At 41.3% G+C, this 144179-nt stretch overlaps 4 protein-coding genes across 6 annotated transcripts; 2 read left to right on the forward strand and 2 right to left on the reverse strand.

Annotated features, from left to right (window-relative positions):
* Positions 1-3837: 3837 nt before the first annotated feature.
* PNN (pinin, desmosome associated protein) lies at positions 3838-15466 on the reverse strand. Its single transcript, XM_065403140.1, has 9 exons — positions 15302-15466; positions 14360-14431; positions 13841-13906; positions 11120-11192; positions 10947-11041; positions 9540-9615; positions 8286-8441; positions 8062-8200; positions 3838-6249 (listed from the first exon to the last, which is right to left on the reverse strand). The coding sequence occupies exons 1-9, from the start codon at positions 15412-15414 to the stop codon at positions 4958-4960; spliced, it is 2082 nt and encodes a 693-aa protein (XP_065259212.1). The 5' UTR covers positions 15415-15466; the 3' UTR covers positions 3838-4957.
* Positions 15467-17608: 2142 nt separating this feature from the next.
* Positions 17609-25225, forward strand: TRAPPC6B (trafficking protein particle complex subunit 6B). 2 transcript variants are annotated; one of them, XM_065403868.1, is made up of 6 exons: positions 17609-17704; positions 18171-18238; positions 20520-20637; positions 22618-22701; positions 23867-23960; positions 25026-25225. In XM_065403868.1, exons 1-6 carry the CDS (start codon positions 17609-17611, stop codon positions 25055-25057), a joined length of 492 nt encoding a protein of 163 aa, XP_065259940.1. In that variant the 3' UTR covers positions 25058-25225. The 2 variants fall into 2 exon arrangements, with proteins under 2 accessions (XP_065259940.1, XP_065259939.1); XM_065403867.1 differs by having other exon boundaries at positions 17624-17704; positions 25037-25225.
* A 2443-nt stretch (positions 25226-27668) lies between these two features.
* On the reverse strand, positions 27669-44265 carry GEMIN2 (gem nuclear organelle associated protein 2). Of its 2 annotated transcripts, XM_065403066.1 has the most exons (10): positions 44065-44265; positions 41445-41529; positions 34914-35003; positions 32952-33011; positions 32632-32745; positions 30621-30665; positions 29443-29511; positions 28964-29074; positions 28636-28694; positions 27669-28185 (listed from the first exon to the last, which is right to left on the reverse strand). In XM_065403066.1, exons 1-10 carry the CDS (start codon positions 44184-44186, stop codon positions 28146-28148), a joined length of 795 nt encoding a protein of 264 aa, XP_065259138.1. In that variant the 5' UTR covers positions 44187-44265; the 3' UTR covers positions 27669-28145. The 2 variants fall into 2 exon arrangements, with proteins under 2 accessions (XP_065259138.1, XP_065259139.1); XM_065403067.1 differs by lacking the exon at positions 34914-35003.
* A 7492-nt stretch (positions 44266-51757) lies between these two features.
* On the forward strand, positions 51758-97278 carry SEC23A (SEC23 homolog A, COPII coat complex component). Its single transcript, XM_065402399.1, has 20 exons — positions 51758-51834; positions 59904-60145; positions 62571-62628; positions 62909-62995; positions 64463-64699; positions 64825-64904; positions 66906-67050; positions 69222-69380; positions 69940-70055; positions 72807-72930; positions 77619-77699; positions 78795-78884; positions 83152-83258; positions 84350-84503; positions 85608-85685; positions 86754-86915; positions 88971-89057; positions 90564-90719; positions 91292-91357; positions 95785-97278. Exons 2-20 carry the CDS (start codon positions 59925-59927, stop codon positions 95872-95874), a joined length of 2298 nt encoding a protein of 765 aa, XP_065258471.1. The 5' UTR covers positions 51758-51834; positions 59904-59924; the 3' UTR covers positions 95875-97278.
* The last annotated feature ends 46901 nt before the right edge of the window (positions 97279-144179 follow it).

Genomic DNA, 144179 nt, shown 5'->3' on the forward strand with positions numbered 1-144179 from the left:
TTTCAGAAATACAGTCACTGCGCTGGCTTTACTTGGCACCTTCTGCTGGCTCCGATCAGTTCCCATACCAGACTCTGGGGAGAGCTGGTCACCATCCTGATTGACCAGGGATCATCATGCACCAGTTAGCTCTGTGTTTGGTGCAGTATTCAGCACCCAGTCAAACTCTTCATAAAACAGGCATGATGTCAACAAGTTGTCCAAAGTGTGGTTCTGGTCCCTGGTTTTCTGGTACTCATTCTTGAGAAATGTAATCTGGTCCCTGCACTGGTCACTAGTCTGGTAAATTTGCAACACTGCCAGTTTCTTCGTTATTTGTTGGTATGCATGATCATTCCTGGTACTCTTACTGAAGTCCACTGTTTTGCTGGCTTGCACCAGAGATTTACCCAAATCTGGCTGTGCTCCCATGACCATGAAGCACCATGCTCTGCAAAAGACTTCTTCTGCTCAGTCTCCATTGGAAACACAGAAAGCTTTGTGACAGCGTGCCTGCAGCTTGGTGGTCAGAAGACAATGGAAAGGTTAAACACTGACTCACCGAGCTGCTGCACTACACTAAGGTGGGTTGATTCTGTGTCCCTTGAGTCAACTGGTGTTTCTTGGGATAGAGAGGACAAAGGAAGTTGGCCCATGGGATTGTGGAATACTTTTGGTGGACTCCCAGGATCCAAGTCTGGGGGACTGCGTCTACACTGAAAAACAATAGGGCTCTAACCCTGGGTCCTGGCTAGATTCAAACTCGAACCCTCCATCCCTGCAGGATACTAGGAGCCTAGGTCTGAGCCTGAGAAATATGTGTGTAGACAGAAGGGAGGTTTGGACTCAAGCCTGAGTATGAGCCCAGGCTTACACTGCAGTGTAAACATGCCCTAAGTAATTTGCCCACAGTCACACATGACAGTTGTGGTAGAACCAAGCATTGAGCCCAGATCTCTGAATTCTAACCCAATGCCTTAACCCTAACACAATCCTTTTTCCTCTTTACATGTGTAGAAATCACTTGATGGCCTGTTGAAAATCTGTTAGTCTGAGAATGGAATTTTGCTCTGCATGGTTTTCTACAGTTCAATGGTTTTTATTTTGTAAACATTTACTTCCAATCTCCTTTAAAGATCAGCAGTTTTAAGAGTTAATGGCAAAGACATGAGCCTATGTAAATAACAGGGATTTTTCTGAGTGATGTGGCATTAGTGCACATTTGCTGCATTTCATCTATGCAGCTCGATACATCATTCATGAACAATCTTCCTGCAGACTTTTGGTTTTAGCACCAGGACTCAGCTACTGTGAAACATCAGATTAGAAGACGAAGGGCGTTAGACACCAGATTTAAAAAAAAAGTTTAGTTCAGTTTATATTTCCTGTTATTATTTGATTAATCTGATCAATAAGCAAGGCCAATGGAAAATTGTATACTGAGGTCATTGTGGGGCTTCACTTTATGATAAAATACCGAAAAAACAACCCTTCTTGTCATCTACTCTATTAATCTTAGGCCATGTCTACACTAGCAATGATGTCAGCAAAACTGTTGTCGCTCAGGGACGTGAAAAAACACCGCTCAGGGTGGTGTAAGTTTTGCCGGCATAAGTGGGAGTCTGCACAGCACTATGGCCAGTAGCTCTCCCACCAACATAGCTACCACGGGTCATTGGGAGTAGTTGAATTATGTTGACAGGAGAGCTGTCTCCTGTCGGCATAGAGGGGCTACATGAGAGAGCTTACAGTGGCAGAGCTGCATGGGCACAGCTGTGCCGCTGTAAGCTCCCTAGTGTAGACATGGCCTTAGTCACAGCATTATTACCCGGGTGAAATATCCAACGTGATGACACTATGTATGGAGTAAACTGCATGGTAAGCATGGTTTACTTTTTAGAGAACAGGAATGTAAGCAAGGAGCAGCTAGATCTACTTTGATGGAAATAGAAAATGTACTGGTATGTACATTCTCTGGGTAATAAATGACATCCTGAGCCTGTACATCTGACATGGCAATGAAGAAAGACTCTCAACTTCATTCCTCTAATTGCTGAATAAAAACTTGGCAAAGTTTAGAGAAGTCAGGTCCAAGAGACTTGTTTTCAACTTTCCTGTCTGCCAAGCCTTGCTTTGATTTGCCAGACCCAGTAAGGCACAACTTTTGAACAGTGAGAGTAATTCTCTATTGGTACAGTTTACACAGGGTCATGGTAGATTCTTCACATAAAACTTTTAAAATCAAAACTGGATTTTTTTCCCCTTAGAAGATATGCTCTCTTTCAAACAGGAATTACTTCAGGGAAGTCTTATGGCCTACATTATGCAGATCAGACTAGCTGATCACAATGGTCTCTTCTAACTTTATAATCCGTGAATGCCCACACCATGTAAATACCATTTTTTGTTTAAATAAAACCTTTATTTCTGTCAGATTGTTTGTATATCTTAGCAACAGTCTTTCACAGACTGATCATGAATGTCATGTACCTCAGATTTCCCTAAAGGAGGATTTTCTAGTCATAATTTTAAGGCGAGAATGGACCATCATAATAATCTAGTCTGATCACCTGTAAAACACAAACAATATATTTAGTACGGTGATCAGTACTAAAAAGATAAAGTGTTTTAGTTTCATTGCCAAATTATCCAAACAGCTGTTGAGACTGGAAAGAGAATTGGACCTTTCCCTGTCTCTAATCCTCATCTCCAGACAGGAAATTGGACTCTTCCTATGCCTGCTGAGAGCAGCTGCGTAATGACCCCATGCACTCTACTTCTGGAGACCCAGCAACCACTATAGAAATATTCAGTTTAATTTGCTATTTTCAATACTGGTTGAAGCAAGTGATTGCTTTTCCCTATCTTAAAAATAAATAAATAAATCATGACTAGACATCTCACAGCTACATGGTCCAGAATATGTTTTGCAGGGAGGAAGGGACTTTAGCTTTTAGAGAAGTTACTGAAAAAACTACACAACTTACTGCTACTGACATACGTGGCTGTTTTAGTTTGGTTTGCAAGCATCTTGCTTTTGGGAAATTTAGTTTTTCCTGGCCATATCATACATAAATGTCTGGGTCTGAATAGACTGGACAATTTTAGTAAAGCTGGCTATAAACAGTGCAGCAATGTGAGCTTACTGTATTTATATAGTAGGCAGCCGGATATTTTATAAATTGTTGTAACAGCCATAAAACCATAGTATCTGTTAAGTCAATGTTTTTTAGTGTTCTGCAGAGTTATGAATTTAAGTTCCCAGGCTTGTCTTTTGAAGATGGTGTACCGGTTTCTTTTGAGGGTGAGGACTGAGAGGTCAGATATGAAGTGAACGCTTTGTGAAAAGTGTTCACCCACAGGTGTTAGTCTTATTTTTCAGTGCGAGTTTGATGCATAGTGATTACATGGGTGAAATGAGATAGTTAAGGCATACGATGCAGTGGATGAGGTATACCACATTGTGATATGCCGTTACAGGACTCATGGAAACCCACACAACACTAAAAACCATTAATTTAAGAGACACTGATTTTATGGTCCATTACAACAAACTGGATTACACTTGGCTGCCTCCATTGTCCTATAACTGCAGAGGTGTTAATTGCCCACTTCATTTTAAGAGGTCTCCTACAACGTGTGAAGACCTTATGCTTCATCTTTCCCACCTTGTATTTAGTTTGGACACTCTGGTTACCTTTCTCCAGACCTGAAGTGAAGCTCAGTGACGCTAGAAAGCTTGTTCTCTTCACTAACAGAAGTTGGTCTAATACAAGATATTACCTTTCCCACCTTGTTTCTCTCAATGTTAGCCTTTACAGATTAATATGAACAGAAACAGTCTTAAGCATTCATTCAGTAGTCTAATTAACCACATTTATTTGCACATGTACAGAACAGGCCAACAGGTATGTCATTGTTTCATACAAATTTATAAAAACAAAGTCACCTTGATACACCATACTGCTTTATTTGGAATTTACATACTTCCCTATCAAATACATTCAAAAAGTATCCTTGAACACACACAACATTGGTATTAGTCCCAGATAACTCCAACGTAATAGTCATAGTGGCACATAGGGATCAAAGTTTAATCAGTGGCAAACAAATATAAGATCCTAGTTAAAAATGAACAGAAGCCTTGGCCTTTTCCACCACTGGCCAACAAAGCAGGGAGCATCACTAAACAGACATTGTTTTCAGAACACAGTTGTAAACATAACCTGAGCACCTGCAGAGGATAGAGTAGCATTCCAGACTCTCTGACTCTGTCTTGGTCTACGTTAGCATTTTTATTTAACTACTGCTCAAATGTGGGTTGGAGACACATTTGTAAAATGGGAAAATAAATCAAGCTAGAATTGATTAGGGTGGGGAAGAAAGTAAAAGAAGTGAAAACAGATTGTTCACTTCCCCCTCTCTCTCCTGCTTTGGGAAGTTGAGGCTGTCTTTAGTGGGACTTTGAATTCCAATTCTTATCAGGGATGGAGGAGAGAAGGTAGAATGGTAATTATGCTAGGTAACAATGTTATAAAAGCTCCTAAAATATGTAGATTGAAAGGGGAAAGTTAAGTGTCAACAGGACATCTCAAACCATTTATTTAAAATGCACATTTATTTCTACAAAAAAAAAAATGTATGATACAGAAGTAGAAGTGATCACACCAATTTAAAGATTTACCTATTAAAATATACAGAGATTCTTAATGAGTACAGGATATTTAAAAAAGATGCAAAGGGGGGTTAATTCTTTTATTTTTACAGTTTTCTGGAACTTCACATAATTTTGATAAGTAACCTTTTACAAAATTATGTAAAAAGTACAAGATGCCTGGTAAACGGTCTGCATTTTTCCAAAAGACTTTTTACAGCATGCATTTGTTAAGGCAGCCTTCTCCTCCTCATAAGGAATCCTTTTACTCATCAAGTAATCTTCTGCTGCAAAGATTAGGCTAAGGAAGTTTAGTCTCTTCTGTTAACGCCTTTTGTCTTTCCTGTCTGATTTACGGTCTCTTTCACTCCGTGAAGTTCTTTTGCCTGACCGACTATTTTCTGACACAGACCTCTTTCTGTCAGACCTTGAACTTTTATCCTTTGATCCTTTTGTATCTCTGCTACTACCTTTTGAAGACTTGTGACTTCTGTCTAGTCCTGAAGCATCCCTTCGCTTCCTATCCAAGCTCCTCCTGCGCTTTCTATCCCTGTTATGACCCCGTCCTCTGCTTCGACTTCTGCTCTCACTGCTGCTAGTGCTACTGCTGCTACTGTCTCTGCTACTACTTCCACTAGTGCTACTGCTGCTGCTGGAACTACTCCGACTACTGCTGCTGCCACTGCTGGAACTGCTGCCACTACTACTGCTGGTTGAGCTACTACTACTAGTACTAGTGCTGCTGCTACGACTCCGACTCTTGCTAGTCTTGTTCCTTGTTCTACCCCTGCTTCTACTCCTAGTTTTACTCTTAATTTCTACACTCGTTGCCTGGATCTGATCTGATTGCAACTCACCCAGCTTTACAGACACCACAGCGACTTCCTCCTGGTCTGCCTGAGGCTCTTGATCTTGAATGGACTGAGACAATGGCGGAGGCTGTGGCAGTGGCACAGACTCTGGCTGGGGCTGTATCTCTGCCTCAGGCTCTGGCTGGGCTTCAGGCTCCTCTTCCTGTTTCTCTTCAGGTTCAGCTTCAATCTCTGGTTTGTTAGCTTTCTCCTTTTCAGGAGAATCAGTGTTAAGCTCTTTTGCTGGCTGAGCATCACACTCAGCTTCTGGTTCCACTTCCTTGCTATTTTCACTTTCTAATGGTTCTACACTATCAGCCTCATTCATCTCCATCATATCCTGCTCGTTATCCACTGGCTGAGAACTCTCACCTTCCTCTCTTACAACCATAACCTCTTCATGCTGACTATCCTGCTGCCTGTCATTCTCCTTCACCTCAGCTCTCTCTTCTACCTTATCCTCCATTTCATGTTTCTGCTCCTCCTCCTCCTCCTGTTCTTTCTCTGCATCACTATGACCTGCCCCTATTTTCACCTTTTCCTCCCCTGCCTCCTCCATTTCTACATCATTGTTCTGGTTACCTGTCTCCATCTCTTCCACCTGCTGAGCCACCTTACCCTCTTCCTGCTCCTTGTTCTGTTCTTCTTTCTTTTCTTCATTGTGCACCTCCTGCTGTTCTTTTTCCTTTACAGACTGTCTTCTGGGCCTGGCCTCCATTTTGTTAATTTGTTCTGCAAACTCATTGCGTCTATTTTCAAATATTGCTGGAGAACAAGAGGCAAACATGAAAGAGTAAATTTCAGAATAACTTGTCAAAGTTAAGACTGAAATCTTACTTATTCCCAAATACGTGTTTATGAATTGTAAAATACTATGTTCCTGTTATCTTTCCGAAGTGTTGTGCTATTCAAGTGTAATCCAAAAGATGGCAATAGTTTACCAAGAAAGTAAAAGGGGACAGAGGTAGGTGAATTTAAGCCCAAATTTTAGGTTTTATGAAAAGCTATCCAAAAAAATTGGTCAACAGATGTTCAACATTTCTAGAATTCCAATGAAGAATTATTATTATTTTTAATGCTATTAATATGTTTAAATCAAACATCAGAATATAGGTTTCCTTGGGCCTAATTTTAAAGCCTGATCCAAACCAAACTAGACCATCGCCAATCCAAAGCCAACCTGAGCATGTTGAGTTGTTTTCATACCTGATAGAAACACTTGTATTCCAGTCAGATTGCAAGGGTCTAGCAATGACCTGGACTCAATTTTCTTTACTTTGTTTCCTCCATGGAGCCACCAGGGCTAATTACCACCAACCCCTCAGGCCACCTCAACCCAGTGCCCTGCAAATGAAGGGTGTCCGCTTCTCCCTGGGTCGTAGTTCTGAACCTGTACTCAGTGCTGACACCCATCCTTGGGGCCCAGCTCCTGCCGGCCTCCTCACTGCACTGTGCGCGCTATGGAGAGGCACTGCAACTCATCAACACACTCACTCTGCAGCGCACACAGGGCAGTGAGGTGAAGGGGCGGCCGGCAGGAAAGGGGCATGCAACTGCTGCTGTGCCGACCCAATGAACAAGAGGAGGTAATCCTTAAGCCCAGGAATGTTAGGCTGTTTTCAACTCAACCCTAATGCTTGTAGTTGGGTCTTGTCAAGTTTGGATTGGTTTACAAGACTAACACCTGAGCATTTTCACTTCGGTACTCATACTATTGGCACTGACTAGGTTCCATTGTCTAAGCTGGATGAAATGAAAGTAGTAAGAGCCTAAATGGCATAAAGTAAATTAGATGTTTAAAAAGATCAATTTTATTAATAAGGTATTTGTACACGTGAACTAGTTTTAAATTTGAATTTAACTTGACAGCATTCCTTTCAGCTAGGAAGGTCAGTCAGAATGATATAAATAAAAGGCTTTGAGGGAGGGAGATCTCATGTTTAAGAAGATTCAAGGAAAAATACTACAATTGATAAATTCTCAACTGAAGTATCCCCTTTTAAAAAACCCATAATATGCTCAAGTACCACACATACTGATCTACTTTAAATTATTTCCTGAAAGAAACTTAGATAGTTATTCTGAGGAAAAGGGTGCGCATATATATATATATATTTTAAGATCAATAATTTTTAAAAACTGTTTAAGTTATCAGAAAAGAGCTAATTTGTTCTGTTCCTCAGAACACACAAGTTGCTGACTCCTTGGTAACACTTACATTTTCACACATGCTCGCTCCATGGAATGTGCCTCCTTACCTTCTTGCCTCATTAGCATTTACAGGTGAGACATGGCTACGGGCGATAACATGAAGCAAAGAATACAACTCACACACCTTTAAAAGACTATATGCATACACCACTTCTCAATTAATTTTGCACTAGATAATGACTTCTTTAAAAAAGGCGTTAAGTGACAAAATCTCACCCCACTTCTCCACCAACCACTGTTTAGAAATGTAAAATTTGTTCTAGTAATGGAATTAAGACATTGAAATTCAAAAAGTTAAAGAAAATACATATCTTGCTTGAGGGAGGGGAGTACGCTCATACTCCTTTTCCTGTACATACCACCTACCATTCATTTTTTTTTGCGAATCATCTATTAGCTTTTGCGTAGCGGGACACATCCTGCCTGGTATGTAGAAGAGATGGGGCCTTGTCCTGGTTCTTATATATTTAATTATTTTGGCATTATGTTCATTCCATTCTTCTTGCTGAGAAACAAAGGAAAAAGTATAAGATACACAAGAGTATACTTTACATAAGAGAAGTACTGAGAGTAAAAGTCAGAATACTCACCAGTTGAGCAAGTTCAACCTTTTGTTCCAATAGACGCAGTTCTGTCTGTTTAGCACGCCTTTCTTCAAACAATTCTCGCCTCTCATTTTCAACCTGCTTTCTCTCCTCCTCTGCCTGCACTTCAAGCTTTTGTTCAATTTCTTGACGTCTCTTTTGCTAAAGGTAAATAAAGTATCGTCTTACCTTTTCAACACTAGAAGAAAATGCTATCGTACTCTTGATCAGATTTGTAAGTATAAGAGTTATGCAAACATAAATGTTACATGCAGTTACACTATGGAGTGAAATATATATATTCTTCCTTTAATCACAAGTTAAGATAGAATTCAGAAGCTAGCTAGCAACCTGTAGAAAAATTCTGACCTCAGTTTAAGACCAAACAGTTGTCTCAATAGGAAAGAACTCAGAACTGCAACTTATCAATAATTGTTAAATAGTTAATTTTACCTAAGCAATTATTCTTTAAAAAAAAAAAAAAAAAAATCTTGTCATCCATTTGGGATCAGGCTGACCAATCACCAAAAATGCTTTTCTAGTTTAAATGGTTACTAACAATAGCTTTATCAATACTACAGGAGAGACATCTATTTACTGAAAATGGGAAGGTTTACAATACATGTTATGGAAAAATCATTGACTTGTGCACAAAAGTGGCGTAGCACAATTACGTTCTTATGTACTTTTGGCACAGTTGCCTATGGTTTACAAAACCAGAACACAGAAATAGAATCACTACATCTTAAGTCAGTGATTATCTTTAACAACTGTTTCGTTTTGTATTGTTCACAGTAATAGACCACTTGTTTGACTGGTTAGATATCACAGCCAGCCTTTTAGTTGGCTACAAGTGCCATTCACTTTGAAATTACTCCACATACTCAATACCAAGAGGAATATGTTATCCTTTTCCTGCTCTGCAAGTGTTTTAGAATATGATGCTTTCTTAAAATTTCCTATGAGCATATACAATTTATCACTTGTGTCATGACAACTGGGGACAAAGCTCAGTTTTCAGCACTTTCAAATCCTAAAAGAAAGAAGAATCCCTACCTCGTTTTTATAGCTTTTCAGTTCAAAGAAGCTTTAAAAGCTTCTTAAACTCTTGGGCCCCTGGGGTCGGGATGTCTCACTATAAGCAATGCATATATCATGGGAATTTTTCACTCCGTGCATTGAAGCAGTAACTGCTTAATTTTGCCTCACTTGCTTTAGTTGTGTCAGGTTATAGCATATAACATTAAGAGAAACAAGTACCCTTTCAGTAGCAACTGTGGATTCTTGTTTAAATTTCTGAAGAGTGCCCATCAACAAGCCAAATATACGTCGATTCCTGAATAAAAGACAAAACAGTTTTTGAGACTCAGTTTAAAACATAGGGATTTTGCTTGCATAAACACTGAGGGAAATTATTGTAGATTAGTGACACCTATTTCTAAAGGGTCACTAACATTCCAAGGCCACAAGAAAGAGGTATGGGCTGTGCCAACAGCGTAGAACATAATTAATAATGTATACTTCGATATAAGTGTACACTTTGCTTTACCAAATAGACTAAGACATGATCTATGCCCAAAAGATCTCACGCTAACAGAAAACAGTTCAGGTAACAGTGTGGAAAAATAACTACTGAAGAATTCATTGTAAAATACATACATGGAAAAAGTGGATTTTAAGGAAGGATTTAGAAAAGGGCACAAAGAATTAAAAGCAAAAGACTGTTCCAAGTGCAGGGAATAGCAGAAAGACCAAAGCTGAACAAACTGTTTGGTCTAGTAGGGGGATCCATGTACTGGAAGAGTCTGGGTTCTGTCATGGGACTATTGTGTGAACTTAAAGTCAATTCACTTCTCTGTGCCTCCATTTCCTCAGCCATCCTTTGTCTATCAGCTGGGGAAAGGACCACCTATCACTATGTGTTTGCACAAAACCTTATACGATGACTGTCACAAAGTCAGTGGTAGGGGCTGATTCTCTCACTTGACTCTAGAGGCTGGGAATAAAAGTTCATTGACAACAGGCTAGTTGTGATCTTGTCCAACTGCATAATGTGCTTGACAATTATAAGACCTGTTTAAAGTAAATACATTTACTTCCTTCCCCTATCCATAAACTCACTCCTCCATGCCTCCCATTACTGCCTTTTTCTGAATATTCTTCTTCCCCACCCAATACCTCTTTTCCCTGCCTTTAGGATTTTCCCCCTTGTCCCTTACTTTTAGGAACTATGCCCCTCCTCTTTAAGGGCTACTGCCTCCCCCAACAGAAAGTTCCTCCCCCTCACTCATTTTGGGCAGTTACCCGAGGAGATAGGGTACCAGAAGCAATTACTCCTCTTAGCATGGAGCCACGGGACTCACCCTGCGCAGCAAAATCCAGGCAGGAAGGAGGAAGAGAACAGGAGCAGAGTCCTGAAGTCTTTGTAGGGAGGGGAGAAGCATGTGAGATCTGAGGACAATGCATTCTCTATCGTGTAATCCATTTTAAGAACTGTATCTAGGCTACATTTACTCTCAAGGTAGCCCTTCAAAGTCACCTGTCACGTATAAATATTGCCTTCAGTAACCATATGAATTTTTTTTAAAAATCACACCATGTTCCATGTTAGGAGACAGAACATGTGAAGGCGCCACATAAGCATAAGGAAAATAGATTTATAGGTACCTTTGTTTTCCCTTCTCATCCATAGTTTGATCCTGAATTAGGTCTCGACGTGTTCGCTCTTTGGAGGTAGCAACAACAGAAGATTGCAACGCCGGCTACAAGAACAACAAAACAATCAGTTTGTGTTCCATCTACGCACTTCTGTGCCAAATGCCCACTCTCTCAACTGTTACCTTTTTAACATCTTCATCCTCGGCGTCGCTTTCATGGCGTGATTCTCTCCTTGTCCGACGTTCCCCACCCAGCCTGAAGAGAAAATACAAGAGTCAAACATCATTATTTGAGATTGAAACAAGTATAATGGAAAGTTTACATCCCAACAGAGACAGCACTTAAGTACACCTCTACCCTGATATAACGCGGCCTGATAGAACACTAATTCGGATATGACGCGGTAAAGCAGTGCTCCGGGGGGCGGGGCTGCGCACTCTGGCGGATCAAAGCAAGTTTGATATAACGCAGTAAGATTTTTTGGCTCCCGAGGATAGCTTTATATCGGGGTAGAGGTGTACACGTTTAAATGCTTTGCTGAATCCAGGTCTTAATAAAGAACAACAAGCCTACAAATCAACAACAGAGCTATTCCCAATTTTTATCTCCTGGTATTTCTGTATCACAAGGCCAACCTAAAGTATAAACGCTTCATACTTCAAGACAGACTGCATACATATATGCGATGTTTTAAGATACTTTTGAAACAAATGCAAATTTTGTTTTTCTAAAAGAGTACACAATGAACACAACTACGGAACTCCTTTAAAACTCCACAAACAAAACCAATTGAGACCTTATTGCTGAACTGCAGCCAAATAGGAAGTGTTTCTGATTAAAGAGAATCAGTTACACAAGAATAAACCCGAGCAAAGCTAAACAAAATTTTATGAGATTCTATTCCTGTGTGTTGCTTGTGTTTAAGAGGTCTCCTTCACAACCCAGTTTCTTTGAGCCTTTTATAAAGTCAAACCTAGGTAAAATTGTTGCTACAGAATGTTGCAGTGTGACAAGTTCTACACCATATCTGCACTGTATGATCACACAGAAAAGATTTCAAGAGGAAAAAGTCCCTATCAGGAGCCATGAACTCAGTAGCAAGTTCCTCAAACTGAATTTGGCAGTGATACATACTAAATTATGGGGCAAGAAAGTCTATTGAACGGACTAAGAAATAAAATCACTGCTGTGTTCCATACGTTATTAAAGGTAACCTACAAAGAAAAAAAATAGAGGACATGCTCACCTATAACTGGAGTTCTTTGAAATGGACTCTAAACATTCACACTCTTGGGTTGCACTCTTGGGTGCAGTTCAATGGTCGAATGGCTCATTTCAGTGTCACCCAAGTGTCCTAATATCCCCTCCTTCTCCTTCATTGTTCCTGAATGTTCTGAGGGTAAATTTATAAATGTTCTGAGGGTAAATGTTCTGAGGTGTGGCGTTCTGGCCAGCTCAGTTCCTTCCACCACCTTCTCAGGTCTGTGACTGTAATAAAGACTTCACAGACAATGGGTAGGGAGTGTGAAAGAGTAGAGTTCATCTTGAACTCCAGTGACAGGCAAGTAACCTCTATTTCTTCTTTGAGTGGCATCTACACACGCCCACTCTTGGGACAGTCTGATGAGTGGTACAGTACTGTGAAATGAGGAAAGTGGGACACAGAGTCCTATTTAAACACTGACTGAAGTACAGCTCTACTGAACTGTGCCACACACCCGAATGCTGAATCAAGGGAGTAACGTTTAGAGAACGTGTGTACAGAGCTCCAAGTTCCAGCTCTGCAGTTTTCAACGAGCACACATTTAAGACATGCCAAAGAGGCTGCCTTAGCCTAGTGAAATGTGCAGGAAGAGGGACAGAAGGTAGTTTGTAGTTCTCCAATACAGAGCCTAACCCATTTAGACAAGCATTGAAAATAACCTGACCTTTACTATTCTCTTTCAAGGCTATGGAGAGATTAGGGGATTTAAATAAAATGTCAGTGCTCTTTTATCAACCAACTTGTGGAGTTTTAATTCTCCCGAGTGTGCATGAGATGTGGAAAAGAACACTAGCAGGATAAGTGACTCTCGAAATGTAAGTCAATGAGGGGAGGAGCAGCTGGCAGCATGAGAGCACTCCAACCTAACTGCTATGAAGTTCCACTGTCAGAGCTGCAATCCAAGAATGGTACACGTAAAAGCCACTCAGACATAGTAACAGGTTTGTGACCTTATGCTTTGTCTATATATGGGTTTGCCTTGGTTTAACTTAATCAGTTTAAAATCAATTTGGTTAAACCATTGCAATTTTAATGTGTAGAATAAGCCTTAGTTATCTGCCCTAGCAACCAGATACTCAACTTCTACCACTGTATTCAATGATAAAAATACTAGCAAAAACATTCAGTTAGTATGTTCAGCAGTTAATGTTGACAATTAAGCATTTTGGATTTCAGTGTTAACACCCCATTGAGCGGGGGGGGCGAGGGGCACAGTTTACATTCATATATTACTTCAGAACCATTAAAGGGTGTGTATATACCACTCAATTCTACATCTGATCGCACTCCTTCACAATTATAGAACATATCAGTAGTGGAACCAGTGGCTTAAAATGGAAAGCAAATACTACCTTACAGGTCCATTGTATTGGATTTTATCGTGAGGAGAATGAGACAAGATTTCATCAGAGGTGAAATGGACATGTTAACACAGACAGGGAATCATTCTCTTACTGTTGCAACAGTGATCTTCCAAAAACATTAGTGACAAGGGTGTCTTAAGTTGGGAATGAGTAATCTTTAAGCAAGTAATTATAAAGCCACCAGACTAACAATTACCAGTTCTGATCATTTAAATTTGCTAAATCATAATGACCTTTTACCCCAGTAAAGTTTTTATATCCACCTTTGTACCTACCTACTGGTTGCCCCTTCAAGATCCCTCTGTTTGGCTGGGGGTCCTCCACTATCCGAGAATCCACGCCTAAAAAAAATACAAGACTTAAGACAGGAAGTACAATAAATAAGTAGTAGTCTGAGCAGAGACCTGGAAGCTGGAGCTCCGGAGTTCCCAATGCAGGTCTGTCACTGACTCAACTGTGACCCTGGGTAAGTCAAACCTCCTGTCTGTGTGGGTAATGCTTGCCTACATCGCAAGAAACCACCACCATAATAATTAATTATATTTTGGTAACAGCCAAATTATATAGCTTTTTCCAAACGCTAAGTAAATGGCCTATATTAGTAGCATGAAGTTCACGATAACCCTGTAATTCTGACCCTCCAACACCTGATATTCTACTATGGGAAAGTATCACTTGGCCAGGGCAGACAGTCGGCCACAAAATAAATAAATGTCTCATGTAGTCACAGTTAAAGCTAATGTGCATAAACATACAGTAACTTTATTTTATCATCTAATTCTGCAGTTTCTTACCTTAGCAATATGCTACCACGCCCTCTACCTCCACCAGGGCCTGTGATGGTCAATAATCTACCTTGAGCGGGCCTGGAAGAAATGTACTAGGTGTTAGAACTTGAGCAGGGTAAGCAAATACATGCTTTCTGTGGACACCTGCATGGCCTCACACACCAGACATGATCTGTGACAGAGCCTCAAGTGCCCAGAGACAGAGCCTTGCTTGGAAAAACCTTGCCAGGAAGCAGCAGCACAAACCTTGGGGAGGTGCACAGGGATGCAGGATTGCTACTTAGGGTCGCCAACATTGTATTTTTTTTTTAAATAAGGGGCTGTTTTCCCACCCTACCCCTCCTCCCAATATCATTAATAAATAATAATAATAATAATAATAATAATGAGCAGCAGCGCTCACCTACACTAATGAAAAAATAAGGGACTTTTGGAAACCCTATGACCCCATCCCAACCCGGCTGGGCCTCCCCGGCTGAATCACGCCTGACGGACGACTGGAGAAGAGAGGCTCTTTGTGTCCCCCTTAGACACGTTACCGACCGTGCGGGCAAATCACACGCACCGTGTCTCTACAATCACGGGGTGGTGAGAGTCGATCCAGCGCCCGGCCCAGCAACCCCATTGGAGCAACAAGGAAAGCGGCGGGGCGCCCCCGCCTGCACGCTAGAGGGAGGCCGCAGCGCCGGCCAGGGCACTCCGGGGAGGGGTAATCTCCCGCACTCACGGGTCGGAACCAGGTGCCCGAAGTGAGAAGGTGCGTCGGGCTGTGGCCTGGGGAGCCCCAAAAACCCGCGAACAGTCGGCAGGGTTTGCTGCCAGGGTCGGACGTGCGCGGCCCCATCGCTCCCCGAGAAAAGGCGCCCGCAAGGCTCGCCCGGACCGCCAGGGCCCGGCCCAGCCACCCCCCCGCAGCCTCGGCGCGCGCCCACCCAGCCCCGGCCTCACCTCACATCGTTGGGGTCCCGGCCCGTGAGTTTGCGGATATTCTCATCCACGTGCTTGAGGCTCTCCTTGGCCTTTTCCAGCTGTTCCTGCAGCGCGCGCACCGCCACCGCCATCCCGCCAGCAGCGCGGCCTAGCCAGGGGCCTAGCGCAAAGCACCGCTGGGTAACGGAGAGAGACGCCCCGCCTACAGACAACTCGACCCGCCCTATACCCCGCCAATCACAGAGCTCAGAGCCAGAGTGACACCAATAGACAACCACCGACTATCTGCGCCCACCAATCACCAAACCCCGACGAAGAACGACACCTCCCACAGCCAAGCATCGCCCGACGCATCTGCCAATTAAAGAGCCCATGTCGAAGTGACACCCCCACAGCCCATTACCACATCGGCGAATCACCAAACGGACAAACAAAATGACATCACTCATAGCCAACCAGCACAGTTTCCTTCCTTCAGGTCAACCAATCAGAAGCGGAGTAATACTGCCCATCTCCACCCCACTCTGAACTAATCCCAACTTTCCCACCGAGGCGCCTCAGAGACTAAGAGGCAGAACTAACAGGACTGGAGAGTAGCCAATCAGCTCCTAGTTTGTTATAAATGAACCAATAACAAAGCATTTTATTTATCCCGCAAGGTCTGGCGTTTAGCCAGTCAACTCGCGCGCTGCTTGCTTCTTCCTCTTGCAAACGCCCCCGCCTGGGCACCTGCCCTATTACTCTGCTGCCTCGCTCATGGGGAGAATTTGCTGCAGAGGAGCTGAGATCCGCCTAGCGCAGCGCGGGTATGTCCCCTGCTGCTGCTCAGAACGCCGCCACTCTACAGCCTGCCATGCTCCGCTGTGCGACCGCCACCCTGCATCCACATGGCCCCTCACCCGCCGGTTGCAGCATGATTGGCAGGGGGCAGATCCTCCCCGGCACAGTTCTGTGGCTCCTGTGATTTAGCTGGGGTTGGTCCTGCTTTGAGCAGGGGATTGGACTAGATGACCTTCTGAGGTCTCTTCCAACCCTGATATTCTATGATTCTTGTAGTCCTGCAGGCCCTGCAGAGTGCTCCATACTCAGGCCTCCTGTTCTTTGCCCAGTGTTCTGTAGCGTGCAATGAGCCGGGTAGCCAAGTGTCTCTGTTCTGGCTGTAAAATTCCTTTGGGATGGGGGTTACATTGTTCCTCTTATTTGCTAATCTAGGTTTCTTGCTATTTAGGTTCTTGTACTGCATCCAGCTCTGCGGCATGATGAGCAACTCACAGAATTAGCATGAAATGAAAATACATCTCTCTCTGTCTCCATACTATGTAGGGACTTGATGTTGATTTGGCTTTGTGGTGGTGTACAAAGTTTAGGTAAACGAAATGGGCCAATTAGCCATCTGAAGTCAACAAGCAAGGAAACTTGAATGAAAGATGGGTTCATTGTGCTGGTGCTGGATGGTGGTGATGGCCTGGCCTAGATGATCTGGTCCCTTCTGGCCTTAAATTCTAAAAGAGTGAGGGTGAGGTGTTAAGATAAATGTGAAGAAAGGCAGTAGAAACTTACTTTTATCTTTAACATTATCCTTAGTTTAATCCCAGATGTATCTGCAGAGGTAGAGGGTGCCATTATAAACTCACATCCAGCTTGTATCCTCCCCCCAACCCCCACACACCCTAGAGCTGCCAAAAAGATTTTCTCCTGTAGACTGCGATTTGTCCCCTTTATAATGAATGTCAGCCACAAAGAGAACTCTGTTACTGGCATTAGTTTAAAAAAAAGGTAAAATGCCATTGTCCAAACCATATTGGCAGAATGTCTATAACAGCTTTCAGAGCCGGTAGAGCTACTGGCTGTGCCAGTTTAAAACATGAGTGAGACCAGGGGCAGGGCAGGGTGTAAAGAGCAGCGATTATACCCAGGCCGTATGGAGAAAAGGGAATTTACTGAATTTCAGGCAGACGTCAATATTTTAAATATCTGATATTAAAATAGTCCCCAAGTTTCACACCTAGCATCCTCTGCCACCTGGAACCGCATCCCCTCACTCTAACTTTGCAACCCCTGGCCCCACCTCCCCATCCTTTGCCCCGCATTAAGAAGAGCGCAGCGCGGTCGCCCCGCCCCCGTACGCTTTTCCCCGGGAGGCGGGGCCCTTGGAGTCTGACAGGGGGAAGCCCCGCCCCTGCCCGGAAGCAGCCCGTTGCCTTGACAGTGAGGCCGCGCTGCTTCCCGGTGCGGCCGGGGTCCGGTGTGGGAAGGAAGGAGCCGGAGAGGGGAGCCGGAGAGGGGAGGCAGCGCGAGGCCGGGCCCTGTCCTGTATCCACCGGCATGACCAGGCCGGAGATGGCTGACGAGACGCTGTTCCTGCTGCTGCACAACGAGATGGTGTCTGGACTGTACCGGGCCGCGGAGCACGGCGAAGGGGTGAGGCGGGGACTACCGGGGGGGAGACCCTCTATTGCCGAGCACACGCACGCATTCGCCTGGGGGCGATCTCCCGGGGGTTCCTTATCCAGCTGGTCCCTAAGCTCCTGCTTGGCACGATGCCTGTGCCCGGAGCAAACCCTGCTCCCGTCAGGATCTCTGGGTGCCAGGAGCACCGTGGGGCAAAGCCCAGCCTGGCGCTGTCCTGGCCGAAGCTAGAGAAAGAAAGACACGAACACGTTTATTTCCTGAACTCAAAATATCTGATTCTTCTGTAAAATCTATCAGGAGAGCCGGCTGGCCAGATCTTACTATTAGCATGTGTTTGCAGGGGAGGAGCACGAGCTAAAATAGCATATCTATAGCTTGAAGCCATTAGGGATGGGTGTGTTCTTATTTTCCCTATACACCCGTGCTACAAGACTGGCGTTAACAGAATATGAAAAGTAACTTTTGTATCTTCTAGGAAAACGGACGATGCATCACTAAACTGGAAAATATGGGGTTTAGAGTAGGACAAGGATTAATCGAAAGGTAAGAATAGTGAGTTTTAAAAAATGTCATCCTATAGCCTTGCTCCCACCCCCTGTGTCTCACTTTGCTGCCCCCACCCCAAACTCTTTCCCCGGGAATACCATGTGGACTGGAGCCCTCCATGAATTTTTGGTATTGAAGTACAGTTTACAGGACTGTACTTTATAGCATCACTTCTAGTGCTTTTTTAAGAGAGATACAACATCAGCTCACCTTCAGACCTTTGGTAGAGTAGCTGACTTTAATTGGTGATTGAATACTTTTGTTAGCAGTCCATCCACTTCACTTTAAAATCATCCATAATTCTTGGATGAATGCAATCTAGTACAGGTGATTTATAGTTCTTTAATTGTCACTTGTTCTAGCACCTTCTCTTTTGATACCTCATTCTCTTATGTTTCATATTTATTACCTGAAGATAAGATGCGGGGGAGATAACTGTGTGGTAAAGACTGAGGCAAACAGATTACATAGTTACACTAATGTCCTTTTTCCTCATGAATTGTGCCTTTTAGGCCTTGTCTACACTACAGAGTTTTGTCGACGCAAGTTACGCCAACATACAGCCATTGCTGTAATTAAACTGCTGTGGCATGTCCACACTACACTCCTTGTGTCAGTTGAGCGCATCCACAATAGCAGCTCTTGCATCGATATAGAGAGTAAAGCACTGTGGGAAGCTATTCCACTGTGCAACGGGCTGCAGGGTGTTTTGGGAAGGGTTTGCAATGCCTCATGGGGGCAGGTACAGCGTCACATAATGAAAGTTTCTCAATCCCATTGTTCCGTGGGCATCCTACTAGATTGCTAACAGCTTTTCAACTGCCCTGGTAACCTGCAACCTAGCCATTTCTGTCAGAAAGCATGGATCCTGCACTGCTGTTCAGTATTGTGCTGTGTGTTCTGAACACAAGGCTATAAGAGGAGCCCAAATGGGGGCTATTTGGCTGGGGGATGCCTTGAAGGAGCATATTAACATTGATCCACAGTAATATGTGTTGCTGTAGTGTGCTGAACCTGGCATTGTTTGTTTGCACCTTTCTATGAACCGTCTAATTGTGTGTGCCCGAAAAGTAACTGACCTTGCTAAACACTAACACAAGAAACTCACAGAAGTGTATATATGTGTGTGTGTGTGGGGTGGGGGAGTGTGTGTATGAGAGCGAGAGACAGAGTATGTGTTGGGGGAGTGTGGATGTGAGAGAGAGACAGAGTGTGTGTTGGGGAAGAGTGTGTGTGTGTTGGGGGAGAATGAGTGTGTTGGCATGCTGTCTATTTAAGTTCAGACAGCAGCCGGAAGCAACCAATCCTGAGGTAGAAGCTGGTGGTGCACAGACAGCTAGTGTCCCCTTATCCCGCAGCTCAGCGGAGACCAGTATACCGACAAGGGGAAGAGGACACCCTGACATCAGCCCCTGCCTCACTCCCTGGCTCAACACAACACAAGTCTCTTCCCCCACCCCCCAATAGCAGCAGCCCACCCTGCCTGCCTGCCGCTGTGGTCCTAGTGCCAGGGAGAGCAGGATTCTGCATTAATGTTTTGATTCAGTGATTCCCTCTGAATTCTCCCACAGCCTCCTCTCCCCACAGACCAAGGAGATCCACCTCCTTCCCTGAAGTCCAGGCAGGAGTGTGTTTGCTGAGGGGAACCCACAGGCGCCGACTTCTACTGGTGCCGGTGGGTGCTCGACCCTCCTCTCCCCCTAGCCCCGCCCTGACTCCACCCCTGCCCTGCCCCCCATCCCCATTCCAACCCCTTACCCAAAGTCCCTGCCCCAACTCCGCCCCCTCCCTGCCCCTAGTCTGACTCCTTCCCCAAATCCCCGCTCCGCCTCCTCCCCTGAGCGCGCCATGTTCCCGCTCCTCCCCCTTCCCTCCGGAAGCTTGCTACAGCTGTTTGGCGTCGGCAAGCGCTGGGAGGTGGGCGGAGGAGCGAGGACGCAGTGCTTTGAATCCTTCCTGCATCCCTGTCAGCCATTCATGCCCCAGGATTAAAGTTAGTAAATTCAAAGATATTGGTCCCACCATAATTTTGCCACTTCATGCGTAGGTATTAAGATAACATAAAAGCAACACACAATACTATGCATACATGAGTGACAGTAGTCAAGGGAGTCTATATTTGAATGTTCTGACTGTGTTCTATACTTAAATCTCAACCAATGTTGCATATAGCTTTTTTTTGGTGTCATTTACTTGACATATGGTCAATTGAGAAAGTCACTGTACACCTGCATTTACTTGAACAAAATCAACCTAACCATTTCTGCTCTGCTCTTAGATTTACCAAAGACACTGCCAGATTCAAGGATGAGTTAGATATTATGAAGTTCATCTGCAAAGATTTTTGGACTACAGTATTCAAAAAGCAAATTGATAATCTAAGGACCAATCATCAGGTATTAATACTGTAGCATAAGAGTTAATTTGTGGAGCTTGTTATAAACATGTTATTATTTTGAAGGAATAATAATATTGCTTTAGTTTGTCCTGGTCTGAGATTAATCATACACATTTTCCATCAGGGATAACCTTTTTCTTTATATGGTCTTATTTTAAAAAGTAGCTGTCCTTAGTTAAAAAGAATTGTTTTAGATACAACTTTCGATGCAGACTTGACTATAATAAATATTGGAGTGGTGTTATAGTCTTTTGCCATTTTACAAGATTAATGCGCAGATCATCAAAGGAATTTAGGCTTCTAACTTCTGTTAAAATCAATAGCTGCTTAAATACCTTTGAGGATCTGAGCCTAAATGCCTGCAGTCCCCCAAACATTTTTGTAGTACTGCTGCACCAACAGACCCCAATGCAAGTACACAGTCCAGAAATGGAGATGGCAATTGTGGTTGAGTTTTGTTGTTTTACAACACATTTTTACATACCTGATGAATCATTTAATAGAAAACAATTTCACTTTGTCATACATTTTATCTCAAACTGCCTGCATAATATTTCTCTAGAATGAGTTCCTTGAACCATTTTTACTTTGAAGTCATTATTGTATGCTTTAGAATGTTGCCATTTGAAATACTTCCACCCTGCTAAACACATTTTGTATGAAACAATTGACAAACTTTCACTGCAAATTGGCATCCCACTGATATGACACTGTATTCATGTCCCTTCCTCTGTGGAGCTAGCCAGTTCTCAAAGCTATAGCAGAATCATATAAATGGCTGCTTTCATTGTTAGAGCCTCAAATCCCTGTTTTTTCTTTCCAATAATCCATGATATGGCACAATTCTCATGATAAAATTGTGGATGGGACACTTGTATGGGGGAGAAATGGCTGCAAAAGGTAAACTCTGTAAAGTATTTAACTTCCAATGGGTATTTTATCACCAATACAATTTAACAAGGAATGCTTGCGAATTAGAAACTGCATACTCAAATTTAATAATTTGTTCTTTGTTCTAATAGTTATTATATTCCAAAAATATTTGAGATCTGTAATAGCAGAGCCTTAAACATTGTCAGTTTTATATATACCTTTAAATTCATTTCAAGTAATGTTAGGTTATAAATTGACAGAATCATCCTTACCTCTTACAGCCAGAAATTAAGCTTGGAGACATTTTCATTGCATGCTTAGATCAGCCTGTGCTGTTTTTGTACTTCCTGTTACATAAAGTTATGTGGGCACCTTTTTAATATGTGCAGAGATGGATTATTAGAATCTGCTTTTATGCTGTTCATATCAGGGAGTACTCATGTCCATATCCTCTCCAATGATTTTTCATAATTAAATTATTTTGGGGGGAAAGTAGTGGAGAAAAAATTTACAGTTTCTTAAGTATTAAAATGAACATATTAACAACAAACAAAATTTAATACATCAGAGCTGCTGTTAAAATTATTCTTCAGCACTGGAAAGACTTCTCCCAATTACATGTAAGTCATCAGGCACATCTCAGCTTCACAACTTTAACCCTTGAAAGATTTGTGCCAAAACTAAGTTAGGTATGCAGATACCACAACAATGAATGTGCTTTGCGAACCTGGGTACATAAAGTCATTACAGGGTTCTAAATACAAAGAAATTATCTTAAGAAAACATTATACACTTCTTATCAGCAAGTTGATAATATGTATTAATGCAATATTGTGGTTTTGTATAAGCTTGTATTTTGAAGTATCTTTTCTATGGTTCCTGTTTTTAAATTTTATTTTATAAAACTTAAAGAAACAATTCAGTTTCAACTTTCCACTCTTTATTCTTTATATATAGTGTAAATTCAGTTTTCTGTTTCAATCTGGAAACATTTCACTGTATTTGTAAATATCTCTTACAAAAAGATTAACTGATTCTCTCCAAAAAGGTTGATTACAATATGTTGCTAAATATCCTACTAAAGGAAAAATTTCTTTTCCTATAGGGTATCTATGTCCTTCAGGACAACAAATTTCGTCTCTTGACTCAGATGTCTACAGGAAAACAGTATTTAGAATATGCACCTAAGGTATTCTTCAGCTGTAGCCTGGAAAATTAGCAGTTTTAGATCTGTATTATCTTGATTCAATTGTAAAAATTCTTATGACTGGAGTTGTGTGGATAGAAAAGGTACAAAAATGCGTTTGGAGCATTTTCTGTGTAAGTGTTAAACTAGATATCAGTAATGTTTTCTATTGTATTTAGGTACAGTGAATGTGACTGGTGGGTCAGGAAATAATCATGGTCATTTTGAAGCCTAGCAGTGTCAAGTTTGAGTGGCTTGTCTGACAGAGCAAGGGCTGCATGGGGGTCTCTTCTGCTCTGCCTGTGAGTGGAACATCAACAAACAACACACCTTGCTCTATGGGGAATACTGCAATGGGAGTGACCATTAGCCTCACAAAACTTTTTTATTTCCCTTTAGTAGAAAGCAGGTATTATCAGGAACCTTCCTGTCTTTCTCTTCCATTCCTTTTCTCCTAATTCCCAAGAGATGGTGAGATTATACTAAAGTGATGCTCAAAACAAACTTTCAATGATATTACATTTTTATAAGAAATATCTTCCATCAGATTTTTATAAATAGCTCTGAGTTTTATTAATTTAAATACTGTAGCTAACATAATAGATTAGATAAGTTACATCAGTGCCTCAGCAAAGACTGCTGCTCTGAAGTGGTTTTGGTCAGAGTGGATGTCAGAAATGGAGTGCTCAATTAAATTATAATATACTATAAATATCTCTTAGATGATAGCTTTTGATCTCTTAACAGAAGACATGACTATGGATATTTATAATACTGGATAGAGTCTTGGGAGATTTGCCTCTTTCTGTCTAGTCTGCTTGAGATACTGTTTTCTATTTTATACATTTTTCTGTAAAAATATTTGGAGATATCTTTAAATTCATAACATTTACCCATTTTCTAAGGATAAGCTGAGCTCTGATTTAACAGCAGGTGTCTCAAGTTTAAAATCACTCCCTGAGTATTCTGGTATTAAGTTTATATACCCTCTGGCCAAATGTCTTGCAAAACATTGGCATGTCCTCAAATGTTGAAACAAAACCAGAACTACCACATAGGCTGTTTTTATGCATTTGTAGTTAGATTGTGATACAATGCTAGTATACTTTTATTGTAAACTTCATTTTCGATGATGCTGACATAAAATAAAATATAATTTTATGTTTAGTATCTGGCATTCACCTGTGGACTAATCAGAGGTGGCTTATCAAATCTGGGAATCAAGAGTATTGTGACAGCTGAAGTTTCAGCAATGCCTGCATGTGAGTACATCTCAGATTAGACAACTGTTGTAAAATCATTGAATAGGTTTCCTTATCTACTTCATCACTGTTCAAGTGTTCAATTTGGGACTAGAATTTAAAGCTGTACTAAGTGTGGATGTCAGGAAATAGCTTATTTTGAGTATTATTGAAAGTTGTTCTATTGAAAGAGCAGAGAAGTTTAGCACAGAGAAAAAACATAATTATAAAATGAAAAGCAAAACCAAGAAAAATTCATAGAAAAGAAAGACGGGAAAATGAGAAGCAGCAATCATGCCAGGGTGTGGCAGTAGGGGAAGGAAGGGGAAGATTCCAACCAAATGCGGTTGAGAATTGCTGTTTGAGTATCTTCTACTTTTGGAAAATGACTGCTACTTTTGTAGAATTCCAGGTGCCATGGGATTTAACTTTTTAGTGGTTCTCAAACTTTTTTTACTGGTGACCCCTTTCACATAGCAAGCCTCTGAGTGTGACCCCCCTTAGAAATTAAAAACACATTTTTATATATTTAACACCATTATAAATGCTGGACGCAAAGCAGGGTTTGGGTGGAGGCTGACAGCTCGCAACCCCCCCTCCCCATGTAATAACCTCGCGACCCCCTGAGGGGTCCCGACGCCCCATTTGAGAACCTGTTTTAGTACAACTTGGATTATAGCCTGCAAAATGAACATGTTATATATAGTTAACTATTCAGTCTCCACTCCTCTTCAATATTTACATGAAACCACTAGAAGGGGTGACATAATAGGCTTCACTGCCAACAACCTAATCTAAGTAAGTGTGTTCCCACAGGGCTTTGCACTAGTTTAAATTGTTTCTGTTTTTAACAGATTTAAAATGAAACCGATGCAACTTTGAACATAGACAAACTTGTAAAAATACTTTTAACTGGGTTTAACAAATGTAATAGAATAGCTAGATTTTTTTTTTTAAGGTGAAAAAGAGGACTGCACTGTCTCCTGCTAGCTCTTTTGAACAAAGCAAGTATGAGAAGCTGCTGCCGTTGGAAGGATTTACAGATAATACTGATATTTTGTAACTTGATTCTGCTTTTCTTTGCAGGTAAATTTCAGGTGATGATACAGAAGATGTAAAACATGTTCAGATCTGTGTATCTGCCCTTTTTAAAAAACCCTGTGTACACTAAAGATGTCTTGATTAATTTAGCTTCACCTGTATACCTTATAAATTATAGTAGCATGCAGCACAATTCCTGTATTATGTAAAGTAAATATTAACTTAATAAAAATAGCTTAACACTATATTAGTATCTTGGTATGAAATTAGTAAGTTCTGTACTAAGACATTAAATATCCACCACAATACACATTCAATTGATTAAATAACTTTAACAGAAACACATGCATTTTAGCTACTAGATTGCTGAATAATGAAGATTGCAGGCAGATGTATTTTAAAAATCTTTAAAGTTGGAATTGAAAACCTGAAGTATGGTAGCGTGGGCAACTTTCCCCCTCCCTTTTTGTTCTTTAATAGTGTTAGTTAGATCCTGTGGGTGAGAGTGAATGGATTGTAAAAGGAGGTGAAGAGCTTGTACATTTCAGCAACTGGGGGGTTGACAGAATAATGGTATATTTGTTTATGGGATGTATGGGGGCATTGCTGAAAGAGGGCAGAGTTAAGATTGCTTGGGCAACCTTAACTGTGAATGTCCTGGTTTTTAGAAGTTTGAGTTTTGCTCAATTCAGTATTCTGAAAGGTGATGACATACCCCCAAGCAACTTTAACTTTGCATTAACATAGGGATCTTTTGCCATTCAGTTTCCTAGTTTTTTGAATGGGAAAAGTTATGTTGTTGGTAGAAGTTAGTAGCCATTTAGGCTGTTGTAGATATGTCCCACAATTTGCATACTGAGACATCAGTATTGCCCCGCCAATCAGCTGGGCTTCACCAGCCATGAACCTGACCCCTTCTCTGCTGGCAGACCTTCCACCACTGCAGCTAAGAACAGATGTCCCTGAAGCCTTCACTACTTGGTATACAAACTCTTCTGTTGCTGTTACTTCCCCCCAATCATACAATCCAACTTGAGTAAAGAACAATTATGTTACAGTGGAATGGTGTTTCTGGTCATGTTTTGGAATGCTTGGAGAGTGGAGTTTGTGGCAGAGTCAGTGAGAGAAATCAGACAGTGTCTGTTCTGATACTGCCAGTTTTATGTTTGGGCTAGAGAGGGAATGATTCTATGGCCTGGTGGTTATGGCAGCCATGTGGGACCTCAGGTCCAGTCCCCCCTTTCCCATCACTTTTTCATTATTTATCCACAATATAACAGCTTCAGCAGGTGAGGAAATCTCTCATCAGAATATTGGATAGATCAGTGGTTGAAGCACTCAGAGGTGGGAGACCCCTGTTCAAATCCTTTCTCCCCCTCAGGCACAGAGGGGGGAATTGAATTTGAATCTCCCACATTCCAGGAAAATGCTCTAACCACTCAGCTAAAAGTTATAAGGTGGGCACTACCATTGCTGGCACCACCCATTTTGTGTAGCTGAGGCAGGCACCTAACTCATCCCCTCAAGGAATAGCTTAGGCACCTAGGCCACCTGCCGGGTTACCTGTCACGGATTGCTAAACAGAAATAGGCACAGCCTGGATTTAGGCACCTATTTCAGAGAGAGGCAGAGTTTAGCACACATCCCTGTCATCAGCATCTCCCATTGGCTAGCTTAGATGGCTCCCCATCTATTATTCTGGCTTCTGTGAATCACACTCTTAGCTGCTTAATATCTCTCCCCATTCAGTGTATAAGGAACCTAACCACCTAACTCAGGCTGTGTGGATCAGTGTTGTCCCTGTGGTTGTCTAGGTACCTAAAAGTTAGGCACTGTGACACTCAGCATTGAAACATCTAAGTGCCTTTGTAGATCCCACCTTTTGTTCATCAAAAGGAGAATGTTTAACAGCAGTTAATGGCTATACTACATAAGCTATGTTCAAGTCTACTGTGGTGTAGTGAGAACCGGACAGAATAGAAATTTTGTTCTTACATTTAAATATTGTGAAATGACATTAATGCTATATATTACAGTAACCTGCCATTTATTTGAAATGTTTAAGTATTTTTAACACATTGGATAGCTTCAGTTTCTTGTATACACCCAGCCTTGACTACAAGTGCCAATATTGATAGTTTCTCTCTTGCTTTATAACTGCTAACAGAGCATAGAGAAACTAATTTAATCTAGAAGTGGTTAAATGTACAAAAAGCATACTTGATCAGTGTATGAGACTGACTATTCTTATAAATCCAGTAAAGTTAACAGGATTAACCTTACAGTATTTCTGTCTAGATTACATTAAAGCCAGGTCAAATAGTTGTACAAGCTTGTTCATGCTAATAAATACTCATTATGCTCTGAGTAAATGTGTAATTATTTTACTGCTAAAATTAGTATAAACTAGTTTTATTGTACTAGCATCTAACATTTTCAGATCCTCTCTTGTTTTATCTCCAGTGTATACTGAGCTAATTATTAAATATATTGGAGTCCCTAACTAATAAGGAATATAGTTTTGTAGTACTGTTTAAATTCAGTACCTGAATTGACCATAAAAAAACCCAGTCCGCATGTATATCTAACATGACCACCAATTCTGAAAAGTTGCAGATTATAAATAGCAAAAATAGATGCCAAGAAGCAATTTTTAGAAACATTCTAGCAAGACACACACACACTGAGCAGTTTTGAAAATTTTATTGTAAACGTTTACAAAACCATTTAATATCTGATTCTTTAGATGGGTTCATGAAAGAGGTTTCTCACTGCCTCGAGCTTTCATGTGTAAAAAGCTTGGGGCCCAGTCTTGCAAATCTTTATTCACATGAGTAATTCAATTTCAACAAAAAGGCTTACTCTCCAGAAGTAATTTTTCAGGATTAACTACCCTTGGGTGCTCACAACAACTCAATTTGCTTACTGCTTTAAAGATCACTTGTTTTTGCAGAGAAACAGGCTTAGAGAGAGTGGGTAGGCACTTCGCTGCTGACCCTTTTCAGGTCATGGATTATTCAGCGAGACCAGCAGTCTTTTCCTCAACACCATTCAAGCTCATTACTAAGAAGGTACATTTTGAGCTGCATTGCACCTGGCTGTTTAACACTGATGCTGGTGTTGGTTTTATAGTGATGTGAGACATTTAATGTCCCCGATCTGGGATCAGGAGGGCTCGTCAGCCAGATCACGTTGATCAAAATACCTATCAGAGAAACACAATTTGAATATATTGAGGACAAAGTTAGTCTGAGAGAGAGTTAAGACATGGTCTCCCCCGCCCACAATTAAGTAATTGACAGTGTATTTGCTGTATATTTTACTGCTAGTTTTTATTACCAAAATGTTTCTGGCTTCATATAAGTAATTTTAGATTTGTTCAAAGGTTCATCGTTGATCACATGCTTCAGATGAGCTGTTTTTTTTTAAATTTTACTTCACCTCTCCTTGAGGAAATTAGTATATGCTTCGTTTTCTCCTGGTTTTAAAAGTAAGTCATTTTAACTAAGCAAATGTGTACCACCGAATATAAAGTCTTTCCAAAAACTGTTGCAGCCTATATTCCTTAAAAGCTAATCATATAGCCAAGCTATCTGTGCTTGCTGTGTACATAAATTACTCTAAATTCTACTTATAAAAATGAAGCTTGCAATACCTGCTAACTAAACAGATTAGCAAATTCAGAGCAGACACTTTCTCTTCATTCTTGTTCTCCTGCAACAAAGGAATATGAAGTCTTAGGTCATATGTCTAATATTACTTGACTGCCATTCTTATGCAATTTGTTGGGTTCCCATAAAAATCCAGTAGTTCATTCTCAATACTTTGCTTTTTCATTCACTTGAGTCTACTATCTATATACTATTAAATCAAATAACTTGGATAAATGCAAACTAAGAATTTTATTTCTCAACAATACTGTCAAATCATTCCCCACACTATTCTGAATTGTAAGAATTTTCCCCTATTAAATTGTTACTTACCTCTAGTACTCTGACTTCAGAGCATCGTCTTGCCAACTGCCGAATTAGGGAGTGGGCTTCAGGCAACAAAGGCTTTTCAAGACATGCCAACAAAGCATAAAACCATCTGCCCTAAGTGGATTTAAACAGAAGTACAGCTTGGTATTTTCCAGATCAATTTTTACCATAATTAATTGGTAACACACCAAGGTCCCATACATTGCTATCCATTGCCATTGTACTGAATGCTAGTGGTGACCAATATCTGGTCCAAGAACACACATGTATTAATAAATATTGTCATGATAGAGAGGAGCTAGGGAAAAAAGTTTCAAAGTTTGTTTTAATACGAAGTGTGCGCTCCCTAGGGATATACCTACAGGCAAGGGAGACAAGTTACCATTGTTATGAAAATAAATTTGAGTTTCCTGATATTTATTTTAAATATACAACTCTTCACTGAGTTAGTTTATAGGTAGATAGAATAAATTAAAAATTACCAGTTCTGGAGTAAACTCTTTCTCTCCAAACCAGTTTATCAGATATTCCAGGACGCTAGTTACTGTTGCCTTTTAAAAGAGGAAAAAAGAAAAAAACACCTGAAAAGGAAGCATGACTACGTATAACAGTCATTGCACCAATTTTTGATGATTATAGTTTATAAAGAACTATATCAAAAGCAAACAGAAGCATGACTTCACTTTTCATTGGATATAAACAAGTGTCATTTCACTCTCTATGGTGCATCTAGACAGGCATTTATTTCAGTCTGAAATTTGATATAAAGGAGAAAGGAAATTTCAGGACAGATGTTGCTGATATTGGAAAGGACTGAATATATAGTAAGAGGACGAAATGATGCCCAAAGTGGACCACAATACTTAAAACTAAAATCAGAGGTATAGAAAGACTTTCATGTCAGACACTGAAAAAATTCAGACTGTTTAGAGATGACTAACAGGGGACATAATAGTATGAGGGGCTTCCATGACTGTTCAGAATTCCACAAGACATTCCACATGCTGTTCTCCGGGTGGCTTGTAACATCCGGGATAAAATTCCATCAACGGAGGCGTGGAGGTGGCCTACAGGCAGACACCCTATTACATGGGTTCATGAAGTCTGTTCCGACGTCGGACTTTTAGCCCATCAAGCCCTTGCAGCCACACAGGAATGGACCAAATGGTGAACAATCGCTACAGCCAACCCTTTTAGTTAAGTGTTGAAGTAGTAGTAGCAGTGGTGCAGTAAGCAATGTGACTAAACATCACATCTGTTGTGTTTGTTCTCTCATCCTGTCTTCAGGAGGAGAAGCATATGCAATGGAGTGGATTGTTTTGGTGGGTTTTTTTTTATTAATTATTTAAGCCACAATTTGAGAATGTGTCTTCAGTACCAGCAACAATAATAAAAAGTAGTTCATGCGAACAAAAAAATATTTCTATTTAAACACTAAGTATCAATGAGGAAAGGGTAGAGATTTGATGTTAGTTTTACCAAGTAAGACTCTAGTGACAGGTTGCAGTAATGCCTCAAACAAGTTTTATGGTATAAATTGTTTCCTTTAATACAGTGACACTCAGATGGGATATCCATGGAATTAATAGGAAAACTATAGAAAAAGTAAACATTTTTGGTGAGAAATATTTTATTCTCATAAGTAGAAACATAGACTTACCTGATTCATTCTGCTAACAATACTTAAAAAAGGGGGAAAACCGATCTGAAAAGAAAAATCATGGTGGAACTGTAATATATAAAGTAAACTTCCCAACAAATACCCTTGTATTTTAAGATTTAAATTAGAACCGAGTTTGAACATGAGGACATAAATCCACTTCATATTTTTCATTGTAATGGGTTTTCAAAGCATACTAAGTACTAATTTCGAAAATACCAGTTACAATTAATAATGGGAAGAGCAATAAATACTCCTGGGGGAATTCTGCACCCAAAAATAAAAAATTCTGTGCACAACATTATACAATTCTGCATATTTTGTCAAAACAACACTATATAATCACACGTTTCCATTATTTTTGAATTATTTCAAAATATCTGTCAGTAACTATGTCTGTAACAAAACAGACAAAAATTTTTTCCCAGGAGCAGAGAGTTAAAGAAACCCCTATGACAACCCAGTTCCTGTTTCTCTGCCCCCTACTCCCCAGAGCCCAGCTGGGGGGCCAGATACCCATAACCCCTTCCCCGAGCCCAGCTGCAGGACAACCCCCTACCTCAGAGCCCAGCCACGGGGCACCCCCCAACCAAGTCACTTGCATGCACCCCCTACTCTTCCAGAGCCCAGGGATCCAGAGAGAGAAACAGCATGATGCTGGGTCCTGGGCTTGTGTGGAGTTTCCTGCACGCCATCTCCTTCCTTCAGGACGTGCTGGGAAATGCAGCTGCAGGAAACCCTCCAGCTCCTCCCCCCGCCCCTCCAGCAGTATCTTCAATTTGTGAGCTGGGTTCTGCCATGTCCAGTGCCCCGTAATGGCGGCCAGCAGCTCTGTAGCCCGTTTCTGTGGGGGGAAAAGGAAATTCTGCGCAGAACATTAACTTCTGTGCAAATTTTGCATTGTGCAGTGGCACAGAATTCCCCAGGAATAAACAAAGCAAACATAAGCAGTAAAAAATAGCTATTCATCTAAATGTTACCAAATACTGGGAGAGGCAACAGATTTTAAAAGGACAACTTGAATTTCTTTAAATTGCAATTTTTTAAAAAAAGTTATTGTTTGAGTCATAGACTCTTTAAATAGGTCCTGAATTTTTATAAGTGTTTTCTGGCTCTCTGATGTTTACTAAGGGCCTTTTGGGCATGTCCAAGAGCAACAACAAACATGCCTGAGCACACCTCTACACCTACCTCTCTGTATACAGACATGCTCACCCAAACTCCTTCCTCTGTGTACACACCCATGCCTGATGCCTCCGTGGCTTCAGCTTTGCTGCTATCACTACTAGTAAGCACACTCTTAAGAGGCTTAGGGAATAACATATAAGAGTTCCCCGGAGAGTGGTCTGCACAGGAGACAAACTGCAACTGACCATCAACAAAAAATGGAGACTATGCAGAAAATGCTGTTAAACACACAGAATAAAACATTGTCTCTAACATGTTTCAGTTAATAGTAATCCTAAGAGTAACTTAGGGCAGGTCCACACTGGGGCGGGGGATCGATCTAGGAAACGCAACTTCAGCTACGAGAATAGCATAGCTGAAGTCGACGTTTCCTAGATCGAACTAAATTTACTTACTGCGGGTCCACGCGCCGCAGGCAGGCTCCCCCGTCGACAGCGCTTCCTCCTCTCGGCGAGCAGGAGTTCCGCAGTCGACGGGGGAGCGCTTCTGGGATCGATCTATCGCGCCCAGAGGAGACGTGATAAATCGATCCCAGAAGATCGATCTCTACCCGCCGAATTGGGCGGGTAGTGTGGACCAGCCCTTATAGTAGTAGATACATAATTTTCAGATGGAAATATAAAATCAGATTCTCTGCTTCACCAAGTTTCCACTTAACATAGCAGGGAGGTGTGCAGCATGTTCATTACAGAGCCTGTTTTGGATTCAGATTGGATCTGCACTGAGCCCAACACATCAGGACAGTTTCTGGAAGCTGCTAATGAGACATAACAGCCAAGAACTAAGAAGGAGCTTGAGTACTCTTATTGAAAGTGATACCTACCTTAATGTAATCAATTCCTAGGTTTTCATTACCAGACACTGCAATAGCTGCTTCCGAATATAACTTTTCACCCAGACAAAACAGTTTCCAGCCTTCTTCATCCTCAGATTTTGGCTGAAAAAGGTAAATAAGAGTGGGCTACTTTTCATATGATATTATGATTCAGTATTTTCATTACATAAGTTATATATTTTCAAACAATTTATAACTCTGGTAATCCTGATTTGCAGTTAAACACAATTACTAAAGCACCACCATTATCAGCATAAAACAATTTAGCAGTAAAGATGTTCACAAAATTTGTTATAAAATTCACTCACCATTGTAACATTGCTGTCCAAATGTTGTGCCTTCCAATGATTTCTGTGTTTATTCACACTCTGTAGGATTAAAATAATTAAGCCTGATTATGGTTTATAATATAATGATTTTATTTTAGTCAAAGTAGCTTTCCATCTCCAAATTGCTTTAATTGGGCCTCCATAACCATAAAAAAAACAATTCAATACCATTATAATGGTTATTTTTCTTTTAGAAAAAGTAGATTGCATGTTGCTGTAAAAATATGGTAAATAATTGATCAAATTATTCATGTATTTCTTTTAATATAACAATGTATTGCAAGTTGTAAGCTCCAATTTACTATTTTATAACCTGTATAGGTTATAGGGAGAGATGAAATATGAATAAAATTTGTTGCTTGGTTAGTCTACTCAAAATTTTACTTTAAATACTCCTTCATTTATATAGCTTTGACAGTCTCTAGAACCATAATTTTAACACTATTAATCCTTTAAAATGTTTACTTAAGGTAAACCATCTTAAGGTAGCAATCTTAAGAAAAAGGGTTTTCAGTTATTGAAAGACTGCCCTTGCTTCTGTTTTGAGATTTTAAATGGGGAGCTTTCACCTTCATAAGCCAACTTTCTCCTTCTTCTGGATCTGGCAGAGTTATCATGTGTTTGATAATCTTGCCCTAGAAATAAGCCTCAACAAGTACTGCAGTATCCTAAATGAGGGGAACACTGGCTGAAGAGAACCAAAACCTGGCTGAAGAGAACACAAACACTAGGTATAGCAAGAAAACAACCGTGAGTAAGAGGTTAGATGTATTTAGATTCTCAGTCCAGTATGAGTCAAGGACCTTCATAGCATCAAAATACCTCTTTGAAAGTAGATGTATAAAGTTTGTCCAAAACTAAAATGGCCTGCTTTGACAGTATTCTGGAGATTGAAGTTTAAACCTTTGGAATTCAAGGTATGTTTTCCAACCAGTGATTGTTATTGCAGCAAAGTTTTTTTTGTTTTGTTTTGTTTTTTAAGCAGGCACCATGAGACCAGAACTCTGCTAAAAATCAGAAGACATGACAGATTTTATACAAACATAATGCTAGCATAGAGGTCTAGCCTTCTGATTCTTCTTCACTACTACTCTTGCATGTTTACATGGATACTAACACCAATTCTTTTCCTTCCCCTCCATGCTAATTCTGCTAGAGGTAAAAGAGGTCAGCATTTAACATGCTGCAATAGAAATGCTATATGTTTTAAGTCACTTAAGATCTTAGAGTATTGAAACTTCGTGATAAAAGTCTAGTTTACTATTTGTTTACCTTTTGAATTTTACTCAGCTTGGAGGGGGGGGGGGGGGAAAGGCTATTCAGTTTCCCTTTCTAGTTCTCATACAATGGGGCAACTTGCAAGCACTGTACGGAAAATGTAAGATACGACCATCAGATCTGTGCAGATGGACCTTTCTACCTAGATGGAATCCTACTGAAGTCAATGGGTTCTTGTATGGGTGTAAGGTACTGTCCATGAGCCCAATTACTGGACTGGGACCCAAATGTTTTTATTTTGATCTTAGTAGTTCATTAAAACATTCCTAAAAAAAATGACAAAATGTAGTATTAATGTTAGCTACAAAAAACCCCTAAGCTTTGCCCTCAACTACTTGACAGAGACCCTATAAATACACAGATATCATCATTTACAAGACTTTGTTCTCAGCCAGCTAAATGTATGATTGCCTGTTTTCTCCAAGAACCTCTTTGGTGCTGGAGTGTCATGATAAATTAGGTTTACCAAAAAACGCCAAACAAACAAGTTTTCCAAAGACAGAGCAGTCATCTACTTTATTATTTTCTACCATAAAATGTTACATCCTATATCTTTCCCCAGAATACAGTAAAGTCCACTCTTCCACCCCAAAAAACCAACACCACCACATTAGATGCCATCATATCCAAACTGCACTAGTTTGTGAACACTCTGTTCTTTACCTGACGAACTGCTGAAAAATGAGACACTTGCTGCTGCTGCCATTTGAGAGTTGGAGAATATCCCTCAGGGGCAGGATGGCATCCTGTAAGCTAAGAAAGCATAGGTAGGATCTTTTTATAACAAGTAATCAACAAACAGACCCCTAAACTAATCAAGTCTAAAACTAAGAATTTCCACTTAAAGTACATGTGAAACTAGAAAGACAAGACAAGAGAAAATTCTACTTTGAGAAAGAAAACAAAACCAGACCCAATTCTCACATTTGGCAAAACAAATGTCATGTTTTAACTAGTGATATGCTGAAGATAGCCAAATGACAGATGTACCCCATTCTCTTACTATTAAGTATTGTTTACTCATAATGATAGAGGAAATTCTCTAAAATAGAATGGTCATTATTTTTCTTTTTCTGATTGTAGCTTTAAATAGCTTATTTTGCACAAATGCAAATTTTACAGAAATCTCAATCAGATATATTGACTGTCTTACTTCATATCACAAGCAAGTGGATAGCCTGATTTGCATAGAATAAAAGACTGATCTACAAAAATACATTGTTTTAGGGCCCTAAACAGATCTATCACTTCAATTAAGAATGGGCATCTGCCAGCCATATAAGGCATCAGTGCAGAAACAGAAGAATTACCGTTCCAGATCTCCACATAAAACCCCATGAATTTGTAATAAAAATCTAGGAGGCGGAGATGAAAATTTTTAAATGCGTGTAGTTAAGTGCCTTTTAGAGGGAGGGATAATGAAAAACCTCTGTAATGACTTCTTGCAGGTGGGATGCTGAACATTTAGCAAGAATATAGGATGTATCTCTGGATTAAAAGTGAACCCCAAAACTCACACTAATCCACTACTTTTACAGTTCAGTATTGAGCCAACTCCCTATTTTATTACATTAAACAAGCTCTGAATGATTCACTGGAAGAGACACACAAGCAGGAAATTCCACTATTATTTCCACTAGATACAAGTTAAAGAAAAGTTAATCTGAACTGAAATGTATGTTGAAACTATTTTAATTCAATTTTTTTAAGTACCACATTTTGCTTGACTACATCCCAATTTAATTTTACAAACCCTTAGGTTTGGTCTACACTACAAAGTTAGGTCCACGCAAAGCAGCTTATGTTGACCAAGTTTGTGCATATGTCTATGCTTAAATTGGTCTCCCACCGATGTAAACACCCCATTATGCTGACACAGTAATACCATCTCCCCAAGCGGTGCAGAGCCACAGTCCATGTACTTAGGTCAACACAGTGCGAGTATAGACACAGCATTACTTATAGCAATCCTAACTGTCCTCCAGCAGCTGTCCTATAATGCCCCACACTGACCACTCTGGTCCCCATTGTGAACTTTACTGCCCAGGGGTCGCATAAACCGGAAACCCCTACTCCCATTTAAAGCCTTGCAAATTTTGAAATTCCGTTTCCTGATTGCCTGGCATGATGTGCACACCTAGCAGCTTTCCATTGTTGAGTGCAATTGCCCAGCTGACCATGCTGGCTACATACTCCAGATGTACTCCTGCCTGGAGTAGACAGGAGATATTGGATCTCCTGGGCCTGTGTGGAGAAGAGGATGTGCAGGCACAGTTTCAAACCAGCTGTAGAAACATCAATATCTACCAGCACATTGCTCAGGGGATGCAAGAGAAGGGACCAGCAGCAGTGCCGCATGAAAGCCAAGGAGCTGCGGCAGGCATACCAGAATGCCAGGGAGACCAACGATCGATCCAGTGCCAAGCCACAGACCTGTCCCTTTTACAACCTCTGAGAACCCAGAGTCACAACCCCTTGGTGTGAACAGCACGGAGGAAGAAGAGTTGGTGGTGGTGGATGAGGAAGAGGAGGAGTATGGGACAGGAAACCAGGGATCCAGCTGCACATCGAGCTAGGACCTGTTTCTGACTCCACTGCAGTCCAGCCAACCCTGGGTAAGTGTGTGGATAAATTTTCAATTACAGGGATGGCACTCCCAAAGTAGCAGGACACATCTTTGGACTTTTCATTAATTTACTCATGATAGCAGAGCTAGTGGTACAACCAAGAGATGTAGAGTTGCTATCTGTTTTTCATTCCCCTCTAGAGTTAGCAGGGGGGAAGGTGGAGCGGAGAGGAGGAGATGTGGAGAATATGATCATGTGGAGCAGTTTATGTTTGTACACAGGGAGGTCCCTTGAATCCTCCTGAGAGATCTGCATGAAATTTTCATGGAGGTACTCTGCAATCCTCTGCCAAAAGTTTCTAGGGAGGGCTGCCTTATTCCTTCGCCATAGGACACCATTCCACAACACTCAGCAATAACTTCAGCAGGCACCACTGCAATACACAGGCTAGCATCATAAAGGCCCAGGCAGCTTCAAGACACCAGCAGCAGCTGTCCTTTCTCTGCCTTTGTTACCCTCAGGAGTGAGATATCAGCTAAAAATCACCCCAATCCCTGGTGGGCCACCCTCACCATGGCTGGTGCTGTGACTTACACTGTCTACAAGCAATCCCAAGCAGAAGTGAGAATGTAGTGCTTAAAACTTTAGGAGAGCAAGGAGAGTGAGTTCAGCATCTTAAGGTCCACTTTCTGTAGTGAATAGGCTGACAATGTTACCCCTGTGTGTTTTGTCTTAAAACAGCTGCCATTACAGCCTTCAGGATCTTCCCCCTGCACACCTGCAGAACGCCTGAACCAGAAAAGGAGGAGAAAGAGGACTTGGGATGACATGTTCAATAGGATCCTGCAAGCCAGTGCTGCATTGTATCGTGAGCACAAGGCATGAAGGATGAACACTATGGACAGCCTGGAGAAGTAAAGAGTGGAGAGGGGAAGGCCCAGGAGTTCCAGCAGGAAAAAGGAGAGAGAGAGAGATGCATTAGGACATAATAGGGATTTTCAGGCAGCGCAAACAGATGTTGCAGGCTCTGGTGGACCTGCACGTTCAACAATCCCAGGCTCGCCTCCCTCTACCATCCATTGAGAACTCAGTATCAGGAACACCCCTATATCCCACATAACATTCCATATGGCAACATTCCCCTACCACTCCACCCCAAGGGACATTAAAGACAATCACAGCTTCTCATACGCTGACTTGTAAAAGCCATGGTTGGTGTATGTGTAGCTGAAATGGACATCAACATTTTCCCCCCTTCATAATAAATTAAGAGAACAGAACTTAAGAATGTATTTGTTTTAAAATTGCACAAGGGTTTTTTTTAACTAATTTTGTTACAGAATAAAATTATATTATTTGGAAAATAATTCATCTTTATTAGTTCACAACATATGCTGCCAAGTGCTCAGCAGTTCTGAAAGCAACCAATTACCCGTTACTGCACAACGACACACAAATCATAGGCTCATTCACAAACAAAATTAACAGGTGAAATGACAATGTTATATTCCTACACGTAATTGCCACAAAATTGCTACCAGGCTACAAAAGAGCAGGACCTGGCCAACACCACACACTACTCTGGCTCGCTGTTAAACTGGTTTCTGAAATCTCCCTGAGCTGTATACCTCCATGTTGAGCTCTTCTAATACCCCTTGTATCTGGCTGTTCAAATTCAGCAGACAGCTGCTCCACCTCCACCCTCGTGGAAACTTTACCCCTTTGCTTCACATATATTATGCAGGACACAGCAAGGAGTTATAACCATTGGGATATTTTTCTCACTGAGGTCCAATCTTGTGAGTAAACAACGCCAGCGACCCTTCAAATGACCAAACGCACATTCAACCGTCATTTGGCACCTGCTGAGCCAGTAGCCGAATCATTCCTTGCTGCTGTTGACGTGGCCAGCGTACGGCTTCATGAGTCGGGGAGTAAAAGGAAGACTGGGTCACCCAGGATCACTATTGGCATTTCAACATTCCTAATGGTAATCGACCGGTCGGGAAAGAAAGTCCCTGTTTGTAGCTCCCTGAACAGTCCTGTGCTCTTAAAGATGCAAGCGTCATGCACCTTCCCTGACCAACTGATGTTGGTGAAGCGCCCCTGGTGATCCACCAATGCTTGCATAACCACAGAAGAGTAGCCCTTTCTGTAGATATTCTCAGTGGCAAGGAGGTCTGGTGCCAAAATAGGGATATGTATGCCATCTAGCACACCATCACAGGTGGGAATCCCATTGCTGCAAATCCATCCACTATGTCCTGCACATTGCCAGGAGTCACAGTCCTCTTAGCAGAAGGCGATGAATGGCTCTGCATGCTTGCATGATAACGGTCCCAGCGGTGGATTTCCCAAATCGAAATTGATTCCAGACTGACCGGTAGCAATCTGACGTTGCAAGTTTCCACAGTGCGATCACCACTCACTTCTCCCTGTCAGTGCTGCTCTCATTTTGGTGTCCCTGCACTGAAGGGCTGGGGTGAGTTCAGTGCACAAATCCAGGAATGGGGCCTTGTGGATCTGAAAGTTATGCAGCCACTGCTTGTCACCCCAAACTTGCAATATGATGCAACCCCACCAGATCAGTGCTTGTTTCTTGGGCCCAGAAGTGGCAATCCACCATCTGGAGCTGCTCTGTGAACGCCACCAACAACCTTGAATTGGCTTTTGCTATGTTCCACAGCAATCTGTCCTCCAAGGAATTGCCATGGTCCCCACTCATTCGGTTCTTCCTGAGGCTCTGCAAATACTCCAGGATTGTGCGCCCTGTGCTTGCAACGTTCATAACAATAGTGCAGAGCTGCGCAGGCTCCATGGTTCTGTCAGAGATGGCAGACAGTGAGGAGGGCTGTGTGGGTTTGTGGGATTTTGAAAAAGAGGTGCAAAAGTTATGGATACATATAACATTATGGGATGGAGACAGTAGCAAACTGGGAAGTTGACCCCATGCTCCCAGCTACCCCTGCATGACTTGTTTCAGCCCCATCATGCACTGCCAAAGCCTCCCAAAAGACAGTGAACACAAGAGTGGTGAGTTGCACAGTGGGATACCTACGCATGCAGCACAGCACTCTGCATTGATTCAAGCACTCCTGATGAGTATGTACACCGCCGAACCAAGGAGCCACGTATGCAGGCACACAAACGACATACACCTCTACCCCGATATAACGCTGTCCTCGGGAGCCAAAAACTCTTACCGTGTTATAGGTGAAACCGCGTTATATCAAACTTGCTTTGATCCACCGGAGTGCGCAGACCCCCCCCCCCCCCCCCCGGAGTGCTGCTTTACCGCGTTATATTCGAATTTGTGTTATATCAGGTCGCATTATATCGGGGTAGAGGTGTACTAATTTTGGCGGCTGTACGCCAGCGTAACTTGAGTCAACATAAGTTTGTAGTGTAGACATGCCATTAAACAAAAACATTTCTCTCTCCTGTTGTGTGATCAACAGAAACAAAAAGGAAACCTGTCAAAACTAAAACTAAGACAACACACTTTCTCCTCTACCATCTCTTAAAGATTGTAGTCTGATCTGCCTCAGTTTCCCATCTACAAAATGGGGATATAATCTCACTGGGGTGTTACGAAGATAAAATCTATTAATGATTGTGAGGTGCTCAAATAATAAGGTAAGGCTATATAAGCATCTAAATAGTTTAGTAATATTAGATTTTAAAAATCATTTATGTTAGAATATTAAATAGATGGTGTCCCCTCTAGAAAGTAAAACAAAATACTATCATTCTAAGGGCCTGATTTAACTCCTATCATCAAAGTTAACTGAAAGATTAGTAACTCCATTGGGAGGTAATCAGTTTTAAGGCTTATCATAAGAAGAGAATACAATATCTTTCTATATGTATTTGAAAACAACTCCATCAAGAAAGGAGAGAAAATTTGAGGGAGGGGAAGTAAAAGAGGAAAGTGTCCCAGGTTGTTCAACTTGGAATCATGAAGTAAAATTGAACAAATGAAAATTTATGACGTGAAATATCAGACAGTTTCCAGAAGAGAAATTGTAGAAGCTCCATTATTTGAACCATTTTGAAGGGGACAGGGCAAAGCCCTAGGACACATACAGTAGAGAATAATCCTGTTTGGCTGACCACAACAGATGGACTAGGGTGATTTACAAAAAAAAAAAAAAAAAAATCTTAAACTAGCAACAGGAAAAGACTAAGAACATACTCTGCATTGATATCCTCGTATCTTTCAACTGTAGAAAAGTTTTATGACAACAATGTTTTATAAACCTTTAAATACAAAATTATTTTAGTTGTATCTGCAGTGAGAAAATATGATCAATTATTTTTGCTGAAGAGTCACACAAAATAGTGTCTTGTATGTTATAAGTTAGATCCGTTGAGTTTTAATGAGACTTCAGTTATCCAGTAATTCACAATCTGGATCTGCAAGACTAGATTCCATTTACTTCTGCAGATTACTTTAAAATTCAGTTACTCTACCACATGTTTGATGCTTACACCATGCATCCAAAAATTTTAATAGACAAACATTTTAATATGAAATCAAAAGCTTTTCTTCTCATTTAACTGTCTACTCTGTTTTTCTAAAAAAATATTTTTAAAATATATACATAAATATATATATAATACTTACTGAAATATTCACTGTCTGCTTCTTTCTCAACTTTCTAGGGTCTATCTGTGCCACAACAACATCTGGGCATCGTGCTGCTTCAATCCTTCAAACAGAAATAAAAGGCTATATTTGAAATCCCTCAGCTATGTCCCTTAGAACCAGAAACTGTCACAGGTTTGGGTTTGCATGAGGAGGTACCTGATCAAATACTAATTCATAACTTAAGAATTGTGCACGTGTTTTGTATCTATTACAGAAAAAAAAAGTTAAAGAAAAATATTTCTTATGGAAGGGTATGGGTTGAGAGTTTTAAAAAGATTTATGAGTTTACAATGTACGCTATGAATGGTAGATAAGTGCCCTCATGTGAGCCAGTCCGTGGCACAGCCAGGAACAGAATCCAGGACTTCTGATTTCTAGTTCTGTGCTTTAGCCACAAGACATCTTTCAATCATAAATATCAGTAAAGGTCAAAGCTATTAGCAACTGTAGCTAGTAAAATACCATCGTATTCCTTCTGTGCAAAACAGACTACAGTCAAGACTAAGAACTTTCTCCTATTATTTGATTATGCCATAATCTGCCTGTCAAAAACACGTGATGATGGATCAGAGAGTGCAGTGGAATTTTAGAAAGTTTTCAAGAATATGGTTGCTGTCTGAAACGAGAAACTTATGAATATCAAAACCTGAACAACCTAGAGTCGGGTAATTTTAGGCTTAAATTTTTAGTATTGTTAAAAATAATCTTGTTATGAATATTGGTATTAATTTAAATTCTCAGTAAGTAATATCACTAAATAACATTTGCACCTTGAACACTGATGTTACCTTGTAAGATTTACAAAGTTAAATTAACTACAGTATTATTCAGACATCAAACTTTGTAATTACTTGTATTACGGTAGCACCTAGAGGAACCAAATGAATTCACAGCACTTTTGTGATGGGTGCTGTCCAAACACAGAAGAGATAGTTCATGTTCCAGAGAGTTTATAGTTGAAGGCCCCGATCCTGCAACATGTAGAGCATAAACAGGGCAGTTTGTCTTTGCACTTACACATTGCTGGACCAGGACCTAAGAGACAAGACAGCTAAAGGGTTTGGTAAATGGGTTAGGCATAGAGTCTGGGACAGGACCTGGATCTCTGAATTCCCAGTGTAGTGCCTGAACAACACTTATTTCTTAAGGGTATGCCTAGAGAGATTGTGGAATCTCATCATTGGAGATTTTTAAGAGCAGGTTAGACAAACACCTGTCAGGAATGGTCTAGATCAGGGGAGGGCAAACTACGGCCTGCGGGCTGGATCCAGCCTAGGGCTTTCAATCCAGCCCACGGGATTGCCAGCTCCGTGGCGCAGCAGGACTAAGGCAGGCTCCCTGCCTGCCCTGGCCCTGCAACGCTCCTGGAAGTGGCCGGCACTATGTCCCTGTGGCCCCATGGGGGATGGGGGGGGGAAGGGGGCAGATGGCTCCGTGCATGGCCCTCGCCTGCAGGCACCGCCCCCTGCAGCTCCCATTGGCTAGGAATGGGGAACCATAGCCAATGGGAACTTCGGGGGTGGTACCCACAGGTGAGGGCAGAGCACAGCAGAGCCGCCTGCCCCACCCCACTGAGCCACTGCCGGACATGCTGGCCACTTCCAGGAGCGGTGCGGGGCCAGGGCAGGCAGGGGGCCTGCCTTAGTCCCGCTGCACGCTGCTGCCAACCGGAGCCACTTGAGGTAAGCGGCGCTGGACTGGAACCTGCACCATGAACCCCTCCTGCACCCCAACCCTCTGCCCTGAGTCCCCTCCTACACCCCAACCCCCTGCCCTGAGCCCCTTCCTGCACCCCACACCTGCCCTGAGCCCCTTCCTGCACCCCACACCCCCTCCCACACTCCAACCCTACATTCATGGCCCTGCATACAATTTCCCCACACAGATGTGGCCCTCGGGCCAAAAAGTTTGCCCACCCCTGGTTTAGATAATATAGTCCTGACACGAGTGTAGGAGGAGCCTGGACTTCACTAGATGATCTCTCGAGGTCCCTTCCAGTCCTATGATTCTACACTACACTGTAAACCTGGGCTCAGATTCAGGGGTGAGATTAGTGAGCTCACAGGACCCAGGGTCTAAGACCCACTGGTCTGAGCCTGAGTACTGCTGTGATTCAGGTCCAAGCCCTGTCATTTTGCAGCGGGGATACAGCTCAAGCCTGGATCCCCAGAGATCTGATCTGAGGCTGCACCCAGGTCCAGCAAATGCAAACCCAGGTTCAGGATGCAGTGCGGACTCACAGGCGGGAGTCGGCAGGCGGGGAGACCCAGGTTGACAATGCAATGTAGGGGGTGGGGCGGCCCCCATACAGGCTGCGCGCTGGGACCAAGGTGGGCTGGAGCCAGCGCCGCAGCTCGCTCGGCGCGCGAGAGCGACACGGGTCAGGGCACAACTCCCTGCGCCCCCGGCCCCTTCACAGAGGGGAGGCGCCCAACGCCCTTCCCCAACGGACTCCCAGGCCGGGCGTGCTCGGGAGAGGCGACCCAGCAGCCCCTGCACCTCACCAAGGGGAAGCGAGACCCGGCCCAGCCCCCAGCTCGGCTCCCCCACGGGGCCAGAGAAGGCCCAGCCCCCAAGCAACCCCTCCCCCACTTACTGGACCCGCTTTAAATACTCCGAGGGCGTCCGCGGGGGCATGGTGGGATCGAAATCCTCCGCGAGGTCACAGTCCCCCACAGGCAGGAGCCGGGGCATCAACTCCTCCACCGCGGACTCCATCTCCGCGCGACGGCCGTTGCCCCCCCGGGAATCGCAGGGCGCAGGCGCGTTGAGGGACGCCGCTTACTCCGCGGCCGCCTCGACTGCTGGTCGAGGAGACAACGCATGCGCGTTGGGGAGGCCGCCCCTTCCGACGCCTGCTGAAGGTCGGTGCAAGCGGAATAGCGCGCTGCCTTTCCCAGGGCTCAGTGGCGGTTGGGACGCCCTCTAGTGGTGCGCCCAAGCTCCCGTTCACATCTCATCCGGCCCTGTCCCGATGCTGGGACCGCCGCTCTCGGAGCTTCTACCCCACCGGCCTGGATTGAAGCATAACTGGACCCAGTGCCTTTTGAGCCTGCAAACGCCATCCCATTACACCATGTGGTCCTTGTTCCAGGCAGTATAGGGCACACTGTCTCCTATTGTAATGATAGTTGTGCCCAAGACGGACCATCTGCTGCCAATACAGTGTATAATTTAGTACCGTGAACAAAACACTACAGGGTGTATTCTCTTTTAAATAGCAATATGCCTTATTTTCCATACAGTTCCCTACTCTCTTGTGACAAAAGGAGGCCATTGTTATGCAATAGGTGCCCAACGAACCACTGCCATGTTGGTATGGGACCTGCCAAAATAACATTGCAATGTGAACATTGTTATGTACAAACTCAGAAACACTGAAACCTTAGCAAAAGCTTGGTATGTAGCTCTCAGCTAGGAAACAGAATGGGAGTAAAATGTGCACAGACAGACACGTCTGCAGAGAACTGCCATGTACTAAGTTTATAATTCAGGGACACACTTGCCCACTTCTTTACTGACCACAGGCCATCTCTTGATATAATTTCTGGACCCAGAAACACACTAAGGCAACTTTGCCACTGCACTTCAACCCAGAACCAGGTGTACCACAGCTTTCCCTTCATTTTAACAGCCCTGATCAGACAACTTTTCACACTTTAGTACACTTGGTGTACAGATCTACAGACTGGGTTTGCTGTCACTCTGGGCACTAATGAATGACAGAATGAAATGTAACAGTTGGCCAAGAGATTTATGTCTCATCATTGCCTTTTGCGGGCTGATGTATCACAGTGGAATGATGGATTGGGATTGAAGATAGAGAGGAGGAAGTTTCTACATCATCCCTATGAGAAAACCTTTTGAAGGGCTAACCTTTGGCTTAACACACAGAAATACCAAGCAATACTGTATATACCAAGCACACTTGTGCCCAAATAGTTCTCTGATGTTAATACACAAATGACAAAGCAATTAAATCTCCAAAATGCCATTGAATCTATTTAGCTCTTTAACAACCATTTTAAAGGACCAAACCCAGAGTTCTAACCTAAATTTCAGCATTAGCAAGTGTTTCTTTCAGCGCCAGTGCTTAAGATTCAATCTTTCTCCATTTAAGTCAATGGAAGTGTTGTCATTAGTAAATTATTTATTGATTTCAAAATTTGCCTCATCTGGCAGCTCCCCTTGCTTTCTGTAAAAGCAGAAGGAAAGATAAGTGTAATTAGGAGGTTGACAGGAACTGGACTTTTATATACAGGGATCCATTGCCAGTCTTTTGCGCCATGTCTCAGAGAAATAAACTAACCTTCTTTAGTAAATCTTCAGACCAGCTGTTTTATTTCAGGTTGACACCTCCATCAAGTGAGTACACATTTCAGCCAAAAGATGACACATACACACAAGCCATCTTAAATGAAGGCAAAGGGACATTTAAAAAACAAACAACAATGTATGTTATAGAGACCATAAAACTTTCTCAGTCCTCCATGTCAAATGAGAATAATGATACTTCCCTCCTCTGCAAAACTCTTTGAGATCTATGGATAAAAAGCACTATAAGATCTAGATATTAAGTATTAATAATAATAATAATTAATAATTAAACATAGTGCTTGCTCTAGGCAATGATACAAATATCTTATATATTTATTCCTAAAGGGTCAGTGCAAGGATTTTTAAATTTTACTACACACTGCATTTATTTTATTTAAAAAAAACTATTTGAAAGGCACTTTTGATTGTTTCTTCTATATTTGAGCAGTTCTGAACAAGCAATGACCTTCAATTTTCCTCTCCATTCATTTTTATTTGCTTTTAAGGTGTGTCTCATAACCATTTACGTGTAACAGGCAGCTTTACTCTGAAACCAGGATGTAACTTCCTATTAGTGCATGTGACAAGTGTGAACATCACTTGAAATAAGACCTGCTTAATCAAAAGTACATTGGCATTTCAGGAGAGTTTGACATAGTGGTAAAGGTAAAATCTTAACTTTGTCAATATATAAATGGATTTCTTGAAAATATTCAGATTTTAGGATCTATGATTTTATCTGGTGTGAAGACAAGAATTATAAAAAGAGAGAATCAGGGATTTTGATGTAGCAAGTGTAAACATACATGACTTTTTAATGATCTAGATGATTTTTTCCCTGAACATTTCTAATGCTGCTTTTTGAAGCCGAATAACATACTTTGAACTAATTACTTAGTTTTAAACGGACTGTTACAGGAAACACTGGTGGTTTTCCTAGGACTATCAAGAGTATCAAATAACAAGACTTAACAATGGAATTCATGCAATATCTGGTAGAGCAAAATATGATTCAGTGGATGAAGAAGAGAAAACAGTCAGAGCTGAATATTCTTTCTCCTTACCAACTGCCTAGGAGTTACAAAGGAGTAATTTCTTGAAGAAAAGGTGAGTTGCCACCTGTTGATGTGAACTGATGATTCAAAATCTAACACACTAATCTGTAATATATTGCAATAAGGTAAGAAAAATAAAGTAGAATTACTATATATTGTAACACCAGGGGATAACAGAAAAGAGATTTTCTGATTATGTGTGCTTGCTGGTTTTGGACCCGTTTATCTATTCCATCTATGTATCTATGTGTCCATCCAGGTACTTTTGCTTCCCTCTGAGGTCCCCACCACCATAAAATCTGTGCATCTTCCTGAAGGACTCTTCAGGGCACAAGAAATGTGGGACTGGGCCCTTATAAAATTAAATATTTATTTGTACAATGATTGGTAACAAAACTATTTTATACCTCTTATCCTCACTGGGCTTTCACTATATTGTATCCTCCTGATTTTCCTTCTTCAACTCTGACCATTTTTTCAATGACTCTGTTGTCAAATCCTCCTCTCTGCTGCTGTCTACAGGGGTACTCCAGGGCTCTGTCCTTGACCCTCATTTCTTTTCCCTTTACACCCTTTCTTTGGGCAATCACCATAATATCTGAGCACTCTCAGAAACCATAATATTGAGGGAGTTTTTCATCTGCTTTAACGGCACCTGCCAAGGAACTATTTGGGCTCCAGCCTTTTTTTTGCAGGATGGGGAGTCTGCATACCCTCAACTCACAGCTCACTATTTTCGCCAACTGACAGTGTGATCAGAAAAAAGAACAGGAGTACTTGTGGCACCTTAGAGACTAACAAATTTATTTGAGCATAAGCTTTCATGGGCTACAGCCCACTTCATTGGATGCATAGAATGGAACATATAGTGAGGAGATATATATACATACAGAGAATATGAAAAGGTGGGAGTTGCCCAACCAACTCTAAAAGGCTAATTAATTAAGATGAGCTATTGTCAGCAGGAGAAAAAAGTTTTCATGTTCTCTGTATGTATATATATCTCCTCACTATATGTTTCATTCTATGCATCCGATGAAGTGGGCTGTAGCCCACGAAAGCTTATGCTCAAATAAATTTGTTAGTCTCTAAGGTGCCACAAGTACTCCTATTCTTTTTGCGGATACAGACTAACACGGCTGCTACTCTGAAAAGTCTGATCACCATGTGTGTAGGGGAACTCAGAATCTCTCCATTCAGGCAGCGTGGGACCCTGTTTTTGTCTGCAAGCCTCTTAAATCATGAAGCCAGCCTGGTCATTCAGACCATAAGATGACTGGTGAATAATAGTGAAGATAGTAATTGTGTAGAATTTCACCACAACCACAGTTAAAGTACAAATAATGGAGGAATGAGGTTATGGTCACCCATAATTCATTCACTGATACTAGATAGTTATTACCATGACACATATATTTTCAGATTCTGTGAGAAAAAGTGCAAGAGCGATGATAAGTGTTTTGCTCCCCACAATCAATAAGATTCCTCAGAAAAGACTACAGTTACTGCTTTGTCCAGGACCTTTTAATCCTCTCTCAGAATTGTTGGTTAAAATCATTCTGGCATGATAACATTGCTTTGCAAACCGAATTACCATAAGAATTTTGTCTTGGAAGAAAACAAAAACTAATACAGTAGCTTGTAGCCTAAACAAAAACTCTGATACATTGAGGGCTAAATGCTATTGTTACTTGCTAAAGTATTTTGGAAAATTTGCATTTGAACAAATTAATTTGGCAACATAATCATGGATAGGTCATATGAAGAAATGAAAAGTGTAATAATATCTTGTTTTATTAGGTATCTCCTTCAATATAAATGTTACTCCTTGGATACTTAGGCGATCACTTCTGATGTCCCCTCCATAGGTGCTGACTCCATGGGTGCTCCGGGGCCTCGCCAATCAGCAGCTCCTCCCGCCCACCAAGGATCAGATGTTCAGTGGAGGGCAGGAGGTGCTGGGGGCAGGATCAGGAACAGAAAGAAGCAGAGCAAGGGTGTGGTCAGGGCCGGTGCAACCCATTAGGCGACCTAGGCGGTCGCCTAGGGCGCTGCGATTTGGGGGGGTGGCGACCGCGGCGGGACCTTCCACCGCCTCTGTGGGGGGGCCGGCATTTCGGGGCGGGACCTTCCGCTGCCTAGGGCGGCGGAAAAGCTGGTGGCGCTCCTAGGTGTGGTGCACTCGGGGGGGGGGGGGGAAGAAGAACGGGGCAGGAAGAGGCAGGGGCAGGGTGGGGACGGAGTGGGGGTGGGAAGAGGCGGGGCAGGGATGGGGCTTTGGGGGAAGGGGTGGAGTGGGAGCGGGAAGAGGCGGGGCAGGGATGGGGCTTTGGGGGAAGGGGTGGAGTGGGAGCAGGGCCTGGGGTGGAGCGGTGGGTTGAGCATCCCCCAGGAAATCAAAAAGTCAGCATCTCTGGTCCCCTCTACCATTTAATTATTATTATATATGATTATTAACATACACTTCTATTACTATATACAAATATTTTAAATGGTTAAACATTGTGTTTCAAATAAACTATAGTAATTCATATGCATTTGTTAATTTTACCCTAACAGAAGTTTCATTAAAATATACATACAAGCTATCTGGTATCATTACTCTGAAATAAGTGAGAGGTTTGAAGTGTTTGCTTGGTCCAATAAAAAATATTATCTCACCCACCTTGTTTCTCTCATAACTAAGAGGTGACAGTTAGATTTATGAAATAAAATAATCTATTGAAATATAGCACATACAAGCTTATGCAAAGTTTAGTTACTAAAACTAAAATAATACAGTCTTGCCAATTTAAAATAACAAATAGGTATTCTGTTTTAAATTTATTTTGGTAAGCTGTAACAAGACGAAATAATTGTGCCTGGAAGAAACAAAGCAGATTATTTGTGGAAACTAAGCACTGATATTTGGAACATGGATCAATTATTGATCTAAACGGGGATACTCTGTATTCTTTCTTTACATAATGTATTATACTTTTAGAAATAACAAAAGGAATATTGCTTCTACACAACAGACAAGCAGCCTAAACAAATCATAAAGAGAGTAATTTTGAAATCAGTGACAAAAAGCAATTCTGAGAAAACATTCATACCACCTTACAGAATAAAAAGCACCCAAAACATCTATTAAGTACAAATCCTAAAAGATAGGCAACATGCAAAGTGAATTTGTGGAACCTGGGAATGTTCTAGCTGTCTTCTCTGTACAAGAGACTTTACCTGAAACGTACCATAGAGTAGAAAGAGGATTGAGAAGAAAAATGTATACATATACATATATATACACACACATGCATGTGTGTATGTATATAAAATAAATAAATGGTAATATAATGGTTTCACAATAGAACATCATAATTAGCTAAGTTGAAAAAGTGAAGAAAGGTAAAAGCTCCCTCTGGTGGTTGTTGATCAAAAAATAATTTTCAACTATTTTGAGAGTGATACCAATATTATACACAAAGATTTAGAATTAGAAATTCTAAAACAATAAGAAAACCCCAAAAACATACAACAAAGAAAGATAGAAAAATAATTAGAAATGACTAATTATGAAGAGCTTCCAGATATTACAAGCGATAAAAGTCTGCAAAAGGTGGATTCCAGCCAAGCAATTGACAACTTTCCTCCTCTCTGGAAAAAAAAAAATTCGAACATTAATAGTGTATTCAGCTCAATAAAGAGATTTAATTTCTTAAATATATATATTTTTCTCACAGGACCTCTGCCTCACGCAGTGTGCAACAAAGCCCTTCCTGAACCAGCGAAGGCCTTAAGCATATATTTGCGTATGTGAGACTACTGACATGCTCAGCTAGGCCTGTGCTTAAGTGTTTTCATGGACTGGGGCCTGAATGAGTCAGCAGTATGTACTGAATGGGACAAGGGTCCTGAGAATCTGTCCTTAATTTCTGGCCAGATTCTATTTGCAATTACCAGTGTAAATCTGCAGTAAACCCAAATGTACACAAGTGCAAATGACCGCACATTTGGGCCCTTCATAGACAGAATGGATATTGTGTAATGAATAACAGGGGTTCAGAGGATTTGTAACTCACTTAGGGCCTGATCCAAAGCTCATTTAAATCAATGGCAGTGCCACATCAGAACCTTGAAATGGGCCATCCTGATTATCACTACAAAAGTTTTTTTTCTCCTGCTGATAATAGCCCACCTTAATTGATTAGTCTCGTTAGAGTTGGTATGGCAACCCCCATTTTTTCATGTACTCTGTATATATATATATCTTCCTACTGTATTTTCCACACATGCATCTGATGAAGTGGGTTTTAGCCCACGAAAGCTTATGCCCAAATAAATTTGTTAGTCTCTAAGGTGCCATAAGTACTCCTCCTTCTTTTATCAGAACCCTGGTGTGTAGCTGAAGGATGGCAGATGCCATGTACGTGGGAGAAACACTAGAGAACCTTTGTTTATAGCAGAAGGATGGCAGGGAGTCCCTGCACCCTAGTTGTCTGTGGGTTGGAGTGTGGGGAGTCCCCCATGCACAGTTGTCTGGGGGTTAGGGGTGGATGCAGGGAGTTCCACACCCCAGTAGTCTGTGGATGCAGGGAGTCCCTCATGGCCGGTTGTGGCAAAACCCCGGAGCAGAAGGATGTCAGAAGCCCTGTGCTAGGCGACAGCACCAGCGGCAGGGCAGGGTGGTCCGCTGGCTGCCTCGGGGCTCCCCTGAGGTTCAGCCAGACACACTCGAACAACACGGGAGTCAATTCTGCCCAAGCTGCCCCGGAACGCTCTGCCTGCAGCGCGGGGGCGGATCGGCAGGGGGAGCCATGGGCGGGGGTGCCGGCTCTCCTCCCCGCGGAGACCCCACGGCGGGGCGGGCGCAGCCCCGGCCCCCGGCAGCGCCGCGCTCTCTGCCCCTTGACGTGGCACGGACTCTCCCATCAGCCATGTTGTCGCGTCGGCAGCGCGGGGTTGCTGGGTTGAGTGAGTGAGTCAGGCGGCGGCTGGGGCTGGGACGCCGGCGGGTGAGTGGGGCTGAGGCCGGGCAGCTGAATAACAACTCTGCGCGGAGCTGGGCAGCAAGGGGGCGCGGGCGCCCAGCACCCCGGGACCGCGGTTTGGGGGTGCAGGGCGCTAGAATCCCTCAGCGCCCCTGCTCTCGGACTGTGTGTGTTGCAGGGAGCCCTCCCCAGCTGTCTGTGGATGGGGGGTGTGTGTCTTCAGGGAGACCCTCGGTGCTCGCGGCTTGTGTGTGGTGCAGGGAAACCCCAATCCCAGTTGTCTGTGCGTCCCCTACCCCAGTTGTCTGTGGGTTCGGGAGTGCGTGTGGGGTGGTGGTGGTGCAGGGAGCACCCACCCCAGTTATCTGTGAGTTGGAGGGGGTGTGTGTGTGTGTGAGTGGATGCAGGGTGCCCCCACCCCAGTTGTCTGTGAGTTGGAGGGGGTGTGTGTGTGTGAGTGGATGCAGGGTGCCCCCACCCCAGTTGTCTGTGGGTTGGAGGGTGGGTGGGTGGGTGCAGGGAGCCCCCCACCCCAGTTATCTGTGAGTTGGAGGGTGTGTGTGTGTGTGAGTGGATGCAGGGTGCCCCCACCCCAGTTGTCTGTGGGTTGGAGGGTGGGTGGGTGCAGGGAGCCCCCCACCCCAGTTGTCTCTGCTGTTCTTGAATGGCCAATATCCCAAATTCCAGCCTCACAGCCACAGGAGGGTCTGTGTAGTTGTCTCTGGGTTGAGGGGAGTGGTGCAGGGAGTTCTCCCCCACTTGTTAGTAGATGGGGTGAGGGAGGGGGTATGTGGGGAGTCCACCCCCAGTGCGTGAGGTTTGGGAGGTGTAGGGAGTTAAAGTCCTGTCACCCCTATGCTATGGGCTGGGGGGTATGCGTGTAGAGAGCCCATCACTTGACCCCCTCCAAGTGTCTAAGTGTCTGTGCTTCAGGCTCAGCAGTGTCAGAGGCCCCTCCTGTGGCTGTGAGGTTGGAATTTGCTAATATGTTATACTCTGGCCTGCTCTGCAGGACTGGGATCAACAGTATAAGAGGAGATGCTCAGTTATGTTGACGAGAGGAGTTGTCTTACGGACACAGCAAAGCATAGTTAAAGTGGTACAAGCCCCTGGTGTAGATGTGGTTATACTAACTAGTATACAGGTGCTTATATTGGTATAACTCCGTGGTTCTCAAACTATTTACTATTGTGGGCCGCATCCAATATTGCCTGTATGGCCCTGAGGATATCACATGGGCTGCAAGCAGCCTATGGGCTGCAGGTTGAGAACCACTGGTATAGCTTATATCTGTAATTTTTCAGAAATCAGATATAAGCACCTTTTACTGGTATTACTGTGCCCACACTAAGGGATTGGAGGGACCATAGCAGTTCCTAAATAGCTACAGGCATAGCAGTACAAAAACTGCTTGTAGGTAAGCCCATATGCAGCAAAAGTCTTCCCCTCCTTAGATGGGCTATAACTTACTCTGCTCTTAAAATCAGTCCTTAATGGAGGGGACTTGGGAAGCAGGTCTGGAGTACTGCTGTGTTCAAGAAGAAGGTCACAGAAAAGAGAGGAATTAATGAAGCTGCTGCTGACCATTTATTACTGTCCGGTTAAATTCTGTCATTTTGACAATTTACAGTTAATTCTGATCTGTGCCAACTATTTCCCCTAATTTAAACATTTTGGAATTGGAATAAATTTGTCTGATTTTTTTCTTTTGGTGTAAAAATTAGAAAGAAAATAACCAAATCAGAAATAAAGTTAATAATGATTTAATAGGCTGATTAAAGTATGATTGCTATAATTTCAAGCTTACTAGTTTAATTTTATTTTAGAAGAAGTATGTACTACATTATAATATTTTTATGGTATTGAAGTATGATTGCTGCCCCACTGGGACCCTTACAAAAACAAGATGTTTATCTCTAGGGTATTGGTGGGGTTCAGGTGTTCTACCACAGTTGAGTAGATTTTATTTTGAAATAAATTAATGAGTTTCTGAAAGAGGTTTAGAAATATTTAAAGGTATTTGCAAGTGCTGTAATAAAGGAGGGGATATTAAAAGAATGAATCTGTGTTGGAAAAAAACATATACTGCCTGTTTGCATCAATCAGCAAACTAACAGTGGTTTCCAGAATGATTACTTAACGGCATATGTTTTAAAACTGTACAGTTATGGGATATCTTTGTGAAATATAACAAACATATTTGGTACATACTAAGGGAAAGATCCTAGAAAGTGCTAAGTGCCCTCATCCCAATGAGACTACTTACATGGGCAAGGGTAATTTACATGAGTAAGGGTTTACCGAATTAAGCCCTCCAAGTCTAGCATAATGTCTTTGTTTTAGTGAGAAAGTTGTATGTATAACTACAATAACTCAACTGCAAAACCCATGTCTTAAAAAGCTATTTCCTATTTTGGTAATTTAAACTGTGATACATAAACCAAGTCAGGTCTTGGAAGGGAAGGAAAGGATGGAAAGAAAGGGGGGGAAATTTAGCATGAACATGTTTCCTAAATCTAAACAAGAAGCATATACTATCTTAGAAATGCAACTGCATTTAACTCGTTTCACATTATGGGGCTTTGTATGCATGCATGCTCTTCATTTTTATGAGTCACCATACAGAGTTTGCGTACCTTGCCCTCTGTAGAGCACGTAACCAAGTAATAAGGGGATAAAAATAAGACTACATAGAGCTACTTCAAAGTAGAGGCGAAATGAAGGGGAAATAAGACTTTAAAAGATACTGTACAGACAAAGGGAGTTAGCTTTGAAATACTTTGTCTTAATTTCAAATTTTTACTTATGTCTCGAGTAGAGTTGGAGTTGATGGGCTATTTTTACATTAGAACACAAGAATGGCCATACTGGTCAGACCAATGGTCCTTGTAGCCCAGTATCCTGCCTTCCGACAGTGGCCAATACCAGATGTTTCAGAGGGAATGAACAGAACAGGGCAATTATTGAGTGATCCATCCCTGTTGTCAAGTCCCAGCATCTGGCAGTCAGAGACTCAGGGACATCCAGAGCATGGGGTTGCATCCCTGACCGCCTTGGCTAATAGCCATTGTTGAACATATCCTCCATTAACTTATCTAATTCTTTTCTGAACCCCAGTTATAGTTTCGGCCTTCACAACATCTCCTAGAAACGGGTGCCACAAATTGTGCATTGTCTGAAGAAGTACTTCCTTTTGTTTGTTTTGAACCTACTGCCTATTAACTTCATCAGGTGACCCCTGGGTCTTATGTTACATGAAAGGGTAAATACCACTTCCCTATTCACTTTCTCCACACCATGCATGATTAAGGCTACATTTTAGTCACAGGTATTTTTAGTAAAAGTCATGGACAGGTCATGGGCAATAAACAAAAAGTTAGGGCCCAGTGACCTATCCGTGATTTTTACTAAAAATACCTGTGACTAAATCTTATGTGCTGGGAGGGGGGCGCTCCTGAAGACTGCTGCTGGGGTGGGGGCAGCACGGGGTGACGCTTCTGCTGAGGGGGCCGCTGCAGCTGGGGGTGGCCCAGGGCCCCCTGCCGCTGGGGGGGGGGAGCAGCCTGGAGCCCCCCACCGCTGGAGAGGGCGGTGGCGGCCCGGGGCCCCCTGCCACTGCCGTAGGGGTGGGGGCGGCCCGTGGTGCTGCTCCGGGTGGGGGGGCGGCCCGTGGCCCTGCTACCGCTGCTACTCCGGGTGGGGGGTGGCCTGTGGCCCTGCTGCTGCTCCGGGCGGGGGGCAGCCCAGGGCCCCGCCGCCACCGCTGCTGGTCCCAGACCACTGCTCCAGGGCAGTGCTGGGGACCAGCAGCCTGGGGCTGCCAGAGCAGTGGCCGGTGCGGCTGGCCCCTGGGCTTCCCCAGCTGCTGGGGTGGTCCTGGGGTCAGCCGCACCATTGCTGTAAAATTCACAGAGGTCGTGGAAAGTCACGGAAGCCGTGATCTGTGAATGATTCGCAGCCTTATTCATGATTTTACAGACCTCTATCGTATCCCCCCCTCAGTCATCTCTTTTCCAACCTGAACAATCCCAGTCTTTTTAATCTCTCCTCAGATGGAAGCTATTCCATCCCCCTAATCATTTTTGTTGCCCTTTTCTGTACCTTTTCCAATTCTAATATATCTTTTTTGAGATGGAGCAACCAGAACTGCACAAACTATTCAAGGTGTGGGTGTACCATGGATTTATATAGTGTATTATGATATTTACTATATTATTATCTATCCCTTTTCTAATGGTTCTTAACATTTTGTTATCTTTTTGACTGTTGCTACACAAAGAACGGATGTTTTCAGAGAATTATCCATAATGACTCCAAAGTCTCTTTCTTGAGTGGTAACAGCTACTTTAGACCCCATCATTTTACATGTATAGTTGGGATTATGTTTTCCATTGTGCATTATTTTGCATTTATCAGCATTGAATTTCATCTGCCATTTTGTTGCCCAGTCACCCAGTTTTGTGAGATCCCTTTGTAACTCTTCACAGTCTGCTTTGTACTTAACTATTTTGAGTAATTTTGTATCATCTGCAAACATTGACATCTCGCTGTTTACCCCTTTTTTTGATTAAAACTTCATGTATAGTGTTTGAAATAGTGCTCCTCTCATAATGAGTTGCCATTTCCTATCTCTGTTCAGTAAACTATTTTAACAAAAGAAACTGTTCCCTTCAAATTTGATTCCATGGTTATGCCAGATATCGTTGTTTCTTCATCCACATTGCCTATTTATTTATTTTTCATTCTGGTAACATTCTCTCTCTCACTCTCACCCATTCCCACCTATCTATTTCCCAACATTACAGTGATGGCTCCTGAAATATTAGGGGAGAAGGCTTTTATTTTTTAGTTCCTTTTAAGTACCAGCCTATCCCTCACTCCTTAACTGACTTATTTTTCTCCTCTCTCTGTTCTTTCCCCCACATACATCCTAGTTTTTGTAAAAACAACAAGGAGTCAGGTGGCACCTTAAAGACTAACAGATTTATTTGGGCATAAGCTTTCGTGGGTAAAAACCTCACTTCTTGCTCCCCCTCCCCAATCTTCACTTTCCCTCTCTACCTAATAGCCATGTCTACACTAGGCTACTTTTCTTAAATTTTCCCATCCTGACTACTGCTGATGTACCTCTACAATTAGTAGCAATGAATGGAGTGCTAGTGTGGACAGAGTTCCTGATAGCTCCCTGCATTTTAATTATCATGTCCTGTAGACCTGCTCATAGTAGGATTATATGACATGGTTGTTAAAACACTGGCAGCTAGTCTGTACTAGTGCTCCCACCATTGAACTGGAGCAGTGTTGGGGGTAGCAACTGTGGAAGAGTTTAAGGAAAAGGATCCAGTCTATAGACATTAACAAATAGACTATCTCCATTTTATTGTGATGTGCACAGTCAGTTTTGGGAATGGTTACTGTGGGCCATTTTCAAATTGTCAGTTTTCATTGGTAGTTGTTTATTAAGTTTCCCAATAATGGAATAATAGCACTTTACAATGAAACAAAAAACTAGATACTACATTTACCTTCTGGATAATTTTCATCACTGATATTTTAGAACTAAAAAACTTGACGTCCATTTAGGTATTATCTGAACTCCTACATCAAGAATGTAAACTAGTGGTATATGCCATATATGAAACATTAAAACTTTTCTAAATGAGAGCCAGATCCCTGCCAATGGGAAGTTTGCCAGGAGACATGCTCAGAGTTGCACACTGCTTTCAAGCACCCACTAAAGCATAGGTATGGAGCCAGCCTAGCCATGAAATGTGCTGATTTAAGCCACAGTTCAGCAAGGTATCTAAATAAGTGAATAGCTTTAATCTCGTGGGTAGTCCCACTGAAATCTATGGGACTACTTGTGTTCTTAAAGCTGCAGATGTACTTAAGCACCTTGTTGAATTGGATTCTTATAGTATCTTCCGAGGCAACCTCTGCTTAGATCGTTCGTATTGATCATATTTTAAAGTTTCCCTCCTCTTCGAGACCCCCTACCCCTTCTGTGTACCATTGCCTGCCCTCCGTCAAGGCAAATCTTCTTTCCTGTGCAGCTGGGCTCATGGGAATGATTCTGACCGTTAGTATTTTTATAACTTAGAAAGTAAGCAATTTACTTATCACGCAAGTGGCTAAGCAAGTATATGAAACTGTGGGCCTATCCACACTATGGCTCCAGTCCTGCAATTGGATCCACATGGATTGATCCTGGACTTTTTGTTTGTTTTCTTTTTGCATATATTCAGTTCTGTAATTGTATGAGGCTTGTCTGTGTTGAGAATTTGAGAGAATTCTTCTGCTGTTGAGTCTAACGTGCCGCCTTACCACTATCAATGGTGACAGTGCTAGAGTAGACTGGTCCACTGGCATTTTAACCACTATAGGGAATATGATCTAGTGGTTACTGACCTTTTGCCTGTGTCCCCTCAACCGCTCCCTGGCCCCTCCCCTGCTGCTATCCCTGGACCTCTGCCCTGCCCATCCCATCCCCACTGCCTAAATTCTGCTCTGTTGCCCACTGTGCCTCCCTCTTTCCCCCCAGTTCCTTCCCATGGTTTCCTGCCCCTGCTTCTGTCCTCATCCATTTTATGGCGACTGCCCATCTTCCCTCCTCCTGCTGCTATCCCTTGTCTCCCTGAGCTCCTTTTCCTGTCCTCCCAACTCCCTCTTGTATCCTCTCCCCCTCCTCCTATTCCTTACCCTTCTGCATTAGAGTCAGGTTGTGTCCTTCTCATTAATATAATAATATATGGAGATATATCTATCTCATAGAACTGGAAGGTACCCCAAAAGGTCATTGAGTCCAGCCCCCTGCCTTCACTAGCAGGACCAAGTACTGATTTTTGCCCCAGATCCCTAAGTGGCCCCCTCAAGGATTGAACTCACAAGCCTGGGTTTAGCAGGCCAATGCTCAAACCACTGAGCTATCCCTCCCCCTTATCTAGGTGCAAGCAGGGGGAGCATTGAGAACACAGAAGAGAGTGTCCTTGCTCTCAGTTCTGGTGTGTGGTGCCACAGTGGTGCCCACCCAGCAGTAGCAATTGCAGGGAAAGTCAGTACTGGGTCAGCATGCAGGTCCTCTGTTGGGATGGAGCACACTCAGTGCAGAAGAGCTCTCAGCTTTTAGTTGCTGTACTCTAACAAGTCATATGTGAACTGAGATTTTGTGGAGGCTTATAACTTGGCCAAATTTGGACAGATATTCACAGGAACAGTAAACTACACATCCCTAGTACTAGGGTGCCCATCACATGCCAAATTTCAAGTTCTTGCTGCTAAGCTTGGAGGCACCAGAGTTTCTGGTGAACGAAACAGTTGTATTTAACATGAATTAACATGAATAAAACAACATATTTTCCCCTAGCCTTGTTGTCTGAAACAAACTATTTTAGCTGAAATGTAAAAAAATCAACCTGAAGCAGACACCTGCGAGGAGAAACTCTTTGGGTTGAATTTAAGTTTGGCAAAGTTATAAGCAACCGAAAACCAGGTCTGGTAATGGAAAGCTTTGGGCAACCTTAAGTATAAGGTGGTACTACATGCACCATCTATAATGCTATTCCCCAACAGGATCTTATTGTCCCAGAACATGCACTTCCCTAACCATGGTAGAACACTGCATTATTGCACATTTATATTTGTGGGTGGGCCCAGTAGTGTGCATTATTTAAAAAAAAAATGTTGGTGTGTTATGTCTCTTAATATTGTTTGTGCTCTTAGCACCTTCCTATAAACTTTTCTATCAAAACAGAAAATGTAAAACCATGAGTTTAAAATGATCTCGCAGTGCAGTACATTTATTTTAACTTTGCAAACATTTGGCACTTTTCATGATGTTGCTGCATACCAAGAGTTTTATTTTCTTCATTTCCTCTTGGAATTCTGTATAATTCATTTAGAATTATAGAAGTTTTAGGGAATTTCTGAAAGCTCCTTTTAAACTGAATACATAACATTTCAGTATGTGTGACATTTTATCATGTGTTTAACCAGTAAATATTGGTTGTAATTAAAGCTTTTGTTCCTCATTGTGATTCTTTTCTTTTAAAATATAACCCACATATATCCTGTTAATTTATACCTTTTTATTTCAGAAATAAGAAAAGAGGTTAACAATGGCAACCTTCCTGGAATTCATCCAGCAGAATGAAGACAGAGATGGAGTTAGATTCAGCTGGAATGTTTGGCCTTCAAGTCGCCTTGAAGCCACAAGAATGGTAGTCCCAGTGGCTTCCCTCTTTACACCACTGAAAGAGCGTCCTGATTTGCCTCCCATTCAGTATGAGCCAGTTCTGTGCAGTAGGACCACCTGTCGTGCAGTTCTGAATCCCTTATGGTAATCGTAATAAATAACTTAGCTAATACTTTAATATTTAATATATATATAAAATACTTACATTTTTTATTCAAAAACTTTCCTTCATAATGCTGGTTTGAAAATACTGCATCTCATACATAAATTATGTTATTTATAAAATTTTGCATACTCTAGGCACAAATGTAGGGCCCAAACCTGCAACCACTAAGGATTTCAGGATCTAGCTCATAGTTGTTTTGAAGGAAGACATTCACAAAAAATTATCCAGTTAATTAAATTGATTTATGTTAACTTTAGTTTGAATCAGGTTATAAGAGACTGAAGTTTTCTGTAACTGCAAGTCACATGAGATAGTAGATACAGTTTTAAATTTTTTTTATCTCTAGAAAATAAATATGAAGAGGTGAGTTAGTGTAACAAGTTTTCATCTTTTGTGTAGTTGGATCCTATTTGACTTATGTTCCTTATAAAATAAATTAATTATTGTCAGCTAGTCCTTACCGTACTAGATGTTTGCGCACATCACAAAATGAGTTAGCTCAATTTTATGTGATTCAGCATCCCCAGCTTGGGAGACAAAGGATGGACTTTAATAGCTGTAAAGTGATGTGTCAGGATAGAGGTCTCAGTGTTATGTTTTGAAGCTGGAACAGTACTTGCTTATAGCTGAAGTCAGGTCTAGTGGAAGCTTATCCTTATCAGAAGCATTATATTTCACTCAAGATTTTTTATATGTAAAATTAAAAGTATGGCTAAACAAAATTTGTAAACGAAGGATCAGATCCTCAGCTAGTATGAATTCTCCCTCTCTTGATGTCTTCACATAAAGACTGGATGCCTTTTTGGAAGAGATGCTTAGTCAAATATAAATGATTGGGCTCAGTACAGGGATAATGTGGTAACATTTTGTGGCCTGTGTTACACAGGAGGTCAGGCGAGATGAGCTGCTCATCCTTTCTGGTGTTAAAATATATGAATTGGCACAGTTTCATTAACTTCAGTAGAGCTATGCCTATTTACAGCAGCTGAGGATCTGATCCAAAGATTTTAGTGTCATTTTTCATTAATTGTTCTTCCCTATTACTGCTGCTGTCAGGAGAAGACAGGAATAAGGTTAAAAAAAATACTAGGAAACACATACTACTTATTTGTCTAAAGACAGTGGGTGGGATTTTCAAAAGCACCTATGTGACTTGGGAGCACAAGTTCCATTTACTTTTATTATTATTGTTATGGGGTAATAATAATTACTGACATCTGTAATTTTATATCCTCAGATGAAAGATGCTATATACTAAAAAAATCACATGGTGAACTGTATCTAAAATTTTTGGATTTTGGACGTACTGAATATATGATGTAGCTGTCTTGGGGTGTGTCCCTCTATTAAAGAAATTTGTTGTGTTTAAACTCAGTTAATTATTTTTTTATCATGTCTAAGTGGAAGCTGTTGCATTAATATCCTGTTTGCAAAAAGAAGGCTGAGAAAATAATGCCTCTGAAGATCAGCTGGTTCGGGATGTGGTAGACAGAGTTGGCATATACCCTTTCTGTTTGCACAGTCTAACATGGTTTACGTTACTGCAAATAGCAGAGTTGGTGCAATTTGAAATGCGTGTATCTATTTTAATTTTTAGGAAGACTTAAGAAATTATAGGTATTTGGTTTCCCTTCAATTAGGGAATTTTGCTCTTGGGCATACTTGGAAAACAAGAACATTTATACAAAAACAGTGTATTAACCCTCTCCACCACCCGTTATTACTGAAGGAATCTTTTTGAATAGGAGTTTTCCTTTTATCATGCTAACTTCTCCTTTTGTCTGGACCAGCAGTGAAGCCATTATTATTATTATTATTATTATTATTATTATTTGTATTACAGTAACATCGACAGGCCTGAACCCATTGTTCTGGGCATTGTATATACATTTAGTAAGAGACAGTCTCTGAACCCAAGAGCCTAACTAGACAAGATAGATGGAGGGTAAGAGAAAGGAAATATTACTTTCCCTATTTTACAGGTTGAGAACTGAGACAGAGAGACACAGAGTGACTTGCCTAAAACCACACAGGAAGTCTGTTAGAGCTGGGACTGAACCTGGTCTCCTACATCCGAGTGCAATGTCTTAACTATCATCCTTCCTCTCTAATAGCCATGATACTGTGTTAATTACATCAGTCTTCTGCTACTGAAATAATTACAAAGTTATACATTCTTTATTGTGAATTTACAGCAGAATCATTAAGGAGAAGATGCATTGTGAGGGGGAAATTTTTGTTTGAAGCACACACCTCTTTGACAATTAGGAAAAAGGGCATGATAAACAGATAAAGGGTGAATCCATGTCGTACATACAACATATGTATTTAGTGTCAAAGCCCCATGGTAATGTAAAACAAATTATTCATAATACATTAACTTTTCTAATTTTATTTTTATAGCCAAGTGGATTATCGAGCAAAACTCTGGGCTTGCAATTTTTGTTATCAAAGAAATCAGGTAAGAAAATGAAGTATTCAGACTACAGACTGACCTTCTTTTATAGGAGGAAAATGAAATGCACCATTCCTAAAATTATACCTGTGAATTGGAATTGCCAACAGGATGCTAAACATATGGATGTCTGCCCATTCTGAGACACTAGACTTGAGAGCTTTTCACAGTAGTGATAGCTATCGTTTTTTACAGAAGCAAATAATATATGTACATGTTTATTTTTCAGTGTTTTTCTCTAACTTGAAATGTGTACTTAATATGGTTTGTTTTTTTGCTTTTGCAGTTTCCTCCTACTTACGCTGGTATATCAGAGATGAACCAGCCTGCAGAACTTTTACCTCAGTTTTCTAGTATTGAATATGTAGTACAGGTAAAAAAACCACCAAATAAAATCTTTGACATTAAATTAGATTGAAGCTAGCTATGTAGAGTATGGCTTATTTTACTTTTGTTTTGATTTAGTAGTGATTAAAATGCAGTGAATAATCTACATGTTTTCAATTGTAGACCTTCGACCAGTATCATCCATTGGAAATGGAGAGTACTATTTTTGATTATAGTGATTATAATAAAATTATAGGAACATTATCTGATTATTAAGGGCAATACAAGAGAGGGAAGTTCTATATATTCTAGAGATTTAATCTTCTGTTGGGATTTGTTTCTTCATGAGGAGTTCAGTTCACTTGTGCTTGTTTCGGAAAATCATTTTATTGCTGCTTGCCAACATAATTTAGATCAAGTTTTAGTGAATGGTCTTTGAAGTGAAGATTATATCTGAATAATCATGGATTGATATTGGAACCAATTTATTTCTAGGAGAAGGTGAGCAGTGAACTGGTTATGTTTACAGATAACCGTTTTTTGGCCGATCAGTTAATATAATTTGGATTTTCTTATTTAATTGTAACACTGAAAGACCCTGGTCATTGGTGGGTGGGATTGAATTTGGGACCTCTGAAGCTTAGTGTATGAGCCTCTATTACATGAGTTAAAAGCTATGTGGCCCTTAGCCAACTGTGTAGCAGACTCATCAATCTCAAGCTGGGCTAGGTGCCACTAGTGGGGGACAGAATGCCACACCAAGCAGGCATAGCTAACATAATTTATCTATCTCCATTTTATCATGGTAGGGCATGGGAGTGTCTTAGTAGAGATTAGTAGAGGAAAAAAGCCATGCAACAAGAAACTGTGAAAAATAAGATTAATTAGACCGGAAAAGGAAGGAGTTAGAGGGGACTGCAGTGAGGGATTCAAATTAAGAAAGGTAAAGTTAAAATTTGTCAGCCCCTCCTTTTGGCTAGATTTGTAATACTAGATAAAAGGGAACACTTGCTGAAATTACAGGGGAATGAATTTAGAAAGAATGAGGGGAACTGTTAATTTATAGTCAAAGTATGGAATGAAATGTCTCAGAGGTCAGAAGACCTAATACTGTTTCTGTTTTTTTTCTAAGTTTGGATAAATTTAATGACCACTAGCGGCACTTTGAGTAATACTTTGTTTTTTATCTTGTAAGGTTAATAACCTTACCTCATGATTCAAAATTATCTGGTTAGACCTGGAAGGAATTTTTTCTTCTATATTCAGCATTGCACTTTTGGATAGAGTTAATTATGATATCGAGTTCACTCTCCTGTTCGGCATTAGGTATTGGCCACTGCCTGAGGTGGGTTGCCAAATTGGATAGAGCATTGGTCTGAGCTAGTGTGGCAAATTCTATATTTACTAAAATTAATATAACTGGAACAAAGTTTATTTTTGCAATTTAATTATTTTCTGTACAGTATATACTGCACAATGTGCTTTTTCACTCAGTTGTTATTATTTCTTAAAGCGTGGTCCTCAGATGCCTTTGATATTTCTTTACGTTGTGGACACCTGCATGGAAGATGAAGATTTGCAAGCCCTGAAGGAATCCATGCAAATGTCATTAAGTCTCTTACCACCAACTGCTTTGGTAGGACTTATTACATTTGGGAGAATGGTGCAGGTCCATGAGCTTGGTTGTGAAGGAATTTCAAAAAGCTATGTCTTCAGAGGCACAAAGGACCTATCTGCAAAACAACTTCAGGTAATAGACAAAAAAACAATTAAAAAACCCTCAGACCCTGAAAATGATCATAGTGATGAACTTCAAGATAATCTGTAATCAAATTCTCTCTCTCTCTCTCTCTCTCTTTCCACATTTTTTTGCAGGAAATGTTGGGGCTTACTAAAGTATCTGTTTCACAAGTAGGCCGGGGTCCTCAGGTACAGCAGCCACCACCTTCTAACAGGTATTATTTAAAAAAAAAAAAAAATCTCATTGCTAAATTGCTTTACCAGAAAACTTTACCTCATGACTTTTTTTCTTGTGTGATTGATACAACTAGAGGGATGCTCTAGTACAGGGGTGGGCAAACGTTTTGGCCCAAGGGCCACATCTGGGTATGGAAATTGTATGGCGGGCCATGAATGCTCATAAAATTGGGGGTTGGGGTGCTGGAGGGGGTGAGGGCTCCAGCTGGGGGTGTGAGCTCTGGGGTGGGGCGAGAAATGAGGAGTTCAGGGTGCAGGAAGGGGCTCTGGGCTGGGGCAGGAGGTTGGGTTATGGGATGGGGGGGCTCCAGCTGGGGGTGCAGGCTCTGGGGTGGGGCTAATGATGCAGGAGGGTGCTCTGGGTTGGGACTGAGGGGTTCGGAGGGCGGGAGGGGGATCAGGGCTGGGGGTTGGGGTGCGGGGGGGGGTCAGGGGTGCAGGCTCCGGGTGGCGCTTACCTCAAGCAACTCCCGGAAGCAGTGGCATGTCCCCCCTCCGGCACCTACGTGGAGGCGCGGCCAGGCGGCTCTGCGTGCTGCCCCGTCCACAGGTGCCGCCCCTGCAGCTCCCATTGGCTGTGGTTTCAGGCCAATGGGAACTGCAGGGGCACTGCTTGGGGTGGGGGCAATGTGTGGAGCCCCCTGGCTTCCCCTACGCCTAGGAGCTGGAGGGGGGACATGCCACTGCTTCTGGGAGCTGTGCGGAGCCACAGCACATGTGGAGCAGGGCAAGCCCTGGACCCCGCTCTCCGGCTGGAGCTCGAGAGCTGGATTAAAATGTCTGAAGGGCCGGATGTGGCCCCCGGGCCGTAGTTTGCCCACCCTGCTCTAGTAGGTTGAGTGCTGTGTATTATCCTACTCTTTTAATGCAAATTGCTTTTCAGGTTTAAGGACTGTCTGAGAAGGTTTCTGGGGAGCACAATCTTTGCTTGGCTGTCCTTAGAGACTGTGAATGTAGCTTTGGAAGCTGAGGCTGGAAGAGTTGTGACAGTAATGAATTTCCCATTGGCAAAGAATGGGGAAAGTCTGTTCCAGATAACAGACTCCCCCTCTTACCATACATACTGGTCATTCTATGCGGGTCTCTAATAGTCTAATTGCTTTAACCATTTAAAGGGATAACTAGAACACCTAACATGGTAACATTTGTAGTGTAGATGGGATCTTAGGCTGTAAAGGTGGTATAGGAGAATTAGAGTAAAAGGAGAAGGGATTCCACATCTAAGAATGCATTTGATTCACCCTTCAAAAAGATTGTACTCAAAGATCCCTGTCTACAAGGGTAGTTTGCTTACAGACATCAGTATTTGTGGCCTTTCTGCTATTTCCATTGCTTTTGACATGTTTATCATGATTTCTTCCAAAGATGTATTTTAACAAACTTACTGTGCCTCAGCACATTTGAGAATATATAGAAGTGCCATTTCTGTCTTCCTACGTATATGAATATATCCAATATTTTAAAATATATCAACAGAAGTATTTATCCATATATAATTTGATCTTTCATTCTCTTAGATATGATGATAGGCAAAAAAGGCTATTTGCTAAATAATCCATTGGGATTTAGATTCCTAGACAATTCTGAAAATTTTACCCCTTAACATTTTCATTTTGTCTTCCCTCCAAGATTATCCTCTTCCCTTTAGTGTCTGTCTCAAATTCCCATGGTGACCTGATGTGTTTTTGTCTGCATGTAGTTCCTTCTGGACCATGGCATTGTTTCTAGCTCAACAGGTTGCCTTGCTGCAGTGCTCCATGTGGAGCTTCCTGTCTCCTCAGGCTGAGCATACCGTGTATGTAGTGCTTCCAGACCTTGCCAGCCTGTTGAGCAAGAGACTGTGGTCTGAACCCAGATTTGGATCTTTGACATTGCAATCTAACACATTGCCAATGAATTACTAGTCCTGATTATCTTTTAAAAGGTCATATAGCCAAAAGAATCCTAAAGCTAACATAATGCCATTTATCTGTATTTAGATTCCTACAGCCAGTGCAGAAAATTGATATGAATCTTACTGATCTTTTGGGTGAATTACAACGGGATCCTTGGCCTGTTCCACAAGGGAAAAGACCTTTGCGTTCCTCTGGAGTGGCTCTTTCTATAGCTGTAGGACTCCTTGAGGTAATAGTTTTACCTAAAATTGTTTTTAAATGTCACTAGATCACTGTCCTACATAAAACCTTCTATGGCGGATGCGGCAATCAAAACATAACAATAACAGTCTCTGTAATTCATGTATATTAGTCTTGTGTTCAGATTCAGACAAACATGACACATCCTGAATTTTCCTCTATTTAATCTGAGTGCATGCATCTCATTCTATTTTTATATTCAACACAATTACGTTACTACTTAATGCTTGTTTAGTTGGTGACATTTTGCCTTCTAGTCTATTACCCTTTGTCTTTTAGTTGTTTAAATCATGCCTGTTTGCTTTGACTCTGCTACTTGTTACAAATCTTTTTTCTTTTTAATACTTATTTTTGTTCAATTCTTCAGTGTTTTGTAATTTCTTAGCCTTTTCCTTAATTTCTATTTTTGTTGTTTTTATTCCCTTCCTATTTTAACTCTTTCCCATTTTGATTTTTGTGACTTTTGTTTGCTTATAACTCTTTGCTGTTTAACACTATTTTCTACAGTTTTTTACCCTTAGTCAGTAGTCTATTCTTCCCATTCCCTTCTCTTTAAGAATTGTCCCTTTGCTTTGGATACTGAAAGCCAATGGTATTGTGGTAGCATACTTGTCTTAGCTCCTTCCTTCAAGTCTCTAAACAGTGCACTTCTTTACCTGTAATGTTACTTTGCAGCCTTTGTAGTCATATGTTCAGATGATGATATCAGTTAAAGTAGTGAAGGCAGCTTGTCAAGATGCTGATGGTTCACTGCTGGGCCTGTGAAATCTTGCCTATGTTCTCCCCTACCCTTGTGCTCTTTCTGTGTTAATGGGGTTTAATTTACATAATTTTACTTCCCTTTAAAGGTTGTATTTCCTTACAGGAGTAACCTAGAAGGTTTCTTTATGATGTTTTTTTTTTTTCTTTTTCTCCCCAACTAATCTGTACAGCATGGGAAGGGTCTCATTTTGGTTGAGTTTAACTGAGATGTTTCATGTGCATGCACATATTTGATGGGTTTTTTAAAAAGAAAATAGCAGAAAGTTGAGTGAGCGTGTTTTATATCCCAGCTTAGCTGAAAAAGATTTGGGGAACTGTTATGTTTTTTTCTATGATGAAAATCCATTTTTGAGATTATTATGTTTTGGGGACCTCCCAGGCCCAGGGTCCTTTTAACTTTTATTGTTCCTCGTTATGTCATTAAAGATGTATTGACACCAAGTGGAACAAACTTTAATTTAAAGAAGTGAATTCAGTGCTAGTGAAAATTGCCAGGTTGGTTGCTCTGGTGATGAAAGTCCTCTGTTTTGCTATAGAAGAGGTGGAGTTTGGGCAACAAACTGCAAGCTTCCCCTTGCTTTTATGTAGCTTCCAGGAGGGTCCACCTCTCAGGAGGAGAAACTAGTTCAGTCTCCATACCCATTCAGTTCTCTGCTGAGAGTGCCAGCAAGACTGCCAGTTGTGTGGTGAATACCTCTCGAGTAGACACTAGCTACTTGTTTTCTAGGCACTAGTTTCACAGAGGCACAAAAGTCAACTGAAAAAAACATTCTATTTAGAACAATTCTGCCAATATCTAATATTTGCCCCTCTCTTATATTTTTTATCTCCCAAGACACTTGCATGGAAACAAGATGTTTTGTACGAAGATTCCATTTGTTTCTGCAGTTTATTTTCCATATTACATCATTATTTTGTGATAACAACCATTTCAGTATCAAGTTGATTTAATGGCACTAAGAGGAGGGTTGTGTTTTCAGAATAAGGAAACAGATAAAATCTTGAAAGTAAAGAGAGTCTCTCCTCCCCCTCCATTCAGCTATTCCTAGTAATAACTAGTAGGGAAGGGGAAATACCCAAAATACCATGGACCAGATCCTCAATTTGTGTAAATTATCTTAGCTCAGTTGAAATCAGTAGAGTGGTGACCAGCAGAGGATCAGACCTCAGATATATGTAGAACTGTCTTAAAACTTAAAAACACTAGTTTTAGTAAGGCATGACTGGTATTTTAAGTTAAACTACTACTCAGAATTTTGAAAAAGAAATTCTAATTGTTTACTTTAGTCCAAGCAATACAATAGACACAAATTCATAGTTGTTTCCTCTATTAATATTATGTAGTAACTGTTTATAGCAGAAAGAGTTGCTCTCTGAGATTTTCTTTCTGTCCTACAGTGTACTTTCCCTAACACTGGTGCACATATATTGATGTTCATTGGAGGACCAGGCACTCAAGGACCTGGGATGGTTGTAGGGGATGAACTGAAGTTACCTATAAGATCATGGCATGACATTGAAAAAGACAATGCCAATTATGTTAAAAAGGCTACTAAGGTAAGACTTAACAATAGATGGGGAAGAGCGATGTAAATTTTTTTTATTTGATACATAATTAGAATAAGACATTTGATATTAGTATATGAATAAAGTGATATAGAACCTACAAACATTTTTGTTGTTGTTGAATGTTCCTTGAATAACTACATATCTTCCAAAATTTCATAAGGATTTTCAGTACATTGAGTGAGAACCTGATTCAACTCCAACAGAAGTTACTGGGAGTGTTTCCACTGACTTCAGTAGGAGTTGGATCAGGGCCTTAATGCACAGTGATCTAGAATGGTAGCATTGATTTTTTTTAAGTAGAATGCCTCCTTGATCAACCTACCACGAGTTATCTTTTAAACTGGCTGGGAAAAGTAGGGAATAGTCATAAAAAATTCTAGACCTTTCTCACCTTCTCAAAAAAACATTTTAGCCAGTGTTAGAGTATAATATGGATACAATTTAATTTAGCTGTTGTACAAGAATTCTGAGAGCTTCTGTTTTAACCTTAAAGTGTGACGAGTTCAGTTTGCATATTGTTATAAATGCATTTTAATCTCATATTTAGCATTTTGAAGCTCTGGCTAATCGTGCTGCTACAACAGGTCATGTTATTGACATATATGCATGTGCACTAGATCAGACTGGTCTTCTGGAGATGAAGTGCTGTCCCAACTATACTGGGTATGTGTCTAATTTGTTTAAAGTAGTGTATGAAGGTGCACTTTCTTTTTAAAGTATTTAAAATAGAGTGCTCATTACCTTACAAAAAAATACTAATGACTTTGTTTTAGTTCCAAATGATAGAAGAAAAAATCATGACTCCATGTCTGTATACTGTGATTGTGGGTAGTTTGCATATAGACCTAAATTGTTGTGAGCCTGAGAAGAATTTTTTACCATAATTTTGGGTTTAATTATGAGGGTGTTTATTCTCATTACTTTTAACATTAAATATTTGGGGCTTAAATAGTGTGAATGTCTTTTTGAAACATTTAGCCTGTGTACTGTTGCCAAATAATCTATTTTTCCTTTCCATATATGTATCTTGGGCTTCAGTAATGCACAGGCACACAACTTTTTCACTGTGATCTTTTATTTCTTTTACATTTTTGTTCTTCCTTTTGTCCTTTGATTGAGGGGGAAACCTTACTTCTCTAGATGTCATTTTTTTGAGTGTCTTGAATCTCTTCAAGATTTATAACTTGGTGCATGATGTACTGTGTATAGTGTGTTCTTGACCTCCCTGAAAACATTCTCTTTACTACTGATGTTATGTTGGGTAATAAAACTAAGATTTTTCAGAACAATGTGTTAGATCTTGTATTGATTCTAGTCCAACTTCTTCTCATTCACTCTGCTGAAGCTACTTTCATCGAGGATTCAAACAGCCCTCATCTTGGCCACATCTTCAGTTCTTTACTCCTTCCTTATCATCCTTGACCTCTCTACTGCCTTGCACTGTGGGTCATACCCTACTTGAGTGTCTTGCCTTCCTTCACCTTTCATATTACTGGCCTCTCCTGATTCTTCTTCTTCTCTGGCTGTTCTGAGTGGTTTGTGGAGGGAGGGTGGAGAAGGAGTGGGGCTGTTGTCTTCCTTCTTTTCCCACTGCCCATGGGGATATCACAGAGATCTGTCCTTGGAGCCTTCATCTTCTTGCTTACCCTTTCTCTGGGCAGTCTGATTCACTCTTGCAGATTTCAGCTACAGTCTCTGTGTTGATGATTCTCAAATTCTTCACTCCTGACTTGTCTCCATTCAGTCATATCTCTGACATCTCCCGGATGGCATCACCAGTAAAGCTTACCATGGTCAAAACAAATACTGATATTTCCGGTGAAACTCTCTGCTCTCCCCCATTCTGTCTCACTATTGACACCACCCTCATCCTTTCTGTCACTCAAGGCCATAGCATGGGGTTAATCTGTCTGCACTGCCTCTCACATATCCAAATCCTGCCACTTCTTGCTGCACAACTTTTCTAAGATCCACCCTTTCAGTCCTGACAGCTAAAATTTCCTCAGGCTTTCATAATTTCCCATATTGATTACTGTAACCTCTTGCTTTGTGGCCTCCTGGACTCTCATGTACTACCTCTCTACAGTTAGTACAAAATTCTGTTGCTAAGATTATTTTCCATGCCTTAATGTGATCATGTCAACCCCTCTTAGAATCCCACTACTAGCTGTTGTTCCTCTGTCACATCAAGTTCCAGCTTCTTGTACTTGGAGTCAAGGTGCTATGTAATTCTGCACCTTCCTATGTCTCTTTCTGCAATGCCCCATCCCACGCTGGCCCCTCCAACAATACCAGCCTTGACATCCCGTTTGTTTACTTCTCTCACAGTCTGCTGCTATGTTGCCTGCTAGGCATAGGGTTGTTCTTTCTGAGCTGGTCCCCATAGTTGTTGTTTTCTCCATATTTAAATAACTCCTGAAGACTCACTTCTACTGTGATGACTACCAGAAACTAGTTAATTTATAAAGGGAAAGTTGGAGGGCAGAACTTAACACAAAACTTGTTATCAAACGTATTATTAAAAACATGGATGCCTTATATTTGTACACTGTGAGCTCTACGGGGCTAAAACACTAATCGTGTTTTACGCTCATTCCTTAAATGCTAATCAGATGGATTTAAAAATACTTCACTGTTCAGTACGCGTAGTTGCACTGCAATCTGTAATCACAGTAATTTCATCTTCAGTGATCACTGCTGAGCTCATGGACAAAATGTGTTTTATGAGAATAGATTCAGGTTTGAAATGATTACTTATCTGACAGAGGCAAAATGATATGGGAAAGTATCAGAATATTAGGATAAGTTAATCAACGACTGCATCTCCGTAAGGCAGCGTTAAAAACTAGCTGTAATGATAAAGTCCAGTGCAATGTTTTCTCCAGTTGAAGCTTTTGTGTTGTATTAAGGGCCTGATGACCTTGATGTGCTGATCTTGTAAGAAACCTGTTTACAAAGTTCCCCATTGTGCTTTATGATGAGATAATTGAAAGTAGCCCCTGTTAAGGTGATTTTGAAAAAAATGTTTCAGAGTGTTTCAGAATGAACTGTTTTTACTTTAAACTCTGAGAGTACATCTACACTGCAGTTAGACACCCGCAGCAGGCCCGTGGGCTCAGGCTGTGGGACTGTTTAATTGTAGTGTAGACTTCCCAGCTAGGGCTGGAGTCCAGGATCTAGGACCCTCAGGAAGTCTACAGTGCGATTAAACAGCTCTGCAACCCAAGCCCCGTGAGCCCAAGTCAGCTGGCACAGGCCAGCCACCAGTGTCTAATTTCAGTGTAGATATGTTCTTTGAGAGGTAAGTTAAGTATATCATGTTTGCTAAATGAATGCATAATAAGTAGTCCAGATGCTTTCTAGTTGTGTTTCTGTGTGTTTTATCTTGGTATTTTTTTTTGGTCTTTCATCCAGAGGCTACATGGTAATGGGAGACTCTTTCAATACATCCTTATTCAAACAAACCTTTCAGAGAGTATTTACCAAAGATATGCAAGGGCAATTTAAAATGGGATTTGGTGGCACTTTAGAAATAAAGGTAAGAGTCAAAACTTAATATGAATATTATTAGGGTCTGGTGATGTATTCTTTCCTTCCATTTCCCCTTAGGTACCACTGCAGATGTGGTCAGACTTAAACTCATGCACATGTTAGAAATTCAGAAGTTCTAACAAATCAATTCTAGTGATGTATTTGCATTGCTTGTAGTAGTGGTTCAGTGGTTTCATTTTAAACCTTTATTTTTAGGGATTTATTACTTTACCATAAAAATAAGGTCTTGAGGCAAGAGTGTTTGGGATCCTGTTTCTCTTATTTGGGCAAAACAATCCTTAATCCCACTTACATGCTAGTCAGCTGAGGCTACGCATATCCAGCACAACATGCCTCCTTGGGGGCTACAGTGTGTGAGCAGGCATGGTAGTTAGCCCTCCTAGCACATTTTGAGCATTAAGGAGAGATCCTTTTCTGTTGCTAGCACTGGGATAAGAGGCTTTCTATATTCTTTCTTCCCAACCTTCCTCCCACTATTGCACCTGTACAGTAGAGGCTAGGATCCAATGGAAAGTAGAGTCTGTATCCTAAATTCAGATATATACATGGATAAATGTCCTGAGAGATTTTGTTATATATCAGAGGAAACAAAATAATATACTAAGTACGCTAATGTGAGGAAGCGTGAAGCAAATTTTAACTAATGTGAAAACTAATGTGGTCTGCTGTAGTGGGAATTCAAAGGCCAGATAATTGTTTGGTACCTTTCAGTGCTTGTTTGTCCCCTCCTGTATGTATGGCTCAGAAACCTGGGAGCAACTGTGACTAGGGAGAGTCCCTTGTAGCATGTCTTCAACAGAGGTGTCCTGCCAGGGCCCAGAGTTGGTGTGGAGGTGCAAGGGCCATCATTATAGATGCATGCTGGCCTCCCACAGATCCTCGAGGGTCAGTTGTGGGGTCCCAGGGCTTTTTCCATGGGGGGGAACCTGCCCCATCAGGAAAATGGTGGGGTTGTCATGGGCAGGGCCAATGAGAGGGGGGACCAGGAGGGCCATTTGGCCTGGGTCTCAAGCTCAAAGGGGGCCTCAAATTTAGACACGTGTTAATTTTTTGGCATTTGATAAGTTTCGCAACTTGTTTTTATGTGCATCGCTATCGGACCAAAATGTGACACACACTCTCAGCTTAGATCTGCAAATTTAAGCAAATAAGAGAAGTGATTTGGTAAAAGACATACTTTTTTTGTTAACTGATATAGATTGTCATATTAAAGAGTTAAAATGTTCATAAATATTAATAAAAATATAATACAATATAGGTATAATATATTATCAATAAATATTAATAAAATATAATATATTATCAATATAATAATATATCAGTTCTGATGGCACAATATTAGACCGTGATGAACGTGTCCTCTCAGATCAGCGGATTATATAAACAAACCATGACTAGTGGCTGGTGCTGGATCAAGTGCGTGTTGAAAGGTAGACAGTTGTTACACTTCAGTGTTTTTATAGTTTTATAGTTGACTAAGGCATTATTTATGTGTGAGAATTCCTCATTATTATCTTCATATGGTAGCTAAAAGATGTGACTGGTTGGTTGGTTGGTTGAGCCCTAGCTTGGTAGCTCATCATTGGCTTTCGTAGTCTATAGGCCCAGATTCAAGAAGGAGATGTGCCAGCAGTAACAGATGCAGAAGAAGATCCTGTGTACGATCAAGAAACTCAACAGCAACAGGAAGATGTAGATCTTACGCAGCAAGAGCAATTCATGAGTACTGCAGGTTTGACTGTGACTGACATTGGAATTATTGACAAGAGCAATGCTGCCCAAATGCAATCTTTTCTTCAAATTAGTTGTTTTGAAATTCCAAGTAACATTCCACAAGATGATGATAATCATGCTTTCCCTACTCGTCTGCTGACAAAAACTCTTCCAAATGGTGAGACGTGCACAAGAGACTTGTTATGCTGGAATACAGAAAAACAATCTCTGTACTGTGCACCCCGCTTCATTTTGAACAAAAGTGCTGCAAATGCATTAGTTCTCTCTGATCAATCAGGATGGAGCATCAACAGAGGTTGGAGGAAGTTGAAAGACTGAATACCATCACATGAGAATTCAACGTCACACAAAGAAAACTATGTTACATGGAAATCAGCCAGTCGGGCAGAATCAGCTGAAGGTTCAGTTGAGAATTTACTCTTGACTGAACTCTCTACAGAAACTAATAACTGGAAAGAACTTCTTGAGCACATCCTGAATGTCATCCTTTTTCTTTCTGAGCGGCGATTGGCTTTCTTTGGTTCCAGTATTGGTGATCATGCAAATGGAAACTTTCTAGGCATAGTTGAGCTCCTCAGCAAATATGACCCACTTTTATCAGAGTACGTAAAACGTGTTTGAGACTCGCAAGAGAGTCAAAAGCGCATACAAGTCCATTATCTCTCCACACGCATACCAAACGAGTTTATTGAGCTATGTGGGTCATCCATACGAACAACAATTCTTGATGAGATTCGAAATGCCAAATATTTTTAAATGGTTGATTCCACTGCAGATTGTTCTCACAAGGAACAGACTACTATGGTTATTCAATATGTTAAGATTGTAGATAGCTCAAAATTTTCAGTTGAAGAAAGGTTTATTTTGTTTGATAATTTCACAAGAAAAACTGGAAAAGAAATTGCTGCTCGAGTACTAGCAATTCTAGAAGGTTTTAAGTTAGATTTTCAAGTCTGCATTGGTCAAGCCTATGACAATGGATCTAATATGGTTGGGAAGTACAAAGGTGTACAAGCAGTTCTGCTTGAGCATAATTCAAACTATATTTTCTCCAGTTGTGGAAACCACACAACCTTGTAGGTGTTGACTGTGCTGAATCATGCAAGGAGGCAATTACTTACTTTGGAACTGTTCAGCAAATGTACAATCTCTTCAGGAGCCGTCCACAAAGGTGGGAAATTCTGAAGCAATATCTTCCTGTTTCACTGCATGGGATGTCCAAAACTAGATGGTCTGCCCGGATTGACGGTTGTCAACCAGTTGCGCAGCATTTGAATTCAGTGAGAGAGACTTTAAATGAGCTTGAATCCCTCAATCTCACTTCTCAGGCTCGAACTGAACTTCAGTCTATTCAGAAGCACATCTAAATTTTAATGCATTCTGATGTCATCTTTGTGGATGAAGCTACTTACAATGATCCACCAAACTAATCTGGTAATTGAAGCAAGCAATGCTACACTTGATGTTGAGAGGGATAACATTGAAAGTCTTCTCAATGACATTCAACAGATTTGTGAACAATGGGATGTGATCCTGACTGAGTCCAAATTAGTAGCACAGAATATTAGCATTTCATCTGAGTTCTCCACCAATTGCAATTTACCTACTGAATCCGATGTCGAGCAGCATTATAGGGTCAACATCTTCCTTGTCACCATCGACTCTATTCAATCAGGTCTTACACGTTGATTTGAGTCACAGTGACTAATTTGTACCCTTTTTGGGTTTCTTTGGCAGTTCAACAGACTGAGTAATGAAGATCTACTTTTTGCAGCTGAACAATTTCAGCAACAGCACAACAAAGAAATCTCAAAAGATCTCATTGACGAGGTCATCTTCCTCATATGAATATATTCCACGAACTTTAAATTGGATTGCAAGTCAAAGGAATTGCTTCAAGAAATACTTGAACTTGGACTCTCTGGGATGTTTCCTAATATCACAATTGCATTGCGTATTTTTGTCAGTTTGCCTGCATCAGTGGCTTCAGGTGAACACACCTTCAACATGTTGAAGCAGGTAAAGAACTATCACCGTTCAACTATGGGACAAGAGCGTTTGAATGGGCTCTATGCTTAATATCAACTGTGACATTGCACAAAAGCTAGATTTATTTCCTCAATTATTAGTGCATTTGCACAGAAAAAGGCTAGAAAAGCATTTGTTAAATAAAAAATATTCAAATTATGTCTCACTCTTTTTTTGATGCCTTATTTTGTTTTCATGTGTCGTCATTTTTTATTTTTATTATGGCTAGGGGCCTCAAAAGCTGGAAGTGGCCCGGGCCTCTCTGGACCTCTGAGAGGGCCTGCTCATGGGTATTTCCTTTCCCAAAGCTCCCCTCAAGAGGATTTTATTACTGGAAGTAATGATCTGGCCTTCTAGTTTTGTACGTACATAGCTCTGAATTTGGCTGAAGAAACTGGCAAGGATAAATAGGGAAACCCAACTCTTTCAGGACACCAATATAGAATATTAATTTAATATGATATTTGTACAATCATATGGCCCATCCCACAGCCCCTCATCTGAGCCTCATCTCATGAATATTTTAACGATTGTATCTTCAGTAGAAAATGCCTTTAGTTGTATGATGTAGACATCACTTATAATATGCTTTCTGGGGCACTCAGAGGTCTAAGTAGTAGCAGGTGTTCTTTATATGCTATAATTCATAAACAATACAATTTCAGACTTAGAAAACTACACATGTAGCAGAGTTCACTCTTTAGACTTAGGCATGTTTGCAACAGCAGTTGGCTTTGTTTGCTGAAAGAACTATAAATATACTGAACATCCTATGTATTTATAACCTCTTCTAAAGGTGTGGATGAAACACTGAATGCCTGGTTAAAAGAAAAATAAATGTTATTTTATCAGTGTTGAATGTATGAGTAAGCATAGCTCAATATGTGACCTGTTTTTCTTTTAAATATAAAGACCTCAAGAGAAATCAAGATTTCAGGAGCTATTGGACCCTGTGTCTCTCTCAATTCCAAAGGACCTTGTGTGTCAGAAAATGTAAGTTACGTTTGTTGTAAGTGGGTGCACTTTTGAATTTCTAGAAAATAAGACCTAGGTTTTCTGGATTTGTAGAGGAATGTACTGGTACTTAATTGTTGGATCAAAACCCCTGTATAAATCATTATCAGCATTTTAAAATTTGTTCATGAACAGTTTTTTCAGATATACTCCTGACTCACACCTCAAGGCCCTCAGTCATCAGAGGGCTATATAAAGAGTCTGGTGAATTTAGGTGGTTAGGTTTTTTGAAATATATTGGATGTGTTTTTGAATGGACACCAACAATGAGGTAGTTTTTTCACTGTGTTCTCTGCTCTCTTATAAGACCACAGTTCCATGAAGCCCTACATCCTGTGACCCATTTATGTTGTATCATGATGTTGCATCAATATGTGATATTCTATCAATATGATATAATGTAAAATCACACAAAAACATGCAGAGCCCAACTACAAATATAGCAAAAATAAGTATTAAACCAGTGACGGGGAATTCAACATTTAGGAAGTTTGATAAGTATCCAGTATGTAGGAGTTTATTTGACCCAGAGGTAGCTTCTCTCTAGCCCCAAGAACCTCCCTTGCACAATCACCATCTCTCTCTTAAGCCAACCTTGTGCCTATACAGTTATACCTCTGGCCTCTTTCTTAGAGGAAGTTTAGTAGCCTATTACCTCCATCTGACTTTCCTGCTGCCACCTTTGTGATGGAGGGATACCACCTTCTCTTCCCCTTTCCATTCCCTTCCTGTGATGTCTATCCTTCCATACTCTCTCTGTGCCATCTTGGGAGTGTCCCTTATTGCCTTCCCTATGGAGTTGTTTTGATTTCTTCTGCCCCCAACTGGTGCCTGTTCTTCTGCTCTTTCTGAGGGAACTGGCCTGCAGCTGCTGCTCATGTTGGCAGCCTCTCTGCCTCTAGAAGCCAGCAGAGGGAGCCTTGAGGATCCATAACAGAGAGGAAATAGTGGAAACAGTGGCCTGTAGTGATCAGAGGCAAGAAGTGCAGCATTTTTAATAGCTCTATAAGTATATTAGTGAACAACAACAAGATATTCCTGTTTTAAAAATTATTCTATATAATGTATTTACAGGAGATAGGAACAGGAGGTACATGTCAATGGAAGATCTGTGGCCTTAATCCCAATACAACACTTGCGCTGTATTTTGAGGTGGTCAATCAGGTAAGAGAAGTTTCACTCCACTTGTATTAAACTCAAAACACAGTAGTTTTATTTTTATGTAAATCTTGAATACTGTATTTTATTTTTACTACTCCCTCAACCATTCCCACACAGTCTATTACCATCCTCAGTCAAGTTTTTAAATTGGTTGGTATCCACCCAATGTGATGAGTTGACTTTGTTTATAAATGTTACATTACGTACACCAGCAGCGATCCATTTATTGAATGACAGATATCAGAAGATAGAAAAACAAATAAGCGTTTATTAGCTGTAAAATGTTTACTTTTAAATATATATATATATATATATATATATATATATATATATATATATATATATATATATATATATATATATATATATATAAATAAAACCTAGATAATTGTAAATGCTGCCATTTAAGCTTCAATAAACAGATAATCTGGTGATGAGAGAAGAATTGGTATACTGTAGTTGGAGGAAAAATTGGATTGTACATTGCTTCTAACCAGATATATGAATATGCAGCTTTACATTGTTGTGCATTTTTCTTCAAATTAGTAAAAAAAAACCCAAAACAAAGCAAAAATAAAAACAAAACAAAACACCAAAACCAACCAAACAAATCTCTGATCTTTATAAATATTTTAGCAAGTTTTCAGACTATTGTAAACATTCTTTAATATGCATTGTTGGATTGAATTCAGCAGTTCCAGGTTTTGATTTTCCAGTACATGTGTGAACAGAAACTAGTGGTACTTCCTGGAATAAATTGCTGATATTTTAGGTTTAAGTCTCTCTCTTTAGCTGAAGGCAAAGGGCTCTGTTCCAGATGAATAAAGACTTATTTCAATTTGCAGATAAATCTATTCTGTACCTCCTGAGAAGAGAGAGAAAAAATAATTCCTTATTTCTTTTAATAGGCAAAAGTACAATGTTCTCTTTAAAATCTTAGTAATATTGACTCAAAATACCCATATGTAACAAACAGCAATTGTAATAGCTCTGCATTACCAAATAGATGTTGAGAGTTTGGAAAATAATGTAGTTCTTTAGTAGTAACTGAATGTATTTTTCTATAGTGTATTTCTGTTTTAAATTATGGATTGTTTTGGTTGTCAAATTGAATGTTATAGATCAGACCTTAAAATGTAGGCACCTCCAATTGTGCACATCCATTTGTACGTGCCTAACATAAACAAATACTTGATGTATGCATATAAATCAGGGATTTATGTACATACTTGTCCAATTACTTGCTATCTGCATGAGCAAACATCTGATTTACATGTGTAAATTAGATGTACACAAATGGCTGCCCCCACATAACTTTGAAAATGTGGTCCTTTGTATGAAATTCTACTATCAAACTGCTGGTTATTCTTTCAGTCTAGATAGGGGTTTTGAAAATCTACATTTGTTATTCCTGAAGCATATTTAAATTGCTAATTATTGGAAGGGTTATGGATTAATTGGAAATGCTCGACACTTGAAGAAAACATAAGTTTTATTCCGTTCATCTCTGAAGAGGGAGGAGGCTGTTTCTTCAAGCCATTGTGGCAAAGATTTCAAACATGACAATCTGTATCTTGCACCCAGATATAGTAGGAGAGAACAGAGATGCAAAATAAGTTCTGAGCAAGACTTGTAGCAATCCTCATTTTTAAAGCTAAGATTAATTCAAATGAGAAGGTATGAAAATCTTTTAGATTCAGTAAGTGGTTATAAGCATTGGAAGAATAGATATGACAGACAGACAGCTTTTGTGAAATAAAAATTGAAAAGCGACCGGCTCAGTGATTGATGATTTACATTTACTTTAAATTTACTTATTAAAGTTCCTGTGGAGCTAAATTTTTTTACACTCTTGCAAAAAGTGCCAATGTCCTACATAATTACTAGAATAACTACATTCTACCCACTTACTCTCCCTGCATTTGCAATTGGATACATTATTCTTCCCTTCTTGTCTGAAACTTTTGTGTAATATTGCTTTTCCTATTCAACAGCTTCATCATTATACCTCATTTTTTGCTGCATTTCAGTGGTAGGTGAAATGATTCATGTATAGTTGGTAAAGCACTCTGGGGATCCTTCAACATGAAAGGTGTCACATAAATACAATGTTAAGCCTCTGTTTTTAAAATTAGGATGATATCAGCATTCATTAAGGTGAATTAGATATAATTTGCCTTCCTCTTTGTGAATTTTCACTAGACAGCCACCCCCAAGAAATTTATAGTATGTTAGAGGTGTATCGTATGCTTCACTTACATTTAACAAGTAGTCTTCTATTTATGGTTTACTTCTATTTCTGTTAGGTTTGTACTGCAGTTCATTTGAGAAATCCTCGTTTGTAGAAAAAGGCAAACTGCTATTTTCCCCCTTCAGTTGCGGAGTATGCTGTTTTCAGTGTATTTCCCCCATTTCATGTTGTTTAAGCTGTATAAATTAATATCTGGTATGCTATGTTCTTTTGTACAGTTGAGTTGAAACATAGATTTAACCCAGATGTTTGCAGCACTGATCGTACTGTATTCCTTTTCTACTGAAATATGATTGTCACAAAAAGTTTCATAGAAACAATAAGGAGTTTAGCATACCAGAAGATACTGTGATATGGGGAAAAGTGAACATAAAATCAGCATTAGCCAGTGATCATTCTGTACGTGCTTGTATATAATCTTTTGTAAATCATATCTATTGTTTTGCGATTTAACAATTGCTAACATAGTTTTAAAAGTCAACCTTACACAGAAGAGTGTGTAAAATGATGATTTAATAAACTAACACTTCTCAGCATCCACTTAATGTCAGGCATATTTTGAAAACTAAAGTGATGGATACTTGTTTCAAAGGTATAAGAGTCACACTTAACCAGTTATATGCAGCGTTGTTGTTGCTGTGTTGGTCCCAGGATATTAGAGAGACAAGGTGGGAGAGGTAATATCTTTTATTGGATCAATTTCTGTTGGTGAGAGAGAGACAAGCTTTCGAGCTTACAGAAATCTGTATATCACTCAGTTATATACTGTACTGTGACTCTACTAATCTGGGTTTTGAAATTTCAGTTTGCATCAGAATTCCAGTTTCTATGACACTGTGCTGTAAATTATTGTTCAGCATTTTCACTACTTCTGGTTTAAGGGACAATGACAAATAATTGTACATCGTTTGTTTTATTATCAGTTGTTTTTAATCTTTAAAAATAGAATTGCTTTAACTCTTTTAAAGCAATAAACCCTTAACGTAGAGAATACAGTACCGTTAAGAAATTACTCGTATCAGACATTGATTCACCATATTGTGCTTTACAATGGTAACATTTACAAACAACACTAAAGTTACTTCCTTATATCTTTCAGGAATGCAAATATTTGGGTAGTTTAACTAGTTTCAAAATAATATTGAACTTATATATTTTACAATAGTTTCCTCTCAGGAAATTAAGGAGGAAGTCTTCAGTATTGCCAACTCCAAATGTTAAAAAACAAAATTATGAGCCATATCCCCAAAAATCATGAGAGTAGCTAAAAATTATGAATTAAAAAATGTTTTGGGTTCTTTGAGTTTGCCATTTGGTTTTTGAGCCTTTACGGCGCAATTGGGTCACATTTTTTAAGCATTTCACAGTACACATGAGGTTTAGAACCTTTTTTTTCTAATGATAGCTGAGACTTTCATGTAATCGCACAAACCTGGAACCTGTGACTTTACGTAAAACCACCCAATATTGTGACACTTGCAATAAAATCATGATTTGACAATACAACCTCTTTCCAGATCTTTTCCCCAGCTCGCACCCAATTTAGGTGAAGTGAACTAATCCTATCACTACACACCAAAAGCTATCAAGTATACAAAAAGGAAAAAAAGCATATTGCTTTTTCTCTAATGCCTTTCCATTATAGTAATCTTGGGTGTTATTGGTAGGGTAAAAAACAATTATACCGAAATTGGATTTTTCAAATCAACAGTGTCTCTTTAAAACCTTGCAGCTGGCATGATGATTTTTTGTAATGTAGGACTTTCTCCATTAGATGACTGTAATTTTAAAGTTAGACAAATTTTGGACTTAAATCTATAGCTCAAGATTGACAGAGAGTTTACTGGCTTACATTTTTTATCCACTAGACATTTGCTGAGCATATTAGATTTATTAAAGTAGCTTCTTTCATATAATTTCTAATTTCAGAATGGATTTTGGCAGTGATAGGAATCCTAATATGATGATTATACTACAGAATCTTAGTGAGATTTTGTTAATTTTTTTTTTTAAACACAGCACAATGCTCCAATTCCTCAAGGTGGACGTGGTGCAATCCAGTTTGTGACTCAGTACCAGCATTCAAGTGGACAGAGACGTATCAGAGTAACCACAGTTGCCAGAAAGTAAGCTTTAATTGTGATGAATTAATTTAGCAATGGTGTGATACACATCTGTTGCATTTCAAATAGAATTATTCAGTTATTTAACCAATTGAGTGCTTTTGGATGTACAGTGCACATGGCAATGATGGGACTGTGCCTCTGACACTATGTATGTCTTCTGGATGAAGAGCTATAAAGCATCCGATTTCCAAGAAGTTGCAGGGTTGAATGGAAATGACCCAAATATTTGTAGCTGAAGCAAGAATCTCTGGGTGAAATTCTATGGCCTGTGTTTTGCAGGTGGTCAGACCTGATGATCATAATGGTCCCTTCTGATCTAAAAATCTATGACTGTTAGATTTATCAGAAGGTCGTTATATACAATTGCTCCTCCACCACCAAAACCCTCACCTGCAGTTTCATAGGTTCAATTAGCGTCGCAATTAGTTTGCTTAGAAAATGGAGGTTAGACATTAAGAAGGCAGTTTGCAACACTGAGTGATGTTTTCTTTAGTATTGGGCAGATTATTGCATGCTTAATTTGGTGGTAGATTCCCCTTATCAAAGGAGGTGTTGGCAGTCACTGTTAGCATGAGTCCCAGGTTGTCTTACACTTATTACATTATATTTAATTAACATCTTCTCAGTACTCAGTAGAACAGACATTGTATGCATACAGTACACTCATTCCTCACAATCTGCAAGGTCCCAAAATTAGGGCACAGAATGACACAAAGACCCAGAATGAGGGGCACAAGGAAATTTATTATTTTAGGAATCAGAATGTGTGATTAATTTTCAATTTAACATTTTCTATAACTTTCCTTTCATAATTCAGCATTTTTGATGTAAATGCCTTATAATAATAGTGACATTACATTATGTTTTTGTGGGTGGAGCTGCATTTTGATTCAAAATTGGGAGAATTCTGAAAAGAGAAGGGGCAATTGGGAAGTAAAGAGTCCACCCGAACTAAGATCTTGGAATTCCAACATGGGCTTGTCTGTTCTGAAATTGCTACAGCTAGGCTATCTGCCTTAATTTTAATAGAATATCCTGAGTCTGGATGTTTTTCTTTTAGATATGGTAAAATGATTGTTTTTCTTTTACAGCTGGGCAGATGCTCAGACACAGATCCAAAACATCGCTGCTTCTTTTGACCAAGAGGCAGCTGCCATTCTTATGGCCAGATTGGCAGTTTATAGGGCAGAGACAGAAGAAGGACCTGATGTACTTAGGTGGCTGGACAGACAGCTGATACGACTGGTAAGAAGACCATACTAAAAGTGTGAAATCAGCTTTTTCTCTCCAAGTTTACATTGTTAAGTAATTCATATGTCCAGTGGCAATCTGTAAATACTATATACAGAGAGACTGAATACTTCATCACCACCACCACCACCAAGAATGCATTGCTAACGAAGATTTCCTATTTAAATAATTAAAGTAGTTATGATTTTAGTTAGTATCGTTTAGTTAGATTTTTAGATAGTATGTGTTCAACTCTCAGCACAGAGTCACTGCTCTGAAGCAGCCAAGTATCAAGAAGTTTAAAATAAGATTAAAGATCTAGCTCTGGGGAGTAGAAATGTCAAGCTGGGTGGGGGTGGAGAGAAAGAAGAAAAGTATGGATTTCAGCCTAATTTTGCAACCGAGAAAGTTGAAGTGTAGCTTACCACAGTTAGGATGGACACATAAGACATGAAAAGAAATTGATTACACTTGGGGAGTATATTGAGAAGTGTATATGCTTAAATACATTCTGTATCTTCAGTGGCTGAAACTCCCCCTCTTTCGCCTCCCTCCTCCCAATTGGTTTCTTATGGATTGTCTCAATGCCTGTATACTAGTTAAACTACATCTAGATAGTTGCAAAAAGCTATTTCTAGCTTCACTTAACTCCTTATGCAAGCACCAAATAAATGCATCCTTAGAGAGGTCCTTTGCCAAAGTTAAAATTTGTGGTAATTTTCTAAGCTGTCTGTTAGTAATGTCAGTCTTACTGTACTGTGACTGGAGGTGGGTAAAATTTTTTCAGCTAGTACTTTATTCAGTGTTCTATTAAGTTTGCCTCCCACATGTAGGTTATAATTATTTAAAACTGTCGTAATGATTTTTTTCTGGGAACATTTAATTTTGTAATTCCTCTTTGGGGATTTAAAAAAACAACTCCACAACCCAATATGGAAGGAAATTATTACTTGCCAAGAAGAGCATTTGTATCATGTTTCATCCTGGACCACGTTTGTACAGAAAACGAAACTTGGGGAGGGAAAAAATATTGATTTATAAAATGAAATATTTGAAAATAGAATAGTGGCATAAACAAAGCTGCCATACTAATTTAGATTCATTTTTCTTTTCCTTCAGTGTCAGAAATTTGGAGAATATCACAAAGATGATCCAAGCTCCTTCAGATTTTCAGAAACCTTCTCACTTTATCCACAGGTGAGTAGAAAGAAGGTGTTAAAGGTAAAGAGTAAATAATTAGGGGAAAAGCATGGATTTAGAAGGCAGTGGAGGGGATAGGACATTGGATTGGGACTGAATCAGAAGACCTGGGTTCTCTTCCCAGCTCAGCCACTAACTTGCTGTGTGACCTTGGGCAAGTCAGTTCACCTTTCTGTGCCTCTCTTTCCCTTCCCACTCTCTTTCTTCTTGTCTGTTTAGGGCTCCTCCGGGCAGGGACTGTTTCTTACAATGTGTTTATACAGTGCCTAGCATAATGGAGGACTGTTCTTAGATGAGGCCTCTATGTACTATCGTAATACAAATAATAATATTAAATAGATTTTGGGGACAGCTATTAAAAAAAGAAATTCACAAATATTTTAAATTTCATGCTATACAGGATTGCTCTGGTGATGTCTTTCATGTACTACTTAAAAATAATAAATTGATGAGAGGAAACACTTCACTGACGTTTTGTTAGTTTAATGCAGTTGAGCTTAAAAGGAATTGTGCATTTAGTAAATAACCATTTCCAGAGCACTGTTAAACCCTGTTGCATCTTGATTTTCCATTGACCTCAAAGCACCTTCAGTGTAAACTGGCTGCACTGAAGAAAGATTGGTGCAGCAATAAAAGGGTTTAGGCTTTCCAGGTCCAAACTTTTAAAAGGTCCAAATTTGCAGTTGATAATAATTGTATTCCTTCTCATAGTAAAACTGCTCTTTGCCCAGTTTCTGTGTTTAAAACATAGTACAATAACTCCTAAAAACTGTACAGTTAATTTACACATGCTATTTTAGTAAAGATTATAACAGTATAGAATATTCTGTTTTAGGTATAAATATAGGGGAGAGAAGAGATGTTAAACTCTCCTTTTAGTGCCTACCCATTTTGAGAGTGACCTTACTTTATTTTCATAGAGAAGTGCAATGTTAAATTATTTGAAAGCAGTTTTGTGAGTGGTACATTTCTAATGTTGCACTACCTAGTAGTGTGATAATTTTATTGGAAACAGATTTTTTCCAACTTTACTTGTCCAACCCTGTTGGACTTTTTGTTTTGCAGTTTATGTTTCACTTAAGGAGATCCCCTTTCTTGCAAGTCTTTAACAACAGCCCCGATGAGAGTTCATACTATCGACATCATTTCATGCGTCAAGATCTAACCCAGTCACTTATCATGATTCAACCAATCCTCTACGCCTACTCTTTCAGTGGACCTCCAGAGGTATGACCAGGTTTAATTCAACTATAGGGCAAAAGTGCACTAGATGTGGGATTTTGTATTCATTGCAAATATTTATGTACGTATTAAAACAACCTTATGCATCAGCGCCTGTGAAAGTGTAAGTGTGTGTGTAATATATTTTATATAAAACAGAAAATTGTGAGCAAGGCAGTTATGTGAACAATGAGATCTGATTGTTGCACAATAGCCTTGAGAGCATAACTCACTTTTTTGTATGATGGCATTCCAAACCAAGACACATGGGATGAAATTCTGGCCCCTTTCAAGTCAAATGGGAGTTTTGCCTTTGATTCCAATGACATCAGGATTTTCCCCATGGTGTAAACCTATTTTTAACACTAGGTTTTACTTGTTAATAGGTGTGAAGGATTTTACACAATTACTAGGAAAAACAAAGTTTCAAGGCTGTTTATGAAAGGTGATGTCATAGTCCCACCACATATCTCACCCAGAATTGACCCCTTCCATTGTCATACAGTTGACTATAGTTAATTAGCCTGTATTGCAATCCTATTGGTTACATTGTAACCAGTTTTGCAAACCCAAGAATTCTGGCTAGTTTAGATATAATGTAGGCGAGTTTCCAAAGCTTTAGTACTTATTAGTCCCAAACTATTAACAGATCCCATATCCTGAGTGCCCTGTATTCCATTTTCAAATAGATTTACCAGAAGCTACAGTAATAGTCAAATGAAACACAAACCTTTCTGCACACATTTTAAAACAACTTTTGTACATAGAGAATAATACTTGGATGATTTTAATAAATTATTTGGTGCATGTGTGTATTTGGAACAGATAAGATACAAGACAGTCTCTGCTCGAGAAAGCTAGTAATCTAGAAGAATTCTGAGTCAAATTCAGTCTTAGTGTGTGAAACAATTCCACTGAAGTCAATGAAGTTGCACCCATGTATGCCAGCAGTGAATTTGGCCCTGTCTTTTCATTGAAGTTACAATGGCTTCATGCTTTCTCAGTGGATAGATCTCCATACTACAAAATGACATCAGTCTAGCCACAATTTTCTTTGTCAGTTTTTTTTGTAAATTCAATTCTTTTAGGTATCGCTATCATGATGTATCCTGTTACCTCACATGACACCAACATACAGTGGCCACCTTAAAAGCCTTCCAGTTGCCTTTTTAAGTAATGGTACCTCAGAATCCATATAGGCTTAGGTATTCAATCTACAGAGGATAGGGCAGCATAGACAATACTATAGTAGTATTATCTAGTTGCAAAGGTAAGGCTGTAAGGAAAATATATTCTAGGATGACTACTGTTTCTTTAAACATTGAAGCATCTTTAAAGTAGTGACATGCAGGCCCACCGATGGGGCGGGGGAGAAGGGGGCAAAGGGGGCAATTGCCCAGGCGCTCAGGTAGCGGAGGTGGCCGGGAGCCCCGGGCTTTTTTAAATTGCTCGGGCGGGCCGCAGGGCTCCTAGGCATGCGGGGTAGTACTGGCGGCAGTGAAGGCAGCCGGGCGGGCATGTGGAAGCCGTGGCTGTGCTGGAAGAGTGTGCCCAGCAGCACAGCCAGCAGCTCGCTGGGCTGCAGCAGCGCAGGCGCAGCACTGCCCAAATGTGAGGCAGACCGCGTCCGCGGCTTGTGCGTGTGTATACCAGCCGCTGCACGTGGTAGCTCTGCGCCCATGTGGCAATGCCGGGACAGCAGCAGCGTGAGGCTCGGCTCCAGCGCACCCTGCATGAATCAAACCTCAGCCATCCCTTTCTAGGATGCCCATTGACTGTTCTACCCTAGGGCCCGGAATTGCTGTCGTTGTCCCTGGTGACGTGGTATTGATAAAATGGAGGTGTTTGAAAGAGAAGGCAAAGGCACAGTGATGAAAGAATTCTCCCAGCTCTTGACTTCTGTATTTACATTTTTACATTACGTGTTCATGAAATATTGTGTATTTGGAATCAAGCAGTCTAAAGAAAAGCATTGCTTGGTGATCTGTTCAAAGAGGCTTGTAAAATACTTGGATTACTCTGTTCTGCATATTCAACTGAATTTTTTCCCCTTTATCTTAGCCTGTTCTTCTTGATAGCAGCAGCATTTTGCCAGATCGCATTCTTCTTATGGACACCTTTTTCCAGATCCTTATTTATCATGGAGAGGTAAGATCCAGGCATTCTTATGTATACATCCTGCTCATTGTAGAAATGTTCTGTTACCAAACTAAGGCTCTAATTCTGCAAGCATTTACTACAGTACTTCGACAGTGTGTACATGAGTAGAACCCGATAGAACTACTTGCATGCATAAAATTAAACATGTATATAAATGTTTGGAGGATTATGGCCTAATGTGATTTAATATAGTGGCACCTGGTATTATTTGCTATTTCCGCTATAAATGCTGTTTTTCAAGGGGGGGGCCTAAGGTTTATTTTCTTCCACACACCTCAAGCTAAAACTTGTCCTACATGATATGAGCATGCTAAATTTTTATGTAGAACAGCAAAATGGTTTTTTTTGTACTTGTGGATACATTATTCCTATTAATATTTATTTCTTCTGTGCCTTAGGTGTGCATGAAATTTTACAGGAAATAAGATTGGTCCCTGATCTGTCAAGTTTATAATTTAGCACAGCTAAGTCTGACAGCAGGGGTGAAAGTAACTTAAAGGACTTACCGGTACGCCGGAGTCCTGAGCAGGGCATGGCCTCAACTGGAAGAGGCGGGGCCTCAATCGGAAGAGGCGGGGCCTTTCAAGATTTAAAGGCCCTGGGGCTCTGGCTGTGGCTGGGAGCCCCAGGCCTTTAAATCACCCCGGAGCTACCAGCTGCAGAGGTGGCTGGGAGCCCCAGGGCACATGGGCGAATTAAAGGGCCCGGGGCTCCGGCCGCCGCGGAGCTCCAGGCCCTTAAAATCACTGCGGGAGCCCTGCCACCACTACCCCGGGGCGGCAGGGCTCGGGCTGGGGTAGCGGCGGCAGGGCTCCGGCGGTGATTTAAAGAGCCCGGGGCTCCGGCCGCTGCGGGGAACCCCGGGCCCTTTAAATCCCCGCCGGAGCTCTGGCAGCGGGGCTTGGGCGGCCCTTTAGAGGGCCTGGGCCTCCCCGCAGGGGCTGGAGCTCTGGGACCTTTAAATCCCCGCCCAAGCCCGGCTGCCAGAGTTCCGGCGGTGATTTAAAGGGCCCGGGGCTCCCCGCAGCGGCTGGAGCCCTGGGCCCTTTAAATCACCGCCGGAGAAGCCAGTCCATTCCGGCACGGTGTACCGGCTTACTTTCACCTCTGCCTGACAGACAAAGGTGGGGAAAAGTATGGGCAAGGGCAGTGGCTACACAAGTAAAAGATTATATTACCTGCTTTTGTTACATACACATATTGTTAGATCATGTGTTTAGAGAGTCAATTTTATAAGTTAATAGGTATTAATAGTTGGAGGGAGCAAAGTCTAGCAAGAGGGCAAGAATGGTGGAGTAGAGGTGAGCATTGGAACATTCCCCTCTGAAAGTCCTATTTATATCAACTGTATTGTGAAAATGGATGACTGTCTTTTTGTTCTGTGTTTGTACAGCACCTTGCACAATAGTGTCCTGGTCCATGACTGGGGATCCTAGGCACTATGATAATACAAATGATGATGATGATATGCTTTTTAAACTTTTTATTCTCTAGACCATAGCTCAGTGGCGCAAGTCAGGCTACCAAGACATGCCAGAATATGAAAATTTCCGCCATCTTTTACAAGCTCCAACAGATGATGCCCAGGAAATTCTCCATTCCAGATTCCCAATGCCCCGGTACATTGATACAGAGCATGGAGGAAGCCAGGTACGATGAACTGTGTACATAGGTTTAAGAAATGAGGTATTATTAATGTCTAAATTAAAGATATTATAAGCGTTCATTTAATTATTAAAACAAATTTAGTGGATAGATATATAAATGGTGACTTAGCAATTAGGAGGTTGAAATTCTGACAGAAATAAGTATGTAGAAGTAACTTGTTACTTAATGTTTGAGTCCCTTTTTTAGACACTATTATTCTTGCATTAGTTTTTGGATTTTGAAACATTTCTTAGTATTCTATTATTTACATTTATTTTACTAGGGTTTTTTTTTTTTAATTAAATTTTCCACAACTTTGAAAAGTTGTCAACATCTCAGATTATTTGTGTGTTGTAGCTATGGAATCCAGGGATCTTTACATTTTGGTTCACATTTACCGTCACTTAGCGCTTACTCACTTTTCCCTGCAAAAACTTGACTTTACCAAAAAGAAAATACTAAGAAAATGACAACCATGCATGTTTTGCTTCAGATAAGGCTAAATTCTGTGGCTATAAGATTTCTTTTGTTTTAAATGTAGTGATTTATTTCCCCTTTGGTTTATGTTTTCAAAGGCCCGCTTCCTGCTTTCTAAAGTCAATCCCTCTCAGACTCACAACAACATGTATGCCTGGGGACAGGTAAGGATACAAAACATTGTGCTAAGCTTATTTCATTGGTGAATATGCTTGAAGGAATATTTTTTTTCTATCTTCAGTTTCCCAGCTTTAGACACAATGAAATATTAGCTGCATACTGGCAGTAATAGCCACAGTTAATACAAAATGAGAAAAAATACAGTATTCCTGGCTGCCACTTAAAACTACCAAGATTAAAGAGAAGATGCATCATTGCTGCTTTATTTCCCCTGAAAAAAATTGGTCCAGTTTGCTGCTTGGAAACGTCTCTTAGGCTTGAGTTGAGATGTCTTCCCAAATCAGAGACTGTCTTCAAATTCTTTTCACTGTAAAGAATTTGATGAGAGGGCACTAATCCTTGGGCAAAGAATTTTTTTGCATCCAGAAAATCTGTTATTCATCTCAGCAATATAGTTCAGGAATTGATCACCAAAAAGTGCCAGAAAACTGTCCTACAAACTGATAGACTCTGAGATTAAGATTTAACAAGGGCGGGGTAGTGCACCAGTATTTTATTGATACCTAGGTTTCCCCTGGTCCAGGCTGCCATTGAGTAACCAGGAAAATTAGCTTTTCAAGTCCTATCTCCAGGAAGAAAGCTTATTAAATATACAGAAATTCAGGAAGTAGGGCTACCTACAGCAATTCACTTTCCTGACTCTGTTGCAGCCATAACAGCTCTGCATCCCAATCTCCTATCCTCCCTTCCAGCTTTGAACTTCATAACAGGAAAAGAAATATAACTGTGCATAAATGCCAAGTTAGTGGCATTGTCAAATAAAAATGTACTGACATTAGGTTTGTACACACTTCTGTTGTTGATACCAAAACAGTGGAAGCTTTTGCCAAGTAGTCTGATGACGGGCATATTCAGTCCGAAACATTGGAGAAATATTTTGATATCTCGTTAAATTTATAATGTAACCAAAACAAAACTTTGACCCAATTAAAAAAACTAAGTAACTGTATTTCAGGCTGGACAAATTAGACTCTTCTTTATTTAGAAAGGAAAAGGCAAGCTTCCCCTACCAATGTTATTGACAGAGACTCAGCTGCAAAGTAAAAATAGAATTTTTCACATTTCCATTGGCACTGTATTATATAATTTCTGCATGAACTCCTGCAAGGTTAGCTTTCAGTAGCTTGTGCAAACAGACTTCAACCAAATAAAGTAGTCCATTTATCACATGATATATGCCATTTTTTGCAATTTTAAACTAAGTTTTAAACTTAACTAATTTTGCTCTTAACCTTTCCCTGAGTTATTTGGGTTGTTTCATGTAATTCTGGCTGATGTCTGAATTGGTGAAAATCACCAATAAAATTTGATACTCCACATTGCCCTGAAGAGGGCACCTGCACACCATTGAAACCGTGTTTCAGGAGGCAATGAGTCATATAGTTTACCCTTTAATATCATACTGTAAGTGAAGATTTTTCAAACTTTGGCCCTGTATGTGCATTTACTGTATTTAAAACATATTCAGAAAAAAAAAATTAAATTTCAATAGAGAGTTTCATTGTATTTACTTGAAAGTACATCTTCAAATTACTCTTTAAACTATTGTAATAATTTAATTTGAACTTGATACAAGATAATATCTAGCTGTGCTTGTCACTGCTTTCAACTGTACTTTTTCTTTGGTGGTGACTGGGCATTTTACAGTTTTTAAGAGAAAAAGCTGTTTACAATGTTTTAAGTCTCTACTAATTCCAAACTTCCTGGCATCAATATATCTGCCTGTGTTAAATTTAAATTTTGTATATGCTTGCATGCTGCAGTGCTAGGTTTTTAAATGAATAGAAATTATATCTTTGTGTGGTCTGTGCAAAAACAAAGCTAATTTTCATGTACTTCTCAGTTTCATACAGTGAAACCTTGCTAGTTTTCTCACTGGTTAACTACAGATCCCAGAATTCTCAGTAGACAAAGTGTTCGATTTGTTGTTTACTGAACTACTCTCTAGATGGTCTTCAGCTACATTGGTGGTGAATTATTAGGTGATGTCGAGCTCTCTTCCAATGTAAAAATTGTGGAGTGGTGAGTCACACTCTGACTCCTCGATTACAGTCTATTTATAATCCTGTTACTGCTCCTTGCACAAGGAGAGGCGAATTCAGACTAAACTACTAAACCCGACTCTGCCACTGATCACTTTGTGGCTTCGGCCAGTTCTAAAAACAGGCTATTAATTTTGAGTGCCCTAATTTAGACACGTGTTTCCTGTTCATGAAAAGTGTCATGAACACCCATTCAGCTCACTGACTTTAGTTGGAGTTATGGATGTCTCTGAAATGAAGTCTTAGTTGTGTCAAGGTGGGCATGCAAAGACAGGTACCCCAAAATAGTGAGCATTTTTAAAAATGTGGCCCTTAACCTCTGTGCTCTGTCTGTTTTCTTTATCTGTATTATTATTTGCATTTCTGTAGTGCCTAGGGGCCACAGCCTTGGACTAGGACACCACTGTGCTAGGCACTGTGCAAACACAGAACAAAAAGATGGTCCCTGCTTCAAAGAGCTTGCAGTTTGTAAGAAAAAGTATAATAGTTGGACAGATAGATAGATGTGGGAGTACACGAAGACAGTATAGGTCAGCATGAGAGACGGTGGTCTCAGCACAACCACAGCCTAACCATTGTCAAGTTTTTTGTAGTCTCATAGCAAAGGAGGGTTTTAAAGAGGGAGTTGATGGAAGAAAATGAGGCAGATTTGCTGGTGTTTATGGGGTGCTCCTCCTGCTCCTCTGTAAAATGCGGATAATGACATGGACCTTAAAAGAGGTCTTGTGAGCTTTAATTACATAATGTTTGCCAAGTCTGTTGTTTTTCTTTATGTACTACAGGTTTTGGCCTTTTTACCTGGAAACTTGAGTAATTTGCCAATTTTTTTCTAATGCTGGGCTCATTGCTTAGTATGGGCTGATCTGATATGAAATCAGAGAACCACTTGTATGTGTTTTTTAAAATAGCACTCACGCTAAAATGTTGAAAATTTACTGTCTGTTTCCTTGACTTCTTAGCTATCTAAGGCTCTCTCCCAAGTGAGTCCAAGCAAATATGTCTCTTTAATATCCACACTCAGTTTTTTCATTTCATCCTCTTAAAGCTTGTATTTTGCCATGAGCACTTCATAGGGAGCTTCTTGGAATTCTTCAAGTTGTTCCCTGAGGTCAGAGAGCAAAGAAAAAAAAAATGGGGAGACGGCATCTTTTTGACCCCTGACTCTGCAGTGTATGACCTTTCGATATCATTACCAGTTTTAAGAACCACAGAATGGAACTGTCGTTTAGCTCTGAGCCAGCATGCATTGAAGTCTATGGAAAGACTTCTCCATTTGGGTATGTCTATAGTGGAATCCTGGGGTGTAATTACAGCTTATCTTGACATACCCGAGCTGGCTTGGGTACTGGTGCAATGAAGACATGGCAGCTCGGGCTTCAGCATGGACTGTCCTAGCCCGCCTGGAATGTATTACTCATATGGAAGCTTGTGCTGCCCGGGCTTCACTGCTTCAGTACCCAAGCTAGCTATATCTATACATTGGAGCTACATGAACGCCAATGTGTAGACATACCCCTTGACTTCAGAGGGCGTTGGATCAGGCCCTGGGCGGTTTGCTATCTTGTGTTTCCCATTGATATTTTGGGTGTGTGTGTTAAATGATAGTTAATTTAGTGGTGGTAGTAACAGGCATTCCTCTGTCTTTCTATTTTTTCTTATTTAGTGCACTAAGGCTTGGTCTACACTTACCCCCCAATTCGAACTAAGGTACGCAACTTCAGCTACGTGAATAACGTAGCTGAAGTTCGAAGTACCTTAGTTCGAACTTACCTCGGTCCACACGCGGCAGGCAGGCTCCCCCGTCGACGCCGCGGTTCCCCCGTCGACGCCGCGGTACTCCTCTCGTCTAGCTGGAGTACCGCAGTCGACGGCGATCACTTCCTGGTTCGACTTATCGCGTCCAGACAAGACGCGATAAGTCGAACCCAGAACTTCGATTCCCAGCCGCCGAACTAGCGGCTGGGTGTAGACATACCCTTAGATAGGAACAGTGTAGGAAATATGGCATGACTTTTTATTTATTTTCTCTATAAAATGTGTATTCAATATTTGTCAACTATCTAAAACTTTAGGCTTCCCACAAATGCATTTAATTATCTCCCCACATTGTCTTGTTGCAGAATCTGTTTAAGATGGGAAGGAATATAGTTGTGATGGTTTATACTTGAATTTATGCAAATATATTAAACGTATGTAAACCTACAGTCTTGCATTTTTGTCAAAATGATGTTTGTAAAGCCCTTTTAAAAATATTAAATGATTATTTTACAGAACATACTGTGCATTAAAAAATGTTTTTTTCCCAACTACACTTGCTTCATAATTAATATAATCTAATGAATTCTCCTTGTTTTTACTTTCTCTTGGAGGAGTCTGGAGCACCCATTCTGACTGATGATGTCAGCTTGCAAGTCTTTATGGATCATCTGAAGAAACTTGCCGTCTCCAGTGCTGCCTAAAAATGATGCAACACATTACAGACATTGACAAGCTGAACTGTATTTCAGCTTTCTTTTTCCTTTATCTTTTTCAATGTGTCTGCAAACAGAATGCTGTGATGTGCACAAGCTGCCTAACTAGATTTCAAAGTGGTGTAGTTTTCAAGAAAGCATTTGTTAACAGCAAATGTCTTAATGAAATATAATCAGAGGAAAAAGAAAAAAGTCTTTTTGGTTACCGTGATGATTTATATATATATTATTTTTAGACCATTGATGATAACTTTGAAATGTGATATTTTTTTAAATGGTTGAGAATGTGACTCTGCCTTGCACTACAAAGACATGTTAAACATTACAAAGGAAATCTGTAGTGGCACTGGGCTTTCTAGATTGCCTTGTGACTATTTCTCTTTACTAATTTTGAACAAAAAGCAAACAAAGATACAGAAAAAGCATATAAAATAAATAACATAAACTCACTCTTTCTGACTTAGTCTACGGAGCGTTTAATTTCTTCAATAATCAGTTGTGTTTGTGTGGTGATTATTCAGAAAAAAAAATTCTCTTTCAAGTATTGACTTTTTTTATGTTTATTTTTTACCTTTGCTTTTTTTGGTAACAGATTGTTTCCCTCCTTTCCTTTTAAAGAATTTGAGCACAATTTAAAAAAATCAGTTCTTGTCCAAAGTGTAAACCTGACAATCCACATGTTGAATCTCTGCCAATAATTGAACCCTATTATAGTTAGTACTATCAAACACTAACGTACATTAATATACTCAAGGCAAAGGAGAATAATATCTGATACATTTTAGATTGTTCTAAGAAAAACCCTACACTACAGTTGTGAAGTGATTAGAAATGTAGTCTTGATTTGTCTTAGCCAGTAAAATATACTTTTTCCCTAGGATACATAGATTTTTTTGTTATAGCCTTATAATAATATTACTCTGATGTGTGGCACTACACATATGCTTTTTTGTTTCTGCTTCCTTTTTGTTATAAATTCAGTAGGTTGCAAATTTTTGTTGAAACAGTATTATGCATTATATGCCATAATTGTAATAAATTTGGTGATACTCTGTTCTTGATTTTTTTTGTAAATTAATGTGTTCACATTTACTGTTTAAAGTTTACATATGGAACAGATGTTTACATTGCTGATGCTATTTTGACAAGCAAAAATGTAAAATTTGGTAGTGGATAATAAGAACATGTTGTGCAATGACTGAAGGAAGAGAGATAATTTTGCCCTAGAAATCCAGTTATATGCTCGTGAGATAGGCATGAGTTTTCTCCTGTTTGTCTGTAAATTCTGTAAAACTTGATGAAATCAATAGCTTTAGTTTTATTTCCTTAATTTTCTTTTCTCTAAATGAGATTATATCCAGGCCAAAAGAAGCTCAAATAAAGCATACCTTTTCTCTCACTGTTTTGTATTTACTTAACTGTTGGTAGAGTATATTTGCATCTGATAAACTGTTTTGTCTAAAAGCAGATGTGGTACTAAAGATGGAGATAATGAAAGTCATAATAACGTCCCATATTTTGTATATTTACACAATTGTATAATTTTGCTACTGTAGCCATCAAACTTTTAGCCTAGTTTCTAGAAATACAGAAAGGGCTCAAATCACTGACTATTTAGGTAGCATGAATTGTGACAGTTCTAAGGTACCCAGGACTGAATGAACTTCTTATTCCTGCCTCCAGCAAAAGGGTGTCTTCCTTGTGGTAGCTGGGTGTCAGCTTCCTGACACTGCCTGCTCTTCAGTCACTCAAGCACTCTCATCTGGGCTACGCCAGCCCTTCCTTTGCCTTGCAAGTTAACGATAGGTACACCCCAATCCCCGAATCCCTTTGAATCGTTCCCCTGTGATATCCAGCCCCTGACACTGGTTACTCACAGAATTTCTAGTTCCTTTGCACCTAAAGGTTCAGCTTGCCACAGTTTACCAGTTCTACCTTAAACTAATGCTCTTGTCAACCCTGTAAGCATTAAAAACAAAAATTTTATTTAGGAAAGGATAAAGATTTAACTAGGAACAAGAGGGAATGGTGGAAACAAGTGGTTACAATAAAAAACAAAATCATAAAATGCAAATCTGGTCCACACTTACCAATAGTTACCTTTCCTATCTAAGAACATAGATTTCCCCCTCAAAGTTCAGTCTTGCAGAGGTGGCTGTCTTCTCAAGAACCAGGATCCAAATGTTCATGAAAGCACCTCCTTTTGCCAGGGATTTTCTTCAGTGAATGGATCCAGAGTACCTTTCCCTACACTTTGTTATACTGAAAACAGCCCTTTATTTCTGTTCACAGGCAGGGCAAACTCCTGTGTCGTTGTTCGGTTTCTTTTCTATCTTTAAGTGGTAAGATAGACAATAGAACCTTGTGCTACCTTGCCAGCTGACTAGGGAGGGGTGACAACTCCCTCTTGCTTGAATGGGTCATCTAAGACACTGTCAAGGCTGATTCCCCACTATGGCACTTCGAGTGCAGAAGGTGGGGGCCTGCAAGGATTCTAAAAAATAATACTGGTCACTCCAGGCTTGTATTAAACTCCCAAGGTTACAGCTTCTCTCTGACCTTGGATGGGTAGATGCTGCCACCACCCAAATGCAAAACCCCTTGGAACCCAGGAAGGCGCACTTGGGAATTCCTTCCTGTGGGGTACCCTCAAGCCCTTTCACCCCCCCCCCCCCCCGGGGAAGAGCTGAGAAAGAAAACAAAGGAAATCAGCTGTTGCCCCAGCTAATTAAACAACATATGCACAAACCTCTTAGGACACCCAAATCCAATCCTGTTCTTAAAAAAGGTGAATTTTATTAAAAACAAAAAGAAAGAAAATACATCTGGAACTTAGGCTTTTGCTAGATTAAAAAAAACCCACTTACAAAAATTAAATATCAAGAATAACCTTCTTGAGGTCCAGCTTAAAGGTTACAAGCAAAACAAAAAGCATTTGGGGTTAGCACAGAGGAGTCCACAAGCCAATCAGAAATAAACCTAATCGCGTCTTTCTAGACATTTTCTGATTTATGAGTAGGTTTTAGGTATGATCTGATGATTTTCATACCTGGAAAAAAAGCTTTTTACAGCATAGTCCCAGCCCTGTCTCTGCTCTGTCCCCTCTCTCAGGAGACCAACAACAGAACAGACAAAGGGAAGTTTTTCCCAAATTGAAAAAGTTTTAGCCCTCCCATGGGCTCTTTTGGTCAGGTGCCCACTCCTTTCCTTTTACCCGTGGACTTTGGAAGGACATGGCAAACAGGGGTTGATAGACGACCTACTGGAGCATGAGGACCATGGAGGGGAAGTGTTCGCGCCAGGGTCCGAAGCTGGAAGCACTGATTTCTCCATGAGGAGAAGTCGCAACCAAATGTCCTGGTCTTTTCTGGCCCTGGGAGTGAGGTTGTGACAGTAAGTACACTTCTGCAGGACATATCCTTCACCCAGGCAGCAAATGCACTGCAGGTGACTGTCTGTTACTGGGAAGGTGTTCTGGCAGGATACGCACCTCTTGAGCCCCAGTAGAGCTGGGCATAAGGGTGAAGGAAAAGCTCTCTGGTTGGAAAGGGCAGGAACAGGGCCGGTGCTACCATTAAGGCAAACTAGGCGGTTGCCTAGGGCGCCAAGATTTGGGGGCGCCAAAAAGCGGTGTCCCCAATTTTTTTTTTACAGTGTTCCTGGGCTGGGCTGGCGGCGGCGCGCTGACACGTGCGGCTCAGACTCCCTCTCCCAGCGCAGCGGCCGCTCCATGCAATTATTGTCATTGCCGGTGGGGATGGCGTGCTCAGGGGGGGGGCGTAGCAGAGGATCTGGGGTGGGGAGCCCTGCGGCAGCTCCCCCCCGCCCTGAGGCACCCCCCCCACGGCAGCTTCCCACCCCCTTGGCCCGGGGAGCCGTGCGGCAGCTCCCCACCCCAGCTCATCTCTGCTACGCCCCCTCCCCGAGCGCGCAGTCGCCGCTCCACTTCTCCCACCTCCCAGGCTTGCAGCGCCAATCAGCTGTTTGGCGCCACAAGCCTGGGAGGGGAGGAGAATTAGAGCGGGCGTGGCGTGCTCGGGGAGGAGGCGGAGCAGAGGTGATCTGGGGTGGGGAACTGCCACACGGCTTCCCGGGCTGGGGGGGAGCTGCCGTGGGGGGGGGATGCCTCAGGGCGGGGGGGGTGGAGAGGAGCTGCTGCAGGGCTGGAGGGGGGGGGGGCGAAACTTCCTTGCACCGGCCCTGGGCAGGAAGTGGGAAAAGAAAATTTAGACTACAAACTTATGGGTAGATTGAGGAGGCGGAAAAGCAGAATTTTTTTTTTTATGGTGAGAGTTGGGAAAGAAAGAACTAACAACTAAACTACTCTACAAGTAACATGTAAAGCACTATCAAAGGTAAAGGAGATTTACTGGGCTATAAAGATGGGGGGGCTGAACCTCAAGTGATAAGCAACTCAACCAACTGACTGTATTATAAAAGTGCATAGAGTGAGGTCTTTTCTGAAAGCTAATGACACATTGGTGGTAAATTTCATAATGATATTTATGTAATAATGCTATATGAGAAATATGCATACTTACTGATATAATGCTTTAAAGTCTGTGGCCAACAGGGAGAAACAGGTTCCCCTCAGACTGGGAAGAAGGCAGCTGTTTACTTGTCTCCTGTGTAAATTAAGCATAGTGGAATCAAAACAATGGAAGCCCCATTTACATATAAGGAGATGAACATAAGAACATAAGAAAGGCCGTACTGGGTCAGACCAAAGGTCCATCTAGCCCAGTATCTGTCTACCGACAGTGGCCAATGCCAGGTGCCCCAGAGGGAGTGAACCTAACAGGCAATGATCAAGTGATCTCTCTCCTGCCATCCATCTCCATCCTCTGACGAACAGAGGCTAGGGACACCATTCTTACCCATCCTGGCTAATAGCCATTTATGGACTTAGCCACCATGAATTTATCCAGTCCCCTTTTAAACATTGTTATAGTCCTAGCCTTCACAACCTCCTCAGGTAAGGAGTTCCACAAGTTGACTGTGCGCTGCGTGAAGAAGAACTTCCTTTTATTTTTTTCAAACCTGCTGCCTATTAATTTCATTTGGTGACCCCTAGTTCTTGTATTATGGGAATAAGTAAATAACTTTTCCTTATCCACTTTCTCAACATCACTCATGATTTTATATACCTCTATCATGTCCCCCCTTAGTCTTCTCTTTTCCAAACTGAAGAGTCCTAGCCTCTTTAATCTTTCCTCATATGGGACCCTCTCTAAACCCTTAATCATTTTAGTTGCTCTTTTCTGAACCTTTTCTAGTGCTAGAATATCTTTTTTGAGGTGAGGAGACCACATCTGTACACAGTATTCGAGATGTGGGCGAACCATGGATTTATATAAGGGCAATAATATATTCTCAGTCTTATTCTCTATCCCCTTTTAAATGATTCCTAACATCCTGTTTGCTTTTTTGACCGCCTCTGCACACTGCGTGGACATCTTTAGAGAACTATCCACGATGACGCCAAGATCTTTTTCCTGACTCGTTGTAGCTAAATTAGCCCCCATCATGTTGTATGTATAGTTGGGGTTATTTTTTCCAATGTGCATTACTTTACATTTATCCACATTAAATTTCATTTGCCATTTTGTTGCCCAATCACTTAGTTTTGTGAGATCTTTTTGAAGTTCTTCACAATCTGCTTTGGTCTTAACTATCTTGAGTAGTTTAGTATCATCTGCAAACTTTGCCACCTCACTGTTTACCCCTTTCTCCAGATCATTTATGAATAAATTGAATAGGATAGGTCCTAGGACTGACCCTTGGGGAACACCACTAGTTACCCCTCTCCATTCTGAGAATTTACCATTAATTCCTACCCTTTGTTCCCTGTCCTTTAACCAGTTCTCAATCTTATGTTCTTATGTTCTTATGAGAAAGATGGGTCCTTCCACCAAGGAGGGGTTGAAGTCTCTGGAAACTGAAAATAGGTGAGAGAGACCTGCTTAGGAAAAGACCTTTCACCTAGGAAGATAAGGGAAACCAGCATCTTGCACTTCTATGGAAGGTCCTAACCTTGAGGTCTTTAAACCACGATTTGAGGACTTCAATAACTCAGGCATAGGTTAGGGGTTTGTTACAGGAGTGGGTGGATGAGATTCTGTGGCCTGCGTTGTGCAGGAGGTCAGACTAGATGATCATAATGGTCCCTTCTGACCTTAAAGTCTATGAGTCTATGAAAGACAGCCATGGCTGGGAAGAAGGAAGATTAATGACAGAAATCATTCTGAATAAAGCCTGTACCTTGTTAGATTAACTTTTAGACTTAGATGCATATTTTTACCTTTATTTGCTTTCTAACTTTAATCCTTTTACTTGGCATCACTACAGCTATGCCTATAGTTAAGGCTACGTTTTAGTCATGGGTATTTTTAGTAAAAGTCATGGACAGGTCACGGGCAGTAACCAAAAATTCATGGCCCGTGACCTGTCCATGACTTTTACTATACACCCCTAACTAAAACTTGGGCTGGGGAGCTGTGGGTGCTCTGGGGGCTGGTCCGGGGGTGCTGCGGGTGTTGAGGGGGAGGTAGGCAGCGGCCCAGGACCTGGGCTGGGGGGGGGAGGCAGCGGCATGTGACCCGTGACCCCCACTGTATTGGGTGTGGCCTTCTGCCGGGCAGCACTTACCTCCGGCGGCTCACAGTCGGCAGCGGGCGCAGCGAGGCTAAGGCAGGCTCCTTGCCTACCCCAGCCCCACGCTGCTCCTGGAAGGGGCCAATGCGTCCCTGTGGCCCCTGGGGGGGAGGCACGTGGCTCCGCACACTGCCCCTCTCTGTAAGCACCGCCCCCGCAGCTCTCCCGGCCAATGGGAGCTGCAGGCGTGGTGCTTGCAGCAAGGAGCAGCGCGTGGAGGGAGACCCCTGCTCCCTCACCTGCGGGCCTGCGCTGGCCACTTCCAGGAGCGGTGTGGGGCCGGGGTAGGCAGGGAGTCTGCCTTAGCGGCAGCCACACTACACCACTGGAGATCCTCTAGGATCAACCAGTCATTCACGATCGACCAGTTGGGGACCACTGATCTAGTCTAACCCCCTGCCAAGATGCCGGACGCGTCATGCCTCTTCTCAGCTGTCACAACATAGCTTCCCCAACTGAATGATACTTCCCACACTGGCCTTATACAAACAAGCCAGGCTGCTATAATCCTTCACCTTTAAAGGGGCATAATCACAATTTGCTTGGCAGGATTCAGCAGGAGAAATGATCAGGTATAAGCCAACCATAATACTGTGCCAGGAAGCAAACAATAATCAGTACTCTTCTTAGAAAAATAAAATCACAATGCAAAAGGTAAAAAACAGAAACCCTACAACCTAACCTCCTACCCTCCCCCCCCAAAATGGCTGTCTCCCTCATATAAAGGCCAGAGAAAGGGTGGCTTCTGCTTATGCAGAGCCAGAGGCTATGTTGGTAATTCAATTGCTAGATAATCCACCTCGGTGGTAATTTCATTCTTTGTTTACTCTTGAGACCCTTTTATTCTCCAAGGTGGCTGTTTATTTTAGCCACAGTCTCACTGTGGGGTGATGGAAAACCACCAGAATCACTTTTTTATAAACAGATATGCAATTTTTTGTCTTTCTGAATATGTTTTATGCTATTAAGTCATTGCAGTATCCATATTTATGTTACGATTATTTTAATTCCATGTTTTATTCAGTACCTATCAATGAGTTTACTTAAAGGTTATGTAAGAGGATACTTCCTCTTAGCATATGCGCAATGTGCCTCCGGTGGCATTTGATCTGGATTCATCACCGAATTTGGTCCGCTGGTTGGATCATTAACTTCCCCAGCCCAGGCTGGGTACTGACAGGGAGCGCAACGTGAATGCTGATCCATGCCCCCAGGAGGGATGTTAAAAGATTGTGTGAAAATTAATGTGGCACCTAACAGATTACAGTAGCTTTTATTGTCTAAGTACTGTACCAATATGAAAAATAAATGCATTATAATTATTCTATAACAGTGGTTTCGAAACATTTTTTCTGGAGACCCAGTTGAAGAAAATTGTTGATGCCCACGACCCAGTGGAGCTGGGGATGAGGGCTTTGGGGTGTGGGAGGGGCTCAGGGCTGGGGCAGAGGGTTGGGGTGCACAGGTGAGGGCTGCAGGGTGGGGCCAAGAATGAGGGGTTCAGGGTGTGGGAGGGAGCTCTAGGCTGGGGCAGGGGTTGGGGTGCAGGAGGGGGTCAGGGCTCTGGGCTGGGGGTTCAGGGTCTGGGGTGGGGCTGGGGATGAGGGGCTTGGGGTGAAGGAAGGGGATCTGGGTTTGGGGGGGCTCAGAGCTGGGGCAGGGGATTGGGGTGCGGACTTACCTCGGGCAGCTCCCGGTCAGCGGTGCAGCGGGGGTGCTAAGGCAGGCTTCCTGCCTGTCCTGGCACCGTGGACTGCACCGTGCCCCGGAAGTTGCCAACAGCAGGTCCGGCTCCTAGGCGGAGGCACACAAGCAGCTCCTGCCCATAGGCACCGCCCCCCACAGTTCTCCCGGCCAATGGGAATGCGGAGCCGGTGCTCGGGGCGGGGGCAATGTGTGGAGCCCCGTGGTCCCCTCCCCGCCTAGGAGCTGGACCTGCTGCTGGCCGCTTTTAAGGTGCAGCGTGGTGTTGGGACAGGTAGGGACTAGCCTGCCTTAGCCGGGCAGCACCGCCAGAGCCGCCAAGAGGATTCAGGGGGCCTGGAGCAAAGCCCCCCCCCCGGGCATCCCTGAGCACCGCAGATGGGACTTTTAACGGCCCGGTCGGCGGTGCTGATCAGAGCCGCCACGACCCAGTGCCTTACATTCCGCGACCCAGTACTTGGTTGCGACCCGCAGTTTGAAAACCACTGCTCTATAATATCCTAACTCATATAATCTAAAAAACCCGGTAGGGGGTGCAAATATGTTTTCTTGCCCAGGACGTTAAAATGCCTAGTTTCAGCTCTGCCAAATACACAGAGCTTTGACCCCAGGATGTTGTCACATAGGTCCTGCCATTCCAACTCCACAGCTGAATCTGGTCTCTCTGGCAAACAGGATGGGGTGGAAGTCTGCTTGGAAGTTACTTCTTTTCACCTTTTACCTCCCAGCCCCATTGCTGGGGGAGCAGGGCAAAAGTACAGGGGGATTAGCTAGTTGCAGCACCTCTCCCTTTCAAGCCAGGCTGTCTGGGGAGGATGGAATCGAGGCAGCTGTGTGTGTGTGGGTAGGAATTCTCTGGGGATGGCCTGTGAGTTCCCTGTAGATCTACTCTCCTCATAGCCCACATCCCTTTCCACCTCCTTGCAGTCATTGTCAACTCCACCTTGAGGAGATGCTATCGCTTGAACTCCATGCACCTGATTCTTCTCATACTTTCAATAGAGTAAGTGAGACAATAGAGTTACACTGGCACCAAATTAGTGTGTGAGATCAGAGTCAGGTCCTGTGAGTTCAAACTTGCAGAGTTTTGGACCCTCAGCACAGGATAGCATGTAGCCCACTTTTCTCTCTCTGCATGCACTAGCTAGTTCAAAATCAGTTCTAATTTAATGTGAACATTTTAAGCACCTACTGTCCATGACCTTATGAATATGCCACCCTACTGAGAGTGAACTTTATTTGCTGCATACATCAGCATTGGAGGCACATGTGGAAGAGAGTGAAAGGTTAATTGAAGCATGTGGAAGGTTTTAAGGAGTTGTTGATTGCAAGCTATTCTCATTCACCAGGCTGTCATACCTGGCTAATGATGTAGCCTGTTTAAGTGTTATGAAGCACTGTTGATATTTAACAGCGATAAAATAGCTCTGGGATGAAATAATGCAAATATATAAAAGGGCTCACATTGAACCCTTTTCAGAAAACAGATGACAGGTTGATAGGTGGTCAAAACATTACTTCCTGCATAACACAAAGCTAAAAGAACAGAGAATAACCCTTAAATCTATTTTGTTGCGGGAACAAGCTTATCATCGATCTGGGAACACAGTGGGTGAATTCAATTCTGCTTGTCCAAAAGAAAAGTTAATGTGAAAACTAAGGAAGGAAGGGAAGGCTAGTCACTTGTGGAAATCCACCATTTTGGCAGTCAAAGGGTCACGTGGAGTGATTACTTTAATCCCAGAGAAGCTAACAATTTCAAGCAATACTGTCAACCTAGTTAGCATCAAAATTTGACCTATTTTAAACATGTTTATAATCTGCCTTCCCATTTCTCAATATCTGTATACAATATTTAAAAGATAATCCAAGCTAACCCAGCAGTTTTGTGTCAGCACAACTGTAACAAGTGTGTGTGTGTGTCTAAATTCAGGTTTCAAGCTAAGTTCCAACCTCTCACAGGAGGAGGAAAAGGAAGTGAGTGTTTCATTTTTTGATACATGACAATGATAGAATCATAGGACTGGAAGGGACCTCAAGAGGTCATCTAGTCCAGTCCCCTGCACTCATGGCAAGCTATTATCTAGACCAGTGGTTCTCAACCAGCGGTCCAGGGACCCCTAGGGGGCAGGTGCGAGCAGGTTTCAGGAGGTCTACCAGACTCGCTAGAGCCCAGGGCAGAAAGCTGAAGTCCCACCACGTGGGACTGTAGCCCGGGGCTCTGAGCCCCACCACCCGGGACTGAAGCTGAAGCCTGAGCAACTTAGCTTCACAGTGCCCCCTAAGGCATGGGGCTCCAGGCAATTGCATTGCTTGCTACCCCCTAACACTGGCCCTGGCTTTTATATGCAAAAAACAGTGCTGGGCTGTGGAGTTTTTATAGCATGTTGGGGTGGGATGGGGGGCTCAGAAAGTAAAAGGTTGAGAACCCCTGATCTAGACCATTCCTGACAGGTGTTTGTCTAACCTGCTCTTAAAAATCTCCAATGATGGAGATTCCCTAGGCAATTTATTCCACCCTGACAGTTAGGAAGTTTTTCCTAATGTCCAACCTAAACCTCCCTTGCTGCAATTTAAGCCCATTGCTTCTTGTCCTATTCTCAGAGGTTAAGAACAACAATTTTTCTCCCTCCTCTTTGTAACAACATTTTATGTACTTGAAAACTGTTATCATGTCCCCTCTCAGTCTTCTCTTTCCCAGACTAAACAAACCCAATTTTTTCAATCTTCCCTCGTAGGTCATATTTTCTAGAGCTTTAATAATTTTTGTTGCTCTTCTCTGGACTCTCTCCAATTTGTTCACATCTTTCCTGAAATGTGGTACCAAGAACTGGACACAATACTCCAGTTGAGGCTTAATCAACACGGAGTAGAGCGGAAGAACTACTTCTTGAGTCAACACTCCTGCTAATACATCCCAGAATGATGGTTGCTTTTTTTGCAACAGTGTTACACTGTTGACTCATATTTAGCTTATGGTCCACTATGACCCCCAGATTCCTTTCCGTAGTACTCCTTCCTAGGCAATCATTTCCCATTTTGTATGTGTGCAACTGATTGTTCCTTCCTAAATGGAGTACTTTGCATTTGTCCTTATTGAATTTTATCCTATTTACTTCAGACCATTTCTCCAGTTTGTCAGATCATTTTGAATTTTAATCCTATTGTCCAAAGCACTTGCAACCCCTCCCAGATTGGTATCATCCACAAACGTTATAAGTGTACTTTCTAAACCATTATCTAAATCATTGATGAAGATATTGACAGGAACCGGACCCAGAACTGATCCCTGTGGGACCCCACTCATTATGCCCTTCCAGCATGACTGTGAACCACTGATAACTACTCTCTGGGAATGGTTTTCCAAGCAGTTTTGCATCCACCTTATAGTAGGTCCATCTAGGTTGTATTTCCCTAGTTTGTTTATGAGACGGTGATGCGAGACAGTATCAAAAGCTTTACTAAAGTCAAGATATACCATGCCTACCGCTTCCCCCCATCCACAAGGCTTGTTACCCTGTCAAAGTGGTTGATAGCCTTAAACAATGGGACTGACCAAACCTAGGGTTACCAGATAGCAACTGTGAAAAAATGGGACGGGAGTTGGGTGGTATTAGGTGCCTATATAAGAAAAAGTCCCAAAAAACGGGACTGTCCCTTTAAAAACGGGACATCTGGTCACCCTACCAAAACCATACCAAGTTGGAACTCAGACTAGCCTTATAGTTTTCAGTTGTTAGGGAAAAAATTGCATAGTAAAGAAAGTTTAGCAGAATATATTCTGTTCATTATTCCTTAGGGCAATTAGAATGCAAGCAAAGTTACATTTTGAAGCTAATATTGCTGGCATAAGATGAAACACATTTGATTTATCTTATACATTATGTATACCACAAATACCCACAGAAACAAAACCCCAGTCTAGTTCTATTTTCTGCTTTTTACCCACAATTAATAATCACAATTTAAGTCAAGCCAAATACTCTCTGATACCCAACCAAATGATAAAGTGGGCTATCATGGAAAGGCTGTCTTAAATGTGCATTTTCTGCACAAACGGTCCACTGTACTTTCTTCCCTTTCCTTTGGGAACAGCTGAATTGCTTTTAATTGTACTCATCACCTCCATCATTCATATCCTTTCAACAGGATACTGTGGAGTGGGGATGCAGGAGCTTTGGGAGCTTCTGCAGCCTCAGAGTTGAAGCAATGGTGACAAGGCTATGTCTACATTGCAGTTAACCTGAGTGATAGGCATTCAGGTGTGAGCATTCCCACAGCAAAGCCCCACCTGCACTACTCTGGCCTCACTGTTTCTGCACCTGCTTGTATGTGTCTGAGGTGTATCTCATGCTACTTTGTGCTGAGCTACTCCAGGATTCTTTCCCTGTCAGTTGCCGTATTCCCAACCTCAAGAGATCAAAAATAAACAAGTCAGATCCTAAAAAATCATGGGCCCTATAAAACATTATCAAACCACAGTTTTTAGTCTCTTCTGACTTTTTAACTCCCCTCTACTTTTCTGGCAAGATGTGCGTGATAATTTCAGGTTGAAAAGTCAACCTTTAATGCACACATGCCTCTCTCTGGCTGCTCAGATGGAGACTCAGTCTATGCGGGAGGTACACAAACCTATTTAAGGAGAATTAGAATGGAGAAGATACAAAATGGTAAATCTTTGTTTTATTTGGGCTCATCCTAAGTAGCAAGCCACTCACTTTCATATAATTGTAATGCTTCTGTTAATGATGTCTCATTAATTGGATGGATGTCCCCTCAAAAGTATTTCTTCAAAAATGGAGATGGAATGAAAGGAAGGCGTCCATGCTGGTGGGAAAAAGGGGTATGTGATGAGGTGTGTAGCCCACATAGGCCCCGAGGGGGTTAACGTGGGCCTGAGAGCCTGTTTTTTATCTGGCTGCACCTGGAGGTAGAGCCAGGCTTAACTGATCATGCAGCCAAGCTGGGCAGGAGCAGGCTGGTAAGTATAAAGAAAGTAAGTTTGTCCTAGAAGAGGGCTGTAGGGAGAGAGTCTATAGTCATGCTCTGGGAACAGAGAAGTGATGAGGCAGAAACTGGGAGAGTGGAAATGATAAGCCCGGGGAGCCTGGTCCTAAAAGAAGGGTCAACCTAGAGAAGCTCCGGGAAAGAAGCTCCTGAGACAGACTGGGTATGAAAAGTAGGAAGGAGTGGGACTGTGCTGGTTGTAGAGTTCTGGACTAGACCCCAGTGTAGTAGGAGGGCCTAAGTTCCCCTACCAGCTACTGGCAAAATGGCATAAGCCTGGAGTTGGGGCCAAAGACCCTCAGTGAGGACATTGGACTATCTTATATTGGGCTTTCTGTTACTCTGGAAGGGGAGGAATAAATCGTGACCTAGCCAGGAGGCCAAGTTATGTGATGAAGGACCACCAAAGAGATGGAGTCGTGGGCAGGGGGATTCCAGGGGAGAGAGATGCTATGCTATGCCAGGCCATGAGGAGGTGTTCCTGTGGTGAGCTGACCCGTTTCACAGGGTACTACTTCATTTTTTGTATATGTATAACATAAGTACTCCATGGAGAGCTCTATGGTATGGTAAAGTTTAAAATATGATGGAAAAACATAAGTCACACATATTTAGAAATATATCATATAAGGGCTATAAAATGGAGCTGGAAAATGAACATCAAGGAACCCAAAGTGCACTCTCTATGTATCAAACTTTCCATTTATTTTTCAGTAAAGGTGTATGTGAGCTGCAAATATTTTACATGCAAGAATATCGTTAAAAGATCAACCAGCTTTTAGGGTTTTATATATTTCAGTTCTTTAATTATATTTATAATTCTGAAATATTTCTTAAATCCATTCAGTCACATTGAAAACACTTCAAAAATAATTTAAAATAACTTTTCTTTCTTTGTATAAATTTGATAATTACATAATATATACATAATCTAGTAATGACAATAAATGATTTTAGTTTCTTTTTATAAAAACCTCATAATTGTCCAAATAGCTAAAAATAATTTATTTTATTATAGTGTATTCTTCCCTCCTGCTGCCTTCAAGGCCTCTCTCCTTCCTTGAGCCCTGCAGCACTTCTCATCCCCCAACATCAGTTCAGGCCCCCCTCTCCCAGCCGTACTCTCTGCTCCTTGTAGGGTCATCCTCTCCTGGGGCTGCAGCAGGTCCACTTTTGTCTTCCCTTTTCCATGCTGAGGGGGTGGTTCCAGGGGCTCTCCACCCCCGTCTGCCCCTTCCCATGCTGGATGCTGCAGGGTGGAGTGGGGAGGAGCAGAGGTGCTGTTCTCTCTGTTTTTCTCACAGGAGGGAGCAAAGCCTCACAGGGCTCTTTGCACCCTCCTCCCCTCCTGTGAGAATGGCAAGTGGAGGGGAGAGACTCTGCCAGCTTCTGCCAGGGCTGAACTTCACAAGGGAACTGGAGCATCTCGCATAGTCATGAGATGGGGTCCAAAACCCTCTGAAATCCTGGCACTTGAGATAAAATTGTGAGAGGTGGCAATACTGCAATTGCCAAAGAATTTATATGTCCTTTGGGGGGAAAGACATTGGAGGGCTATCAGCACTCAGGTGATTTAGCCTGCATCCTCAGGGCTGGTTCCAGACTGAATTAAAGCCAAGTTTGGGTTCTATCCCCACTGCCCCAGTCTGGTAAGCTAGCCTGGGCTTACCGTACCTCCAAACCTGGGGAAAAGGTCTTTCTGTGTGGTGGAGGAGGAGGAGGAGGAGGAGGAGGAGGGGGGGGGGGGGAGAGATAAGGCTAAAATCTGGGTAAGGTCTCTGGTTAATTGTGCAGTGAAGACACACCCAAAGTGGCTTTGATGCCTCTCTGTGGCCTAGGGACCGGGGGTGTGAGTAGGAGGGAGAGAGGTTGCCAGTACATGGGAATGATTAACATGGATACAGATATACATTTAATAACTCCAGTAGATCTAAGGAGATAGTCTTTTAAGGTTCTCAAAGACTCATTAGCTCATCCACTACTTTCAACTCCTTTTTTTGCGAAGATATTTCATTACCAAGCAGAGGTACCCCTTGCATAGGCTAACTGCTATAGAGCACAACTGTAGGCCTGATCCAAATCCCACTGAAGTCAATGGAAAGACTATCATAGACTGCAATGGACTGTGAATCAGATCCTCTTGATACAAGAGATTTTTCAGCTGCTCCGCCTTTGTGAGAAATATAGCACTGAGAGCACTATGCTGTCACCACTAGCTGAAGCAGAGAGAGATTGAAATTAAACTTGTTTAAAATAATAAAAAATACAGTGGTGACAGTGAATCATAGAGTTAGGGTATTCTTAGATATTGAGTTGTTTATTAATTATAAAGGTTTGGGCGGTTATTGTTAGCGATAAACTGGCAGTTGCAAGCAGTCACAGTCAGAGAAATCCAAAATGGAGGTCTGCGAGAAATTTGGCCAAGACCAAGCAGACAGGCTGAGGTGAGACAAAGATCACTCCAAAACCTAAAGGGAGGGGGTCAGGTAAGCATATCACAGGTCTTCAATCAGGTCTGGCTTCTAAGGCGCAGGTCTTCAATCAGGTCTGTCTTTGATTGACAGATAGAGGGCTTAAACCTGATTGGTGGGAATGTTTAGGATTGTAAAAATAACCAATCAGAATAGGCCAAAATCTGTATATAAAGCAGAGAGCTGAGAGGCTTGAGTCAGAGTGAGGGGAAGATGCTAGAGTGAATGATCTGCTTTGTTTGTTTTCATAATATTATGTTTTAGAGTTACTGTACTAGGAAATATTGTGTTAAATAAAGATTATTTTTGTTTTCAAAGAATTACTGCCTGAGTGTCAATCCTTTGAGCGGAAGGCTATAGCTGTGTCCTCCCCATGGGGTTAACAGTAGTCTGTTCTGGGGAGTTCTCCACAGGTTGGAGGGAAACCCCCTGGTAAAACTATTTCCCATTTTACCTACCAAAACCAGACAAATTGAGGATCAAGTTATGAATATAGGCAGGCCATTGTAGGGATACCTGGAGTCTGATTTTTGGGGGTAATACTCTGAGCCTAATCATGAGGTGCTGAGGCCCTACTGCGGGGTGTTGCTGAGTGCCCTCAACTCTCATTTCAAATCTGTGACTTTGTGTGTGAAGAGTTTTTTTGTTTTAATTATTACTTTTAACAACATTAATTCTGGTAGATACACTACACCTTTTCAATAAAGAGAAGGGGAAGATTTTCAAAGGCATGGAAAGGAGTTAGGTGCCTATCTCCCATTGAAAGGTAATATCATTCTGGAGCTCAGTCTAGCTAAATGTTCCACAGTTGCTGCCCAACCAACTGAAAAACCTTTGCTCCCAGTGCTTGATAGTCTAGTGCCTCAGTCTATCTAATTACATTGTCACTATGAAGTGAAGTTGTCTTTAGGGTTCATAGAGGGTAAAGCGGTCTCTGGGGTAACTTGATCTCTGTCTATAAGTACATTAGAACCAGGAAGTGAAAAGTCCTATAAATATGCCAGTCTAGCTTCACCATTGTAGGTGAATGAAATATTCACCTACAAATTAAATAGCATAAAAGGTATTGATAAATAGACTTTGGATATAATTTTAATAAACTGTGATGTAATTATTGATAAGGGAAAAATACCTCAGCATATAACTCTTGTCCGCTTCCCTTTATAGACCACATGACTTCCCTTTAAGTAGAACTGGAAGTAACTTGGAATAGCAGACCTAAGTAAAATTAATCTGGTGCTCTTATTTTGTCAGATTCCTACTTTGTTATCCCTAGACACCACTGTTCTGACTTGATTATATTTTTTAGCAGAATGTTATGTTAGCATTGGAAAAGGCACTGCATCTCAACATGCACAGTTTATCAAAATAGGACTTTTGAGATGTACAGACTTGGACTCTAATCCTGCAAAGACTATACACTTGCTTAATTTTACTTGCCATAAGTAGTCCCATAGAAGTCCATGGGAGTATTCATGGTACATAAAGTACGTCATTGTAGGAGTGATTTAGACTCTTTTTAAAGTGCAAAGACAAGCATTGCAACACTGGATCAGTGGGGTTATTTCAATTGAGGGCACTATCATTGGTAAACCTCAAGAGGGCACTAGCTGCATAATAGACAGGTCTGATTTAGATCCTAGTTACTCAGGGGGCTGGTGTAATTATTGAAGTCGTTGCATCTTATCCCTGACTTATTGGTGTAAGTAAGATCTGAATCAAGCCCTACAGTATTTGAGTACAATTCATTTCCATTTAGAAAACACAGCTATTTCCCCCTCCATTTTCCTTATTGGTTGTTATGCCATTAATGATCAGAAACAAGTATGATCACCATTTAAAGTAACTCACCTTCTGTCTGTTGGAGAAATTCCATAGCTACATTCTTGGTGTGCCATGAAATGAACTGGCAAGAGCAACTACAGAGAAAAATATAATTATCTTCTTATAACAGACTAAACAGAAAAACTGTAAATGTAAACAACCATAATTTTAAAAATAAATCCCAAACTGTCCATGAATTACTGAGTGCCCAAATAAACACAGTTGTGAAAATTAAATATTTTCACCCTTTTAGCCCCATCATAAAAACAGTATACAAAATAAAGTCTATGCACCATGACAGATTTGTGTCATGCATAGCACTAGGATGGTATTTTTTCTATAAAAGGAGAAAACCAAAAGATGGATATCTCTAAGTCTTGAACTTATGTATTAGTACCTTTTCTGAATTTAACAAAGATTCCCCAGAAACATAATCAAATTGGGACTAGTAGTGTCAGAAAAATATTATCTATCAAGGGATAGAAAACTTTAGCTCAGAATAAAACTCATTAATTTATGAATGCTAGGTATAGAATAACTTGTTCAGATAGCTAGAGAATCATGTAATAGAAAAAATCCCAGGACGTACAGGGAATTATTATTTACCTTGTAGCCACTTCCTACTCTTCTTTCTAGGGTGGTCTCCTGCTGGGGGAGAAGGGTCTGAGAGTGTACAGTGTGTGCAGGTTGTGTCAGTCCATTACAGAGAAAAGGCAGAGTGTGAGTATGGGTGTTGTGGGGCACTGCTCAAAGAGGGCAGAGTTAAGGCTGCATGGGGGTTTACCTTAACTCTGTATTTCCTGTTTTTTTCCAGAAGCTTGAGTTTTGCTGAACTTGACATTCTGGAACTGTACAAGCTATGACTGGACAACCTTAACTCTGCATACATTTTTTAACCATTTAATAGTTATCAGTACAACCTCAGCATGTATGTAGTTAAGGGGGGAGGGATAGCTCAGTGGTTTGAGCATTGGTTTACTAAACCCAGGGGATTGCAAGTTCAATCCTTGAGGGGGGCCACTTAGGGATCTGGGGCAAAATCAGTACTTGGTCCTGCTAGTGAAGGCAGGGGGCTGGACTTGATGACCTTTCAGGGTCCCTTCCAGCTCTATGAGATAGGTATATCTCCATATATTTTATATTAGTTAAAATGTGCCTTTATACCAGTATAGCTTATTTCCCTTCCTATATGGGGGTGCCTATACTGCTATAAATTACCTTTATATGGGTATACTGCATCCTCACTATGGGTCTTGTACTGCTTTAATTATACTGGTGTAGTTAAAGTGGTATGTCTTCTGATGTTAGACAAGCCTTGTGTATATGTTTTATGTGGAATATAATTTAATAAACTTGTTTTTTGAGAGCGAATGCTCAGCAAACTGGCACACTGTAGATAAATGTGTAGAAGTCTATTTCTTACACTTAGACATAGTTATTTATACACTGGAGCTGACACTTTACAGGGAATGAAACATTTGTCACCTTGTCATGCTAAATCTTGAGAATTAGTTCTTTGGTATAAATGTGTAATAAAACCAGGAAAAGTTTCCACACTACTTTAACTGAAGTAATGAGATAAAATAACAATGAATCAAAGTTAATGAAATCTCTTGCAGAAGAAAGTTAAATCTGATCAGGGCAAAAGCAGCCTTAATTACATGAAGTCTTAATTTACATCTCAGCTCCCAGACAGGTCATGCAAAATGGCAGCAGAAAAATCAGTTTCATAATGTAGTAATCATATTCTGACGACAAGGCCGTAAATTAAAGGCAGGCTAAATGAAAGCATGGAATGATGAAGTTGAAGGTATTAGAACTGTTACATTTATTCTCTGAATAACATGTAAGCACATACAAATATAATTGAGAGCAGCACAAGAACAAATTTTGTGGCAAGCGATCTAGTGCCAGATTCTAATCTTCTTTACAGCAGTGTCAACAGAGTAATTAGTGCAGTAAAACTGGTGTAAGAAGGCGGAAAATCAGGCTCCTAAATTGGGAATGGGACATATTGTTCTTTTATAGCTCAACTTTCTGTGCTGCTCTACTTTAATATTTTTCCAGCTGCAAAAATTGCATTTCAGTTGTAGAGAATGTAATAGTGCACTAAGAATTATCTATATAGCTGTCATTTACTAAGGGCACATCAGGATGCTCCAATGAGCTTTGTTTCATGTTGACTACAAGTCATATCTCTAATTTCTGCAGTCATTTCCTTGTGTGGGATCTTTGGTTTGTTTAATACCGAGCTGTCCCTTTCTTATGTCACATTCAATTAGTAGTCCAACATTAACTAGTTTCACAGCTTCCCATAACTGTTGAAAAGATTTCTAAAACTCAGTTTTGAAAAAGATGTGCAGCAATGTAGACAAGCAGCCTGTTTATTTTACCTATTGTAAATGTAACATACAACTATAACTTATCTCATACATAACAGCCATATATAGTGACATCCAATATCTGACATGTGAAGTAGTCTCCAAAAAATTAACTAGTGTATTATGGCAAGGTTGGGGGTATTTGGTGTAATCTATTTCTTACCCCTCTCTCACTGCCAGTTATTAAAACATTGTGTTACTAATAGAGCTGGATGAAACTTTTTTGACAAACTTTTTGCCAAAAAATGCAGATTTGGCCCAAATACCACAGTTCATAAATTCATGTTGATCTGGGTTGTTGCGGTTAAAAAAACTGCTTCAATATTTCCAAAACATTTCAATTTTTCAGGCTAGCTTCCCAAGGAGACTTAGGACTTGTTTACACTTGAAATGCTGCTGTGGCACAGCTGCAGCTGTGTCTCCGTGCACTTCAATGTGAACACTACCTGTGCTGACAGGTTCTCCCATTGGCGTAGGTAATCTATCTCACTGGAAGGCAGTAGCTAGATCAATCAAAGAATTCTTCTGTTGACCTACTGCTGTCAACCCTGGGGGTTAGGTTGGCTTAACTATGTTGCTCGGGGTGTGTACACAACTTTTTTTGTAGACCAGGCCTTAAGCACCATTTACAAAATGGTGGTGGTGCGGCTGCCCTTATATCTAAAAGCCCAGTGCTTATGGCATTCACCTGTGATGCAGGTTCAAATCACTGCCATGGAGCAAGTACCTGAACCCAGCTCTCCCACATCCTAGGTTAGTGCCCTAGCCACCAGACTGTTGGATATTCTAGTCTGGGGTGTGTTTCAATCTTTCCCACTGAAGCTATTCCACTTTGACCCAGCCACACTATTTAATTATACAAAGGAAGCTACTCTCACAAGAATTGTCTCCAAATATAGAGAATGAAGCAGAGAGCAATCTGTCTACCACAGCTTCTCTCAAAGGACTACTGGGTAACAAAACTAACACCAATGCAGTATTTCTTCAGATTTGACTGCATGCTAAGAAAAAAACTTGTAAGAAGACTGTGTAACAGCACCACCTGGTGACTCCTGCCAAATATGGAAGAGCTAAATATCTCTGGGCCAGATCTACCATTGGTGTAAGTCAATGAAACATTGCACATATAATGTTATGCATTTGCTTAATAAACTCCAATTCACACTGGTAAACACCTCAGTGGGGATATGTGAATGAGATAAGGCAAAAATTTCAAAATACAACACAGGAGCACACTAAGGCATGATCTAATGTGTCAGACCTAAATCCTTCAGAGTTAACTTTGGAATCTTTCTATATCCATTTCATTCACTGCTCAATCAGTCTACTGTCATCAAAAGAAACCATAGGGCTTCCATCAACATTAATGAATTTATCCTCATATCCCTGTTTTAAGGTAGGGAATTATTATTCTCTCTATTTCTCAGATAAGTTAATCTACTTGCCCACAATCATACACAAAGTCATGGTAGTGTCAGAAATTGAGCTCACATCGCCTGAATCCTAGCCTAGAGCCTTAACCACACAGTCATCCTTCCTCTCTGAAAGTGATATTACAGAAAGACTGAAATATTAGTACATGTTTGCTGTACAGTAGAGAGGTTACAAGGCTGTTTTGTTTGATACTGAAAGACAGTTCCCTATAGAGTAAAAATAATTATAATTAGGCAACATTTCAGTTCAGTGCCTCAACTTAATTCTGTAACACCATAAAATCTCTTGTTCTGTTCAGTTCATGAATAGCACTAATAATGAATGTAACTTCCCTGTTACTTTACTTCTCTGGAAAATGATCCCTTGTTAATATGCTGAAGCATCTTGTTTAAAACATTTTCATGTCAGTATTTGCTTTCCTGTCACTCAGTGATCTCATTTAAAAGCATTTTTTGCTAATCATTGCTTTTTGAATCCTACTTTCATGGCCATAAGATGTCTGAAGCAAAAAGCCTTTAAAAATGCAACATCTGTTTGTTCTTTTTAGAGAAAAGATGCTGAACGTCTTTGACGTCAACAGAAGTTGAGGATACTCCGCACCTTGTAAGAAACACTATGATTTGGATAATAAGTCTGCCCATGTTAGCAGAGGCCTTAATATTAGTAATAATTGTGGCCCAAGTTCTATTATATTACAGCACGATCAGATATTCATTTAAAAATAGATGGACATCTGTAAGCATATAATAAACTGACTGAAATGATGTGGATAGAAAATTAACACCTTGAAAAGCTCTAAATGAAGCACACCTAGCTCACAAACATCAGAGGTATACATGTGACTAGTGCCTTAATTCTTTCCTCTTTGCTCACATTATGTAAATATTATTTTGGGGGTGATTTCTCAGGTTAAACCTATTATTCGTTAATAATGTACTTGGTGTTCAACTTCTGTACCCCTTTCATCTCTTTTATATGCAAGGACTCACTAGATTTCTCTAGAGATTAGTGATTGTACAGACTGAGCTGAAGCCATGTATGCTGCAGCAGCTGCCCACTTTCCTCTGAGTCATCAAATATTACTTATCAGAAAAATTAAATGAACCATGAAAAGTAAGCAGCGTCAGACAAGTAACTTGCTCCTCTATATGGCACTTTGTTCATACAGGTGAATAACTTTCATGACTGAAGATTGTTGGTGTAAGAAAGTTTCTTGGTGACAACTGATGTGTTTTCATCATAAGAACATATGAATGGCCATACTGGGTCAAATCAATGGTCCACCTAGCCCACTATCCTGTCTTCCAAAAGGAGCTGGGGCCAGATGTTTCAGAGGGAATGAACAGAACAGGACAATTATCCAGTGATCAATCTCCTGTCATGCAGTCAGACATTTAGGGATACCCAGAGCATGCAACTGTATCCTTGACTATCTTGGCTAATAGCCATTATTGGACCTATCCTCCATGAACGTATCTAATTTTTTGTTGAACCCAGTTATAGTTTTGGCCTGCAGCAACTGCTAGCGACTGGTTCTACAGGTTGATTGTGTTGTGTGAAGAACTTCCTTATGTATGTTTTAAACCTGCTGCCTATTAATTTCATTGGGTGAACCCTGGTTCTTGTATTATGTGAAGGGGTAACTAACACTTCCCTATTCACTTTTTCCACACCATTTTTGATTTTATAGACCTCTATGAAAACTCTTTGTCTCAGTTGTCTCTTCTCAAAAGTGAACAGTCCCAGTCTTTCTAATCCTCATATGGAAGCAGTTCCATAACCCTAATCATCTTTGCCATTACTTTTTCCAATTCTAATATCTTTTTTGAGATGGGGTGACCTGAACTACACACAATATTCAACATGTGGGCGTACCATGGATTTATATAGTGGCATTATATTTTCACCAATCTTAGATGATAAATCCGAGGAACTGTCACAGCTTGAGGTGTCATTAGAGGAGGTTTTCAAACAAACTGATAAACTAAACAGTAATAAGTCACCAGGACCAGATGGTATTCACCCAAGAGTTCTGAGGAACTCAAATGTGAAATTGCAGAACTACTAACTGTGGTCTGTAACCTATCATTTAAATCAGCTTCTGTACAGATGACTGGAGAATAGCTAATGTGACGCCAATTTTTAAAAAAGGCTCCAGAGGTGATCCTGGCAATTACAGGCTGGTAAGCCTAACTTCAGTACCAGGCAAACTGGTTGAAACTATGGTAAAGAACAAAATTGTCAGGCACATAGATGAACATAATTTGTTGGGGAAGAGTCAACATAGTTTTTGTAAAGGGAAATCATACCTCACCAATCTACTAGAATTCTTTGAGGGGGTCAACAAGCCAATGGGAGCTGCAGGAAGCGGCGCGGGCCGAGGGACGTACTGGCCGCCACTTCCCGCAGCCCCCATTGGCCTGGAGCAGCGAACTGCGGCCACTGGGAGCTGCGATCGGCCGAACCTGCGGACGCGGCAGGTAAACAAACCAGCCCGGCCTGCCAGGGGCTTTCCCTGAACAAGCAGCGGCCCTAGTTTGAGAACCACTGGTCTAGAGACCCAAAGCCAGGGTGTGATGTGTGTACAAACCCCACATTGGGCAACCAGGGGTTAGGGGTTTATTTTGGGCTTAGCCAGCCCTGCCCCACACACCTGCAGCAAATGCTCCATCTGCTGGAGGGATTAAAAGACAGGGAATTAGCTCATTTTGATGGCAGAGCTGGAGATAAGCAGACCTGCAGCCCACAGCTCCAGCAGCACAGCGGGAAGCCTAAAGGCTCTGATGCAGCTGCCCAAAGGCATTCTTCCTGAGGGAAGGGAGGACCCACCCCAGAGCCAATCAGAGAGGGAAGTATCCCCCTCTCCACCACCTGTGGACCCTGGACATTGGTAATCCCCTCTTACTTATTTTGGTTTGGATTTCCCCAACAGGGGAAAGCCTTGGACTAAGCTGACCTGTGGGTGAGAGGGTAGGGACAAGAGGAAGAGGCCCAGGGAAGACAGCCTTAACCTTGGTTGCCAGACCACTGGTAGCCCAAAGGGCCCTAGGTTGGAGCCTGGTGGAGTGGGAGGGCCTGGGCTCCCCTCCCATTGGCAGTCAGGGGGTGCAGTTGTGACCACTAGGCCACACTCCCCAACCAGACCATGAGTGAAGACCATTACACAGGGACAGTGCCTAAATTCTGCCTAGTCCCAGCAAGCTAAAGGCATGTGGGATTCAGTGTTTGAATCCCCTTAGCAGTCTGAGTGTCCATCAGTGAGCTCAATCAGATCTGTGATGCATGGCTTTTACCAACAGCCCATTGCAGCCTGTTAAGAACATAAGAACATAAGGAAGGAATGGTGTCCCTAGCCTCTGTTTGTCAGAGGATGGAGATGGATGGCAGGAGAGAGATCACTTGATCATTGCCTGTTAGGTTCACTTCCTCTGGGGCACCTGGCATTGGCCACTGTCGGTAGACAGCAACAGAGGGTCCTGTGGCACCTTTAAGACTAACAGAAGTATTGGGAGCATAAGCTTTCGTGGGTAAGAACCTCACTTGAAGTGAGGTTCTTACCCACGAAAGCTTATGCTCCCAATACTTCTGTTAGTCTTAAAGGTGCCACAGGACCCTCTGTTGCTTTTTACAGATTCAGACTAACACGGCTACCCCTCTGATACTTGTCGGTAGACAGGATACTGGGCTAGATGGACCTTTGGTCTGACCTGGTACGGCCGTTCTTATGTTCTTATGTTATGTTCTTATGTTTCTGTTCTCACGCTTCTGTCAGGCTTGCTGGTGGCCGAGGCTTGTTCTAAGTTCTCCTGGTCCTGGTTTTGGCCTTGTCTATCTGGATTTGGTGGCTCTCTGCTGCTGTTCTGCCTGCATCTTCACCAGTGCCTTGAGTCTGTAGTGACCTCATACGTTCTGTGTCCCACTACAGCTTGGACTGTTGTTGTTGGTTGTTTGCAGTTGCTTTGAGTGGCTATTTCGTTGGACCCAAACTTGCTCACCTGTGCATAGGGCCCTCAGATCCATGGCTCCTTTGGAGTGGGCTGCCTGCCTAGCTTGGTGTTCTGTTAACTGCTGCTGTGTACTGTCTGTAATTCCTTTGTTGGGCTGCAGCAGCTACCTACCCCTCACGGGAATCACTCTTGGTTCTTCAGCCTATCAGTCCTTGTGCTGGGCTGCTACCTAATCACTGGAAGGGTGATGGTCTGACACTGCCAGGTAGGATCCCTTCCTGTCTGTTTTGCCTCTGCCATCAGTCTCTTGCCTGCCTCTACCTTCTTATGGTTTTGTGAGTATCTAGGGGAAGATGTCTTGTGTTGAGGTTTCCATTTGGTGCTGAATTGTTTGAATTCTGCTGCAGTGTACTGTGGCCCATTGTCTGAGCATAGCATGTCAGATATGCCCTACATTGCAAAATGTGCCTTTAGTTTCCTGATCATAGTTCCTGCCTGAGTGCCCTCCAGATAGTCTAGCACACAGAAATTAGACCAGTAATCTACTATGACCATGTAGAAAAATGAACAAGTCTGTTACAACCTTTTCTCAGGCCCCGGTTGGGATTTAATGAGTTTATAGTCTTCTGTTGGTCACTTACTCTTTGCCCACTTCCTGCTGTTCCACGTATGCTCTCAATTTACTGCTGGGGGAATTCTGCGCCTAAAAATTCTACTCACAATATTTTAAAATTCTGTGTATTTTATTTGTCAAAATAACACAATATAATCCCACCAGTTTCAATTATTTTGGTAATTTATTTCAAAATACCTGTCAGCAAGTATGTCTATAACAATACAGACAACAAAAAAGATTCAGGAAATGTTTTTTGATGAATAGATTCCTTACTAGGCATATTAATAAAGAACTTTGAGTAATAATTCATTATTATTATATCAATACAGAACCGTATTTCCTGCACCGCTCAGAAGCAGTGCAAAGACTTGGAGTCAGGCGTAAGGGAGGAGCTGAAGGAGAGGAAAGTAATTGCTGGGAAGGAGCCTGGTTGTGAACTTGAAGGGTTGTTGGGTGTGGGTGGAAGAAGTATGGAACAAGGTTTGTGTGTATGGTGTGTGTGGTTTTTTTTTTTTTTTTTTTTGAGATGGGGAGGGTTTGCTAAGGGGCCTTCCCCATACTGACTCCTTAGCCTCATGCCTGTCCCATTCAGTCAGGCACATCTGCCCCTAGCCCATGTGTCCTTGCACCCCCACTCAGCCATCCCTCCTCCCCATCTCCATGTGGCCAGCCTCTTCTCTTCCCTATCTGCAGCTTGGGCTGGCCTGGGAGCGGCTGCTCTCTGTTCTGGTGCCACAGCAGCCGCTGGTGGGTGGCTGGAGAGCGGCGGCTGCTGGCCGGGAGCCTAGCTCTGAAGGCAATGCTGCCGTCAGCAGCAGCACAGAAGAAAGGGTGGCATGGCATGGTACTGCCACCCTTACTTTTGTGCTGCTGCTGGCAGGGCACTGCCTTCAGAGCTGGGTGCCTCTCCAGACACCGCTGCTTTCCTGCCATCCAGCTCTGAAGGCAGTGCAGAAGTAAGAGTGGCAATACTGTGACCCTCCTACAATAATCTTCCAACCCCCTCTCCAGCGACCCCCTTTTGGGGGTCCTGACCCAATTTGAGAAACTCTGGTCTCTCCCATTAAATCTATATAGTATAGGGTAAAAGTACACAAGATCGGATTTCATGGGGAGACCAAATGTCATGGTCTGTGATGCATTTTTCATGGCCGTGAATTTGGTAGGGCCCTACTAATGGATTAGGAATGAGAATGCCTAAGCCTCATCAGCATTTTGTCCTCCTGGAGGGAGGAAAACAGTGCTTAGTTCCTTGTTTCTTGGTGTTTGACCTCATCTGTGAAGTTATCTCCTCCCCTGTTTTGTGAACTGATGTGTACATTGAGAGAAGGGTAGAACCTGCATCCTTTCTACAGGTTACATTTTTTGCTCCCCATTGGACGGTACTGTAGAATATTAACAAGGCCTCCAGATCCCAAATAACACTAATGGTAAACATTGACAAATCAATTCTCACTCAACTAAAATGAGCTATACATGTGCTCTTTGGGACGACATGCCTTAGTGTGAGCTTTTTGTCAGATATCCTAGTTTTTATACTTGCACTAATGTTGTACAGAATGTGTAATATGCAGACCAACCTTTGACTGCTTTTCTGATTAATTAGTAAATGAGCAGATTTTTTTTGATCTACAAAGACATTGACACCAATCACCAAACAGTAATATCTAAATAATGACAGCCTGACTCTAATGATGGGCAAACTATGGCCCGGGGGCCACATCTGGCCCTTCAGACATTTTAATCCGGCCCTCGAGCTTCCGGGGAGTGGGGTCCAGGGCTTTCCCCGCTCCAGCTGGGGAGCGAGGTAGGGGGGCTTGCTCCCCTGTGTGCATGCTGTGGCTCTGCATGGCTCCCGGAAGCAGTGGCATATCCTCCCTCTGGCTCCTGTGCAAAGGGGCAGCCAGGGGGCTCCACTCCGCACGCTGCTCCTGCCCCAAGCGCCGCCCCCGCAGCTCCCATTGGCTGGGAAAGTGTGTGACAGGGAGTGTGTGTGTGGGGCGGGGGAGTGTGTGTGTTAGGGGAGAGTGAATGTGTTGCATGCTGTTTCTTTAAGTTCAGACAGCAGATGGAACCAACCAATCCTGAGGCAATGGGAGGGGGATCTCCCCACATCAGCTCCCGCCTACCTCCCTGGCTCTGCACAGCAGTCTCTCTCTTTCTCTCTTCCTCCCCCCCGCCCCCTCCCCTGCTCTGCCTGCTGCTATGTTCCTAGTGCCAGGGAGAGCGGGATTCCATGTTAATGGTTCTGTGATTCCCTCTGAGTTCTCCCACATTCCCCTCGGCCCACAGACCAATGATCCACCCCTTCCCTTCACTCCAGGCAGGAGAGCTTGTTGCTGCTTTCCTGCTGGCATGCTCAGCATATGAGCTCTCCACACTGAAGAATACCAAAGCTTCCTGGAGCTTTGAAAAGGGAGGGGCATATTCCTGCAGGGCAGCAGAGTTCAAAACAGTGAGCAGAGCAGCATGGCAAGCATTGTGGGATATTGGGGGAGGCCAGTTACATGGACATAACAAATGGCAGCATCTACACTGATGCTTTGTTGCTTTAACTTTCCCACTTTAACTTTGCTGCTAAAAGCTCTATGCTTCTCATCGAGATGGTTTTATCGGCAAAACAGGAGAGTTTTGCTGCAAAAAGTAGCATTGTAATGTGTACACCTCCACTGTTTTGTCGGCAAAAGCTGCCTTATGCCAACAAAACTGTATAGTGTAGATAAGGCCTTAGGAACACAAATCTTTGTCTTTTGGTCCTTTAACCAGACCATTTAAAAAAAGCTTCTGAATGGATTCATAATTAAGGGAAAAACCAAAAACTTTTTGTCAAGGCTGATTCCCCACTCTGGCACTTCAAGTGCAGAAGGTGGGGCCCCACAAGGATTCTAAAAATTAATACTGGCCACTCCAGGCATGTATTAAACTCCCAAGGTTACGGGTTCTCTCTGACCTTGGATGAGTAGATGCTGCCACCACCCAAATGCAAAAAAACCCCTTTTGGAAACCCAGAAAGGCGCACTTGGGAATTCCTTTCTGTGGGGTACCCTCAAGCCCTTTTTCTCCCCCCCACTCCGGAGAAGAGCTGAGAAAGAAAAAAAAAAAAGGAAATCAGCTGTTGCCATCAGCTAATTAAACAACATATGCACAAACCTCTTAGGGACACAAAAATCCAATCCTGTTCTTAAAAAAGATAAATTTTATTAAGCAAAAAGAAATAAAATACATCTGGAACTTAGGCTTTTTGCTAGGTCAAAAAAAATTACAAAAATTAAGCATCAAGATAGCTCTCTTGAGGTTCAGCTTAAAGGTTACAAGCAAAACAAAAGCACCTGAGGTTAGCACAGAGGAGTCCACAAGTCAATAAGAAATAACTCTAATCACGTCTTCCTAGACCTTCCCTGACTTACTTACATATCTGGGGTTTCAGATAAGCAATCTCTAGGTATGATCTGATGGTTTTTCATACCTGGCTTAAAGTTTCCTACATCATAATTCAGCCTGGTTCCTGCTCTGCGTCTCCTCTCTCCAGAGAACAACAACAAAACAGACAAAGGGAAAGCTTTTCCCCCAATTAAAAAAGTTCTAGCCCTCCCATTGGCTCTTTTGGTCAGGTGCCCACTCCCTTCTTTTTACCTATGGGCTTTTTTAACCGTTTACAGGTAAAGCAAGTAGAACACCTCTAATTTTACTAATAATTACATGAAGAACTAAACCGTATTTTTCACATTTCAAAGACTACAATGACTTAGAATACAGTTGATGGATTGCTGTTTCAAAGCATAGTATGTCAAAGCATAATCCAGGACTTTTAGTGCATGGTAGCAGGGTCCACTTGGCTATTTAGTGAGCAGTAGGGCTAGATTTACACCTTTGCTTGTCATACACTGACAGACTGTGTCAACACGCCTTTAGTCTTTCAAGGGAGATTTTCAAAGGCACCAATGACTCTCAATGGGAGTTGGGTGCTTAATTGTCATTTTAAAAAAAATATTTCTTAGTTTACAAGTTACACTGCATCTCAGAACAAAGAAGAAAACCAAACAATTTCCATTTTGTAAAACTGCTTTGTTAGGAAGACAGCAATTGACACCTTAGATTTTCAAGTCTGAATTTTCAGAATGCATGTTAAATAGCCAACTTACACTGAATCAAGTGCAGACAAAGTGAGCTTTGGAATACATTATGTTCTTGATAGACTCTCATTTTAAAAGACACTAATGTTCACTTTGTACCTCTATGAATTTAAGACCCAGTTCAAGAGAGAAGCCAGCTAAGCAGGTAGAATAAGAACAGTCAAACACATTGCCTACAGCGGTGCTGGAACAATTTGTATATGGGAGTGCTGAGAGCCATTGAGCCAAACTGTAAACCCTGTCTATGATGGGAAACCACTTCAAGCCAGGGGGTATGGCAGCACCCCAGCACCTCTAGTTCCAGCACCTATTATTGCCTCTACCATTCCAGCTATTGTCCTGGATATGGGGGCATTGCATGGTACAACCCCCCATATTTCCCAACTACAGGTCAAGCTGATTTCTTTAGGGTCCCATTATTCATTTGGAGCAGCACTCTTCTATGCCATTGTTATTTGTACTGAGGTAGCACCTATGAGTCCCAGTCATGGACCAGGACCCCATTGTGCTAAGTGCTGTACAAAGACAGAACAAAAAGATGGTCCCTGCCTAAAGAGTTCACAATCTAAGTACAGCCCTACCGATCTCAGTGGGGCTATTTCTGAAGCAAGGAGCCAAACTCTTAGTATTACTTTCTCATCCTTTCAAAGTTAAGGAAATCTGAATTTACCTCTTTTTTTTTTCTGGAAGCTTTTGAGGGGCCAGACCTCTTACCTGCCTGATGGCAAGAGTTTGGTATGTAACACTGACCTCTTGCCTTTAGATTTAATTTGATTTATAGAGGCCCAGATCCTGGAAGGTATTTTGGCACTTAGCTCCTGTTGAAGATACTTTTGAGGATCTGGGCCACAGTGCCTTTAATCCAAAGTACTGAATAAAGGTAACAGAAGGACATGGTGATAAAAAAATAAATAACTTAACAACAGAAGCAAATCAATAAACAGTGGCCCTAAGTCATTACAAAATTGTAAGTACAAGAGAAGAGGAAAATACAGGTTTTGAGATGTGACTGGTAAAAAGAATTAGAAAAACAGGGGCAAAAAGACCTCAAAATTGAGGCATGCAGAGGAAAAAGCATGATCTTTGGAAATGGGACATGAAGAGTGAACATTGGTAAGAAACATGTGAGAAGATGGTTGGAAGTGGAGAATGTGAGGTAAGAAAGAAGAAATATGAGAAGAAAGTTTAGGAGGACCAGTTTTGCTCTTGGTGTTAAAGGCATAAATGAGAAATTTTGAAGTGACTATACTGGAGAACAGTAGTGGGAGGAAAAACATGAATAGCAAGGCAAAGCAAAAATTAGACAAGCTGCATAATTTTTAACCAGATGGAGTAGTTGAGGAGAGGACTCTAATAGACCACCAGAAATAGTAGTGCAGACTTCGCTTAGAAAGGAGAAGAAACCCTCGTCAATCTCTTGTTTAATATGTGATAGAAATAAACTTTTTTCTAAAATACTATCAGTTCATTTAATGTTTTATTTCCTCACCACTACAATTTTAACGTAAGAGGATGCTAATCAAATCTCTAGTCAATGGTCTTTAAACTTGTTGAGACTGAAGCATCTGAAACTGCAACACTGAATCATTTGGCTCCAACAATTATGACTGTGTAATGATGATCTCCAAATGCAAATGAAGTAGAGGATTGGTTTGTGCTGTCTATCTTGCTTTCTTTCTGAATGCATCAGTGTTCAGTGCAAATCACTGGACTATCTCATATTACTAGGTCTTCAGAACATATTAATTGTAATTTTCTATGTTTAGTTTAGAGGCCCTGGACTAAATTCTGGTATCAGTTGCAGTGATATAAATCTACAGTAGTAGTTCAATTGAAATCATTGGGGTTGCTTTATATTTACTGAGTAACTAATTGCTTGATGCCAATGGAGTTATAAATTCAGAATAAGCAAAATTAGAATTTGACCAGTATGCTTGCGCTGAGACTGGATGAGCTGTAACGTATCACAGGCACTAGGATTTTCAATTGTTGATAAAATAATACTGTCAGTAAAAGCAAGGGTCCATTGGTGATGGTTCACACTGGCACTAATGACACTGCATCATGGGTTTTCTTGCAGATAATAGATGATTTCAGGAACTGGGAAGCATGCTAAAGAAGAATGTCCAAGTGATCTCCTGAGATCCTTCCTGTCACATAAGCAAAGGAAGACAGATGATTCAGGAAGTGCTTGGTAAGTGGTGGAGGGTTTGGTTTTGTGGAACATTGGTTCCATCCAAACACTACAGCTCCATCTCTTCACAGAAGGTGGACCAATCTCCTTGGGGACAGGCTTCCTAGAATAGTCAGGAGGAGGGGAAAGTAATCACAAAGGGGAGGGTAAAAAGAGGAAGATATGAGCACTTGTTTAGCACAAAATTGAGATGTTGAGAACAAAATTAAAGAATCCCTTCTCCATGTCCTTTGCTTCCTTAACTGACTATATGCTAATGTTAGGACCCTGGGTAACAAACGCAGAATTGGAATTGCTCAAGTGTATGAGCATAAATTCAATCTAGTTGGCATTACTGAAACCTGGTGGGATGATTCACATGACTGGGATGTTAAAATCAGTGATTCTAATCCATTTAGGAAAGACTGAGAGGGCAAAAGGGAGGGGAAGTAGCACTCTGTCATCAATGGCATTATCTGTTTCCAAGTCACTGATCACTTGAAAGAAAATGATCTTGAATGCTTATGGATTAAGGTCCTAATAGATTAAGAACAAGATGGGATATTAGTTGATGTCTTCCACAGACCACCAAATCACACAAGGGAACAGAATAACCAGTTCCTTACACACCCATCTATAATGTTTAGGGAAAAGAGATGCACGATCATGGGGGACTTCAATTTGAGCATCATATGCTGGAGGGCTCATGCTGCCAGTACTAAAACATGCTTGTAATCTCTAAATATTTCCTAGCTCTAAGTGTTGCATCCAACACGGGGAATTCTATATTAATCCTTGTCTTCTCAGATACAGAACTGTTTACACAACTAAAAATTAATGGTAACTTAAGTACCAGTGATCATGACTCAATCACACTTATAATGTGCAAACCGAATAAAGTCCAGACCAGTAATATATATACTTGGTGCTTTAAAAGGGCCAATTTCATAATGTTAAAAACAATTGAGCCAAGTCAGCTGAGAGGAAGAACTTAATCAGAAAAATGTGACTAATTGGGAATTGTTTAAGAACACTTTACAAGATGCCTCAAAAGCCACAATTGAGGTAGAAGGCTATATTGGTTACAAACCCTACCTGGCTTAGAGGGGAAGTGAAGGAAGCTATAAAATATTTATATGTAAATGGAATAAAGGAGTTGATAAATGAGAAGTTAGAAACTGTAAAAAATTTTTGATAAGGGAAGCAAAGGGACACAAGGAAAAATCTATGTCTGGCAGAGCTAAGGAAAATATGAAGGAGTTTCCTAAGTATACTAGGAACAAAAAGAATCCTGACAGTGGTATTGGTCCATTACTAGATGGAAATGGTAGAATTAGCAATAATGCAGAAAAGGGAGACATGTTCAAGAAATGTTATATATTTAGGTGGGGAAAAACAGATGGTGGGTTTCATCATATAATGATGATAAAACTCTTTCCTTTGCACTAGATTTTTAGGAGGATGTTAAACAGCAGCAACTAAAGTTAGACATTTTAAAATCAGCAGATCCAGATAACCTGAATCCCAGAGTTTTTAAAAAGCTCACTAAACTGTTAATGTTGATTTTCAATAAGTCTTGGAACAGTGGGGAAGTTTTAGACTGGAAGAAAGCTAAGGTTGCGCCAATACTTAAAGAGGGTAAATGTGATGACCCAGGTAACTATAGCTTTGTCAGTCAAACATCGATCCTAGGAAAGATAATGGAGTGGCTGATATGGGACTTGACTAATCAAGAATTAAAGGAGTGTAATATAATGAATGCCAATCAATGTGGGTTTATGGAAAATAGGTCCTGTCACACAAACTTGATATATTTTTTTTGATGAGATTAAAAGTTTGGTTGATAAAAGAAAGTGTCCTAATATACTTACACTTCTGTAAGGTATTTGACTTGGTACATTTTGATTAAAAAAATTGAATGACATATAACTAATATGGCACACAGTAAATGGATTAAAAGCTGGCTAACTGATAGGTCTTAATGTACCTGTAAATGGGAGTAGTCATTGAATGGGTGTGTTTATAGTGGGATCCCTCAGGGTTCTGTTCTTGGCCCAACACTATTTAAAATTTTGTATTAATTAACCTGAAAGAAAACAAAGTAATTACTGATAGTTTGCAGATGACCCAAAAATTGGAGTGGTAAATAATGAAGAGGACAGGTCACTATGAAGCAGTCCAGATTTCTCTTTGTATTAAACTGGGCACAAGCAAACAATCTGCATTTTAATATGGCTAAATGTATACATTTAGGAACAAAGAATGCAGGCCATACTTACAGGATGGGGACTCTAACCTGGGAATCAGTGACTCTAAAATAGATTTGGGGGGGATGGTGGATAATCAGCTGAATATGAGCTCCCAATGTGATGCTCTGGCCATAAGAATTAGTGCTATCCTTGGATGCATAAACAAGGGAATGTGAAGTAAGAACAGAGATTATTTTACCTCTGTATTTGGCACTGGTGCAACCACTGCTGAAATAGTGTGTCCGGTTCTGGTGTCAACTCAAAAAGGATGTTGATAAATTAGAGGGTTCAGAGAAGAGCCACAAAGAGTGATTAAAGAATTAGAAACCATGCCTTTGAGCTTCTTGAGTCTATCACTCTATCTACAAAAAGAACGAGGAGTACTTGTGGCACCTTAGAGACTAACTAATTTATTTGGGCATAAGCTTTCGTGGGTTAAAACACCACTTCATCGGATGTATGCAGTAGAAAATACAGTAGGAAGATATATATACACAGAGAACATGAAAAAATGGGTGTTGCCATACCAACTATAACGAGACTCATCAATTAAGGTGGGCTATTATCAGCAGGAGAAAAAAAAAACTTTTGTAGTGATAATCAGGATGGCCCATTTCCAACAGTTGACAAGAAGGTGTGAGTAACAGTAGGGGAAAAAATTAGCATGGAGAGATAGTTTTTACTTTGTGTAATGCCCCATCCACTCCCAGTCTTTATTCAAGCCTAATTTAATGGTGTCCAGTTTGCAAATTAATTCCAATTCTGCAGGTTCTCGTTGGAGTCTGTTTTTGAAGTTTTTTTTTTGGTTGGAGTATTGCGACTTTTAGGTCTGTAATTGAGTGACCAGGGAGGTTGAAGTGTTCTCCGACTGGTTTTTGAATGTTATAATTCTTGACGTCTGATTTGTGTCCATTTATTCTTTTGCATAAAGACTGTCCGGTTTGGCCAATGTACATGGCAGAGGGGCATTGCTGGCATATGATGGCATATATCACATTGGTAGATGTGCAGGTGAACAAGCCTCTGATGGTGTTAGTCTCTAAGGTGCCACAAGGACTCCTCGTTCTTTTTGCTGATACAGACTAACACGGCTACCACTCTGAAACCTGTCACTCTATCTAGTTAGCTTAATAAATACAAGGTTAAGGTTGATTAGTCTATAAATACCTGCACTGGGAACAAATATTTGCTAATGGGCTCTTCCATCTAGTAGAGGAAGGTGTAATCCAGTGGCTGGAAGTTGAAGCTAGATAAATTCAGACTGTAAATAAGTTGTACATTTTTAAGTGATTAACTATTGGAACAATTTACCAAGGGCCGTACTCAATTCTCTATCACTGGCAACAAGATTGGATGTTTTTCTAAAAGCTCTGTTCTAGAAATTATTTTGGGGAAGCCCTATGGCCTGTGTTGTACACAGGGGCCGGCTTTAGCAGGTGCGGGGCCCCACGCCGGGACGTGAATTGTCTCGCGCCCCCCCCCCTCCCCGGCCCCTCCCCCTCCCTGCCCCATTGGATGCCTCCCCAAATCCCCGCCCTGGCCCCGCCCCCTCACTGCCCCATTGGATCCCTCCCCAAATCCCCGCCCTGGCCCTGCGTCTTCCCCAAGCACGCCGCATTTCTCCTCCTCACCCCTCCCTCCCAGGCTTGCGCTGATCAGCTGTATGGCGGCGCAAGCGCTGGAGGGAGGGGGGAAAAGCAGGAGCGGCTTTTTTTTCCCCCCCCGCTCCGCCGGCAGCCCCGGACGTTGCGGGGCCCTCTTAGGCGCGGGGCCCCATTCCGGGGAATTGGCCGAATCGGCTTAAAGCCGGCCCTGGTTGTACAGGAGGTCAGACGATATGATCACAATGGTCCTTTCTGGCTTTGGAATCTATTAATTGATTTAGGGTCACTCTGCTCTAAAAATGACTGTAAAATCAGATTGTGGGGTTTAATTTTTATTGTGGCAATGATTTGCAGAACAAACTTGCTGTTCACAAATAAAGATGGTTCTATTAATCTTACAAATTCAGTCTAAGTTATTAGAATCAAGCTGACTTCATTCGGCCTCATTCATCTGCAGGCCAAATTCTTTTGGCAATATTTCTACCACCCAGTTGTCTTCAGTGGGGTTGCAGAGGTTTGAAAGAAGGCAGATTTTTGGCCTGCAATTGGCAATGCATGAGACAGAATAGAATCCAGCTCACTCTCCTGTTGTAATGTGCTTTAAGTACTAGCAGGAGTTGAGAATATAAAACCTCTTTTTGTCCCTAATATAAGCAGCTATGACTCTGAATGAAACTATATATATATATGAAGTGGAGTAAGAAGGTCTCATTTTTACATAGTTCATTTATGATCATACTTCGCTCTAACATTGCTGAATCCTATCAGCACTGCTGTCTGGCTTTACTTTGAAATTAGCTGGTTCTATAATGTGTTCCTATTAACTACATGAAAACATTGTGCAGATAGTATTAATTTCTTCTGGTTCTCTCACTTTTAGACCTACACCCCCACATTGATTACATAGCAACGAGAACAAATAATGGTGCATGCGAGTCAAGTATTAAAAGCCAATTTACTTTTAAGTTTGACTGTTACCCATAGTCAGTCCTTACTGCTGAACTCAACACAAAAAGAAACAGACTGCTTCAGATTCAGTAGGTTATTTTTTCAGTAAGCTACACCTTGTAAGTTTCTGGAACTATTTATTTAGACTTTCAGGATGGAACTAGAAAGCTGATACACCAATATGGCTGGCTAGTAAATTATTGCTCTTTTGTGGCTTTGTCATGAACCCCAAACAAGTGTAGGGCAACAGTAGCCTGGGAATCAGATTGACTCTGATGGGCACAATCTGCCTCTTGTTTTCTGCTTGAACTGCAGTTTAAATATCTAGGCCTATACCCTGCACAGCACACATCCCCGTGTGTGTGTGTGTGGGGCGGGGAGAAGACAGGGAAAACAGGGAAGGCAGGAAGACTCCACCCACTTGGGAATGACATGTACAGACTGCTCTGCTGCTTCATGCAGGCTAGTACGAGAGAGCAGGGGTGGTGTGGTGTTGGTGTTTCCTTTTGCTCTTTACTCTATGGCCATGTACAATGAACCATAATTTTACTTTTTACAGTCTAGACTGCTTCTCTATCCTTAGCTCTCTCTTGCACCTAGATATTTCAGGTCTTGCTAAGAAAATGACCCATTGTTCTAAAACCCACTGACTATATGTAGTGCCTGGAGAATTAAGGAAGGAATGTAAAAAGCAACAGAGGGTCCTGTGGCACCTTTAAGACTAACAGAAGAATTGGGAGCATAAGCTTTCGTGGGTAAGAACCTCACTTCTTCAGATGCAAGTCAGGAAGGAAGGAATGGTAACCCTAACTGGGAACTTTCTTGCTTTTGTTAATTTCAGTGTGTAGGTTTAATTTTCAAACAAGGCCACTAAACGTTAAGTACCTCAGTACAGATGTAGACCCCTAAATGGGCACTTAGTCACCTAAATATTCATTTTTAGATGCTTAAATGTGGGTTTGGGTGCCTAGGAACCCAGGTTTGAAATTGGGCTCTAAACTTGCACATCCTTGTAACTTCACTATTTCTGTTTAATTTTCCCTCCCTTTTAAACAGTCTTTTGCAGCTTTCAGAGTACAGATATGTTTATAACATGACAACATAAACAGATGCAGGAAGCTGAAATATCACATTATTTCCTCTCTAAGAAAGAGGGTATGGCTGACTCATGTTCAGGGGCATTTATGACTGCCTAGTCTAGGTTTTCATGTTACAAAGCTATGGAATCATGTAGGGGAAAAGTAAGCAAGATGCAAACATTATTCCCAGTTAGAAGTGGTTTGATTTCAGAAAAATTCTCTGTGTAGTCATAGACAGAGCTAGGATTTAAATCTCTGGTTGTTTAGTATATCTTGCATGGGACAATTCTTTGGTGCCCAAGGCTGTTAACAGCTGTATGGAAGTTGCTAGTCTAGGGGGGTCAGATGAAGGTTAGTATCTCAGATGTATATTTGTTCAGGAGTTAGAGCTTGAACCTGTATTCCTGGTGCACACTATTCCATTGATCTCTCTAGGAGCTTTGGATGAATCAAGGAGAGTTTGGGTGTGCTAGGAATATAGGACTGGATCTGTTAATAGCAATAAGGGAGTTATGCCCTTTAATAACAGTTCCTGCCACATTTCCCTGTTTTATTATTTCTAAGTGGTGATTCTCATAGGCTGCATGTATGTCAGAAATCTGGGGCCAGATCACCGGACCTATTCTGTCCCCTTTGTGCTACTCCTGTGGCAAAATGCAGAAGGAAACTGGCTTAAACAGCCTGCTGGGATTTCTCTTGCATAGGGGAATTCCTGCATGTCAAAACAATAGCATAGCTGGCTCCAGTTCATCCATTCCTGGCTCCTTGGAGTAACATGTTTGGGAATGGCAGAGGGTATGAAAGAACACCCGGTGCTGGCAGAATGGATCCTAAACAAGAGCCCCTTTCTATTAATGCAAGTAGAATAGTCCTGAGGCTGCTTTGTCTTGCACTAAGAACCAGTCTGGCCCTTGGCTACCTCTAGAAACTGGTTGTGGGGAGAAAAATGTGGTGCAATGCAACTTATGCCCCACCCCCAGGTCCACTAAGTGCTGCTCCAGTATCCCAGAGAATCTGTCCTGATACGTATTATGCTATAGTATCATTAAAGCTGGTGAAACGAATAGCTGCAAATAAACTATCTGAACAGCCTATTTTTCAGTTTAAATCCCACCCACAAATACCCAAACCCAACTTTTTCCTGGCTAGACTTGGTTCAGACATTACCAGTTAACATTTTTATTGCTGCTCAGTAGCTATAAAGGGGTTTCATTGACTTGACATTTAAATAGATCTCCACAAGTTTTACAAAAAGTTTCATCCTGGGATTTTTAACATTCCAATTATAAACCCTGAAACTGTGCTCATAATCAAAACACCAACTGACTCTTAACAGTTTGCAATGCAGAGTTATAGTTAGGTAAGATTTTCAATCTGAACCTTAATTAACCCAAACAGACATGTTTATTAACTGCTGCTACAGTCAATTGCAACAAAGGCTAAAAATATTCATGGCTCTGTATAAAAACTATCATGTAAATGTAGCATGATACTTTCATTAGAAAAATGCACCTATAGCCATTCTTTCTCCAGAACTATCTCGTTACTGTAAATAAAAATAAGTGAGGCTCTGACTTTGAAACTGTTTGACTTTCAGTCAGGCACTAGTCAAAGTTACTGCTTTCTTTTTGGTTTCTTCAATTTGGTCTATGAAGGAAGGAGAGCTGACTGTCTTACTTAATAAAACATTGTCTTCGCAGCCTTCTCCTGATCATCACTTGTTTAAAGAGTACAGAAAACTCTGTCCCTCTTCTTCCTCGCTGCCCCTTTTATCTAATTTCTTTGCTACATGCTGCTGAGGGAATTTGAAGGAGAAGTCTGTCACCCTTCCACCCCCATTTAGAATAGATTAGGTCTTAATTTTACCTGTGGTCACTGACATACCTAATAACTTTTTCTCTCCCCACCTGGAAAAAAAACAGGGGCACTGTCCTACTCACAAAGGCCTCTGGTTCAGAAAGGTGCTATTGCAGGGGTAGACAACCTGAGCCTGAGAAGGAGTCAGAATTTATCAATGTACATTGCCAAAGAGCCACAGTAATACGTCAGCAGCCCCCCTATCAGCTCCCCCACCCTGATTCCAGCGCCTCCCACCCACCGGCAGCTCTGCCAATCAGCGCCTCCCACTCCCTCCCCGCACCTCCTGATCAGCTGTTTCGTGGTATGCAGGAGGCTCTAGGGGGGAGGAGCGAGGGCACGGCAGGCTCAGGGGAGGAGATGGAGTGGGGGCAGGGCCTGTGGCAGAGCCAGGGGTTGAGCAGTGAGCAACCCCTGGCACATTGGAAAGTTGGCGCCTGTAACTCCAGGCCCGGAGTCGGTGCCTATACAAGAAGCCGCATATTAACTTCTGAAGAGCCACATGTGGCTCCGGAGCCACAGGTTGGCCACCCCTGTGCTATTGAATTAGGGCCAGAGAGCCTGATCTGAAGCCCACTGTTGTCAATCAGCTTTGGATCAAGCCCCACATCGTAAAATATCAGGCTATCCTGCACTAATGACAGAAATTGAAGGTGCATAATTTGAACAGCAATTAATAAAGTGAAATTAATTCAAGTTCTAGCAAGGAACATATGATTTCTACATCTCTTCCTTTTAACTTAATGCCCAGCCCACAAAAAGAGCTCTAGTTACTGTAAGGTAAGTAACCTTTCTTTAAGATGTGTGGTCCCTATGGGTATTGACTGTGGGTGTGAATGTACTCTGTATGCCTGGGACCAGAAACTCTTCAATAGCAGTGTCTGTTCATCTGTGCCTGTGCCCTACACCTCCCCATCCTCCCAACTGAGGGTATAAAAGTGAGTGCAGACCGACTGCCTCTCCAGTTCCAACTCTTGCAAATCACACGATGATCTGAGCAGAGGGGAAGGAAGGTGGGATGTGAATTAAACACCCATAGGGACCACACATCTCAGAGCTCCAGTTACTATGAAGTAAGTAACCTTCCTTTGTTCTTCGAGTGCTGGTCTCTATGGATAGTCACTGTGGGTGTCTCCCAAGCAGGGCTGGAGGTGGAGGGTGTGAGGAAGTATGCTGTACCACTGAATCAAAGGAGGCATTCTCGGCCAAACCTTGAACCAGAGTAAAATGCTTGGTGAAGGTACTCCTAGTAGCTGCTTTGCATATCTCTGACGGGTATTCCCTGGGTGGAGGCTTCAGTGCCAAGTGGGCTCTCATAGAATGGGCTCTGACACTTTGAGTAAGGGCTTTTATATGCTCATAGCAAAGGATGCAGGAGGAAATCCACTTAGACAGCCTTTGGAAAGAGCTAGCTTTCCCCTTCATTCATTTGGCAATAGTGATGAACAATCTTAGACTCGCAAAAGGGTGCAGTTCTGTGCAGGCAGAAGGCTAGATCCCTGCACACATCTGGTGGTGAGGCTTAGGGTAAAACAGCAGAAGGTGTGTGGTTTGGTTAAGGTGAAACTCAGAAGACACTTTAAGTATGAACGTTGGATGTAGTCACAAAGAAACCTTGTCTGTGTGAAAAAATGTAGAAAGCAGGGCTGCTATAAGGGCCCTAAGCTCTCCAACCTTTGTAGCAGAGGAAATTGCCATTGAGAGGGTGACTTTCAAAGAAAGGTCAGGAGGGAACAGAATGCCAAGGGTTCAACAGTGGTCTCATGAGAGCAGAGACGACAAGGTTCAGATCCCAGGTAGGACTGGTTTTGAAACTGGAGGCAATATCCTTATGATGCCCTTCAGGAAATGTCTAATGGTCGGGTGAGGGAAGACTGAGCAGCCCTCCACCTGGGGAGGAAAGCATTGATAGCTACCAAATGTTCCCACAGGAGCTGATAGACAAGCCTGACATGTCCAGTGAGAGAAGAGATTCTAGTATGATGCTCAGGAATCCCCCAAGTAGTGCTGCTGGCACCAAAGGGAGAATTGTTTCCATTTAGCTGAATAGCATTTCCATGTCTCAGCTGTTTTTCAGGATGGATTGAAATCCCTGAAAGCATACTCTCTGTGCTCATAGTCCATCCCAAAACCACGCTGCCGGATGCAAGGAAGCCGGGTTGGAGTGGTTCATCCTGCCCTCATTTTGGCACAGCAGACCCAGGAATGGTTGTGGGTGGATGGGAGGCTAGCTGCAGGATAAGGTGAAAGGGTTTCCCTTGGCCACCAGTGAGCTGTCAGGATCACTCTTGCCCCATTGAGCTTGATCTTCCTGAGTACACGAGGTAATAGGGGAATGGGAGGAAAGGCGTACATCAATGGATCTGACCATTGCACCATGAAGGCATCTCCTCTGCAACTGAGGCCTTAGGTAGCCTGGGAGCAGTATGCTGGGCACCTGTTCTGCTGGGTTGTAAAGGGATCCCAAGATAAGGCCCCCACATTGCTGAGATATGTGCTGCACTATCAATATATGGAGTTCCCATTTGTGATCTGTATGGAAATGCCTGCTGAGACTGTTTGCTGGGGAACTGATTACTTCTGGGATGCGTACTGCTGAGAGCATAATGTCATGCCTGGTGCACCAATTCCAGAGGTGGACCATCTCTCTGCAGAGGAGGGTGGATCTCACTCCTCCTTGCTTGTTTATATAGAAGATGTTGGTTATATTTTCTGATCTGACTGTTAGACCCACAATAGAGGTCTTTTTACAGGATGGGGAGCAGGCAGATTCCGGACACAGTGTTGGCATACAATACTTTAAATGCTCTTTATTGATTACAAAACAAGCCTTACTTACTTCACATTTACACCCCAAACATACTATATCAGAGTTCAAGGGTTAGAATGGTCCCAATGGTCAGTCGAGATTTCTTTTGTCAGGAGATTATAAAATGCAGGGAGCTGGCGAAAACCACATTTATATTCACATGGGGCTTTGGATTAATAAACTACTTTGATTTGCAGCAACTATAGGCAACCATTTATAGTTCATTCCGTCACATTATCGTGGTTTTTTTGCCTTTGTTTACTAGGTCTTTTACCCATACAATTTTAAAGAGACAAATCTGGGTGGGCTACTATGATTCAAGGCATGCCATTTAAAAATTTTTTTGTATAATTTTATATTTCAGCTGGTGTTTCCTTTTTTTTGCTGATTCTTTGTATTTTTCCCAGAACATAACAAGATTGTTTTTGCACAAATAGTTTTAGTAGTTCTTGACCTTAAGTTTTTGCTTCGGTTCTCAACTTGCAACGCACATATTCATGTCAAGGACGCATCATTCATACCAGGCCTTAATGTCATAACATATTACATGGATATATGAATCACAATGTATATTGAGAGAGAGAGATATATCTATCCCAGTATTCCCCCTTCTTGATACATGATTAATGCCATTAATCATTGTATCACTATATAATTTTGCAAGCAATTTAATTTTATATATTACTTCAAAACTTTTTGTTTGGCGCTATAAACATAGCATAATAAAGGTTAACAAAATTATTAATGCAAATAATATGACAATAGGATGTAGCATTAAATTTAGAAGAGCTGTGACACTGGGAGACCATTTTAAAAAAAAACATACTAATGAGAAATTTTTTCCTTTTTTCAAAATTTTAATATTTGACCATTGTGGATTAAAATGTTTGTGTGTGATTTTGTTTGTTTGTTTAGTTTTTTTTAGCTGAGCAGACTTAGATACATTTTTTTGAATATTGCCTGATATATTTTTTTTTTTTTTGCTTTAATGTATTTTTAAATTAAAGGACCAGTTCACATTTTTTGGTTTTTAAACAATTTTCTTTTTTAAAAATAGAGGACCTTAGTAAATAACTTTATTAATAATGACCGTTGTTAAGTTACATTTACATGACTTAATTGGGCCTTTTTTGTTATATTTTTTTAAAATATAAGTTTTTTAGTGGTTACCACACAAATATACCCATTGCCTAAATTAAACACTTCTGTGCCATTCGAGGCTAAATATTGCATGGTACATTGTTCGCTTGAATGGTTTAAATGACTTTTTTAGGGACCAAGTTAGTTGTGGGCACACCTATTTACTTTGTTCCCACTTTTTACAATGTTTCATTAATTTTACTAATTTATAATTCCCTTTTTTAAATTAAGTGTTTCACTTATTTTTATTTGCCATAACTTTTTATTAATTTTTGGCAACACCCAGGCCACTGCTGCTTTTTTTGCTTTCCTGTGTTGTGTAACAGCATTTTGCCTTTTTACTTTCGCCTCATAGTGGCTTGATTCCAATTAAACTTTATATATATATATATATATTTATTTATTTATTTATTTATTTATTTTGCAATTTGTTGATTTTATATATGAGGATTTCTGAACCACTTAAAAGGCCATTGCCCATTACTTAACAGATTAACAATTCCCCCCCATATTGTATTTTATAAGTTTGCATCTGTACAGATTGTATTGCTAGTACAGTTTTATTAATTTTTAGACACACCAAATAGATTTACATTTAGAGACGTTTTTAAGGCTTGGGCTTGTTTTAATTGGAGTTTTACACTTTTTATTTTGTTTTGATTTGCACCAAAATTTTGTTACGTGTCTGTATAGCCTCCAAAATTTTAACCAAAGCCGACATTTTTTTGGTAACGTTTTAATATTAAATAAGCTTAAAACTTCAGCTTCAGCACCAATACTACCTACGATATATTTTCCTATACCTTTTTTATTTTGTATAGTCCTGTTTTCCCATTGTTGTTGCCACACTTGTAATAGAGGCAAGGCATATGGCATACACTCCAGATGTTTTGCACGTATGTTTACTTGTGCTTCTTTTAACCACATTGTTTGATTTACAGTAGTTGGGGCTTTGATTACTTTTTTTATATAGGTGCTTGTTTGCCATGATTTTTGGAGCAATTTTGTTACTGGTATTTGATTAACAAGCATAAATGACCATATTCCCAAAAATATATTTTCCCATTAATTTTTTTAAAGCAACTTAATTTTATTATTATGGAAAGATTTGCCATTACACCATATTTTTATACCTTTTTTCCCTAGTATGTACAAATACCTTTCTTACTTTTTAAATTGTTTGGCTTTACATATTTTTGTTACATTTTTGCCATTTCCACCATATTTTAAATTTTACCTGAAAAGGTTTTTTACATTTGGTTTTGTTTGGTTCTTTTTTTTTATTTTGTTCCATGAATAGTTGAATGTATGATTTTTCTTTGATTTATACCTTTATTTTAGAGGTGCTTCCATATGTATATTTATGTGCCACTAAATTTCCCCAAATTTTTAAAAAACATAAAAGCCAAAACCAATATTTTTATCCTTTTTGAATTATGAGGATCCTTAATATTGAAGACATGGCCATTATTCCATAGGAATAATGTCCAATGCTTCCAGCCATATTATTTTGAATACTTACACTACCTTTTTATTTTTGCTCAAACTCGTTATTATTATTATTATTATTATTATTATTATTTTTAAAATGCACACAACACAATTTTTTACTAACCACAAAATGCAAAGCAAATATAAGCAATAAGCCAATTACAAAAATTGTAGCACCTTATTTACACTTTAAATTCAAGGTCCATACAGGATAATCTTCAGTGCAATTGGGCATTTTTTTTCTTTGTAAGATAAACTAAAAGAAAAAGAAAGGAACATTATTTACTTTTTAGGCCATAACTTTAATTGTGATGTGTGGACCCACTTTTCCTTTCCCCCCTTCTTAATTTGCACTACAGTAGGTGAAATTTTATTTATGATGGAAAATGGTTTAACTCATTTAGACTTCAGGACATGACTTTTTGATATTAATTTGAAATACATTAAATTATAAAAAATATCAAAAATAAAGTTCTGTTCTGAGCCACACGAGAATTTACATAGTCTCTTGCTTTTTTAATGGCATTAATTAGTTTCAATTTTTTTTTTAAGTTTTATTGGTAACTTTCTTACCCATTGGGTAACTGATGCCTTTTCTTTTTTGGGGTACAATAAAGGGCTCCACAATTTTATAGGCCTTCCAAAGAGAATTTGATAGGGCTGGTAGCCAGTACCCAATCGATTACTATTTTGGATGGCCACCAACACCATTGGTAATTTATTGTCCCAATTTTTGCCAGTTTTTTGCACTACTTTGCATAGAGCTTGTTTAATAGTGGTGTGTGTTTTTTTGTTTAATTTGTTTACTCTTTCTGACAATTGAGGATGATAGGAGATATGTAGTTCTGGCTTTATTTTTAAAGCTTTTAATAAACTTTTAATTACTCCTTTTTTTTTTTTTTTTTTTTTTACAAAATGTGGCCCATTAATTACTTTTGGAATTTCATATTTACTAAACACTACTTTTTACAACTTTTTAGCAATGGTTTCTGCAGTCTGATTTTTGGTCGGAATCGCCTTTACCCATTCAGAAAAGGCATTTACTGTTACTAATAAATACTCATCCTCCAATAGTCGGGCCGAAGGTGCTAGGGAATCTGATTCTGATTGAACAGGAGTAGGTGGGTAACCAAGGACTGATCCTGAGCCTCCAAGTCACAGCTGGGGCTTAGTATTGGGGAATGCTGGGTTGATTGCATCAGGACTTCCCACAGCAGGATCAATTCTGACAAACTGGGGGATTCCAGATAGCCAGGCCTTCCAGGAGAGCATATTGAGGTCCCACCTGAGGTGAACTGCCTGGTGTCTTGGACCATCGATGCCATCTTGGAGGCAGAGGACATGCACAGGGCTGGTACCACTGAAGCAAAAGGAGAATGATCCTTTCTGCCCCTATGTGGTGCGGGAGTTCTTACTCCCATTCAGTGCATAGTTTTGGGGCACTGGGAGATCCCACTACCATTAGTACGTACATCTGTCCTGGAAAGTGGAGTCTCAGGCTGTGCTGGAAGAAAGAGTGAAGAAGACCTCTTTATAGAGGATTTATAAGATTTGCCCCTTTCTTGTGGGGTGTTTTGCCCTTGTTTTCCTTGTGCTTCTGCTTCATGGAGTCCTAATGCTTGCTTGAGGGCTCTGATCTGTCAGGACCAGATGCTGAAGGGGTGCTTCCTGGAGGCTCCAGATGGGGAGCAGGAGGGTGCAGGGTTCAAGCAGGGCCTCATGTTGAGCTCCACAAGGTGTCTCCAGATCCTGTATTCATAAGATTGCTTGGTGTGTGTGGGGGTAGAGGAGCATGGCAGATGCTGCACGTCAAAGGCATGTATGCTTCCCCAAGGCAATACAGGCAATTCTTAAGTGGGCTGCTCACTGGGAAAACCCAGGTGCAGGCTGGGCAAGGCTAGAAGCCTGGAACTTTGGGCATCATAGATGCCTGAAACAGTGGAGGATCTGGAGGGAGGGGAGAATTCCCCCATTCCCCAACTATCCAAACTTTAACTATTTAAAATACTTACAGGTTTGACGAAGCCGAATGCTGAAGAGCAGAAATGGACACAGCAGGGTTCCATCCCAGACGGTGAGCAACAAGAAGAGAGGTGGTCGGACAGTGCTGTCCATTATGCCTTTGTCTGGGAGCATTAGCAGTCGCAGGATGCAGGCGTAGACAGATGGATGCTGCTACTGAAGAATTTCTGGTCCTGGGTGCACCGAGCACATGCGCATCCACAGTGAATACCTGAAGGGACCAGTACTTGAAGAAAAATGACTCACTTCATCTTGGACTGGGACTTGCATAAGAACTTTCTCAAAGGGAAATTAAACAAAAAGCTGAATGGTATAGTCATTTTAGTGCTCATTGATATTTAAAAATATTTTGACTTCTGTGTTTGTTAAAATAAACTGTCCCGGTCATGTCCTAGTGCACACACATTCAATCAGCATCTAGTGAATATACACTTAAAGCAGTGGTTCTCAACCTTTGGGCTCAGGACCCATTTGTAAATGTTTACTGCATTGTGACAGGCCATAAATAGTCTGGGAGCAGAGGCCCTGGAGTGGTTTCAGTCAGATCCTACCCCCTTTGGGGGGTTTGGTCCTGCCTGGCACTCACCCCACAGTGGCAGTTCCTGTGCTGTGGGACTGGCTGAGATTTGCTCTCTGCTCTGAGCATTGCAACTTCTGGGATTGCAGTGCCATTCAGGTTTGGCCCTGCCCCCGTGACTGGACCAAATTTGTGAGTGGAGTTGTGACCTAGCTCATGGGCCTACCTGAACT

Source organism: Emys orbicularis, chromosome 4, assembly GCF_028017835.1.
Source record: "Emys orbicularis isolate rEmyOrb1 chromosome 4, rEmyOrb1.hap1, whole genome shotgun sequence".
NCBI classification, from domain to species: Eukaryota; Metazoa; Chordata; order Testudines; family Emydidae; genus Emys; species Emys orbicularis.

Bases quoted from the DNA above. Each gene is read 5' to 3' on its own strand.
- SEC23A (XM_065402399.1), top strand. From the start codon at position 59,925: ATGGCAACCTTCCTGGAATTCATCCAGCAGAATGAAGACAGAGATGGA. The intron at 86,916-88,970 runs GTATGACCAGGT...CCTTTATCTTAG, and splicing joins CTTTCAGTGGACCTCCAGAG to CCTGTTCTTCTTGATAGCAG. The intron at 91,358-95,784 runs GTAAGGATACAA...TTTCTCTTGGAG, and splicing joins ACATGTATGCCTGGGGACAG to GAGTCTGGAGCACCCATTCT.
- GEMIN2 (XM_065403066.1), bottom strand. From the start codon at position 44,186: ATGGAGTCCGCGGTGGAGGAGTTGATGCCCCGGCTCCTGCCTGTGGGG. The intron at 33,012-34,913 runs GTAAAGAACAGA...TTAATCCTACAG, and splicing joins ATTTTTCAGCAGTTCGTCAG to AGTGTGAATAAACACAGAAA. The intron at 30,666-32,631 runs GTAGGTATCACT...TTTTCTTTTCAG, and splicing joins TAGGAATTGATTACATTAAG to ATCGGTTTTCCCCCTTTTTT.
- TRAPPC6B (XM_065403867.1), top strand. From the start codon at position 17,624: ATGGCTGACGAGACGCTGTTCCTGCTGCTGCACAACGAGATGGTGTCT. The intron at 18,239-20,519 runs GTAAGAATAGTG...CTCTGCTCTTAG, and splicing joins GGACAAGGATTAATCGAAAG to ATTTACCAAAGACACTGCCA. The intron at 22,702-23,866 runs GTATTCTTCAGC...TTTTATGTTTAG, and splicing joins ATTTAGAATATGCACCTAAG to TATCTGGCATTCACCTGTGG.
- PNN (XM_065403140.1), bottom strand. From the start codon at position 15,414: ATGGCGGTGGCGGTGCGCGCGCTGCAGGAACAGCTGGAAAAGGCCAAG. The intron at 14,432-15,301 runs GTGAGGCCGGGG...CATTTCTTCCAG, and splicing joins CGGGACCCCAACGATGTGAG to GCCCGCTCAAGGTAGATTAT. The intron at 8,442-9,539 runs GTACTTGTTTCT...ATTTACCTTTAG, and splicing joins CCACAGTTGCTACTGAAAGG to CAAAAGAGACGTCAAGAAAT.